Below are 144,179 nucleotides of genomic sequence, written 5' to 3' on the forward strand. Positions count from 1 at the left end.
AATTTCTTTTTTTGCTTTGTGTTGTTTTTAAGACAGGGTCTCATGTATCCCAGACTGGCTTTGAACTCACTATGTAGCTAAGCATGATCTCGAACCCCTGATGCTACAGATTCTTTCACCTCCCAACTTCTGGAATTGCAGGCATGTGTCACCATGCTTGGTAAAATTCAACTCTTCATGTAGCAATCAAGGAACACATTCATCTAATTAGTATGCAAATTTGTTTTAGCCTTTAATAAATTGTAAAATTACATGTATGTCAAAAACCGTTTTAAGATAAAATTCTTTATGATTTATTGTCAGTGTTTGATTCATATACCTTTTAAAATTTACCTATCTACCTGGCATTGCATAAAAGTTCCTCAAGCAAAGAGGTTTCAACTGGAAACAGTTTAAGAAGCACTCTTCTAACAGACATCCTATGAGTCACAGGAAAAGACAGAGTTGTTTCATGGCAGGGAGTCACGGGTGGGATGGAGCGCAGGGGGCACTGTGTATAAGCAACAGCTTCCCTGGACCAAACCTGAGAGAAGTCTATCATGCCATCCCCTGCATTGCCCTCAGTCGTGAGCTGGAGAGCTAGGCAGATGCAGGGCTGGAAGGCATAGGATGAGGGTTTTTTCATTGGTTGGTGAGGTGCCAAGCTGTGACAACTAACAAGGTCAGGTATCTCTTTGACAACAGAGTGAGTAAAACAGAAGGGCTAGGATGTGAAACCCGCACCAGCACCTGGCTCCCTTGCTTTCTTGCCTCTTGGCTCATCACCCATCGGGGGCTAAAGACAGGTGTCTTCCCAGCTGGAAGAATGTTGCATGTCCCACAGCAGGTGGTTTACTTCCTTCAGCATCGAAAGTGTTTCTGTCTTTCCTGGAGCTGATTGGCACACAGGCTCTTCGAAGGTGAGAATAGATTTCAGAATCTATTAGGGCAAGGATACAGTCTGGAAGAACATTTGGGCAGGAGTTGGTCTTTTCTTCTTGCAGAAGTCTGTCTTACGGGGGTGTTTAGGACAGTGTTTCCACAGTGCTGGTGAAACCGATGGATCTTTTGATCCATAAATAATAAATAAATGTGTTGTGAGATGACACTCCCTGCTTCTTCCAGCTGCCACCCAACTAGTGCTAACATCCCTTGATGGTTCTTGTCTGAACTAATCATTACTGTTGTGGTGAAGCAGTGATGTCCTAATTCCACCAGTTTCTCTACACTTACCACATGTATTCTGTAGCAAGGAGGTTCCCCCCCCCCTTTATAATCAGCATGGATACAGAGATTCCACTTGATCCTTTGGATTATCCTGTTACTGTCCAAAGTGAATGATTGTGGCTAATGATGAAGAAATAAAAGACAAACCCCAAATGAGAGACATCCTAGAAAATAAATGGTATTTTTCAAAATACCAACATCATGAAAGACAATCTTGAGCTGTTCCAGATGGAAAGAGACTGGAGAGCCTAAACAGGCTTACTCCATTCGTGGATCTGGAAGGGATCCTAGACAAGAATTTTGTAAAGATTCTCTATAAAGGAAAAATAGGACAACTGAAAAAAAAAACTAGTACAGCAACTGAATAAGATCTGGACTAGTCAATAGCACCCTTCAAAGCCAATGCCCTGATTCCCTGACTGAAGAGATCGTGTGTGAGCACACCTTGTCTTTGGGAAATGAACTCTGAAATGTACAGCCATTACTTGCCATTTGTTTCCCAACTTCTTCTCTGATGGTTCAGGAAAAAAAAAAGAAAAAGAAAAAAAAAACAAAAAAACAAAACCAGATCAGTAAATGTTAATGTTTGGGGAACCTATTGGCAGGGTGCATTGGAATATTTTGCAAAATTTTAGAAAACATTTATGTAAGCTTGAAATTATTTTGGAAATAAGTTAAAATTGATGAGCTCCTAGAATTTCCCGATTCCTTAAGCATTTCATTTTGAATACCAAACCCATTCTGCATGCATCCTAGCTATCCTCATGTAATCAATTGGGCTTCGTTGAACTGTTCCTTTGCTGCCCAATCTTTTGAAGCTTTTCCTTGGGAGAAAGTACCACCCTGCATTTCTGGTGTTCTCTTATGCAGGGAAGCCAAGTGGCCTGGGCACACTAGGAATCTGTGGTACCAAATCACTGTTGCCAAAGTGTGCAATGAAGGAAAATATGACAATTGAAAAAAAAACTGGTAGGACAACTATTTAAGATCTGCAGAGCAAATGAAGTCCAAGCTGACCGTGCTGAAGGAGGAAAGGAAAAAAACTGAAAGTATAATGAGAAATAGTCTAATACATTCTTCTTCTTCTTCTTCTTCTTCTTCTTCTTCTTCTTCTTCTTCTTCTTCTTCTTCTTCTTCTTCTTTCTTCTTCTTTTTTTCCTCCTCCTCCTCTTCCTCCTCCTCCTTCTCCATCTCCTTTTCTTCTTTTTCTTTTTTTGGTTTTTTGAGACAGGATTTCTCTGTGTGGCTTTGGAGCCTGTCCTGGAACTCACTCTATAGACCAGGCTGGCCTCAGACTCACAGAGATCCACCTGCCTCTGCCTCCCCATTGCTGGGATTAAAGGCATGCACCATCACTGGCCAGCTAAGACTTGCTTTCTAATACATGCAGCCTTGGTTTGTCCTCCAGTTCTCATGAAAACCCAGCAAAGCAGGAAGTAGATGTTGTTTTCCATGTCCCTGCTTACTTTCACTTAAAATCCTGACTTCTAACCAGGGACTCATGTTGATATATACAGGCTAGTTTTGCTTTATTTTGGAAAATGTAGCAAGGACAGATGTTATGAGCCAAGTTCATGTGTGTTGGGGGGGGTCTTACTGTACCAAATTTGGGATTCTTACCCAAATCCCTTGTCTCCAAAGAACTATAATCTGTGGCTCTAGAGACATAGAGGATGAAAGGAGCCCAAGCTCCTAAATAGTCCATCTGGGCTTAAAGCCAAGCTTCATGGTGCTCTCGGGCTACATGCTCAGTGTATCCCTTACTCATCAGCAAACATGCTCCACTCAGCACAAAGGCTACCAGAAGCACCAGAGGTACCAAGTGGTTGCTTCAAATTCAGCAGAAAAAAACGGGCATAAATACAAGTCTTTGTGTCTCCAGCTGAATTCTGTATCACTGTGTCTCTGAATTACACAGGACTTGGTGCTAGGTCATCTTCACTACAGAACATAGGCAGGTGTTGCATTTTATTATTCATGAAGTTTAGCTCTTAGAGGAGAACTCAGTCTGTCTCAGGTACATCCTGCCTTTAACATGGTACCTGCATCGATGCCATGCTGGCATTTGTCAGTGAAGGTCCAGCCTGCTCTCAGTCTAGAAAATGTCCACTGTGATCTGCATGTCAGTCCTGGTAGAAGCTGTGGGGAGAATGTCCCCCTGAGAGGGAAGGCAAGGTCACTGGGGAGCACCGTGGGTAGCTCCCATGAAAATTCAGTTGATTTGTTTACCGTTTTAACAACATTGGTTGTGATTGAGCTAGTGCAAGGCCTGGGAAATCATAAGGAAGGACTGTCAAGGGAAGGCCACTGCCACATTAGCGTGATGTTCCAGGTTGTACCAAATGATGTAGAAAGAATTCCGACTCTGAGAGAAATTGGCATTTTAATAGGTACCTGCAAATCCCACGAGTAGAGGAGATGTGCATTTCCCTAGGCTGCAATCATGACAGACCTCGAAGCAGCCCTTCTTAGAGCTACCGGCCAGGGCTTTCAGGATTAGGCAGGTAGTAATATTTGCTTACGGAGTGCTCAGAAGACAAACCTGTCTGAAGAAGAAAGCCAGGAAGGCTGAGGCAAGCTTTTAACTGACCATTTGGATGAGGCAGAGAGCAGTTGGCAGACACAGGCTTCTCCTCCACCCCTAAACTCCATCAGTTCACAGCCTGTGATCCTGGGTATATTCATCTCTGTAGTCCTAACCTTCCCTGTTGGTGACACAGGATTGTGATAGTACTCTGCTCTGGGGGACAGTTTTAAGTGTCAATGCAAGTAAAGCACACAGAAGCCTGGCCCATAGCAGGGGTTCTAGAATTATCGGCTCAAAAGATAGCATTATAAATGTCAGAGGCAACCTTGAATGCTACCAGTCATGATCTTGATTCTTGATTAAAGGATAGAAATCCTATACATTGGAACAGATCACTAAGTGGTGGCCCCTTGTTACACATATAACCAGAATTCCTTTTGCCATTAAAAAGAAAATACCCTGTCTCCATTTCCTAGAGTTCTCAAGATCACACATTTTAATTTATAAAACAGAGATAACAGTATACACACATATATATATCCTCTATTATTTTTTCCATCCTCTTTTATTAATCCTATTACATTGATGAGAGAATTGAATGTCAGAGAGGTGAAGTGACTACTCCAAAGTCATGCAGTAAGTCATTCTTTGTATACAATCCAGATGCTTTAACACTACAGCCTGGGCTTTTATGTGCAATGGCAGAGAAACTGGGAAAAGAGAGGAGAAGGAGGAGAGAAAAGAAGAAAGGCAAGGAAGGACAGAGACTCTCATTACTTAAGTATTTTCTGAGTGCATTGGTGGGTGTAGAACTTCAGTAAATTCATCCTTACCATGATAGAGAGATGACATTTCATGACTGTCTACACAATTCTAAATCACCACTGTTTGAACTTTTCTAAAAGCCCCGGCAGAGATATGCAGTCATTGTCTTAAAGAGCCTCAAGAGAATTGGTTCCTTTGGGAAATGTAAAACTCTACAGTTCTGGAATTCTGGTGCCTGGGCCAAGCCTCTTGTTTTAGAAATGGAAACCGGAGTTTATAAAGGGGAGAGTGGAGAGAAGGTAAAGAAAAGGGAAACCACCATCATGTTGCTGTGGTAACTCAAGAAGCATCTCCAGAGTCCATAGTTCCTACAAAGGTCTCTTGTTAGAAAAGGAGATCCGTCTCCCTATGTCCTTTTAAGAAATCATTACTGAAGCTGGGAGGTGGTAGCTCACACTTTTAATCCCAGCACTTAGGAGGCAGAGACAGGCGGATCTCTGTGAGTTCAATGCCTGGTCTACAGAGTGAGTTCCAGGACAGCCAGGGCTACACAGAGAAACCCTGTTCTCCATAAAAAAGAAAGAAATCATTACTGCATGATCAAAGATGTGCTGAATAGAGGGTGGTTAGTGGAAGCCAGTTTGGGAGCCTCTTGCCACTTTGAACTTTTCATTCCTGCTCTCTTTTTTGTGCTACAGTTTGGCTCCTTTCTGCTCTTCGCCTTTCAATTTAGATTGTCCCCTTCTTGGAGACACCTTCCCTGACCACACTGCTCAGACCTCTCAGCCATCCTCTGACCCATCTCTCTGCTTCCTTCTTAACCTCTGTCCTGTAACAGCTGTGTGCTTGTTTACTGTTTGCTCCCTTCAAGGATGTGGAAAGCAGGGCTGCCTGGTTTTCTGTAGTGTCCTAACCCTACAACAATTTCTGGCACATAGTAGGTGCTCAGTTAGTACGGGGGAATAAAAAATGAGTGGATGAAATAAGGTTGGTTTTTACGTAGGAGGCAAGTGTTCTGGCTCTAAGTGGGAACAGGATGATAGAGATTTCTGCCCAGATCCCATAGGCCACGGTGGCATGTCCAGCAAGGGTTAACTAAGGAATAGATTCATCTTCTGAGCTCCACGCTGTGCCAGAGACATTTGATTTCTGTTACTTGGCATCAAAGAGGAGGCACTGCTATTAAAATCGTCAGCCAGCTGGAAGCTTGCCCTGTCAGGCCCATTTGCAAGTCAGAATGGACATTTCACAAGTCCTGTCAACCCTATGAAGCTGCAAGTCCCTAGGGGGAGACCACACCAGTGAACCCACTAGCTGCATTCTGGGACAGAGACAGCCCTAAACATTAAACCTCCTTCAGACAAGCTGCTGAGGGGGCAGAGATAACTGGAAGGGACTTGTGAGGGCTGTGGCATGAAATGCATTTCAAAATAACTGTCATATTACTGCAAGCCTCATGTAGTCACCAGCTTATCTGGGAGGTAAAAAAGAGGTCACCTGCTGCTTCCTAAGTGTGACCTTAGATGAATGAATGGTTTATCCCCTTCAGTTGTTTGATCTGTGAATGGGGAACACAGTACTTAACTCATAGGATTGCTCTGAGGATTAGATGAGAAAGTGCATGCAGATAATAATGACAGCATTATAGAGTGCTTTCTGTGTGTTTGGCAGAGAGCTAATGACATGAGGCCCATTACCTTATTTAATCCTCACCAGGCCATTCAAGGACAGCACACTTTCCACCTGCATTCTAAAGCAGTCTCCTTAGGCTTCCTGTGTGCTCCTGAATGCCAGTAAATAGTTTTGACAATCCCCTCACATGGGGAAAATAAGGTCAGGAGTCCTTATTTTCATGGGGAGGACCCTAGGATGGCTCTCGTATGCAGGACCCCAGTGATCTATGGCATTCAAATCCTGATGTCATAGTAGCTTCCATTAAGTTGGTCTATCAAGCTGGCACTGGCTCTAAGGTGTCCACACAAACTGCACACCACGCACAATGTAGCATCTGCAAATGCCTCTTACTTTCTCCTTGCATCCTGGCTGACATCATCTCAGTCCTTACCAGGCTACAGTGCTTGTCTGTCAGCAGTGACTCTGTTTGCATGATCAGCTTGCCTTGAAGGGGGCTGCCTTTGAACTTTGTATAAACACCAGCACGGGATACCGGAAGATGTCACTGCCGTGAGCCCTCTTGTTCCCAAAGGAGATGAAAATAAGATTACTTTGAAAATCATATTATTCTTGGTCTGGGAATCTCCTTTGTGCCATTTAGTGTGAGGACAGGCAGAAATAATATCAGGGAGGAGGAGTGACTTGGGGAATGCAAAATAGTCATTGTGCTTTGGTGTCCTGTTTTGTACACTGGGCTGTGGCTGGCAGCTCTTACGGAAGGACTAGCTTTGATTTTAGCATTTCTCTGGGCAGAAAGCTAACTTTCCTCCAGCTCAGACTTCTTAGAAGGCAGCCTTGCTCATCACCCTACCACCACTGCAGTACCTCACTTCTGCCTCTTGGACAAGATTTTATTTTGTTTTACTCTGGGAAGGCTTGACCCACTGAGATGGAGCTTCTGCCTGTCGCTAGCCTAATCCTACTCATGCCACAACACTGACGCTTGGTCTGTCTTTTCCAACCTCAGCCATATTAACAGCATGTTTATAGCTGCCATTGAAGAAAAAGGAGGTTCTGATTTAAGATGGAGGTTTGGGCTTAGAGTTTGGGTTATGGTCCTTGTGGCTGTGAACAAGTCATTTAAACTCTTAGTCTTAATTCCACTCTATAATGGTATCATATCAAAGCAACACTGCTCATAGGGTAGGGTAGATTTATGTGGAATTCATGAAACATGTAAGATCCTTTGCATGTTGCAGGAGCTGAGTAAATGATGATGACAATTCTCTCAGAAGATTCGGTCTTGTTGTTTTGTTTTTTAGGTTTCCACTCCACATTCAAGTGATTTTATGACTTTATACAAGAAAACACAACATTCTGCATCTCAGTTTTATGATCTGTAGTTTGGGAACCAAAACACATTTTTCTCTGCATGCTTCACAGGGTTCTTATGGGCATTTGCCGATGTCATCGTTATCATCAAGCTCAGCAGCAGCAGCAACATCCTCATCAGCATCATCAGCAGCATCCTCATCAGCACCTGAATCATCTCTGTAGCAGCCACAGCACCACTACCACCACCACTGAGACACTCAGTTTCAGGTTCCAAGAAGCCCTTTTGGTTTCCATAGTTGTCTACTCAGAGGTGCTAGGCAAAGAATCAGAAAAGAGATGCCAAAAAATCCCATCCTCAAGCAGTTTAGGCATTGCTTCAACTTAGAAGCAACAAGCAGCTGTTTTTGGAAGAGTTCTTGAAAAATCCCCATAGCTAGCATCATCTCAAAACCAGACATGTCAGTTCTTCTTTTCCCAGCGACAAATCAAAGCCCTGAATCCCAGTGGCAGGAGCCAGATGGGGCTGCAAACACTCAGAATGTTTACAGCATCATGCTGCAGTATTCACTTGACTGTTTACTAAGCACCTCTACTGGGAGTGCTGAGAATTCCATACATGCCACATGTAGGAACATTAGAAGGTAAAGATAGGCAAGGAATTCAGGACTGTGGTTGGGAGTGATAGAAGGGAGAGACATACAACGGGACCTCAATAGCACTGGCAATTACTGTTCTTTAAAAAGCTATGTACCAGATTTGGTTGTTTTATGATCTCATATAATCATAAAATGGCTTAAATCTATTTCACATGTAAGTAGCATTTAATAATAAAAGGGGAAATAACAAAAGAAGCACTCCCCATCTAGAAACAAGAAATCCCATGTGATGTGAGTCATATCTATTTTTGTCTATTAACGAGTGTGTCCCTATTACTTCTAAATCATGGTCCAAAGTGACTGATGGATAACTTCACTGTCTGCCATAGTTTCCTGCTCCCCACTTCCCTGGCATTTTATTTGAAGGTATACTCTGGATCCCACCTCTACAGTTTTCTATTTGTCAAAGCGTAGATCAGTGGACTGAGGGCCTCTTGGGAACATTTTGTTTCTGCTCTGGTCTAGGACATAACTCTGGCAGACAGCTTGATCATTTACGATTGCTCTATTTTAAGCAAAATGTCCTTGTGTGATTTATTCCCAATGACACCGAGCTGCCGCAAGAATCTTCGGTGTTAACCTGTTTAGTCTTTCCTCACAAACACATACCCTACACAACTGTCTTTCTTAGTCACAACAGAAGTTGCTGGATCTGTGAATATTCTCTTCTCTCACCAAAAGGGAAGATTGGAGTCTTTTCCTTTTGAGGCATAAACAAGGGCAGCATCAGTGGCCCAAGTGTTGGTTAGGCCAGTTCATTAAACTTGCAGTCTTGGCAGAGGAGCTGTGAGGGCATATTTGCCATCCTTCTTGTTCCAGCTCTGCATTTCCCAGGAAATCCAGAGGTGTGTGGTAGGTCTGTGGCTGGCAGGGGTGAAAGGATAAAGGGGGAGGTCTGGTCGTCTTTGAGACAAATGTTTTCCACACCTGCCAATACCACGTGTGAGGAGAATCTGGGAAGCACACAAGCATTATGTATGCCTATTCAGTGTTAGCTGGAGGAGGCAGGCTCAGGGTTGTAGGTCACCTTCACCTAGGCAGCTTCCTTCCTGAGCCAGGAAGGGGCTGGGAAGTATCCGGGGCTTTCTGGCAGTGTTCTCAGCTTTTGAGTAACCTCTTTGGCCCTGTTCTGTATCATAGTGCAACAGTTAGACTTTCAGTAACCAGACATAGGCACTAGCCAACTAGAATGGAGAAGGGGTTTATGGTGGAGATCTCCATGTGTCTGGCTAGATGCTGGGTTGGTGGAGGGAAGGAGAGGGTGTGTGTGTGTGGGGAATCTGGGTGTGGGATGGGGAGAAGCTGCAAGGAGCTTTGAGCATCTGCAATTCAGTAACTGGTGCAGACCTATTTCAGTGGTCTAAGAGCCAGTGTAGCCATGCTCCTGCCCATGGCAGAGGTGGATGAGATCCTCTTCATGTTCTTCTGAGCCACTTGGGGGCTGTTAAAAGTTCCTGGTTGTCACCTAAAGATTGCTGACTATGACTCTCAAGGTCCTAGATTAAGACCACTATACTAGGGACATCTGAGAGTCCCAGGACAATTAGTCGTTAGTAAGTCAGCTCTAACTTTGGAGAGGCTCATGACTTGAGAGATGGAATCTAAGGGGGAAGTATGCCTGAATCAAGCATGGATCACGTGCACGAGTGAAGCAGGCCTGTGGGATTGGCAAACTGACAGATCTGTGGCTATTTTGTTAAAGGCACCTTGATCCTGACCCGGCTGTTTTAGGCTGCTGCAACACAGTAGACAAGTTATGGATGGACATTCAGACATTTTAAGAGATGTTGAGACTCAGAGATTTGGGGTCAATTTTTTAACTCACCAAGTCAACACTGCTTCAAATTCTGCTCCAAGAGCCCTGCTTTGGAGATGGGTAAAGGATGGGGATGAGGGTGAGCCAATAAGGGTCAGAAGATTAAGTCTGATGCAGGATCTTGATACTGTTTAGCTTGTTCTCAATGTGGCCCTCATGTGGTTGTGGCCCACTGTTATCTCTTATCTGTCCTCTTATTTCCTCTAAACAAATCTTTAACCACTTTGGTGCCAGGGTCTGAGGCTGAAGCAACAGGGCATATTCCAGAGCCTCTGATTCTTAGTTGGGAGGTGTAGCATTACAGGAAGCAATTTTCACTTCAGCCTTGGAGTGTTGGTTCTCTGGAATGTTCTACTCAGGAGCAGATTTGTCAGTAGAACTTGGCTTGATTGCTACATTTAAGCCCAACTGCTAAAGCTTTCTATTTACTTAGAAGTCCGTTTCTCCATTGCTCATTCTTTCTGACTCTTGCTTTTCCTTCAGACTGTGTTCTGAGCTCTGAGACCAGGCTGTGTGTATTTCCTTTTAACTCCACAGTGCCAAACGGAACTTCTTGAATTTTTTTCAAGACAGGGTTTCTCTGTGTAGCCCTGGTCAACCTGAAACTGGCTGTGTAGACCAGGCTGGTCTTGAACTCAGAGATCTGCCTACCTCTACCCACAGAGTACTAGGATTAAAGGCATATACCCCTGATTCCTGGCCCCACCTGAAATTTTAAAGTCCTTTTGTTGTTGTTGTTGTTGGGTTTTGTTGTGTTTTTTTTTTTTGTTTTATTTTTGTTTGTTTTGAATCAAGGTCTCATTCGGTAACCTTGACTGGCCTAGAATTTGCTATGTAGACCAGACTAGTCTTTAACTCATACAGAGATCCTCTTACCTCTGCCTCCCCAAGTGCTAGAACTAAAGGTGTGTGCCACCAAGTTCAGCAGTCCCATTTTCTTAAAAACAACTAAGTCTAGCAGTTGTAGGTATTCATAAGCATCATTTAAGTTGTTGTCTTTCTTTTTAAAAATAATTTTTATTTTTATTTTATGTGTATTGGTGTTTTGCCTGCATGTATGTCTTTGTAAGGGTGTCAGATCCCCTGGAACCGGGGTTGCAGTTGTGAGCTGCTGCCATGTGGGTGTTGGGGTTTGAACTCTGGAAGAGCAACTGGTACTCTTAACCACTGAGCCATCTCTTCAACCCCCTTAAGTTTTTTTTTTTTTTTTTTTAATCTCAGATAATCTCCATAGTATTCCAGTGAGGTTGGCGCTATCACCCATATTGATGAAAAAGAATGTCTATGTGATTAAGTGGGAAAGCCTGCCCAGAAAATAATAAACAGAAACCAGAACTCTGTGTCCAGCAGAGCCTGCTGGCCTTTTCTGGATTTGCAGCCAAAATTGCACTATGTTGCCTTCTAGTAGTTGGGACTCATTCACTGTCCTAGAGTGATGGGGGCGGGTCTTTTGGTTCATACATTACTGCCCCCAGATGGGCTTAGCCATCCGACAGTTTGGGTTCTCATTCTCGCCTCATCCAGTCTGTGGCCATTTTTCAAGTTTCCATTTCCTTGGCTCTATAACAGGAACAGTTATAGTTGCCCTACGAAATTTTACTGTAAGTGTCCAAAAAGATGAATGCATGATTCTCATTGCTCTATCCAGCATGGAGGTAAATTTTAGACACATGTAGGTGGAATAAAGGAGTGAAAGATGCTTATAAAGAATGTGGCCCACAGAATCAACTTACCCAGGCTCATAGGGGCTTACAGAGACTGAAGTGACAATCAGGGATCCTGTATAGGTCTGACTTTGGTGCTCTGCATATGTTATGGTTGCATAGCTTGTTGTTCATGTGAGACTCCTAACAGGAGTGGAGGGGTATTTTTGACTCTTGCTTGCTCTTGGAACCCTTTTCCTCTAGTGGACCCTTTGCCTTATCCAGCTTTGATATGAGGGCTTGATATGAATTTTATTGTAACTTGATATGCCATGTTCAAGTGATATATCTGGGAGGCCTTCTCAGAGGAGGAGTGGATCTGGGGGAGAGGGGAGGGAAGAGAAACAGGTCAGGATGTAATGTATGAGAGAATATATATATATATATATATATATATATATATATATATATGGAGAAAACACAATAGGCTTTTGTTTACAATCAACTGTCAGAATATACTTGTCAATGTTATGGCAGGGCAGATACATGAATAAAGTTCCATTTTTGTAAAAAAAAAAAGGTGCTCATGAAATCAGCTTGTACTTAGAAGTATCAGCCCATCTCACTCAAGCCTTCACAAAGCTCTGGAGGTATGCTTTGGGAGGCATTGAAAGGAAGGCTTGGTGCCATGGAGGTGGTGATCATTGTAGCTATGCTCATTTCTCAGGGAGGTTATCCTGTAGAGATAGTGGGAAGTGAAAACCTTCTGTTTCGTGTTCCATATTTGTTTCTGTTTCATAGACATTTGTAGACAGAGTTTCTGTTACACCTGGTCCTGAAGCTGTTTAGTCCCAAATATCTATATATTAATTATAGAGAGGCTTATATTAATTATAAACTGTTTGGCCAATGGCTCAGGCTTCTTATTGTCTAGTTCTTTCTTAATTATTAACCCATTTCTATTAATCTAAGTATCTTCACATAGTCTAGGCTTGCTGGAAAATGCCTGGCATCCTATCTTCCCAGTAGCTACATGGTGTCTCTCTGGTGTTTATTTGGGACTAAATGGCTGTGGAACCAGGGGGAATAGAAAGTCCATCTACAGACATTCCTTTCTGTTGCCCTTTAAAACAATCTGCTTGATAGCCACAAACATTCAGTGGCACCTGTTTGCCACTGACGAATGGGCTAAACAATTAGTTGGCTCATCATGAGCATATCTGCCACTGTGGGTATAGAGTGACTTGCTCCACTTAATGAGAATGCTTTTAAAGACTAGGCACAGGTTCTCATACCAGGACAAATCATAGTGTGTTTCTGTACTTGTGACTGTACTATTTCTCCATTTGGATGACTGTCCTGAGTTCAAGAAGGCACAGAGATGAGCATGCTGATTTCATGGTGTATCTCATAGAAATGCAACATGCTACTTACTGTAGGCTCCACCGGCTCCAAAACTGGCACATATATCATATTCCTTGGCAGGATTATGGTTTTGTTTTATTCTATTAATGTCTAGTAAAGCCTACAGATAATTCAGTTTGCCAAGTGTGTGGGTGGGTAAAAGATGTATATTCACAATCCCGAGACCTGCAAGAATTGTCTTTGGGAAATGGCTAGTTAGACCTGCTTTTTTTTTTTTTTTTTTTTTTTCACGCATCACCCAGTCTTAGAAGCAAATGACATTTATGCATCTAAGTGTCCACAGTGATAGGCATGTGATGAATGTTAAGTCACAACAATTACATTTAATGAGAACTAATGGGCTGTCTTAGAACGTGACCCCGACTCTTAGAGCTGCATTTGCTGCTCTCCTTCCTGGCTGGACCTGCTCACTCCAGTCCATCCACGTGGAGTCACTTTGTTTTGACCCTTTCTCCATGGCTAATTCTGTCGTTGTTTTCCTCATCTGTCAGTGGGGTAAGCACTGCTTCCACCACACCTGTTTTATATTCTTCCCGGAGAAGTTCATTCTTCCCTTCTTCCGTATTTGTTGCATGCATGATTATTCCTTGATTCCTCCGATCTCCCTTTTCTTCTCAAGCCTTCTCTGTCCACTTCCTTTGATAACAGCTCTCTTCCCAAGAGCACCCCTTCCTGCCTTCCCCTATTGTCTTATAGTCATCTGGCCCAAATGATTAGGAGCTAAGGAGAACAAAAATATTGGAATGCAAGCAGAATATAGATCTAAACTCACTGAGCATTCAAGGTTGCCTTCAAGCTTTGAGGGGAAGGATGAAAAGTCTATAATATCATCCACGTCCCTTATCTGCCTCTCTATGCTCCCTGCTTATCTACTGTATAGAATTATATGGGAAGAAACAGGCCAAGAAGCGTAACACATGATAATCTTTTGGTATTTGGTAGTCAGTATTCTCGACGACCTTGTTTGTAGCGAACTCAGGAAGTTAACTCCCTTAAGTTTTAGTGGGTTCTCCGAATGTTCAAAATGTCCATCTCATACCATATCTTCGCCTCCCATTTCTCCCTTTGCAGCTGGAGCTTGACGTTGGAATGAAAACCAACAGCCTCAGAAGATGGCAGAGGCTGTTGTAGTGTGATGAAAAGAGAGGGGGATGGTAATGGGATCAAAGAGTCCCTGAGAAAAATGTCACTGCTGCCATACTCTGGCTGTCCTAGGATACAGAGATGTTTTACATTGAGCACATAGGATGAGAGGCCAAACCCTGCATGCAGAGGGCACAGGCATTGACACTGTCCCCATTCTTTGGCTTAAGCAGTGGGCTTGACTCTATCAAATCAGTAAGTTTAGAAATATGCTGGGTGGTGGTGGCATACACCTTTAATTCCAGCAATTGGGAGGCAGAGGCAGGCAGATCTCTGTGAGTTCAAGGCCAGCTTGGTCTATAGAGTGAGTTCCAGGACAGTCAGGGCTACACCCTGTCTCAGGGGTGGGGTGGATTGGGGGTATATGTATGGAGAAGGCCAACCAACCCAGGGAGGAGTTTCTGCCTTTCCATTTTTTCAGGTTAAGCTTGGAGATGAAGGAGTCTAATCCTTTGGAAGAACAGTAGGATGCCTGTAGTGGAGGCAGACTGTATTTACATGCTATTCACCTCTTTTGTGTCTAAGAAAAGCCATCCAAAGAATCACTGACTGGTAAAAATGGTCTGTGAGCCTGAAGTGGTGGAGAGTGGGGGCATGGTCTTGCCAAAAGCTGACTTTCTCCGAAGGTCTGTCTGTTGTCCAGAGTGGCAGCCACTTCGGTGGGCAAATAGGATGGTCATCTCTGCTCCTGAGGGGATTGCTTCAGACTGAGACCCCTTCAAGGTGGATGGCTGTTCGTGCTTTCCAGAGGTGGGGTGGGAGGCATAATGTTTGGTGGGAGGAGGGCTGTAATTCTGAAATCTCACGGTTTTGACTTGCTGTAAAATAGAAAGCAAAGGACTGTGGGTGAGATGTGTACTCTGCCCTCTACCCCTTGATAAGATTTGTGTCCTTTCTCTACGGTTGTCACCACTCAAAATGCCTCATTTAGGTGGTGTTCATTCAGCAAGCATTTGTGTCTTCTGTGCATTATGTAATATACCCTGTGAGGTGCTGTGGATCAGAGATCAAACAAACCCACACTGTCCAATGAGAAATTAAAGTCAGTGCTGTGATGGGAGAAGAGTAACCTGCTGAGGCAGTGGAGTAGCATCTAATAGGTAGCCAGGCAAACCTTTCTTGAGGCAGAAGGATTTGAGAATAAGGATGAATAATTTGGGAAAAATAGAGTCAGCAGTGGAAAATACAGGTTCACCTTTCACCTCTTCCCTCTGCATTTCCTTAAGGTCTATCTCAAGGCTGGCTCTTTCTCATGAGTTCTCCTGATGACCCCCTCTTTGAGCTCACTATCATCACCTTAGAAATGCTCATCATAGAGCTGGTTCCCTGAGTATCTGCTGTTGCCATGCATCCTTTGAGCATTGACTGACTTCCCCATACACAAGACCACAAGACAAATATACAGAGCAACCAGCATTGCATGCGTATCTTTAAAATATGGAAGATTCAGAGTCAAGTGTGATAGCATAGGCATTTGGAGGCTGAGACAGGGGGATTGGGAGTTTGAGGCCAGTTTGAACTATATAGTGAAAAATCTGTCTCAAAACTAAAATAAAACTTAAATGCAAACATCCAAAATAATCTATGATCTGGAACTCTGGGCCTATATCAATACTGGCACCACCTGGCTGAGCTGAGGAGTAGCTTCCTTTGTATGAGACTGTGTCTCCACTTTGTTAGAAGCCCCATCTCACTTTTCTTCCTCTCATGTCTCCTAGGTGGGTATGTATTTTGCTTGGCAATTGAAGGTGTTTGTTTTAGCCAGTCACTGTCTCAGGGCTTAATAAAATGTTCTTTCTGTGGTACTTCTGGAACTTCTTTGTTCCATGAAATTCTCTCCTCTTTGTCTCCTAGTTTCCCCTACTTTCTGATTTTTATTGATTGCAGCAGGATCTTGGGACTTCAGAGTTGGGGGGCTGTGTCTGATAACTTGGGATATTGGACAGCTGGGGTGTAGGATCCTTTAGATTGTATGAAAGTTGGAAGTTAGAATGAACACGCCAACCTTTCTGTCAGTCACCATAAACTTTTCCAAATGCATTTCCATACAAGCTTAGAGGAAAAACCTGGGCTTTTGTGTCAGATACAGATGTCAGCTGCATGACTTTGGGCAATGTGTTTAACTCCCCAAGCTTCTGCTTCCTCATTCTAAATGATGATGAAAATAATACCTAGTTCAGAGGGTTGTTATAGGGGTTTAATGAGATGGAACACATGGAGTTCTGTGCAGGGTGTCTGTTAGCATATTTAGTAGTTAGTAAAAGCATAACAAATAGGAGGAAACTCCATCCCATCCGTTTTGTAGAGAGTGGGTGATGGTGAGATGGTAGTGAGGGTGGTGGTGAGGGGAAGACGATTGGCGAGTGTGGTGATGCTCAGTAAACTGAAGGATTATGATGAACATCACCTGATTCCTTAATGTCATCTCTCTTGCTTCAAGGACCTTAGAAAAATCCATGTCTTCTAGCACAAAAATCTCCAGACCAGATGTTAACAGGTCTGATTGATGACATAATAAGTCAGCTGTTAGAATTATCATTCCACGTGACTTTGATGTCATTTAAATTCTCCCTTGTCTTAGTTGTTGCTGTCATTTGATAAAAAAAAAAATGTATCAAGCCCTGTGTAAATACTGCACATAGCTTACACAATGTCATCTCCAAGGCCATGAATGGCCATTATTATTATTTACCTAACATTTTTAGGCTTATTTTATGTATACAGGTGTGTTTTGCTTGCATGTCTGTATGTGCACCATGAGTGTCTCTGCAGAGGTCAGAGGAAGGCATCAAATCTGGAACTGGAGTCGTGGGTGGTTGTGAGTCACCAGGGGGTTGCTAGGAACTGAAGCCATGTCCTCACTAAGAGCAGTAAGTCCTCTTAATGTCTGAGCTATCTCTCTAGACCCTATATTACTATTTCTATGGATCAGGCAAATAAGTAAGTAATGAATGAATAAACACAGCCCCAGAAGGGTGAAGTGTTTTGGCCAGAGCCACCTAACCAGAGCAGTGATTCAAACCAAACCATGTTTTCTCCAGGCTGTTTCTGGATCACAGAAGAAGCATATATAAAGGGAATGAGGAGTATGTTTATCAGGGAGAAGGTGTTCTTGGTGTGAATGGGGTGGGGTGTGCTGTGTGTGAAGATTTATTTTTTTGGTTTTTTGAGACAGGGTTTCTCTGTGTAGCTTTGGAGCCTATCTTGGCACTCGCTCTATAGACCAGGCTGGCCTCGAACTCACAGAGATCCACCTGCCTCTGCCTCCCGAGTGCTGAGATTAAAGGTGTGCACCACCAACTCCCGGCTGTGTGTGAAGATTTTATTGGAGGCTGCCAGTGCGGTTGGCAATGTTGACAGTGCACAGTCAACACCAGGAGGCTGAACAGTCAGACTCCCAATGTCACTCCATTCCTACCTTTTCGATGCCATTTTTTGAGTTTTCTGGTTTCACTAGGATGGAGGGTGGGGCAGACGCAGGTGGCTTGGATGGTGGCTCACTCTTGATGGGTATTTCTTTGCCTTCCATGATGAAGGAACTGGATGCTGAATGGATCCTGGTCTTGCTGCCTCTGCTGATGCAGGTCAGGGCAGGCTCCCCAGTGGAAATGGGTTTAGACCCCATCTCCACCATCATGGGTGGAGGGGAAGAGGCCATTCCCTGTGGCTGGTAGAAATGGAACTTCTGAGGCCCGATCATCATGGTGGGACTGTGCCTGAGGGATCCCAACATGAAAGTGGGGATCCCTGACTGGACTGGTCTCTGCAAGGATCCATCTGGGGGATGACAGAACAATATCAGCAATAGGATGGCTGACAGCAGGTGGCATGCAGGCTGGGTATACAATGTGTCTGATATCCCAGAATAGATAGGTAAGGGCTTTCCTAATGAGACTGTGCTCACACTTGCTCTCCTGGGGTCTTTCAAAGGTGACCCATTGTTTTCTTTAGTGCTATTTGCTGTTGCTGGCAGGAGGTAAATGTCTAGCTGAATGCTATGAGAAGTGTCTGAAGGTATGCCGCTTCAATTTATGTGCCTCTCTCCCCCACCTTTTCCCTTCCTCTAGCCCTTTAGGATGGATAGGAAAACAGACACACAAGGTTTCACTGTGAGAAGCAGACACAGAGGCAGACAGGCCAAAGAGGAAGAAGAAAGTGAGAATCAGAGTGAGCAGACAACGGAGCAGGAAAGCTGAAGAGGGAGAGGATGCTGCTGCTGTCTGCCTGCTGAAGAAATTGTTAATAGAAACTAAGTGTGGGGGTGGGGCAGCAGCTGAGAACACCACCTGTACTCACTGTTGGTGTTTACTTCCAGCCCAGCGACAGTTCCCAACCACAACACAGGGTGTGGATTGCATCTTACAAGGCACATAAACTGCCAGGCAGTGCCTGAAAATCACAGATGCTTGCTGGATATCACTGTTCTCGAAGAATAGCACAGTGTGCCCTAGCAATGCAAACGTCTGATGGTGTGGGTTTGGGCCTCACTGAGACAGTCCCTCCTCAGTTAATGAAAACCACGTGCCCCGCTAAGAGGCTGTAAGGAAGATGTCCCATCCCTTAGGCATAAGTTCTATAGGTAATCAAGGGAATGGGTCCTTGCCTCTGGATAAAAGACTGGGGGTTACCCTTGTGAAGCACTGTGGGTCATTCTCAAAGGGTCTCCAAGCATTTGAAGAACCACATATGATGAAGGGCTTTCCCCAGCTCTTAAGGCTCTTTTTTTTTTTTTCTTTTTTTGAGACAGGGTTTCTCTGTGTAACAGCACTGGCTGTCCTGGAACTCACTGTGTAGACCAGACTGACCTTGAACTCACCGAGATCTGCCTGCCTCTGTCTCCCAACTGCTGGGATTAAAGGTGTGTGCCACTACTGCCGGTTTGGACATGTGTTTGTATCAGTCCTAGCTTAGTGTGTCTAGCTTAGAGGGCCTGAGCCAAACCACACTATGTTGTGGTTGTGACCCTTCACCAGTCGGGAAGTTTTTGTGGACAATGAGCCCAGGTGTATTTTCAGATACTGCAAGCATGTTGCCATTAGCTGAGTCTGACTTTTCCATTTAGGTTTTCCACTGACAGCCCCTGACACAGGGGCCTTTGGAGAGACCATCAGCTTGACCTGTCACCTTCGAAAAAGGGAGAAAGGAAAGCTTCTGGAACTAGGGAGGGCAAAACCACACCAGGCAGACATGTCCTTGGCTCCCATGGATGTGGCAGAAATTTAGCTTCTTGCCTCTCTGGTTATCTGGTCAGTTTCCAATTTTCAAGAGTTCTTATACTGTCTTACCACGTGTGCATACAACACAAACAGTCAAAGCTCCAGGTCAACCAAGAGTTACACAGCAACGAAGAAGCAGTGTATTAAAAACAAAAACAAAAACAAAAAACAAAAAACAAAAAACGTGAACTATCATAAGTGGAATGCAAGTCTTTTCGTGGGTAAGCAGTCTAGACTGAGGGATTATTTCAGTCCTAAACAAGCTCATGATATGTATGGACCAAAGACAATCTGTTTAGTTGTAGTAGCAATGAAGTGGCTTATTTACTAATAATTAAAATTACTTTACCAAGAAAATAACTTAAAAAAATGTTCTCAAGAGCTTGTTATGTGCTAGATACGGTATGGTTAGCTCATTAATTATATCTGATAGGGATACTATGCCAACATTATATAACACAGGGAGGGTGATGAGGTGGGTATTATTATTCCCATTTTACAAATGAGGAAAATAAAGACGATGGTGACTTGTCCAAGTCTGTTATCGTGAATAATCGGTGGGGGGGGGGCAGAAAAGAAGGGGCTGATGGCTGAAACAGGAGGTACTAGTACAGTTAGAGGCTATGCAGGTTGTGAGATGGAAAAGACTAGAACAAGGATAAGGACGCTTGCTTTTTTGTTCCTAGTGACTTTCCCTTGTGGCATACTGTCCCTTTGGGCTAATCCGACCTGCCATGTTTTTATCTCATGTTTAAATGTTTGTTGAGATGGCAGGAGAAGCTGCAGGGCCAATTTTAAGTCGGGTGTAGAACAGATGTAGACAGAATAAATAATCTGTCCCCCATTTGGATTGTGACAGGAAAGAATCCTTCTTGTTTTGTACAATGATGTTTCAAGATCTTTTCTGAATTCCTGCACATGAGATCTCATGCAGAAGTTTAATATATTGAGTCAATAACAACAGCATGGTATTAGTTATAGATTTGCATGTACTGCTGTGTGCTCAGTGTGGATGTTATATAGGGAAACAAGAAAGTCATGGAACAGTGCACAGAGTGTGATTGGAAGGTGTCTATCTATCAGTCTTGAAAAATTTGGACCTGGTGGGTTCAGGATATGAGTTTTACTTTTGCATAACTTGAAAGAACTTCTCTGAATGTATTTCATAAACAAGATCGCAGAAAACAGGGGTTTTCTGAATACTGTCTTCAGAATCTTGTCTTCTATCCCCAGCTCCTGCCCATTCAACGGGTGTTTCCAGAACACAGTCTGAGAAGCACCGAGCCAGCAATATCAGCTGTTGGCTGGTCTTAGTAAGAAGCAGTGCCCCCCTTGGCTATAGTCCAATTACATGCTGCCACTCAGTTTGGTATCACCCTGGTTTACCATGTACATATGAATGGACTCAGACAGTGGCCTTAAGTTGTTCTAGGCTATGCTCAATAAAAGCACTCGGCCCTTGGGACTTATCCTTTGCAAGAGGCTCATCTCAAATCCAATTATTTTTGTGAAAAACTCAGTGTGTTCCAATTGGAACCCCTGTCATTTAGCACATACCTCTCTGCCACCACTTACTCTTTCTCATGATGCTCCTGCTTTTCCGAAGAGACCCTTGTCCCGAAGTCCCTGGGCCAGGTGTACTCCCTTGAGGGTTAACCACGGCAGTGGGCACAAAGACAGATTTGACGGGTCTGCTTTGCCAGGGATCACCCTCCTGAAAGCTACCCTGGGAGGACACAGAGGAGGTGGGTAACGCCCATGTGGTGTAGACAGTGGGGCTCCGGGAATCTGGAAAACCAGATGTCTTTCTAGCTGTTGAACTAAAATTTTAAAGGGAAGAAATGGAGAAAGAAAATGTTCACTTAAGAGTCCTCTGTCTCTTTTTAAATAGCTCCCAACCATACAAATGTAGTCACTCTTAACCACCCACACCCGCTCTTTTGTCACCCACAGACCCGTCTAAATTGATCCCACCTCCCTGCACCTTAATATGTGGGTCCTGACAGCAGGGAGGAGGGCTCATGAGGTCAGAATGTGCACACCCAAACTTCATTCTTCCCTATAGCTCTGATCACCCCTTCCCCCACACTCCTTCAGTCCAAGTTCAGGGCACAGGCCTTACATGAACTCACTGCTCTTTGCTCACTTTGTCTATTAAGCCTTTATTTATTCAGTAGCTTTCCCATTAGATGCTAAACCATTTGAAGGTGAGGGTTTCTAAGGCTTATTTTATAGCCTCTGTGTTCTGCACATACTGCTGATTAATGTGTGTGTTGAATGGCTGCCTCCATGCCTTCAGCACTCCTTCTAGTCATTTTGGTTAGTACATGTTGAGTGCTTACTGTAAGCCAGATGCTGGCAGGTAGCTCACAATTTTTTTTTTGTTGTTGTTAAAGAAAAACCCTGGTCAGGAAGTCAACCAGCCTAGTCTTTCTTCCTTTCTTTCTTTCTTTCTTTCTTTCTTTCTTTCTTTCTTTCTTTCTTTCTTTTTGTTCTTTCTTTCCCTTCCTTCCTTCCTTCCTTCTTCTCTCTTCCTTCCTAATTTTATTTATTTTTATTTCATGTTCATTGGTGTTTTTGCCTGCAAGTATGTCTATATGAGGGTGGCAGATCCCCTGGGACTAGAGTTACAGACAGTTGTGAACTGTCATTTGGGTGATGGGGATTGAACCTGGGTCCTCAGGAAGAACAGCCAGTGCTCTTAACCACTGAGTCAACCATCTCCCCAGCCCATACTTCATGAATATTAATGTAAGTTCTTCTTAACAGGTTTCCAAGAGAGCACCCCTATGGCTATGACTTTATAGATATAAAAATTACAGTCTATGGGACTGGAGAGAGCGATCAGTTGGTCAAGTGCTTTCCATGAAACTATGAGGACACAAGAGCAATCTCTAGCACCCATGTACAAAAAGCCAGCCATGGTGGTGGTGTCTTGTAATCCCAGTTCAGGGGAGGTGGAGACAGGTAGATCCTGGAGCTTGCTGAGGCTACCTGAATTGTTGAGTTCGAGGTCCTAGTGAGAGACCCTGGCTTAAAAGACATGCGAATGATTCTAAAGGAATGATGCTTGAAGTAGACCTCAGGCCTTCACACCCACTTACACATACATGTGTATTCTCTTACACACACACACACACACACACACACACACACACACACACACACACTGAGGGAAGGGGAGATAGGCAGACAGAGACTCATGGTTATTTGGCCAAGCAGCTACCAGACTGGAGGTTTAATCCAGGTCTGACCCAGCTCTCTGCCCTGCTTTTGAACTATATCAACTCCAGGGCTAGTTATAGAAATGGAGAATATTTGTCTGTTTTGCACATGAAATAAACTTAGGTAGCTGGCAGCCCTGAAGGGACTTTGTAAGATGCTAATGCTTCAGCTTTGGGCTCTAATGTCATGAGCATCACTAAAGTGTTTTAAACAAGCCCATGGCCACTGCTTCCAGTCCACAGCTCCTGTGAAGTGCATGGTAATAGCTGTTACTTGACATGCCTTTCTCTCCCTCTCAACTGGTCCAAACCTGGCCTCCTGTCTCCCATGTGCAGCCCATCAATCTCTCCATTATTCTGTTGATTAAATAGCCCCTGATAATTCCACAGAAATACAAAGAAATATGAACTCCACCAGGGCCCTGGTGTAGAAAACCCTCCTGGTGTCCTACTCCCCAGGACCCTCCATGGTTTTCTTTAGGATGTTTCTCCTCATTCTTCCTCTTTCTTGTTTCCTCTATTTTGCTTTTTAAGAAACCACTATGTGTATGATAATAATGAACCAATGTTGCAAGAAGGTAGGCAAGCTATTGTTGAACTGTGGCCAATTGTACTCAAGAAACATAGGCTTCAAAGTGCTCAAAGAACTGATACCTTCAGTAAGGGACCTTGTATCCATAGCTGTCAACCTGCTCTGGTCCCATGGTGTAGTCAACAGAGAGTGGAGTAATCCATTGGTGAGAAAACAAGTCTGTATTCCAGATATGAGGCCTAGGAAGTGAAGATCTCCAGCCACTGGCTTCCGTAGCAGAGTACAGCTGATCTGTCTTTTGAGCAAGAGGCCTCTAGGAGCTACTTGCTGAAAGTGCATCAGCAACAGGCAAGACTAGTTCCCCAATTGTTTCCAGCAGGAGCAACAGAAGCAAGGACAGAATACAGCTAATTAGGCTCAAGTCAGTCTTATTCCAGCAGTGCCTTCTTTGAACGACTGTTTATGGCACCAGGTATAAACTCAGCACTGGGCTTGATTCCAGGAACTCCTAAATTGTGATTTTCCCATCCAATGCTGACTCCCTCTGTGTCTTTTGGCAAAAACCTTAGCACTTACCTATCATTTTCTTCCAACATCAAAGCACTTTGCTAACATGTATTAATTAATCCCCAGGAAACCCCAAACCTGAAGACATTATGATCCTTGTTTTCCAGAGGACCCTGAAAGACATTCTGGGCTTAAGTGGGAGGAGTGGATATTCTGGTTTGCTCTGTTAACAGGTCCCTGTGTCCCTTTCTGTCTGTGATGTCAGGCCTTATCCTATTTTCAAAGAGAGCATTCCACATAGCATTTCTGCTGGACTTGCCATGGGAAACAGCCTCCTGCTAAGGAGAAATGTCGCACCTTGGCCATCTTTATAGCATCTGGCCAGGCAGCGATGGCTCCTTGTCACTTTCCTCTACCCATCAGGCACAAGGCAGGCATACTTGTCTGTGAAGGCTAAGATAAAGAACCATCCTGCCTAGTTACATAGAAGGGGATTTATTGGGAGGACAAGAGCCAGGTGGAAAGGACCTGGGAGCAGTACACAAGTGGGCAGCTGAATGTTCAGTGGGGGATCTGAGTCAGGAGGAGAATGGATCAGATGTTGTCTCCGGCTTTCCTGTATCTTTTCCTCTTCAGCTCCTGTTTCAAAGTCACAAGTAGGACTGAAATACTGGCCAAGCTATGCAGGGTTGGTGGCACACATCTCTAATTCTAGCACTTGGGAGATGCAAGTAGGAGGACAATAATTTCTATTGCTGTGAAGAGACTCATGACTACAACAGCTCTTATAAAGGAAAACATTTAATTGGGGCTGACATACAGGTTTAGAGGTTTAGTTCATTATTATCACGGGTGCATGCAGACAGACATGGTGCCGGAGAAAGAACAGAGAAACCTACATTTGGATACTTAGGCAGCAGGAAGAGAAAGACACTGGGCCTGGCTGGAGCATTTGAAACCTCAAAGTCCATCCCCAGTGACACACTTCCTCCAACAAGGCCACACCTACTCCTAGGAAGTCACACCTCCTAATAGTGCCACTCCCTGTGAATCTACAGGGGGCCATTTTCATTCAAACTCACACAATATGGAACTCAAGATCAGCTTCATCTATACAGTAAGTTCATGATCAATCTGGGCTACATGAGACCATGTACCACCAACCCACAAGAAAAGAAAATTAGTTGTAGATGGGATGAGGAAGTTGAGGACCACCACCTACTGAGAGCACACAGGACAAAGACTCAAGTGGATGCTGGTACTGTTAAAAAGGGGTTTGGATAATGGACAGATGGACCTGGGAGCAGTACGCAAGTGGGCAGCTGAAGGTTCAGTGGGGGATCTGAGTCAGGAGGAGAATGGATCAGATGTTGTCTCCAGCTTTCCTGTATCTTTTCCTCTTCAGCTCCTGTTTCAAAGTCACAAGTAGGACTGAAATACTGGCCAACCACTCTGACAACCCTGACAACCACTCTGGAAACCCTGCATATGTCTTCAGGGGCAGAAGAGAAGAGACTTCATGGAAGCAGAGGTTTAGCTGTAGCTAATAAAAGCTAAACATATTGGTAACTGGGGTTATTATTTCTTTTTCTACTATGGGCAGTTAGAAAGACCCACTTATTGAATCTTAAATGGAAACCTTGCCATTTTGGTCAAACATTTTTTCAGAGACAGTCTTGCTATGTAGCCCTGGCTGGCTGGATATCCACTATATATTCCAGCCTTGTCTCAAACTCATGCCAATCCTCTTATCTTAGCCTCCCCAAGTGCTGGGATTATAGGCATGTGTCACATTGCCCAGCTCTGGCCACTTCTATAGTTAATCCATAAACTCTGTCTCAGTTTGTTGGGGCATGATGCTATAAAAGCAAAAGTTTCAGTGCCCAGGGGACACCTCACACCTCTGTTTTCTGGGCTGTTATACACCACAGGAGCTAATGACACTACAGAGTCATCATTGTAAATAGAAAACAGGCAAAGGGGGTGTCAAAGAGCAGAAAGGAGCCTTGCCCATGCTCTCTAACCTGCTAGGTTCTCATGTAGAACTTGGTGATAGCAGAAGCCAAGATGACAAAGGACAGTATTTTTTAGTTCTGAGAAGTGGGAAGATGAAACATAACACAATGTAAGGGTGTACCCAGCTGGACAAATTTGGCAAATGTCATTCACCCCTAAGGTTACTAAGGACAGGAGCTTTCTTTGTATGAGAAATACCATCAAGGAAATAATACTCAGATTCTCTCTAACCCGACAGCAATTAGGAACAGAGATACTTATTCTTCTTGGGAATGTCACTTCCCCAAATAAAACCATACTCCAGCCTTAAAACCTCATGATCTGCTAGTGTTCAGGTTTCTGTGGGCTTGGAGACAGGCTCAGCTCACTATCAATCAGTACCTTACCACTGTCTGTCATGCAGCCATTTCAGAGGGGTGAACACAGACATGCGTGGCCTGCTTGAGGGCAAATGGGTGTCTGCTCAAGAGAAAACCAAGGGAGAGAGAATGGAAGTGGAAGTATGGGGAGGTTGGAATCCCCCATGCACATGGTGACCACACATCCCCAATATCCCAGGACACTGAGGGCTTTCCTCAGTTTATACCTCCTCAAAATTACTCATGTAAAGACAGCAAACACATGATCCCTCACATTCACACTAATACTTTGATGGCTCATCCAGGACTCTGGGATAAGCCTGATATATAAGCAAAGACTTTGGCAGTCAGCATGGGTCCTAGACTGCTTAGGTCTGATCCCACAGGAGATGGGCATCCTCCTTGCCCCTCACTGCCCCTTCATGGTCATTCTGAATTATTTTCAACACCTTCTGGCTCTGGATCATCTTACTGGACCCTATCACCCACAGCAGCTATTCAATCAATCACCTACCCACCAGGTCTGCTCTCCTCTTATTCCTCGAGGATTTTAGCTCTGGCTCCCTTATTAGTCTCTTGACATCTCACCACACCACAATGATCTCATCTAATCTCATCTAATTAATGGCTTTAAATAGCATCTCAAGACCAGGGCTCTCTCTTCAATGCTAGATGTATACACTCAGTGCCTCACCAGCATTTAAAGATGCTTGTGTTACTAATAGGCACCTCACACTTAATCTGCTGTGAGGTAAGTGTTTGCTTGCCCACAGCCCAAGCCCATCTGTTAGTGTTTTCATCATTGCCATCCTAATAAAGGAGCACGCTCCTTTTTGGTTAACCAGAGAGGTGGGGGAACCTCACATTCACCATGACCCCGCTATCCCGTCGCACCTGGTACTTAATGTTAGAAAACCACTGATGCTCTAGCTTTAAGGTATTTGTAGAATCCACAAATCTTCAAATTACAACCACATATGCTGACAACATGATGACTTACCTTCTCCTTAGGATTGTTATGGTATTCTCTTAGCTAGCTTTTCTGTTTCTATTCTTTCTTCTCCACAGTTTTTTCTCAACCCAGCAAACAGAGATTATGGCTAAACATAGGTCAGGTTGTGTTACTCTTCTGCTAAAACTCTGTTGTGAAGTTAAAACCAAACCCTTCATTATGGCCTAAGAATTCTAGATGACTTGGCCTCATTTACCATTCTGACCTCATCTTCTATTTGTCTCCCCCTCATTTGTTCATGTCCTCGTGTCCAGTCTGGTTGGTTTTCATGTCAGGAACATCCCTACCCCAGGGCCTTTGAACTTGCTGTTTCTGTGGCCTGGAATGTACTTCTCTTCAAGATCATCTTTGCTTGTTTCCCCATTTCCCCCGTTCTCCTTTCTTCTCAGAAAGGTCAAATCCTTACACACAGATATATCTCCCCAGATCCAGGAAAGGTATGGTATTAGACATAGTATTAACATCAAGGTACTGGAAAGACGGCTCAGCAGTTGAAAGCATCCACTGCTCTTGCAAAGGCACTGAGTTTGGTTCTCAGCAACCATATGGTGGACCACAACCACCTGTAACTCCAGTACCGGGAGATCTGGTGCCCTCTTCTGGTCTCTGAGGGCACCAGACCTGCACATGGTGCACATGCATACATGTAGGCAAAACAGTCATACATATAAAATCTATAAAAACATTCAATAAATATGCCTGAAGAGGTGAAAGCATCAGTTACACATACTTTCAGTTTACCATTCTTCCATCAAATTCTAAGTACCTTACACTGAAAGGAATAGCTATGATGTCTTCTCACTTTGTCACATAAAACACACACACACACACACACACACACACACACACACACACACACACACAAACCTTAAAACTTTTCATATAACTCTGGTTCTTGAGGACCTCATCTTTGCCTGTACTCTACCTCACCAGTTAGTCATGTGGAGGAAACTATGTCTTAAAAAATGTAGCCTTTATTGAACCCAAACCTTCATTGTATCCCCTGCTTTCCTCTGTTGCCACTCATGGGCTCAGACTAGCTTCGGACACATGCAGCACTCATGATCCTTTTGCCCTTTGTTTTCCACAGGTTAAACCACCCTGCTTTATCAGTTTCTTCCATGTTGTAGTCCTTTTCTCACCATTTTTGCTGCCCTCCTCCGCATGCAGTGCCCCACCTAAAGGAAGGTCTGCCAAAGTGTAGATGGGACTTTGATGCTCACAATCTGTCACTTTCCTGGAGGTTGTGACCCTTTGATATATTACAAAGACAGGGTTTGATGAGTGATAAGGACCTTGCTGCCTCATCGCTGGGCAGGTCTGGGAGGGTGTGGGAGGAGTCACAATACATTTGAAGTCTGCATGAATTTATGGGTACAGTGTGAAGAGACAGGACAAACTGCAGGTCGGTGGCATTGATGAGGTATGTCACGGGGAAAGCTGTGAGGAAGAGCTCCTTCAGGGTACTTGGTCTTTGATCCAGGACATGCCTGGAAAAGTATCAGTCAGAATCTATGGAAATTCTGCCTCATACTTGAGTGTCCTGAGAACCTTCCTAAGATGCCCCAGGGAGGCATTTGGTCACATTTTCCAATTAGTCGGTCAATGATATTGTTTTGGTGTGCTGTGGGAAGTCTGGGACTCGGCAGCAGAAGGCCTCAAATGCAGTCCTAAGCAAGCCATTTCTCTTCATACCAGTGCCTTCATCTGGAGAGTAATACAGGCCAAGCTCTTTGCATGGCCAGAGAGTTAAATGAGGCAAAGCTGGGCACTGTGTTTCACACTTGTAGTCCTAGCACCTGGAAGTCTGAGGCAGGAGGACTATGAATTTGGCTAAGTTCCAGGCCAGCCTGTAAATACACAGTGAGACCTCTGTGAGGGAAAGTTATATAAATATTTTGTGTGTAAGTTAATGGGATACAAAGCAAAAGCTATTTCTTGGCTTTTGCTCTGAAAAGGCATTGAGTCCACAATCAGTTCAACCCATAGAAAGGCCCTGGAGATGTACCTGAAAACCGGGATGACGTAGTCGCTTGGGAAGATGCCAGCTCTCCCTGTGACTAAAGAGAGACCCTTCAGCCAGCCATCTTGGTATTTCCCCAGCACCTTGATGCCTTCTCCCTTCTGCAGGTCCAGCTCATTGGGTCCGTGGGCTGAGTAGGAGTGCAGAGCTACAAACCTGGAAACACAAGGAGCTTGTAAGGGAATCGGAGCATGCCTGAGGAGGGCATAGAGCTGATAAAAGGCTGGGGAGGCCAGTACCTGTAGCTCATCTGCCAGCACCTAGCAACAAAAACCATTAAAAATGGCAACTTAACCATGGAAGACAGACAGCACTGGAACAACCCGGCTGAAATGCCAGTGAATACCCTGCCTTTGTCTCTCCACTCCACAGGGCTTTATGTAGCTGGAAATCAGGTGGGCCAACATGGGCCCTGTGAGCTGGGGAACTGGTCTCCAGCACAGAAGAGACTTGAAGGGCAGGATCAGTGGCAGAGGTGTGTGACAGTCTACCTTAAGGCTTTCTCACTACTGTCTGCTGTTGTTCTGCAGATGGTGAGGCTCAGGGAGACAGGTTATCACAGAAGCCTCTATTAAACTCTTTTTGGATTGAGAGTAGGGGTTGTTTGACTTCTAGGTATGGCCTGGGAGATAGCTGGATACCAACTGTAAAGTGTATATTGGGAAGTAGGAGGCAGGGGTAATTATCTTTATTATTTTTGAACATAATGGTTCCACTGGCTGAACAGTAGGTGAAGGTGGATGGGTTTGTATCACACAAAACTGTGAGTGAGGAGAAAAAAAAAGACACTATATTCTAAAGTCCACACAGGAGTCAAGTGGGTGGCGTCCAAGTACGAGTCACCGTAGTGAGGACAACAGGGAACAGTGAGGCTGAAGCTGAGGACATGAGAACAGCTGCCTCATGAAAGGCATTAAAGAAAGAACTTAATTGCCTTGCTGAATTTGGGGTCACCTCAGCCAGGCATGTCCAAGCTTTTGACATTGTGACATGATGTTGTCATCTACAAAATTTATGACCCAGAACTGTATAATTGAGTTTACAAAAAGTTATAAAGCAAAAATAGGTCTAAGTTAGCTTATGATTTTGTGTTGGGCTGTATTCATAGCTATGCCTGGTCGCGTATGGTATGTAGGCTGCAAGTTGGACATGCCCAGTAGTCCTTTGAGATCCTAAGGACTGTGAGATACCCCTAAGCTCGTTATCAAAGTGGATCTTATTTGAATGTGCTTTTCTTACCTCCAATGCTGAATCTATTTATTGTTTTTAGTAATTATAGTAAGTAAATACTCATTTATGACCTGATATTTTAAAGCTGAAGAGAGACAATAAAGACTGCTCAATATCCAATCTCCCAGCAACACCATAGTTTCTAATCTGCATTTTTCTCATCAGTGCTATCACCATCAGTGGTGGAAAAGGAAGAGGTCTTGTTAGCTGTTTGGATGCTATGGTTTGGGCATGGAGACTAGGTGAGAAAGGGCTACGAAGATGAGATCTCTGAGCCAGAAGCTGGAGGTGCTGAGCTTTTTACTCACATGTTAGCTGAGAGGTGTTGCTGTGAGCTGGGCACACTGACCATGGCTGTGGAATGTCCTGGGGAGGCAGGTGCAGGGTGAGACGTGCTGACCTACACAGACAGAAGAGACAGCCAAACAGAACCAGTGAGCACCCCAAGCCGGATATGTGAACAAGTCACAGAGCAGCTTGACACAGCTGAATACCAACAGCCATGCCCAGCACCACCCACCCAAACATTTCTCTGCTTTGTGGCTTTGGGTAGAGTGAGGTGAAGCAGGTGTCTTATGGCCTGTCCAGTAGTGTTCCTGGGCTGAGTTCTCAAAGGAGTGTAACAGATCATGGCAGGGTGTCACCTTAGAGCCAGCTGGGCTGTGAGCTTCTCCTGTCTCACCACACCCAGTCCCTGTGTGAAAACCTGCACACGAAAAACAACAGGACAGCTAACAGAGACTCAGGACTTGGCTCCCCCATCCCCAATTTTTAACTGCCTTATTAGTATCAACAAATTTAGTCCTTACCAGAGGTAGCTTATTAATCCCCAGTTTTTCCATTAGAAGTTAAGACCTTTTAGGGGGACAATAGTTACTTAACTAGGACAAACACAATTTAAAACTGTCTAGGATATGAGCTTACCTGATCATTAACTACTGATGGTATTAAAAAACACACAGACACACACACACAGAGACAGACAGACAGACAGACGACAGACAGACACATACATACACACACATGCACACACACACACACACACACACACACACACACACACACACACACACACCCCTACCTTAGCAGGGTAATCAATTACTTACAGAACATGAATCTGAATCCCTTTCATTTCTCCCAAATAAAACCAGAACAGCAATGATAGAAGCCTCTGAACTCTGCCTACTTTCTTGGAATTCTTCCTATTGTCTAACCGCCTGATGTACTTAAAGAAAAAACTCTCTCTCTCTCTCTCTCTCTCTCTCTCTCTCTCTCTCCACCATATAGGTCCTGGGATAGAATTCAGAGTTTAGATTATCAGGCTTGGCAGCAAGTACCTTTACCTGCTGAACCATCTCATCAGCTCTTTCCTTGACCCCACCCCTTTCTTTTTTGAGTTAGGATCTCTAATTGAGACGTGGGACTTGTTGATCATGCTAGGTTGGCCAGCCAGTGAGCCATCTCTGGGACTACAAGTATACAACACTACATCTGGGTCTTTTATGTGGATTCTTGGGATTGAACTTGTCTTCTCACTTGTGTGGCATGAATTTGAAAGGCTGAGCTATCTTAGAATATTTTCCTTCTTCCCTTTCCAGTCTTGCCTTCTATCTTAGGGTGTTTTATTGCTGTGACAAAACACCATGACCAAAAAACAAGTTGGGGAAGAAAAGGTTTATTTGGCTTACACTTCTACATCATCATTGAAGGGATTCAAGGTAGGAACTCAAATAGGGCAGGAACCTGGGGGCAGGAGCTGATGCAGAGGCCATGGAGAGGTGCTGCTTACTGGCTTGCTCCCCTTGGCTTGCTCAGCCTGCTTTGTTATAGAACCCAGGAGCAACAGTCCAGGGATGATACCACCCCATAATAGGCTGGGTCCTCCCCCATCAGTCACTAATTAAGGAAATTCCCTACAGGCTTTCCTACAGCTCTGATCTTATACAGGCATTTTCTTAATTGAGGTTTCCTTCTCTCAAACGACTTTAGCTTGTGTCAAGCTGACATAAAACTATCCAGCACAGTTGACTCCTTGTCAGCCCGACACATAAAGCACATCATTGTTAAGCTACAACTTTCATTTTTTGTTCCTCCCTAAGACAGCATATTAATATCAATATCACAATATAATACATTTTGCAAACTTAAAATGTTTCATAGACTTTACAAATCCAAACACTTTAAAGTTTAGTATTTCTTTAAATTTCAATGTCTCTTTTACAGCCTAAAATCTCTTAAAATTTAATCCCATAAAATAAAAAATAAATTAAATACATTCTTTCTTTAAGAATGAAATACCAGGGCACCATCACAATTACATCAAAGCAATGTCTAATATCTGGATTCACTCAAAATCTTCTGGGCTCCTTCAGAGAGCTTGAGTCACTTGTCTAGCTCTGCCCTCTGTATCACACACAGCTTGTCTTCCAAGCTTGGCAGGATTCATTACCCACAGTTGCTGCTGTTCTTGGGGGGTCATCCCACAGAACTGGCACCTCTAAAATGCTGGGGTTTTCTGCTGCAGCTGGGCTGTGCTTTCACCAATACCTCTCACAGGCTCTCTCCATAGTGCCAAGCCTCAGCTTGTCTGCACAGCCCCTTCAATTCTGGGCCTTCAACTGCCACTGAGGCTGCACCTTCACCAAAGGACTCTCCTGGCTTCTCACAGTGTCAAGCCTCAGCAGCTTTCCATGACCCTTCCATGCCTTCAAAACAAGTACCTCATGGGTGACTCTTACACATTACCAAGTTAGGCTACCAGCTCCAGGTACAACCTTGGAACACAGCTTCTGTGTGTTCTCAGTAAACATGTTCCAGAGGATTTCACCTCAGTGATGTGGTCTCTTCTTAATCACTGCTTTCTCAGCTCCAGCTGACCAGCATCAATTATATCAGTAAAACAAAGGTAAATTAGTGGTTCTGGTCTCTAGTTAATCACAGCCAATTCTTCAGCCGCAGCTAACCAGAGCCACAGATTCTTCATACAAATGGCCGAGTAGAAACTTTGCTTCCGTCTGAAACTTCACAAACCAGGCCTTTATTGTCTGCACTGCTCTCAACATTCTTGTCTTCAAATCTCTGACAAAACAGCTCACCTGAACTTTTAATACTGACTGGTTCCAAAGTTCCAAAGTCCTCCTACAGTCCTCCCCAAAGCATTGTCAAGTCTCACTCAGCAATGTCCCACAATCCTGGTATAAACTTGTCTTAGTTTGGGTTTTATTGCTGTGAAGAGACTCCATGACCATGGTAACTCTTATAAAGGAAAACATTTAATTGGGGCTGGCTCACAGGTTCAGAGATTTAGTCTATCATAGTTATGTCAGGAAGCATGGCAGCATGCAGGCAGACATGGCGCTGGAATGTGACAAAGTTCTACATCTGGATCTGAAGGCAGCAGGAAGAGAGCAAACCACTGGGGCCTGGCTTGGGCATATGAAACCCCAAGGCCCACCCACAGTGACACTCTTCCTCTAACAAGGCTACACATACTTGAACAAGGCTACACCTCCTAATGCCACTCCCTAAGCATTCAAATATGCGAGTCTATGGGGGCCATTCTCATTCAAACCACCACACCTTTCTCTACTCCCGCTCTCATCCATGCGATCTCTGGGGCCATGCTTTTGCCATTTACTTCTCACCTCTTTCTTGTTAACTTCTATTTTCTATTAAAAATCTAAACCATAAATGCACCATGTGCACAGCAAGTGTGTCTATAATTTTATGCATCACTTACATACTAGTATAGGCGATTCATACCACTCAACCCAGACTACAGATGGAAATTGTCTATTGTACTAAGCAGCTCTCTGCATCTTCCTCAGTAACCACAGAGCCCCGCTCCTTCTAGGGCAGCAGTTCTCAGCTTGTGGGCTATGACCCTTTGGGGGTTGTTGCATATCACAGAGCCTGCATGTCATATATTTATATTATGATTCATAACAGTAGCAAAATAAAGCCGTTATAAAGTAGCAACGAAAGAATTTTATGACTGGTGGTCATAAAATTCAAAGGGTCACAATATTAGGAAGGTTGAGAACCACTTCACTAGAGGTAACCATAGTGCTAAAACGTGTGCTAATCGGTCCAGGGCTTTTCTGTGTCGTTTCTCCCACTCTGGCACACATCCTTGCACGTGCGTCTCTGTTTTGTCTGCTGTGACAGGGAGTGCATCCTGTGACAGGGAGGTTTGCTGTGTATTTGTAGCTCCTGTCTCATATTTCATGGCAGGAATATACCACCATGGGACTATTCTATCTTTTATATGCCATCTGGGTGGCTTTTAGTTTGGGGCTGTTATGAACAGTGTTGCTATGAACATTCCTGCACATGTCCCCTGTGCCCATGTACAAGAGTTTCTCCAGGATATACACCTAGGAATGGAATTGATAGGCCGTAGGGTAGGAGCCTGTTCAGTTTTATTAGGTAATAACAAATTGTTTCCCAGTGTGGCTGTAACAATTTACACGTCTGCCAGCAACTAATGACAATTCCTGTTATTTCAGAGTCTTGCCAGCATGAGGTAACACGCAGCTCTTTAGTGTCTGCTCATGTGGTAGAGTGAAATGCTAACTCATTGTGGTTTTACATTCAGGTCTCTGAAATGCCAACGAATTGGAATTTATTCATTTTCCCTGTTTTCAAATGTTTACCAACCATTCTTATTACATGAAATACCTGTTCATATCCTTTCTCTCTCCAAAGCCTTTGGGCTATTTATTATTTTCACATTAAGTTGTAGAATTCTATTAGTTTTAGATATAAATCCCTTGTAGCTTGTATTTTTTTTTATTCCATGGTATCTTTTGATGGGCTGAAGTAATTATATAGTATTTTCCCATACAGTTTTCACTTTTGAAAAATCTTGGCTAAGGTGCCTTTTAATCTCAAGGTCTTGAGGTACGCTTCTACATTGCCTTCTGAAAGTTTTATAGTTTTACCTTTCATATATAAGTTCTTTAGTCCTCATGGAATTGATTTTTGATGAGGGAGGAATCCAATTTCATTCTTTTCCAACACGATACCCAATTAGCCCAGCATCAGAGCACATTCTTTCCTTCTGACCAATAGAGTTGTTTGCCATAAATCACATCTTCACATTGTCTGTTTCCAGATTTTCTAGCATGTTCTACCAGCTTAAAAGAAGCTGGAGAGTATTAACACAGATTTGACTTAGTTTTTACAGAAGCAGCAATATCTGATCTGCAGGCCTCAAGCCTTGCCCCAGACAAACCCCACCCCTTCTCTTTAGAAGTCTCTTTGCCTTTGTCTTTTCACTGCTCCTTCTGAACCTGAGAGTTACTGTTTGTGTTTCAGGAAAATGAACTCTAGAGGTGTTGAATTTGTGGATAAATTCAGGGGTGGGAGAATAACAATAAGAACTTTAGGATATTGAAATGTGGGTATTATGGCACATACCTATAATCCCAGCACTCAGGAGAATGAAGGATCATGATTGAAAGCCAGTTGAGGCCCCTCCTCAACTTCCCTCCTATGCCCTCTCTATCTCCTTTTTCCATCTCCTTCCTTATATTATTTTTCTGTATTTTTCTGTGTCATTTAAAATGCCACATAGGTTTTCTTCTTTAACTGTTAACATGACATATTAGTGGAATTAATTCTATTTCCATTTTTATTTATTTTTATTTTATATGCATAGATGTTTTGCATTGCGATCATACAGTTTCCTCAGGAGTCAGAAGAGGGCATCAGATCTTCAGGAACTGGAGCTACAGACAGATGTTAGCTACCATGTAGGTGCTGGAAATGAACTCAGATCCTCTGTAAGAGCCATTTCTCTAGCCCCGTGTTTTTATGATTATTTTTTATTTTTAATAGAAAAAATATTCAATTCCTTATGAAATACATGGAGTTTTTTCAAGTTATGAAGTGTTTAAACATTATTTCCTCAAAATTGTGAAAGAACTTAAATATACACCTATCAGAGTTTCAATTTTTTTGTTTTGTTTGTCTTGTGGAAATTCAATTCCCTTCCTTCCTTCCTGTCACTATTTCTTTCCTTTCTTTCTGAAAAGGTCTGGATATGTAGTCTAGACTGGCCTCAAACTCAAGACATCCCATCTTGGCTTCCACATGTCAGTGCTGCCGGCATACACCATTACACTCGTCTTCATTCATTTTCTTTAATGGTTATATTATTCTAAAAGGTGTAAAGATGCCATGCACATGCACATTTTTATATCCAACACACACACACACACACACACACACACACACACACACACACACACACTTGGGATGGGCAGGGAGAAAACAAGTTACCTTGCACAATGGAGAGAGGGTACTTCATATCATACCTAGTTCATAGATGGACCCAATAAATTTTACTATTGTTTACCAACATGAGACAGAAAGCAAGCTAGGGAGAAGTGAAGGAAAAAGAGGCAGGCCAGAGGGCTTTCTCAGTAGGACCAATTTTTTTTTTTTTTTCCGAGACAGGGTTTCTCTGTGTAGCTTTGGAGCCTATCCTGGCACTCGCTCTGGAGACCAGGCTGGCCTCGAACTCACAGAGATCCTCCTGCCTCTGCCTCCTGAGTGCTGGGATTAAAGGCGTGCGCTACCAACGCCCGGCAGTAGGACCAAATTTTAAAAGATTTGTCGCTAAGAACTAAGAGTCAATCATAGTAGATCAAATTCCCATACAGAAGACCCAGTGATGGGCAGCTGGCCTTTTGTCTGAGAACAAGTATATAGATATCTTCCCTTGGTGGTAGGGTGTGCTATTCTAATGCATCTTGACCTTCTAAGGAAGGAGGGGGCCCAATGCTTTTCTACAGCTGTGGTTCCAATTGGCATATTTGGAAAAAGTCCCAAATCTGACTCATCAGTCAAACCACAAAGACAAAAATCCTCTCCTCTGAGCTGGCTCATTTGGTCAGGTACAGAACATCTTCTGCCCTGCCACCTCTACCCTTGGCTTTGACTTCTTTACACTTTCCTAAGCCCAAGGACACACTGCCTTTAAAGCAAGATTTGGGTTCCAAGGCCACGATAGCACTATAATACTTTTGAAACACCAGGATACATCAACTCCTTAATTATAACCTTTGTTTTTATTCTAACAGTCCACTTGAAGTGTTACAGTTTACAGTCTAACAACAACATTTAAATAAGCAAAGCTCCTCAGAAGTCTGCTTCGAGTCCCCTAGTAGTAGTGGTATTTATTCACATCATATGTTTGGTTAGGATCTGCTAGGTCATGGGGATTTATGATGGGGTCATTGTTTTCATATACAAGGTAGACTACGAGCTAATATGCCAAATTTTCCAGACAGGATCATCTCAAGACATGATGTGTCAGAATGTCTGGTGATTTCAATGATTCACCCACTCCTGACACAAACAAAAATACCCTCCATCCTTAGAAATTAGTTTTGATGACAGCTTATGCTGGACAGGACGTGGAATAAGGGGAATACTCCTCCATTGCTGATGGGAGTGCAAACTTATACAGCCACTTTGGAAATCAGTATGGCAATTTCTTATTAAATTCAGAAACAACCTCAGGACCCAGCAATACCACTTTTGGGCATTTATCCAAAGGACGCACACTCACACCACAGGGGTATTTGTCCAATATGGTCATAGCAGCATTATTCGTAATAGCTAGAACCTGGAATCAACCTGGAGGCTCCTCAACTGAAGAATGGATAAAGAAAATGTGGTATATTTACACAAAGGAGTACTATTTACACATAAAAAACAATGGCATCCATAGAGAGAGAGGAGTGATATTATGAACAAAGGGGTCAAGCCCATGATTGGGAAATCCACAGAAACAGCAGACCTGAGCAAGTGGGAGCTCACTGACTCTGGATTGACAACCAGGGAACCTGTATAGGACTGAACTATACCCTCTGAATGTGGGTGACAGATGTGTGGCCTGGGCAGTTTATGGAGTCCCTTGCAGTGGGACCAGGATGAATTGGCTTTTTGGAGCCCATTTCCTCTGGAGGGATACTCTCTCAACCTAGATATGTTGTGGAGGGGGGGGGGGACGGACTTGGTCCTCCCTCAACATGATGTGCCAGACTTTGTTGGCTCCCATGGGAAGCCTTACTCTCACTGAGGAGTGGATGGGAGTGGGGTGGGGAGAAGGTGGGAAGAATGGGTGGAGGGGAGGGAGGGGGAACTGGGATTGGTATGTAAAATAAAAAAGATAGTTTTTAAAAAATAAAGCAATTTTAAAAAATGACATCTTAAAATTTGCAGGCAAATAGACAGAACTAGAAAAAGCCATCCTGAGTGAGATAACCCAGACCCAGAAAGACAAATATAATATGTATTCACTCATATATGGATATTAGACATAATGCAAAGGACTACCAGCCTACAGTCCACAACTCCAGAGAACCTAGGTAACGAAGAAGACCCTAAGAGAGACATACATGGATGATCTTCCTAGGAAAGGGAAAAACATAAGCTCATGGCCTTAGAAATCATAGACATAGCTTTTCCATGGTAACCTGAAGCTGTTTGATACCTTCTTGGTGGCAGGACAGCTTTCTTCTGTGAATTATTTTATAGGAGAGCATTAAAAAAGTACCTCATACCCAGGGTGAGACCTTGGTTGATTATGAAATAATCTTTCCTTTCCTTGGGACTAATAGAGCATGGATACAAGGTCTACCCACATCCTGGCACCCTCTCTAGACACAAGCTCAGAGTGTGTGTGTAGAAGGACTTTTAGCATTTTCTCCAAAGCCATCTCTTAGAGCCCCTTTATGGAAACATGAGGCTGGTTTTGTGTGACTCTGTAGGGCAGAAGAAGCCTGTTCTCCATGTTTCTAACTGGATTTAAGAAGATTGAATTAGCTTTCCTACATGTCCATAGGCCCTGACTAAATGGCCTAGCCTGTGGCAACTGAACAACTTCATTTGCCTTGTGGGTAAACTTCTGCTGTTCTTTTCTATCACTGAGTCAACCACACAAGCTCAGAACTCCAGGATGTTTGGACAATGGCTACCTCTCACCTTCCAGAGTTCTTTTGTATCTGACAGGGATAAAGAGAGCCTGAAACATTTCAGACTGTTTCCAAATGTCCTGGCGCTTCTTTTCTTTTTAAATACCATTGTGCTAAAAAGATTACCAAAACATGGACCTGATTAAAGAGGTAGAAATCCATATAGCAGATATATAATTTTGTTCTTTGTACCCCAGCTTTCAGAGCATATCTCAGTACCCCACAGATGTTCACTGAGTTCTTCCAATAAGACTAGTGTCTAAACCATTGGGGACAGTAAAGAGATGGCTTCTTTCACCCAGTTCTTTCTTCCATTGGCATTAAGGATTTGTCAACACAGGAAAATTGAGGTGTGTTGGGAGTTAGTGTTGCTTTTTTTTTTATTTTTTTCCCTTCTTTTCCCAATGAATGATTTCCCACAAACACAGGAATTATTTCCCTCAATGGAGGACCTGGTCCGGCGCTCAAGGATTCAGATAGGCAGGCATTTGCTAATCCCGAACATCATTTGGGCATGTCTGAGCCCTTCCAGCGGCAAGTATTCTGAGTGTCTGAGTTCTAGGTGAGGCCATCTGTGAATGAAAAGGGTTTGAAAAGAAAGGCACAGTCGCCTTGTTTTAAGGGCTGTGCAATCTCATTGAGATAAAATGGGAGGGACTAAAACAATTTTCTGAGAATGCACCCATTGCAAGAGTTCATGTTCACAGGATATTCAGTAGAGGCTGCACATTCCTAAGTACTTTATTTTATCATGTAATCTTATAGTAAGTGAAAAAACCAACAAGTGCTATTTGTGTGTGTGCTTATGTATATGTGTGTTTGTGTGGTGCATGTTTGTGGGTATGCGTAAATGTTCATGTGGAGGCCTGAGGTCAGACTTGGATGTCATACCTCAGAGACTATACCCCGCCTCTCCTTTAGACAAGGTCTCTCATTGGCCTGAAGCTGGCCCAATAGCCTAAGCTAGTTGACCAGGGAGCCCCAAGGATCCACTTGTCTCTTCTCCTCTAGCGTTCCAAACTAAGTGCTACTATTTCTTCCTCATTCTCATTTTGCTGACAGGATTGCTAAAGCAAACATATAATACTTTGCCCAGCGACACAGGGCCAGGTAGTCAGCAAAGGTGGGATCCGAACTTGAACAATCTGATACAGAGTATGCAGTTTTAGTCCCACCTGCAATGTCTAAGGCAGTACATGTGTTTTGGAGGTAGGGTCAAGCATGCCCATGATAGGGCTGGAGAATTCTCATAGGACAGGCAACAGTGAGGACTGGAACCACATGCAGCAGCTTCACTAGCTCTTTGTTCCTTATTTGCTAGGCTGATCCATGACAGGTTTGCCCAGTTTCTGAGTTCTGCAAAAGCATCTGAGAAATTTCCCACCCAGCCTTCTTTCTCCCGCAGGCTTTATGAGTGCACTTTATGGGTTTCACAAGGCATGGGCGACAGAGCTGAGCTTGAGGCAGAGCAGTCACAGCATTTGGGTTGGTTCACACACAGTGCTCATGGGTTGAAACATATCACCTTATCCAGTGCTACTTTGTTCCTGGTCAATGGTCAGGTTAAATGGCCATCCCCTGTTGTCAATATAATAGTCAAATATTATTTAAAGAGTTGTGGCCAAGGGCCCTTGGGTTTATTATTTTTCAAAGGTTTTATTATTTATGTACATGTATGTTTGTGTGTGGGTGTATGTGCACGTGCAAGTGCTCACGGAGGCTAGAATTGGATGTTAGAGGCCCCGGAGCTGGAGTTACAGATGATTGTGAGCCATACAATGTGGGCACTGGAACTGAACTCCGGTGACCTGCAGGCAATAGTCTTAACCACTGAGCCATATCTCCAGCCACAGCCTCTGGTTTTAGAATTCTAGTATGTGAGAGCCAGAATAGACCTTAAAGACATTGTAATCTTGAACCTCAAAGAAGGCAAGTGGCATGCTGATGGTCACTGGTGCAGTTTAACATCAGTCAGGCCAGGTCTAGCATAGGGTGAAGGACTATGTCCTGGGAGCTGGTTGGAGCAGACACTGGATTAGCTTTCCAGGCTGTTTCACTTATTCTTAACAAATCTTCAGGGGCTTTCCCTGCTCATGCATGCCTCTGCCTTCACGGTGCCTGCACACTAAGAGCGCAGGCAACACAACGTGCACAAGCAGAAGGGATGGAGGCTAATGAAATCTTCCTCTAAAGGAACTGGAGATGGGGAGTTAATGAGAAATGTTTCTGATGGCCTTTCCTTTTTGACTCTGCTTTACCATCTGGCTATGAAATTCATCCACAACTAACACTCCCTGCCCTTTGTACCTGAAATATGTGCTTTTGTGGAGCTCCCTTACATTTTGGAGTCTGTACCATTCACAGATGTACATGGAAAGAAGTGGGGTTGGGAACATATTCTTCCATATACTGTCCTTAAGGGAGGGTATCAATTTAGCTCAAAATTGCCAGGATGAGCAATTGCATGAGCGAGGATGGCAAGATGATGAAATTAGTTTAGTGTAGCACCAACACCCTTTGTCTCCTGTGTGGACCTCACAAAGACTACATTCACTAGTCACTCATCCACCCTAGAGACTGCTCTCCTCCTGTCATGTGTTCCTTACTCAATTCCTCGTCCTAACAAGAATTTTCTCACTCAGACACTCATCTGCATCTTTCTTTTATTGACTCCCTCCATCACTGAAGGGTTTATTCTTTCTGTCTCTTGCTCACACACACAGGCACAGATACATTCAAGAGGCTTCATTCATTTGTCCGTTTGTTTAGTAAATGCAACTAACATTTACTAAATTTCGCGCCCTGCCAGGCTTAATCCTGGGATGGTGGAGGGCACCAGTTACCCCGGTGAAGTTAAAAGCTGTAAGACAGCACTAAGGCAAACTCCCAAACAAGGTAGTTAAGTAAAAGGTGTAGTCAAGGCTCAAAGTGACCAGACACGCATGTTCACAAATCCTTACAAAAGAAGAAAGATCAAGGCTCAGGGGCACCCAACTTTTTTTCTGTAAAGTATCAGAGTAAGTATTTTAGGCTTTACATGGGGTTTCAGTCAAAGTTACCCAACTCTATTATTGTGGTGTGAAATCAGCCACAAATAATATTCAGAGACTGACCCTACCTGTGGGACAATAAACTTTACTTTGGAATGCTGAAAACCAAAGATAATTCTTACCCATCATAATTCTTACCATCTTTTGACTTCCCCCGCCAACCTCCACCCCAGTTCCAGACCAGGGAGTGGGCAGCACTTGACCCCCAGGCCGTGGATTGTCAGTATTGTTTTAGGTTAAAGAAACAGATGAGAAGAAGGTGACCAAGTACAACCGAGCAGAAGGTGATTTCCAAGTACAACCGCGGGTGGGCAGTCCTTCCCTGGAGACTGCTTTCTTTAGGTTGGTGGCTGTAAAGTGTCTATTACCAGGCTCAGAAATGAAGGCCAGACAGTTCCCAGTTGTATTCTGTCACTTGAGCCAAGGCAGCTGAGTGGTTAAACCAGTAGACTCTCGGCGATCCAGTGCACATCTGCTCACATCTGTCTAGGGATTGCTTCCTAACTGCACAACCAAGCTTATATGTAACTTGCATGTTACTTGTACCCAGATGGATAAATAACTGGCATGTGGCAGGCCCACCATGTTTGTGAACAGAAGCTTAATGACAGCAAATATTCTTAGCCAGTCTGCCTTAGGGAGAGCTGAAGGCTGTAAGGAAAGGGGCAGGAACACAGGGAAGCACTCGAGCTGAGCCAAGCCAAGGGTAAAGATTTAGTCTCCTTTCTGTCCCTGGCCTTTCTGTGATCAGTGTTCTGCCTAGTAGTCAGCATGGGAAGGATGTCTTGGAAACAGATACACTGGTGTTTGCAGCATTCTTTGCTGTATACTCAGGCTTTTACTATGCACCAAGCAGTCCAATTTTCCACTACTTGCTTGTTTGAGGTGAGAAGAGAGGAAAAAGGTTGGTTATTTTATCTCTTATACTTGGACTTCGAAATACAATGAGCAATTTTTTTTAAGTGAACAAAAACACCCCATTTTCTTGGAGTTTTCTCCATTGTTTTCTTAGAATATTGTTACTTACCAAAAGAAAATTGCTCAGTTGTTCACAAGGGCTGTGATGGAGAACAGGTTTTGCTTTTCTAAGGAGACCATAGAAAGTCAGGCCCCTTCTTTGCCCTGCATAGAAACTCCACTCTTGAAGAAGGCCTGCACAGAGTAGCTTGTTTGTTAAACAAACTTGGATGTACCCCTAACTCTGTACAGCCACCCCAAAATGACAAATAAAATGATTGCAGAATTACAAAATCTCAGATTAGAGACATGTCCTATGGCTTATGTGCCTCATTTCATATGCCTGGGCCGTGACAGACATTGTTACCAATCCCAGTATTTCTTCTCACAATGCCTGTCTACTTCCTTAGCCATTCTTAAACCATTTCTGTGGATAGTTGAGATTCCCACTTCTGCTGCTGGTGCAGGGAAGATAGCCAAACCTTGGTTCTGATCCAATGTTTGAAGGGTACCTACTAAATGATTTTGAGCTAATTATTGGGTTGGAGTTCCTTTATTTAAAATGGAAGCAATACTATTTATTAACACCACCTAGAGATGGGGTGGTATTTAGGATTGATTATAGCATTGGCTCTGTCATATCATGAGTCCCCTTTCCTCTAGGTTGAGTGAAAGTGGAGAGTGGATCTATTATGGTGATTCAGTATCTAGATTCTTTCAGCTTCCTTCAGGCCTTGGCTAGTCTGCTTGTACACGCCCAGGGACAGGACACTGACAAACCTATTTGGCCCACCTTTGGAAATTTTCAGGTTTCTCCAAAGCCTCTGCTGTTTCTCAGTGTGTGTTTGGGAAGCCTTGCTGGAGTATTCAGACAAATCACTGTCTCCACACAGGCCTTGCCTTAGTTGCTGTCTATTTCACCTTAGTCGCATGCCTGATCTCCACTTTGCACATTAGTGACTGGCAGCTGGGGGGGGGGGTGACTCTGAGTTCAGGGGATATCTGATAATGTCTGGAGACATTTTTATTTTTTTATTGCCACAGATGGTGACCAGTTCCACAGAGGGAGGTGTGTGAGTCTGAGGTTCCGTTGGATGTCAGTGAGCCTTGCACTCAGCCTCCGAGTTCAAGAATCTCTGTGAAAATGCTGAGATGCAGGCTGGGCCACTCCCTCTTTCACCCAGACAGGGTTGGGTCACTGAAGTGGTTTACCGGCTAGGATTAATTGGGCAAAGTGATGATGTAAAGCTTAACCACTCATTGGAGAACTGCTGAATCAAGGAAGCAAACAAGGTTAATTACCAAACCTGCTTTAGTCACCAGAAACCAGAGAGACTTTCTCTAGAGGACCTTGGGGAGTGGGGCAGGGCTGGGGTTGGAAGTGTACAGCAGTTACCATGCACCAGGGGTCACACACTGCGTGGAGACTGGACGCTGGGCAGGGAAAGCTGCAGCAGGACCCTGGCCTTAGATTGCTATAACCTCTACGTCTCCACTCGAACACTGCTTCCTCTAGGCAACCTTCTTGCCTCCCAGACCAGGTCAACCCTTCACCTCAGATTTTCTTCATGCCTCACCCTCAAAACTTACAGCATTTTGCATACTTAAAACCATGAAACCAATATTTAATACTTTAGTATGTGTCTACCTTGCTGGCTTGGAGATTCCTTAAGTGCTGTGATCAAGTGGCTTGTTTGCTGTGTCACCTGTGTGTGGCTCAAGTGTTTGGTATACAATGGGTACCTAACAACTCTTTACGGACTGCTCCACAGACAGTCTGTATGGGAAAACAACACTCACTCTTGGCTTAGGACGCTCACAGGTTGAGGACAGGGCTCATAAACAAAGCTAAAAGGTGTGTGTGTGTGTGTGTGTGTGTGTGTGTGTGTGTGTGTAGAAAGGTAGACAGGGAGCGGGCTCTACCTCAGCCTATGTCTCCTTTTCCCAAAGTCTTTTCTTCTGTGTGTATTTTTGGTTTTCCTTGCATAGGTTTATGTGGAAGTACAGCTGAGGGTCTGAGCTTAGCAAGAAGAATTATCCCAGGGGACACATGGACAGTATTAGACTCCTGTACTTTTGGAATGATCACTGCCTGTGAAGGAAGCAAAGAGGCTTCTGGAAGCCCTCACACTCCAACTCCAGCAGGTCATTGCTCTGAATTGCATAGCTGAGGACTCTCACTCTCAGCAAGGCTGATCTGTATAGGTCAGCCTTGGGGCAGAGGGAGAAGATGCTTCTAGTTTCCTGGTTTGACCCAATAAAAACAACAGAGGGGACGTTCATTGGGTCAGTTTCCATTGCTAAACTAGGTCATTGTCTCCTGTACATGGGAAACAGAGGATGAAGTTCAGGAAAAAACAGTGAATCCCTTCTCAGATCTCGGTGAACCCAAAGCCTGGAATATTGTACAGCTCTTTGTCTCAGGGAAGCATCCTTCCTGACCCTCACCTCACCAAGGCTGAGCACACTGCAGTGGCTGGAACACAACCAGATGTGAGTGTCTGTGAAGGTGTGTGTGAGCAGCTGAGAGGAGGAATCCTAACAAGGGCCATCCTTAACTATGCAGCAGGAGCAGCTCCTCCCTCCATGTCTGCCCTCAGAACGTGCTGTTAAGTAGTTAAGCCACATCATTTCCTTTCAGGTCAATGTCACCGTCTCCTTAGCAGATGAGGAAATGGAGACCTGGACAGGCTGGACCCCTGGAGGGCCACATACTGAAGAGGATTCCATTCTCTGAGGCCTGACTGGTGTCACATCCGTCATGGTTCTTGTGCAGACAATCACCCCTGCCACCTGGGATCATGCAGCTCAAGGGCAGGCACTGCATTTTATACCACAGGACCCTTATTTCTGTTTTAATGGCAATTCAGTGTCTATTTGATGAGTTGGGGAGGCCTGAGTCTGTTAAGGAAGGACCATTTCATGCTAGTTTTCTTACATGCAAAACAAGATTGATGCCCCCCTCCCTGCTTTCACTAGCAGTTATTAGGGATCTCTTGAGTCTTACAATGACATTCAGAAAGCTCTGCTTTGGGGAAGAACAATGGCAACAGCTTGTCGAGCTCCTGCAGACCCTTGCAGAGATGCTTCACAGAAAGAGTCCATTTTGCAAATGAGAACACTGAGGCTCATCATATCAGTTTAATGTCATCTAGTCGTTAGGTGGCAAAGCTATGACAAGAAGCTCTGACTGAGTCAAATCTTTTGTTTTTAAGTCTTACCTGCCTTTCTGTACAAGAGAAATGAAAACCAAACCAAACCAAACCAAATAACAAATGCACAGGTTCCTTTAGTGCACTGGTTCTCAACCTGTGGGTTGTGACTTCATGTGGTAAACCTCTAGCCTCAAAAAATATTTACACTGCAATTCACAAGCATAGAAAAATTACAGTTATGAAGTAGAAACTAAAATAATTTTATGGTTGGGGGTCACCATGACATGAGGAACTGTATTAAAGGGTTGAAGCATTGGGAAGGTTGAGAACCACTGCTCTAGTGGTTTCACTATGCAGAGCCTAATAGTTCATGAGATGTGAGAGCTTTTTCAATGTATGTACCCACAGCCTATATACTTTGATTTATGTTCCTTTTTTCCTCTGGACACAGCAACACAATTCTAGTATGCAAACCCACATTTGGAAAATAAAGGTCATCACTCATTCCCACGTCAACCTTGAAGCCGTTTCTTTTCTCCATATTGCACAAGCTCAGGCCTTCTTCTGGTCTTGGCCCAAGTGTGGAAACTAGATCTTGGAGAGGGTAAAGGAGTGAACACATAGCCAAGGAAGCTGGGACACTTGGGCCAGCCTGAGGGCAATGATAAGGATATAAACAAGGAGATTGGCACACACACAGCTAGGGCAATATTAATCCAACTGGCATCAGCTAGTGGAAAAAGGGTTAGCAGTTCAGTTATGGCAAACATGCCAGGCGGGACATTGTTGATAAGTAAGTCCTGCTTTTGAGCTAGAGAATGCTCAGGAACAAATGGGGGTCAAGGATAATGAGCTCTGGGGGCCCTGGTCTATGAGCTTCTGACACACAGGAGTGGGATGCAGTGTGCAATTCAGGGAAAGCTCTCTGTGTGCTGTCTGACACCAAGGTGCTCTTGGAAGCAGAAGTCAATATTACAGATGTGTTGCAGTTTAAAAAGAAACCCAGCAAGAAGGATGGATTTGGAGTGTCACCGTTTTGCCACCCAGAATGAAATGATGTTCAAATCATTAGGTAGGAAGACTGATGGGGAGTTTGGAATGGAACCAATGGAACAGGCTGATGACATCTCAATATGAACACATTTTAATTTGAAAGGAGATGCAATCAAATATTTTGAGCCTTTTGATGTGTTATGGTATTTAAATTTTAACAAAAGTGTCAAGTTAACAAAATGGGGATGTAATGGCCTTTTCAACAAATGCTGGGACAACTAAATAACTATATAAGAATAAATTTGAACTCCAATCTCATAACGTATACAAAAATCAACTGCACTTGGGACCTAGATACAAATGTAAAAGATAAAATTGTAAAACACTATGGAAGAAAAATAAAGTTAAATATTAAATTTTGGTTAGGCAATAGTTTCCTAAAGTAGATAAATTAGACATCATCATAGTGAAATCACTTTTGTGTGCTTTAAAGAATATTATGGAGAAAGTGGAAAGGCAGCCCACAGAATGGGAAAGATTTTACAAGTCATATATCTGATCTAGGACTTTTGCAGAACATGTAAAACAACTCTTTTACAACTTAATTAAAAATGACAAATAACCCAATTATAATACGGACAACACATACACAAACAGACCTTAATCCAAAGAATACTTGTTTGGTAAACTTATTAACACATATCCAATGTCATTAATCATCAGAGAACTTCAAATCCAAACTACAGTAAGACACAGTGACATGTATCTGTAATCTCAGCTCTTGGGAGGTTGAGGCAGGAGGATAGAGGGTTTAAGGCCAACCTGTGAGATCCTGCCTCAAAACAAAAAGCAAAAGCCAGGAAACCCAAACCCAAACAAACAAAATTTTACAATGAGATACTATAGGGTGGCCATAGTCCATAAGACACACCGAAAACACTTGTTGGTAAAAACTGGAAAAATTGGAACCATTATACCATATTGGTGGAAATGTAAAATGTGCATTCATTTTGGAAAATATTTGTGAGTTTTACAAACAGAATTTTGTGAAAGAGAACCACTATATGAACTATCAGCTCTATTCCTAGGTTTATATGCATGTGAAAATGTACCTAGACAAAAGCTTTCATGAAAATGCTCCTAGATAACAGACAAATAGAAACTATTCAAATGCCTACCTGCTGATGAAATGGTAAACTAAATCTTATGGCATTTCCATACACTGGAAATTTATGGCTATTTGGCCATAAAAGGGAATAAAGTACTAATACAGTCTGCTTATATGGATAAATCTTGAAACACGAACTACATGAAACACTGTCACAAGACAAAGCAAACAAAAATCAAAAACCATTATGAAGATGTGAGTAGCAATATCCAGATTTTTTTGAATTCAGAAGGACATATGACTTGTTTACAAAAGAACAACAGCAACAACTACAACCCCCCCCCCCAAAACCATGTAGAGTGTGAGGGATGAGGATATCATTTAATGTATAGAATAAAATAAATGTGGGGAATGTATCAAGCCAGTGAAAAGTGTTTACTTCATCTGCATCTAATTTGCATAAATCAACCAAGGAGAATTTTTATAATGCAAAAGTAAAAATGCAAACATGGAATATTGAAAATATAAAAGACACCAGGCAGTGATGGTGCACACCTTTAATCCCAGCACTCTGGAGGCAGAGGCAGGTGGATCTCTCTGAGTTCAAGGACAGACTGTTCTACAAAACTAGTTCCAGGACAGCTAAGGTTACACACAGAGAAATCCTGTTTCAAAAGCTCCCCCCCCCAAAAAAAAGAAAATATAAAAGACAATTTTGTTTGCTGTTTGATAATATTATGATAGTGCTAACATATCTTAAAAGACACAGTTACTGTAATAGATAATTTGACCTGAAGTCAGGGTTTTGATTTATTCAATGAAGAAGTTGGGCAGAGCAAAAGTAGGGGGAGAAATTGGCCTGAGTGGGCTCATTATAATATTATTTTAGTTGTTATATAGATTTGAAATTTTTCATTGGAAAAAAATTCATAGCAAAGATTAGACAGAAACATGGCAACTTATTACTAAGAAAATTTGAAAAAAAAAACAATAAAACTAAGAGCCAAGTACTTATATCTACATTTACCATCTTTTGATTTTCCAAATTTTCTGATTTACTCTTGTAAATCAGAGTATACTTATTAAATTAAAAATTAAATATTTTAATTATTTTATCTTTTCTTTTTGAGCAACCAGTCTACATTATTCTCCCATGTTCTCCCACTTCCATAAAAAAATCCATGATCTTTTCTTTATTATAGTTACATCTAGACCTCTTCCTTTCTTTCTCTGCATAAATAATACTTATGGAAGCCATCTAGTCTTGCTTGAATGTACATGTGTCCATGGCTGAGCCCATTGGATTGGAGAGCTACACACATGAAATCTCAACAACAGGCTGTCTGTTCAATGTGGACAGGGGAAATTCTACAAGGTTCCATCCCCAGATGAAGGGTGGTCAATGGCTGCTGAGAGAAGGAGAATCAGTTTTCTCCAGGGACAAGCTCCCACATATATCATCTAATCCCAAACATTTTTGATGGGAGACTATAGTTTAATATGGTTACTGACTTGTCTAAAGCCTCAGCCTGGGGAGAGGAGCGCAGGTTCAAGGCTGGCATGGCTTCTCTGCTCAGCACTGATTGCTATTTGGCTAATGGTTGTCCTTCACCCTGTGGGCTCTTGTGGAACAGAGACAGGAGGGGCCTTGGTTCCTTTCTTGCTTCCAAATGCCTGATAGTGATCTCCTTTCTAAGGCATTGTTAACTAGTAATTCATGAGGATAACTTAAGGAACTATCTCTACCAAGGGGCATATTCTCAAAAAGTTAACAAACATATTTTAAATACCCATGAAGACTAGAATGTTTGATGGGGGGTGTCCATTCAATGCAAACTTTATTATTTCTTCATACAATTCCTTAAGAGAATACAATTCTAATGTTATCTACAAACATCATTTGTGAATGTGAATTTTTTGAGTGAGAATTGTGGAATGAATGAAATTTATGTTGGGGAGATAGTAACTTTGGAATATTAACATCATTTACCTCTGTAAATTATCTTAGAGGGTGGGGTTTGCTAAGAATCTTAAGCATAAATTTGCATGAGAGAGAGAGAGGAGATTGACAGTCAGTCCAAGGGGAGAATCATCTTAATACCCAGTAAAAATACTTTCATGCAGCTCTGAGCACTAGATTGGGCTGAAGGACCCTAATGGAAGATGAGACACCCATAGAATGGATCTGCACTTACAATAGTAGTAGAAATTATTTCACAATATTCCAGAAACAGGGCTAAAAGGAGAGTCACTTTTGTAGATCTCAGAATTCTCTAAGATACATGCTAGCTCATTTCTCTGGGAACTCAGAGAAGGTGCCTAGACTTGCTGGCATAGGTGGAAAGAGGAATTACATTCCTCATACTAACTTGCCTTTGCAGAGATCTCTATGCTGTCTGGGTAGTAGAAACAAGAGGGCGTTGGATATTCTACAGTGACATAAGTGTATAAAACAATATCTCCAGCCTTGAGAAACTTTCAACCTATTGAGCAATGTAATAAGATATATGCACACAGTCTTTACATATTGAATTATGCAGAAATTACATTATATGTTCTAACATGTTGCCTATAACAATAGTGCAAATAGTGAGTAGTTAACACAGGAGAGACACTAATCCTTGTAAAGGATGACTGATAAGAGCTTCCTTGAAGAAATAGGACATAGGGTATGGGTATGACTGAAACAGGTGAATGAAGTAGAAATACATTCTAGAGGGAGTTGCATTATTTAGCCAACAAAAATTTGTTCATTGTCCAGAATAACTCAGGCCTTGTGAGGGGTACAAGGACAAAAAAGGGTGAGGTGATTGTGTATGTATTACCCTTTGGGTGTTGAGCAGATTACGGTAATGTGTGTACAAGCAGTTATGTTTTGAGATAAAGCTTCTAAACTAGTCCCAGACTAATTTCAAACTTATTGTGTAGCCAAGGATAACCATGAATTCCTGACTTTTCTACATCTACCTCCCAAGTGCTTGGATTATGAGTGCTACCGCATCTGGATTGAGCCTGCCTTTTGTATTATATTGAGCTAGTGTGCATGCATGTTTATGACTGTGTACTGAGCTGGGGCTGGCTGGAATTGTAGCCAAATTGTGGATATTCTAAGGTTCCATACTTAAGAAATTTTTTAGGGGATAAAGAATGAGTTACACTCAAACTTTGGTTTACTTTCTACCCTTCAGACAAGTTATGGGATCTTTCCCTCCCAGAAATTTGCTGTATGTTAAAGGTACACACCAATGTCTCCTTTGAATGGTTGTATATAATGATGTCTGTAAGTCTTCTCTTAGGATTTTTGGCTTTTAGTGACCACTTAATAAACTGCAGATATTACCATTCCTCATGGCTTCTGGGAACTAGTGGCGATTAGGGAACCAGAAACGTCTAAAATAATTTAAAATTTAAAACACTCATTATAAAGTTACAGTTGTAAAAATGGGGAGATTGTGGGAGGGGCTATGCAGGGTAAGGTGTTGTGATTGAGCATGGTTTTTAGGAGGCTAGTAAAGAGGCCAGAACAATAGACTAGGCAAGAGATAAGGTCCAAAACTAAGAAAGTGCCACAGAATGGACACAACAATGACTATTTAGGTGGCAAAAGGGGCTTTCCAACTAGGAGGTGGGGAAAGAGTTTTTTTTTTTATAGCAATTCTACTACCCTCGGTTTAACATATAGGAAGAGAGAAATTAAGAAGGGACTTAAGCTTGAGTGGGTGGAGAGGAAAGGGGAGGAGGAAGAGATGCTGAGGGAGCAGGACCTCTTAATGAGGAAGAGGAGACTGTGTCATTCATTGCTCTGTGAGTGTTGCAGACAGGGTTGGCAGAGGCTCCACATGGGGCAGAGAGGGCCTATTCTTGTGACTACACTATAGAGGTACTGTATAAGGACTTCTATTGTAACTTATGTTTTCTTTTTCCTTTGGAGGCACCTTTCCCAGGTAATGATCCTAGAGAGAATCCTCAGGCTCTCCTCAAGGTCAAGTGTGTTTGTGCCAAGACACTGAATTGACCTTCTCCACCAAAGGTTCCATAGAACCTCCTCCAAGTGCTCAGATCTCACTCTAAGTCATGGTCACGTGCAGTGGTTTCCAGCCCATAGTTGCAGTGTATGTATCTTTGAGGTTAGTCCTGCTGAGTCTACCCAGGACTAGCAAGTGGTTTCCTACAGGTAGGAAGACACAAAGACAATGAAAAAATGCAGTCGCTTTCTCTGGTTTCTTGGTGTGAGCGTAACAGTTATGTAATGAAGAGTTGGGCAACTGCAGCTTTATTTCTTCACAGAAGGAACCAGGACACTTAACTCTGATAGCTTCTAGGTGATTTTGTAAAATGACTTCTTGTTATCTAGCCTCCTTTTCACCTTGTTGTGAGAGCTAGATAAGGTTTTTTTTTTTTTGGTTTTTCGAGACAGGGTTTCTCTGTGGCTTTGGAGGCTGTCCTCGAACTAGCTCTTGTAAACCAGGCTGGTCTCGAACTCACAGAGATCCACCTGCCTCTGCCTCCCAAGTGCTGGGATTAAAGGTGTGCACCACCACTGCCCAGCGAGAGCTAGATAAGTTTTACAACCCCCCTAAAAGAAATTTCTTGGACCTTTTACTACATAGTCACATAACAGAATAAAACTCAGTTATCCTTGGCAGGATATAGTGGTGCACTTGAGTCCCAGCACTTGGGAGGCAGAGGCAGGCAAGTCTCTGAGTTCAAATCCAGTCTGGTCTACATAGTGAGTTCCAGGACTGCCATGTGTATATGCTCTGTTTACTCATGTACTCACTTGGTATTCTAGCATTGTGGCTATTTTTCCATGTCTACGAATGTATCTTTATTAACTTACTGTTCTTTAAATATAGAAAATTTAAATCAAATATCTATTTTCCATCTTTCCTTTTGTAAACATAAAATTGATATCACTTGTAAGACTTGGAAAGTCACTAACACACAACAAAAGAGAAACACCACTATCTCTACTTAGAAGTGAGGCAGTAACTTCCTACAGGATCTCAGGCTTTTCTCTCTTTTCCTTATTTATTGGTTATTCCTGAGTAGCCAGTGCTTGGGGGGTGTTATAGATAGACTGGAACAGAGCTGACACCTTGGTATCCTAAAACACCCCATGGAGCATGCCATGGGACACTGTAAAAAGGAATGGATTATTCAGCCTATTCTTTTGTGTTTTTAATTTCTGAGTCCCTATCCCACCTAAGGCAGTGTGGGTACCATCAGGGTCCTCATCCCACTTTAGAGAGCCGGGTCTCCACTATAGTTAGCCATTGAGTTTTGAGTCTTTGCCAGAGTGTGGATTCCTTGGCAACAACTTATTATTGATGCCCCTAGCAACACACAGCATGCATGATTGGACACAGCTAGTAGTGTGTAAGAAACAAAGTGGCAGTCATTGAAAGCCTTTACCTGGAAAAGGGATGATGATTTTTCCCACTGGGAGGTATTTGGGGAAAAGAGTGATGGAAAGTCTTGCAGTCAAAATAAAGACAATCGAGAAGAGAGGATGTAAACTTTAGATAAACCATGCTGGCTAAATGGTGATACTCAGGTGGTCTTTGCTGAAAGCTCAGTGACATGCTCATCTTAGTACTAAGATCAAGGCAGACTCTACTGTATAAACTTGGCCAAACCATTTTTATTCTGGGTCCTTAATTACCTTGATGTAAAGTGGTTTTATAACTCCCACACACAGGTTCTTAACACATTTGTAGTATGAAGAGTAGGGCTTTGGATACTGGACCTGTCCTATCAGAGTATGTCATATATCTATCTGACTGTCTGTTTCTATCTACCACTATCTGCCTGTTTGTATGTTTATATGTCTATCTGTCTACCTTCTATTTATCTAATCTATCTATCTATCATCTATCTCTCATCATCATCATCATCTACCTCTAACAACTATTACCTACTATTACTTACCTACCTCTTTGACTCCATCAAGTATCTATCTATCTATCTATCTATCTATCTATCTATCTATCTATCTATCTATCTATTATCTGTCTGTCTATACAGCTATGCTTCTATCATTTATCCACCCATCTGTCTCATACAGGCCCCAAAGTATTTTAGATTATTATCACTGCCTTGGTTTGGGAGCAGGATCTCCTCACTCACTATGGTTACTAGCATATTTTACACACTCCGGATATTTATTAGTTGAGAGAGTTACAGTAATCTGTGAGGTCTACAAGAAAGAAGTTCTCCCTTTCAGGTTTCCCTAAGTATATGTTGCCATCTGCCCAGATACTTAAGTAAAAATATTTTGATAATTTGATTTATTGAATACCTACTTGGGTCTAAACATTGGGTGAGGGTATGGGGTGGGGAAGGTAGGGAGAATTTGGTGGGCTAGACCCAACCCAGTCTTTGAACACTGTTAGAGGAAAAATGAAGTGGGAGAGAGAGAGTTTGTTTGATGCCCCACTTATCTTTAGATAGAGCTTGTACATGGGGCTTCTAAATATGTTTGACAACACCATTTACAGAAATACTCACCATTTACAACCATCTGCATTGACAAAAAGCTGTCCGCACTGCCCAGTGATTTCCCCATGAATGCTGTGGCTTGGAGTTATCATTCTTTGTGTACACTTGGAAGAAAGAAGATTTGTTTGGAGTACCACTGGGATTCTCCTGCTCTGGTTCATCCTCTTATCAGATGAGGTAAACGTCCAGGAATAAAGATTTCAAAGGCGCAGAGAACATGTCTCTTGGATACACCTTTGGAGGAGGCAACTTACGGCTGAGCTCACTTGCTTATTTTTACAGAGTGTGGGCTGCACTTTATATTCCCATGCCTCTATATAAAGAATGCTTTAGAAATGTCTGACTTTTCAGATTCATGTGAGTCATCAGATTCCTGTTTTAGAGTGTTCATGCGTTCGTGTGTGTGTGTGTGTGTGTGTGTGTGTGTGTGTGTGTGTGTGTGTGTGTGTTAGATCAACTCTGGGCACAAAACATGTATATACTTATAAAAATGTGTTTAGAATGCATGTCAGGACTTTTAAAATAAGGAGAGTATTTATGGTGTGTGTGGTGGGCGAATGGGGGGAGAGGAATTGAGAGAGAGAGAAAGAGAGTAGTATAGTACAGGTGGGGGATTCAGTTACGCAGTTACGTGAAAGGCTACACTCTTAGCAACTCAGACAGTGGTATAAGATAATGTGTTAACGGAGGGGACTGTTTTCCTTGCAGACCAGCATACAGGTCTTTGAGGAGCCCTTGACTTTCTTCTTCTTCTGTGTCTTGTTATAAAGGGATTAGAGTCCAATTAAGCCATTTAATCCCAAGGTAGAAATTCATGCTTAAAAACAAGATTTACAGCTTCTTAAAAAAAAAGACATCATTGCAAGTTGAAGTTTGTCCTTTCAAGTTGCCACCTACATGGTTCCAAAGAGTGTTTTAGTGAGCACACAACACATTCTTCTTAATTACCTTGCCTTATACCTCTCCTTTATCTCTTAAAGTGCCCTTCAGCCTAAATAGCCACATGCTGTCAGAAATACTTCAACTTCTCTATTGCTGCAACTCACCTTGGCTTATCCCTTCTTGGCATCTGAGGGCGCAAGGTTAATAATAGCACCGAGAGCAAGTGCTGAGTGGGAGCTTAACATGGGCGGACGTCCTTATACTGAGCGCTCTATGTCCGTTACCTCATTAGGTGCCCACTGTAAGAGCATCCAAACTGGTTACATGCGTGTGAGACTTGTGTAGGCACTCGGGGCCATCGCTTGACTTAATGCACTATTGTTGCCACCTTGGAATTCTTAATCATTTTAGAGCAAAGGGCTTGCATTAAAAAAAATTAAAAGATGCAAAAATGCAGAGATGGGCATTGGACCCACAAATTATATAATTATCCTTACCTGCTTGCTAACCCACAGGTCCTATTGCTTTCTTTCTGTGTTGCCCAGGCTATTGCAGAATATGACAGTGAGTCTCATATTATGCCAAAACCTTGTCTGGAAAGTGTCTACCAACATCTCCTTGGAGGAAAGTTTTCTGATGAACAGGCAACCATGTTTACCACAGAACAGAAAATTGAGAAGTATCTGGGAATTTGGGCAAGTTGTTTAACCCTTTGAACTCTTTGTTTCCTTACCTATATAAGCAGGGATAATAGTAATCATATTTAAGTTACAGGATGCCTAAGGATAAAATGAGATCACAAATATCTCATAGTACACATGGCTTCAGTTAACATTCATGCATTTTGGGTGCCTGGCGAGTACTGAGCATCCAACAGTGCTTGTGACATGGTGAAGTTCTCTTGCCTATCAGCAAGGTACCAATGGATTTATTCCTACCTGTCCTGCAGAGTTGGCAGGGAAGTCTGCCTTGTCCCCATGCTGAGTAAACACAGAGGGGCTGGTAGAGCTGATGAGCACTGGGGTGCTGATTTCCACCATCTGGTGGCCTTCAGGAGAATGGACCATTCGGTTGAGTGTGTTCAAAGCTGTTGTGATGGAGAATTGCCCAGACCCCTTCCTCCTGGACCCAGGGCTCTTTCGGAGGGTGGATGTGTTGGTTGCTTTGCCTTTGGATGGTGAGGACATCAGGGACAGGTTTTTCGTGCGTGATAACTGATGCCCTTTGTTCCTCTCTAGGAGGTGTCTTGCTGCAAGGTTTGGCTGCAAAGATAAAAGGATGGATGAGAGTTACTCTCTGACATAGTATAGAAGCTAAGTTTCACGTTTGTTCTCAGTCACTGCCTCAGATGGCCACCCTTTGGTTGGTGGCTACAATGGCCATCTTTTGGTCAGTATAATAACAAATTCTATCTTTTATCCATTTGATGTTCATACATTTGATAAATTTGAGACCTAGTAGACACACATCCAGGACCTTGACTATATCCTTCTGCTAATCCTGTTTTTTTTTTTCTATCTCAAATACTGCCATCCCTTTACTGATCATTCCTGTTCTTTATCTCTAACATCAGTTGTTCTAGTAAATTAGCTACGGGGAAAAAAAAAACCTAAAAAAGGACGGAAAAGCCCTGTTCTGTGGTGTTATTGATAAACCAACTGTTAACAGCTGGCTAGCACAATTTCTGGAAATGTAACAAATGGTGTTTCTGATCTGGTGCCAGTCAGCCCAGTGCTGTGTTGCTGTGTCACTGTAACCATCCCCAACATCCTACTCAGTACTTCTAAGGGCCTCTGGGGGCTTACAGCCTTTGGAAATATGAAATCTGTTGGAAAAAAATGAATCAACACTTCAGTCTCAGGATGATTAGTTAAATTCCTATTATTACAACAGTTACCAGTTGTTCTCCAAAGTCACACATCTCATTCTAATTTAGAAATTCAACTAGAGAGGTTAAAAAAAATCCCATTTAAGAACTTTTAAAGTGATGATTAAAATAGCTGAGATAGGAAACTTTGAAGAAGAGGTGATTCTTGTCTAAAAAAGCTTGCCACATTGTGAAAAACCCAGCAAGTAGGGGATTAGGGGATTAGTGTTATTGTGTTCATATTTGGATACATACAGACATATATATATGTGTGTGTGTGTGTGTGTGTGTGTGTGTGTGTGTGTGTGTGTGTGTATGAATAGAGGGCAGAGGATAACCTCTGCTGTCATTCCTTGGGGGAAATTCCCCTTGCTTTTCACTGGCCTGGAGTTCACCAAGTGCTTTACTGATATATCTCTCAGTGCACTTAAAATTAAAGGCCATTTCAAAGATAAGAAAGCTGAGGCCCAGAAAGAGTGACATAAATGACAGAGACCATGTGTAAACTAGTAAACAAGGAGCTATCAAATGGTAATGTCTTCCAGTGTAAAAAGGAGAGGGGGGGTGGCCACTTCACACTAGTGGGGAAGCATAAAGGAAGAGCCTCTGAGAAGGTGGTATTTAAGCTGAGACAAGTGACAAGAAAGAGATGGTTGTGTAGAAATGAGGATGTAAACAGGCTGGGTGGAAAGCAGTAGAGAAGAATGGAAGGGAGCAGGTGAGGAGACAGGGAGGAGAGGCCACAGGGTTGGCAGGCACCCTATTGCACAAGGACTCAGGAGGCTTTGACTTATTTTCAGTGTAACAGGAAGCTCCTGGCAGGACTGTGTAGAGGAGTGACATGACCTGATTTATGCTTTTTAAAGCTCATGTTACGGTTTGGCAGTTTCTCATAAACACATACTTAGCATCTGATCCAGCAATCCCACTTCTGGGTAATTACTCGAAGAAAGAAAAATGTATGCTCAAACCACAGTTTCATTCAGAGTTGCCAACAATAGGAAACAACTTCAGTGCCATTTATTATCAATTGATTGACTGGTGATTTATATATGCATGTATGAATGTGGAGGTCAGAGATCACCCTCAGCTGTTGCTCCTCAGGAGCTGTCCATCTTGGATTTTAGGAAGGGTTTCCTACTGGTCTGGAGTTTTCCAATGACGCTGGCTGGCAGGCCATTGAGCTCCCGGCATCTACCTGTCTCCACCTCCCCAGTGCTGGGATGACAAATGTGTACCATCATAACCAGCTTTTTTGTTTTTTAAACATGGGTTCTGGAATAAACTCTGGTCCTCATAATTACGTGGTAAGACTTTACAGACAGAACCATCTCCCTAGATGCCATCTCTGGAATATCATCTGTGATTTGGGACATTTCACTAATAAAGGGATGAGCTATAGACACATGGCACAACACAGACAAATCTTAAATGTGTTAAGCAAAATGAAAGAAGCCAGATCATAAGGCTATGTTCTATGGGGTTCCATTTATAGAACATTCTAGAAAAAGAAAGCCACAGAGGCAGAAAGTAGATGACTGGTTACTAGGTATTGAGAGTCTGTGAAGGAATAGACAAGAGGGTGCAGCCTTAGGGATTTGGGGGGACATGTTGGAACTTTTCTGTATATTGACTGTAGAGTGTTTATATAGTTATATGTATTTATCAAAAACAGAGATTCAGATACATAGAAAAGTAAAAAGCAGGTTTATTCCATATAAATGAAAATGCCATTCTTGATGTTACCCAAAAGTAATGATGAGAAGTAGGGATACTAATTAGCAACATATTGACCTTTTTCTGGCAGGCTTTAGTGGTAGCTTCTACTAAGGACAAGGCTTTGCAAGGCCCCACAGCACCTGCCCCTCCACAATTCACACAGGGGGACAACTGATACCCTTCAAATTGAATGAGTGATTTTCTTTTCCGCCATCTGCAGCTGTAATGACACAGTAATTCTTTCTTATTTGCCCTGCCTGTTGCGCCTCCAGGTGGGCACCATCATCACCTTTGGAATTTTTTTTATCAGTAACAAAGGGCCTTGTGAGAGTCTGACTCTGCCCTGTCCTCCACCTGCATGACTGACAGCTCAGCTGGGGAGGGACTGTGGAGCTCTTAGATTTGCACTCATTGGAAACAATATCCTTGAAGTTCATTGGTCTGGATGAGGTTCATGAAACCAAGGCTGCCCTGTGGAGAAGTCCTGACAGGAATGGGCAGAAGCTCAGCTTTTGTTTAGCCTCCCTTTGTGCAGTTGCAGCTCAATAAATCAAACGGTACATTAACAGGGAAAGTCTTGTTTATGTGCACACACACACACACACACACACACACACACACACACACAGAGAGAGAGAGAGAGAGAGAGAGAGAGAGAGAGAGAGAGAGAGAGAGAGAGAGAGAGAGAGATTGAGAGAGAGAATCCATGTTGCCCTTTAAGAAAGCCTTCTTTTCAATTGCGCTGCATAGCTCTGGCAATACAAACTTATTTAAAGAGTTCTTAGCACGAGCTACTCTTAATGAAATTACTGGAGTCAAAACTTTAAGTACTGCTTTAAAAAGCTCAATTTAGATTTGAAGTAATGTTTGAAAAGTAGGCTCCCAATTAGACAAACCACTTGATTATCTTCTTCCTCCCTCCTGGCAATTAGGAGAACAAATGAAGCCATGGCTAGTTTAATGATAATTTTGAGGGTTCTTGTAATTACTAATTTTAGAGGTAAATTGGTAGTGAGAGTATCCAAATGGATAAGCATTAAATACAGAAGTTTTGAAAAGAGTAGTATTCAGAAACGTGATGAAATTAATGCTTACCCCTTCACCCCAAAGCTATGAAGGAGCAGCTCAAAATAATGGAGGAGATCAGGCCAAAGTCTCCCACTTTCAGTGTGTTCAGTTAGGTACCAAGTGCAGGTCCTGGGAGACTTAACATTCCCCTATTCAGCCTATTGTTTCTACTTAGCAAGTGGTTTCACCACTGACCTAGGCACACAAATCAGAAAGTGGAGATGCCCCAGGCCATTTCCTCTTTCCCATATCCTCTACCTCTGCAGTTCCCAAATCCTCATAAGAGGTAGAATTGAATTTGTCAATTTGGTTCCAGCCTAGTGGTCAGAGTCACATCATTTCCTAAAGGAACCATGCAGCAGACTGTTCATCTGTCTTTCTGTGTTTCTTTCCTTTTTTAAAGTTTACTCTTTTCACTGCATCCCAGAAACCAAAGTCTGGGCCTAGTGGCTCACATCTGCAATCAGAACTCTTGGGAGGCTGAGGAAGGTTGAGGCTAGCCTGTGCTGTACATCCAGTTTCAGGCCAGCATGGGATATAAAATGAGACTTTGTCTGAAAACAGAATAAACAAGTCAACTCCAACCAACCAACCAACCAACCAACCAACCAACCAAAAACAATTAGAAAACAGAATAAACAAGTCAACTCCAACCAATCAATATACCAACCAACCAACTAAAAACAACAATCGACCAAACCAACCAAATCTGATGAAGTCACTGATCTCTGGGTCAAATCCAAATTTATTATAGTAAGATGTAGAGGATCTTCACTGTGTATCCCATGTGGTCACCCTTCCTCTGCTGACTTGGAGTGTTGTGACTGGTCCAGCAATGAGCAAGTGAATGTATGTGGGTGGAGCAATGTGACTGGTCCAGCCAATGGGCAGTGAGTGAATATGTGTAATGCTACTTCAGAGGCTCTCAACTGTGAACACACAATCCATTCTCCCCTCCTGTGGAAACCGTAAGGACACATGCTCCAGATGTCACAGCTAAAAGACAGTCTAGGCCTATTAGTGTAGGTTCCCTGGTGGCTGTGAGTAGAACCGCTTAGCATCCTGTGCTGAACATAATAGTGTAGGTTGAAAACGGCATTTTCTTTGTTGAGCCACTGAGAATGTGGGACTGTTTAGTATGCCAGCATCACCCAGTCAGTAATTTACTCCAATTTGTTTCTTTGGCTTAGTGACTTAGTGACTAGTAGTCTCTGGGTCCTCTTGCTTCTATGTCCCCAACCACTTCCTCCTCCATATGTACATACCGAACCTTAATTGCTTCTCAATTGGCTCAGAGGCTTTTGCTGGCCTTCCAGATGATGGTGAACATCACAAGCCTGTAACAGTATCCTCTACTTCACTCTTTGCATCATCCATCATCCTTGTAATCAATTACTCGAGTGCCTGATGGTATGATCTCTGGGATTAGGGACCCATATCTACCCTGTATCTTTAGAATTTAGTGTAGAACCTGATAGAGCAGGTGCCAGTGAATGACTAAATAGATGAGTGCATGGGACAGGGTCAGAGTGAATGGCTTATTTTTGTTCTCACCATCTTCAAATGGATTTTCATTTACTCAATTTAATGCCATAAAAATTGTTGTATTGTTATGGGGTCCCAAGGCCTCACATAAGCTGGGCAGGTAATTTTTTTATGGAGAGCCTGTTCAGCGTTAGCTGGCCTGTAAAGTGTAACCAACACACCTGCCACATGTTTAGAGAAGACAGAAATCAAACAATGTTCACCTGGCTGCTAAAATGTCCTGGAAATTTTTTTCCCCAGCAGAGCCTCATAAAATGAGTGAAAATTGTTCCAGGCACAAGGCAGGTATACCAGGAAGAGACAAAGCGTGAGGAATGAGAATACCTTTGAGTTCACGCAGTAACAGCACAGCTGTTTGGCACTCTCCCTTTACCCTTCCCTCCACTGTTACTTTGACTGGCTGAGTGAAGGACATTCCCAACACCTTGGGAGCTGGACTAGGAGACACCCTTCACTGCAGAACCTGCTTTGGCTTTCATGCATGGAAGAATTGGCTTCTTTTCCCCAATTATGCCTCAGTCCTATTTTCACCACCCTGCTGGAGGGTGGGGACACGTCCTAGTACTTCTTTTTATAGCCTCCGATACTCACTTTTAATACTTTTATGCATGGTAAGCACCCCATGAATGCAGTTAAACAATGAAAACTCTCCCTTGAATTTGCAATGACTTGCTTCAAGGTAGGGCGAGGCTTGTGGCTAGTGAGGTTAGAGACTAGAGGTTAGGTAATTATACTGGAGAAACAGATAGCCTAGCTAGTTTTTTAAGTTGTTTAAAAACAAAAACCCACAGAGGTAAGGCTGGGGAATTAGTTCTGGAGGTAAAGTGCTTGCTGTGCAAAGGTGACAAGCTCTGTTTGGATGCCCAGACCCTGCATAAAAGCTGGGTGTGGTGGCACATTGCCTGAAACCCCAGTGCTGGTGCTGCAGCATGGAGAACAGCAGTGCTTGTTGGCCAGCCAGTATCATCAAAATAGCAAACTCCAGGTTTACTGAAAGACTCTCACGAAGTAAGATGGGGGGCTGTAGAGAATGAAATCTGATGTCAACCTGCAGCTGCCATCGGGAGTTTCACATCTAGTGGGAACTACTCCCAATATGTTAGTATATGTTGGTGCACATCATTGCAGTTCCTTGCCCATTTCTAGGCACAAACATACATTTTTAGAGCTGCTTCCAACTCAGTTCAACTTTGTTTCCTACAGTTTCATTTAAGCCTCCAGTTCAGCAGTGTTGAGTGCATTCCCAGCGTTATGGACAGATCTCTAGAACTTTCCCATTTTGAGGATTTAAAAATCTATATTCAGAGATTGGAGAGATAGCTTAGCAATTAAGAGCACCAGCTGCTCTTCCAAAGGACCTGGGTTCAATTCCCAGCGCCCACATGGCAGCTCACAACTGTCTGTAACTCCAGTTCCAGGGGATCTGATACCCTCACACAGACATAGAAGCACGCAGAACACCAACGTAATAAAAACAAATAATTTTTTTTAAAAAAGAAAATCTATACTCATTCAATTTGTTTTCAACTCAACTATAAATCATGTATTTCCCAAGTACTTCACAGTATTATTAACATTTAAATGGTATATATAAAATTTTTTCTAGTACCATAATAAAGAGTAGGCCACTTGTAGTGGTGCACACCTTTAATCCCAGCACTCAGGAGACAGAGGCAGATGAATCTCTGTGAGTTTGAGTCCAGCCTGATTTACACTGTGAGATCCTGTCTCTCCCCCACAAAGTGAGCCCTTACTGTTGGTTATTTAGATTATTTCTGACTTCACCATTATGTACAATTGCTATGGTGAACATTTTGCATGTTTTGTACCAGAAACTTTACATGTTTATTTAAATATTTCCTTATAGTCAATTATCAGATGTGGAATTGTTAACATAAAGCAGTGCACTTTTTTTTTTAAAGATATGGATAAGCTTGCATTTCGATGTGAGTAAATTTGACTATTTTACAATCCAAGAAACAGAATGGAAAAGACCCATTTCTCCATATCCACCAGAATTGAGTGTTACTGTGTAGAACTTTAGAGCTTCCAGTGAGTTCTAAGACTCATGTTAAATAGGAATTGCCTTCAGGCATCACTGGGGTCACACAGACACCTTGGAGCAAGTTTGACTCACGCGTAGATTGGAGTTTCACATACCTCTACAAACAGGATGGGGAAGATGCCCACTTTGTCTCCTAGCTTCCCTTCTGCCCAGTTCTCATCCACTCGGCTGATTACTGTGATAATGTCATCCTGAAAGAGAAGGCCTCAAGTCAGCTCTACCCTCCGCTTTCAGGTGATGAACTCTTGCATGGAGGTCAGTTCGTAGCAGGGAGCAATGGGTATATAGCTCTTGACTTGGTTGTGTGGGAAATATTTCTGCCATCCTAAAAGGCAGTGTTAGGGTCACCAAGATTTTCAAGGGGAATGGAAATGATTTGAGGATCAGTGGAACCCAGTAGGAAAACTCAGAACACTGCAATCAACAGCAGAATTTTTGGTTTTCATTTACATTAACTTGCCGGAGAAGCCAAGAGGGAAGCCATAGGTTATACAGCTCTAGCTTGGTGAAGGGGAATGACTTTCATTCCCATTTTGAAGGCTTTTCAGACCTGACTCCATTTTAATATGTCAAAAATAAAGCAGTTTTCATTCAAAATTTCCTTACTACAAAAGATTATATAAACAGTTGCAGAAAATATCGATAAGAAAAACAAGAGGATTCTGTCCACCACAGCGTAGTACAACCACACTGCTAATAGCTTGCCTGACATTTTATAAATACTTTTGTAGTAAGAGAAAAGATATATGCATATAAATATTGACCTAAATTCTGTTCAAGACATACATATATGCATTCAATAAAGTGTATAAATCTTGGAAATGAGCAGAAACAATCAACTATAGCCACGAACCCTCAAACAAATCAAAGTATGAAACCAAGCACCCCCTTTGTGCCTTTTCCCACACTCTATCATCATGACCTCTGGTATTGTCCCCTCATTTTGTCTACTCACTTACTTCATACAAATGATGTCATACTTAATACCTTAGCAGGGACACTTTTTGTTACAAATCTATCTCTCTCCTGTGTGTGTGACATGTACCATGATGTGTGTGTGCAAGTCAGAGGACAATTTGTGGGAGCTGGTTCTCTTCTTGAATCCTGTAGTTTGGGACTGAACTCAGGTCATCAGGTTTGGTAACCAGTGCCTGTATCTACTGAGCCATATCCCTGGCCATCACACCCTCTCTTTTGAGAGAGAGAGAGAGAGAGAGAGAGAGAGAGAGAGAGAGAGAGAGAGAGAGAGAGAGAGAGAGAAAGAGAAAGGGGGGAGGGAGAGAGAGTTGCTATGGAACCCAGACTCGATTCAGTGATCCTCCTGCCTCAATATCTCAAATACTGAGATTACAAACATACCACAACACTTGGCAGAGGGAAGGTCTTTGCTTGAATTTGGACATGTGGGTTTAGGACTACCCTAGATTTTTTTCTAATGAAGCTTCAGTGTTCCTCAGTGACAGAATGGACAAAATCCTCTGCTCTGGTATCTTTGTCACACTTTCCCACTGATGTATATGTGTTTTCTATCAGACTCCCACCTCAATGGAAGGCCATTCATTGATCTATCACTTTGTTCCCAGAGACTGAACTGTCAGATGGAAGGAGGGGACGGAGTGATAACTCAGTAGTTAAGAGCACTTGCTCTTACAGAGGACCCAAGCTCAGTTCCCAGCATCCACACAGTGGCTCACCACTTCCAGAGTAACCCCACTTCTAGAGATCCAATGCCCTTTCCCAGTTGCCACAGGTACCACGTACACATATGATACTCATGCAGGCATGTGGGCAAAATACTCACAAACAGAAAATAAAAATAGATTAAAATATATTTAAAAGAAATTGTTAAATGAATGAGTTTAGGGACTTTTACTGTGGAATTGTAACAGTGCCACTTCAAGTGCTTGCTTACATGTTGACCTGTCACAGCAGCAACTAAGAAGGTAACCCCAACTTAGGTTTCTATGAGGGGATTTGGACACCTACAGTATAACAACCTCTAAAAACACAGATTAAGCCCCAATTAAATACTTTCTTTTATAGGTGTTACGATGGTCATGTGTCACTTCACAGCAATAGAGCATTGACCATACAGAGTCCATGTAGTTGAAATTATTCACGCATATTTCTTACATATGTGCGTGTATGCACACACACACACACACACACACACACACACACACACACACACACACGAGTGCATTCATGTAACATGCATACTTTTTTGCATACTTTTTAAAAACATCAAGTACTAAACAATGGACTGTGGCTTCTCCCATAATCTGTATGTGGTCTATGATTACCTTGAGGAAGGTTAGGCAGTCCTGGTTCTCACTCTTATCCTTGTCGCGAAGGTCAAAGTTATAGAGGGCCCTGCAGAGCGGCGGTGGCTGGGGCAGCTGCTTGATGACCTCCACGGAGCTGGCTGGGAAGATCCCACTGACCCCATTGATCTCTCCCTGGTACCAGTTCTCATCAAGCTGTCTCCGGAGAAGGATGACATCTCCTTTATTAAACTTCAGGTCACCAGGATTCTTCCCTCTGTAGTTACACAAGGCCTTGGCTCGAGGCACCTGCAATGGCACAGACCAGAAAATAGGAACCGAGCTTCAGTCTGGAGGGATGGAAGGTCTCATACCAACTACTAATGATGGCTGTGTGTATACCACCTAGCTCATTTAGTGTAGGTGGCTGTATTATTTTCTTTTCCTGCTCTGCGATGAGGTACTCTGCAAAAAGCAATTTTAAGGAGAAAGAGTTTATTTGGCTCACAATTCAAGGTACCCATCATGATGGGGAAGGCATGACAACAGAAGCTTGAAGCAGCTGCTCACACCACAGCTTTGGCCAAGAAACAGCAATGACTGCTTCCAAGTGCTCAATTCTCTTTTTCAGTTTTACACAGTCCAAGATCATCTCCTGCCCAAGTAATGGTCGTGCTTACAATTAAGATGGGTTTCCTCACATCAGTTAGCATAATCAAAGTAATCCCCAGAGGTACACTCAGAGCCTGCTGTCCATCTCTTAGATGATTCTAGATCCTGTTGAATTTTCAATTAACAGCAACCATCATAGTAATCCCACCCCTTTTTTGGACAAAGATTTATTTTTTTTATTTTTGAGATTATGATAGAGTTTTCACATTTCTGCCTTCCCATTCCTCCCTCCAAATCTCTCCACTGTCCCTCAAATTTATAGTCTCTTCCTTCACCAGTTGTTTTTGTATGCTTTGTATGTATGTTTTGTATGTACATTCATGTACGTAAGTATATTCCCCAATACAACCAGTTCAGTCCAGATAATGTTACTTGTATGTATGTTTTCAGTGTTGACTATTGGGCACTGGACAACCAACTGGTGTTCTCTTCCCTGGGGTGGGCATGCCTCCTGTTCCAGCTTTCCTCAGTTTCCTATAGTTCTTTGTGTAGTTTTGAGGCCTCAGGGTTTTTTTTTCCCATCCACCTTAGCATACCTTAGCAACACCTTAGTTTTATACTTTGATTTGAATTGGAGTTTGTGGCTATACTTTATTGTTTCCACTTATTTCTAAGATCTATGCACTTTATTGTGTGTGTGTGTGTGTGTGTGTGTGTGTGTGTGTGTGTGTGTGTACATATATATTGGGAAGAATTTATATGCGTGCATCTTTTATCTCACTACAAAGTTATCTGGAAACAACAGTGGCATCATCCTTGTTCAGCTTTTATTTGGGTAGCATGTTGGTGAGACCTCATGGGAATAATTTCAGATATTACTATGAGACACAATCTCAAACTCCCTGATCCTCTGGCTCTTACATTCTCTGCCCCTCTTCCACAATGTTCCCCAAGCCTCAGGTGTGGGGCATTGCTGCTCTATTCACAATATTTAGGAAATGGAAACAACATAGGAACCTTTTGAGACAGAAGTTCACCATCTGGTTTACTGAAGAAGCTGACAGAGGCCCAGTGGTTTGGTAACTTGTGTAAGGTGACACACTTGGGAATTGATAAATATCAGCTCTGAACCCAGGCTACCTGAGTCTGGAGCTTTAGCTCTTAATCCTGATATCAGGAATATGGTTTAGACTCTACTTACAGCTATGTGGGTTTGAGTGAGTGTGTTAGTCTGGCTTACTATCACTGTAATGAAATACCATGACCAAATGCAATTTGGGGAGATAGGGGTATAAACCCTTTGGATTACACTTCCATGTCACTGATCCAAGGAAGACAGGATAGGAACTCAAACAGAGCAGGAACCTGGAGGCAGGAGCTGATACAAAGGCCATGGAAGGGTGCTGCTTACTGGATTGCTCTCCTTGCTTGTTCAGCCTGCTTTCTTATAGAACTCAGGAGTACCAGCCTAGAGTGGTACCACCCACAATGGGCTGGTCCCTCCCATATCAGTTGCTAATTAAGAAAATGGCCTACAGGATTGCCTATACCCATGATCTTATGGAGGCATTTTCTCAATTGAGGTTCCCTCCTCTCAGATGACTTTAGCTTGTATCAAGTTGGCAAAAATCCAGCCAGTACAGTTAGTCAAAGATTCTTTCTGGGTGCATACTGATTTTGCATTCTGGTTGTACCATCTTTCTACTTATGTGATTAGGGTTGTTTAATATTTTTTTGAACTATGTTCATGTATAAAACAGGGTGTTAGTAGAATGTCTACCTCATTAAGGCTTTTGTGAGCAATAAAGGATATCCATAATGCATTTTACATCTTGCCTAGAATATAATATGTGCTCACTGAATGTCTTCCTTTATTAGCATCATGTATAATGGAGAACTAATGACACCACTTCTGCATACTTCTCAGCACTGATGGGAAGAAAGTGGAAGTAGAAACCACCTGCAAATGGGAAGTGGTTTGTGAGAAGCATAATTTGTCTCCAGCCTTCTTCAGAAACTGTAGACCTCAGGAGCATTTGGATCATTAGGAAACTCAACTGAGTGTAGGAAACAATTAGTCAGGAATCAATCATAGATTTTGAAAAAAATAAATCAGCTTGTGAATCATCATCTGTCAGATTAGTCGTCTGTCTAAATAATTAATTCAGTCAAATGCATTGTATTGTTTTTCATAATTGAGACTGGTTTCTCCACACAGGAATGGCCTCAATGTGGTCTTATTTGAGGTTGGCTCGGCACACTGAAAGTTCTAACAACTCAGGTTCCAACAAAAGCCTTTTTTTCACCTGAGATATTTATGTGTACTTTTCTGGGCAGTAGGATGAAGCTGTCCACTTGCATTGAAATATTTTGGGGTTTCTAGGGGAATAGGATGGCTTTAATTCAGGCCTTCTGGGAATTTCTGGCTCTACAATGATTATTTTTTTTCCAACTTTTTTTTTTAATTTGAATTAGAAACAGGATTGTTTTACATAACAATCCCAGTTCCCTTCTCCCACCTGTGCTCCCCTACCCCCCCAACTAAAACCTTATCTGTCACATATCTTTTCTGCTCCCCCGGTGAGGCCTTCCATAGGGTGTCATCAGTGTCTATTGTATCCTTTGGGATAGGGCCTAGGCTCACCCCTGTGTATCTTGGCTCAGGGAGTATTCTCTATATGGAGTGGGCTCCCAAAGTCCACACCTATGCTAGGGATAAATACTGGGCTTCTACAGGAGGTCCCATAGATTTCTGAGGTTTCCTCACAGAAACCCATGTTCCTGGGGTCTGGATCAGTCCCATGCTGGTATTCCAGCTATCAGACTGGGGAGCAAGAGTTCCCGGATGTTCAGGTCAGCTGTTTCTGTGGGTTTCACCAGCCTGGACTGGACCTCTGTGCTCTTCACTGGTCCTTCTCTGGGTTCCAGTTCAGTTCAGTGATTAGTTATGGGTGTCTGCTTCTATTTCCATCAGATGCTGGATGAAGGCTATAGGATGGCATATAAGTCAGTTATCAATCTCATAATCAGGGGAGGACATTTAAGGTAGCCTCTCCTCCATTGCTGAGATAGTTAGCTGGTGTCATCTTTGTAGATCTCCAGACATTTCCCTAGTGCCTGATTTCTCTGTAAACCAAAAATGTCTCCCTCTATTATGATATTTCCATTCTTGTTATCATGTATTCTTCCCTTGACTAATACTTTCTGCTCCCTCATGTCCTTGACATCCCTCTTCTTCTCCTCTTTTCATTCTCCTAGCTCCCTCCCCCTCTACAATAATTATTTGAAAATGGAATACAGGTAGATTGTAGAGAGGAGACCTTGCATCCCTTTGGAGATGGGATAACCGAGCTGTAGATAGTGTAAGGGGAGCGGGGGCTTAGAGAATTCAAAGACACAGCTCTCTGTGAAGAAGGAAAGTGGAGGGTATGTGAGCAAGATGAGGAAGAGGTTGAGTAAGGTATAACAATGCATTGACATAGTGAGAACTCTTGTCTCATTAAAGCTGATAATGTTGACCAACAACCTTTAGCATGAAGCATCACTCTCAATATACTGTTCAGTGTAATAGAAGTTAAAGACAGTGTGCAGACTAGGTCTTCATCACATATCAACTTACCTACTTGGGGAAATGATAGGTGTCTGTTTCACAGAACACTTAGAGTATTTCCAAGGGCCAATGTTTTTTTTTGATATTGGAATTCCTCCTAAGTGTTTAGTTCTGGTTTTTAACTTTTATAACAAAATGATTGTGTTGCCTGTTATAGTTAGACAAAACCTGGCAGTGGGGAGGTAGTGAAGCTTACAGGTGAGGTGTGGAGCTATGGAAGGAATCTGGGAAGAAAACTAGCCAAACTGAGTGGGGCAAGTAATTACGACCTGCCTTGAGGAAGATGCCACTTGAGAAACCAGCACTCAGAGGGATGAGAGCAGAGGATCCCCAGGAAAAACATAAATCTGTGAGGCATCCCAGGTTGGAGATACCAGGGACCAATACCTGTCCTTCCAAATTCCTTCTCTCTAATTTTCCATTGTAACACAAGCCACAGTTTTCTGGGCACACGACTGACTACATAAAATACTAGTTGGTCACAGTTTTCAGTTTTCCTGGCAACTGTGTTCTGGTTCATAGAGTGGAAATAACCTTTCAGGAAGGTCTTTGCAGAAGGAGACTGTCTTTCCTTTCCTGCCTCCAACCCACTGTGTGGGATGCAGCAGGAGCTCTGACTGCCATCTTGAATAATGAGAAGAAGGTCTCTTCTAAACAAGGGAAAGAGGCTCTGCCATACTGCCCTGGACTATGTTAAGCTACATAAACTATTTTCATAATTCATTATTCTTCTGGGTTTATAAAAAGAAAACAATAAAATGATAAAGAAAAAAGAATTAAAGTCCTTTACACATTAATGGCAATATATATAATAGTATTATTTTTATACATATAAGATACCATTACTACATAATGTATTTTATTTAATTCTCACAGCAAACTTTGAAATATATATCAAATTTCAAAACTCAGACAACTTGAAATCAGAGAAGTTTAAACTTTCCCAGATTCACAAAGTGAGGTGTAGTGGATTCAGGGTTCTGGAGGATGTTGAAAACATATATCCTAGACCCCAGCCCTGATTTATTTGCTCAGTCTTTCATGGAGTAGGATTTTGTTTTGTAGCTACATTTTAATTTTATGAAGCTTTCCTCTCATCTAGGTTTGATGCTACTCATTTGAGCTACATCTTTTGCTAAATCAAATGGAGGCAATGGAGATTTGATATAAGCTTGTAAATTACTAACCTACTTTCTTCTTTTCCTTCCGGGAAGATATTTCTAGTGCAAGTGGCATACGTATTTTAATGAGTACTGAGAGATAGTATTAAAGCAAAGTTGTATAAAAGTGCTTAAATGTCTTTGAAGCTGCCTAAACTTTGAAACTCCATGTTGGTACTAATTGTCCATTTCATCCTCATCACTTCTTTTCTCTATTGCTCCTCAACATGGGAAAGCGTTGTGGACATGAATTACAGATTCTATATTCAGCACAAGGCTTTCCATCTTCGTTCTTCCTTCTGGATAATATGTCCCCTGTTTATTCTTAGTACTCCCATTATAGTGACAGAAAACATTGTCTTCCATGTGCAGCAAGGGTGGAGGGAGGCAGGAGGGGACAGTGAGGGAGAAAGATGGGAGAGAAAGAGAATGACTCTGAAGAGAGGAGGAAACGGACATTTCTCAGGGTTCTTTCAGGCCACTGAAGTTTCTCTTATGTTATTGTACTACTGAATTTTTCATCTGTTAATCTCAGTCATGTGGCCTCACAGCCCTATGAAGTAAGTGGTATCACCCTATCTTACTGATAAGGAAATTCTGAGATGGTAAATGTCACCAGACAAGGTCTACACCTATCCAGAGTACACCAGGCCCAAGAAAGATGGGCTCATCTGACCCCAAAGCCCTGGTGCTTCTGCCACACTCCTTCCATTCCAGCTGAAGTCACCAGAGTGTTTTCTCATCATAAAAGTCACCGGGACTGTTTAGTAATCAAAATCTGAATGAAGTGTGAATGCAATTGCTGAGATGCTGGCTGCATTAGCATGAATTATTGAACTCCAGAGCCCTCACATCAAAGCTGAGCACCTGAAGGGTCTCGGCTGGCTGATTCTATCCGGTCCTCAACTGTTCCCTCCAGGGAAAACGGCGCCAAGTTCTGCCTCAGCTATTACCCGTTGTGTGCTTGGCACCAGCTTTTATAGCTCATATTTTTTTCTCTCTGCAGGTGCAGGGGTGTGGGGTGGGGTGGGGAATGGAGTGGAAGACTCAAAGGTCATTATCCAACTTTATCATGGTCTCTTACAGAAGAGTAGATAATCCATCTTGTAACGGAAGCTCATATGTGCCTAAGAAGCATTCCTTTCTTTGAGATTCAGAAAGCCTCAGGATTGTTCCTGAGACCTGTCAGCAGTTCGTTTGTCTTTTTTGGTTGGCTTGATTGGCTTGAAGCTCCAGAGCCGTGATTTAGGTGGCTGGACAATGCACAGAGCTCAGAATTAAACAATGGTTTGCAGAGTTAGTAGCAATACAATTGGCTGTCTCTTTGTGAAGCCATCCCTTGTCTGAGGAACTTTCTGCTTTGTCTTCATCTTCCTGCAGACAACATGACATTTGGTCTGGTCACACGTTTGTGGGGGGTGGGCATGTGGAAGCACTACACCATGTCCTTTTTGGACTCTGCCTTGTGCCCCTTTCCGCTGTTTACTTTAATCTGCATCCTTTGGCTGGAATAGACCAGCTATACCAATTTCCAGTGATTTGTTGAATCAGAAGGTGTCCTGAGGCTCTTGAACATCCTTCCTCATGGTTATGTTGAGAGGACTAGTGAGACAAATCATGCAGATTATTTAGTAGGATGTGTGGCAATAATAAATACCACACAAATCAGGGTGCTTAGAAATTTTTGTCCAAAGGCAGAGAAAGGAGGAAACAACTATTGTTAACATCCTGTGGCTTGTCTTTCTCAGGTTCTATTTGTCATTCATTTGTTTTTCTTTCAACAAGTATAATTTGAGAATCTATCATGCCAGGCATTGTGCAAAACCTTTGATTGATCTTATAGTCCACTTGGTCAAGCAAAAAAAAAAAAAAACAAAAAAAAACAAATGTATACAAATAAATATAAAATTACAAGTTAGAGTACATTTAACAGAAGAAAAGATTAGGGGAATGAGAGTCCTTGAGATAGGAAGGAAACAGCAAGGAAGATTAGCATTGTCCTCACAGCTGTATCTAAACCTCCACTCTGTGTGTGTGTCTGTGTCTGTCTTTTTTCTGAGGTCCTTTGTTCTAGCGTCCACCTCAGTACTGGGACACCACAAGTCTCCTTTATGTACTCATTTCCTGCTATGTGGAGACATGGTATCCTTCCTCCCAATTCCAAGAAGATACCAGCCAAATGCTCAGCCATCATCCCCAAATCCACTCCCCTCCCCTGTCCCACTTCCTCAGAGCCTGTAGCCAGAGAAGGTGAAGAGAAGCAAGGGTTTGTGTCGTGTAGGCAGAGAACAGGCCTTTTAAGGTCTGCCATTTATGTGTCTTCCTGTCTTCTCCTGAAACATTTCCCCCAAGTTTGCTTTGGAGTGATTTTGTTTATCTACCATTGAAAGTAATACCAGAGACGTCCGCTGTCGGGCTCCAAAGACAACTTGGGATTATTTTGGAAGTGGGCTTCGTGCCAAATCCTGGAGATGTTCAAAGAGATAGCATTGAACTCCCTCAAAACCAAGCATGTCCGTCACCATCTGTTCCCCCAGGAGGGCATAAGGCACCCATGGGTAGGTAAGAGGTACAGAAGCCTGGCAGACGGGGAAAGCACCAACTCCCTCAGGCTGGGAAGCAGGTCTGCTTTCTCCCATTACTTTTGTTTCCACAGTAAGCTTTCCCAGTAAGTGTGGCATATTTCAGATATGTCTTTTTCCATGTGGCTGGAGAAACTAGCCAAACTTATCATGCAGAGTGATGAAAAATAAACTAAATGGCCCTCCTCCTACCACCTTTCCCCTAGCTTAAGAAAAAACGATATGATGCTCCCCTCCGCCTTTGTCCCCTAACTTACTGCTCCCTGATCACCTCTGTGTGGAGGGAGGGGTGTGGATATGATAGAGGAACGATAAATGAGGGCATTTCTGAGGATGGCGTCATCCAGGCAGAGGTTCTAGACATGGCCCCTAGATGGGAACCACAGCTTGCACACCACAGCCTTGGATGAAGCAGTAAATTCTCTGCACCCAGATTCTTCTGATTAAAAAAAAAAAGCCATATTTATTTATTTATTTATTTTTACTATTCCCTCCAACTCTAAAGATGACAGAGCTCTTTAAAGGTGAAAAATTTTAGAAATATCTTTAAAAATCCTCTCAACACAGAAGTAATGGATGAGACGAAATCAAGTTGTCCACATGATAACTGTTCAACTGGAGTCGTGGGTAGAAAGCAATTCAGCATGTTATTCTGTTTTTATGTGTTTGGTCCTTCTTGGAATTTCCAGCGAGGGTGCCACCATTGGGACAGACTGTTGTGGCAAGGAAAGAAATGGTCATAACCCTCACAACCCTGGACCAGACCACCGGGGAAAATGACTTTGAAGAGAGCTAGAGCTCTCTTCAATGTTTCAATGCAGCTGGAAACATCTGTTGTTACAAAGTTGCACATCTTTGAGACCTGCACGGGTGTGCACAAGTGTATGCATGTGAGTATGAGGTGTGGTCTCCTAGGTGACTCTAAATCCAGGTATGTGGACATTGCAGATTAACCACCACAAGACATACTCTTCTGTACCTCCTCTTTCTTCCTGCTACATTGTGCCCGTTGTTTAGTCAGCCATGCTATACTCGTACAACACTCGTCTCCCTGCATTGTAATTGCTGGCTCACTTGTCTGCATATCAGACTGAGTTCTGTAATAGCTGACACCAACTTATTCACCTCAAACTCTCTGTACCTGGCGGTGACTCGTACACTCAGGCGGTCAGCAGAAATGTTCTGGTGTTATGTTCAGGAAGCAGTCTCCTGTACCGATTAATTCAAGGGTATTTCCCACTTTATCTTCTAATAGGTTCAGTGTGGCTGTGTTTATGTTGAGGTCTTTGATCCATTTTGACTTAAGTTTTGTGCAGGGTGAAAGGCTTGGGTCTATCTGTAGTCTTCTACATGTTTGCATCCAGTTATGCCAGCACCATTTGTTAAAGATGTTCTCTTTGTTCCAGCATATATATTTGGATTGTTTGTCACAGACCCAACTTTTGTATTTCCATAACACATAGAACTCACATTCTACCAGCACCTAGTAAACACTCATCCATTTGTTAAATAAGTGAATGAATGAGTGAATATTTAATTAAGCCACCCCACTTGAGCACCATTCAAATTCTGACATTTTGCTTAAGCATTTTTCCTATAAAACTCCATCATAAACAACCAGCTATTTCCTTGAAAGTGGGAACTAATCAGACATGCTGACCACAGATAAATATTGTATTTTAAAAAACCTGCCCATTAAAAAGGTGTCACCATTTTAAATGTGTTTTGAATTATAACCATGTTTGAGGTTTTATAGAGGATCTGCCTTGAACATTCTTGCTTGTGGCAGACATTTTCTTTCCCAGCATGCCACTCTGCATTAAGTCCCTAATCTCTAGTGCAGACAACCATGCTGAGTGACAAAAGCTGACAGATGGCAGCTCCAATGAAGGGAGCAGGCGACAGCAAGAAGCTATCTTTTTCCGCCGATTCAGAACATTGAAATCCAATTTATTGCTAGCCACATGTGCCAAAGAAAGCAGTTCTCAGCAGCTGTTGACCTGAGAGGCTTCAGGCTCCTATCCGTGGGCTGGGTGTCACTGACACTCCTCTGTCATGACAGGAAATAGGTTGGCATGAGGAAGTGGCACTCCCGGTCTTGTCCATGTGAGCTGGCTTTGGGTGGGCCTGTCTCATATGACAGAGTGTTCTAGCATTCAAAAGTCACAACAGATCTGTGTTGTTCTTTGTTGTGGTAAAGCCTCTTTTGGCAATTGTGTCTAGGGTCTCTACTCTTCTCATTCACACTCACTCAATGCCATATGTAAATTAATCTTTGCAGAAAGGCTCTGTTTGAACACATGTCAAATTTCCCAGTGTGGGCATTCCTACCTTGTTTACCTATGTGACATCTCTGAGTGTGGTGTTGGGTGAAGATGGACACTATTACTCTTGAGAGTCCCCGAAGCTGTTCCAAGGCATCTATGCAGGGATCCTTGAATTTATAGTCAGATGTGAAATACTGCCACAGTCCTACAAGTAGGACTTTAAAATACAGTTGGTGTCATACTTTCGTGCCTGCTGTCACTGGGTACTAGATGCAGCACTGTGTGCGTTATTATGAACATTTGGTTATAGAAGAAATGGAAGCATGAGGAGACATGACTTGGCTCAGCTCACACTGCTGAATTTCTTCTGTTCATGGCCACTATCTTCCTCTCACACTGTCCACTGCAGTCCCTTGGAGCTTCTTTTGTACTATTCATGCCTCAGGATTTCTCATCTCTTAACTGCTTTCTAAAATATTACCCCCTCCTCTTCCTCTCCTGCTCAACTTCCACTTGTTGTTTAGGTCTCAGCTTAAACATCCCACCCTTAAATAGCCTTGTTGCATTAAGGATCTTCCCATTTGCTTTAGTGACATTCCCCACCATGGCATTTTTCAATAGGCATTAAAGTGTCTGGTATTTACATGCCTCTTTCACTAGACTAGCTTTCGTGGGGTCTGATAGCTTTATTTATCTCTCTAGTGTTCCCAATGTCTAACACAGTGTCTGACCCAATAAACACTTCTAAAATAAAGGAATTCATTAATGATGACATCTTAATTCCCACATTATTTCCTACTAAAAACCCCAAATATCCAGTCCCTGTAAATTGGTCGAGGTTTCTATCATTTAAAAAAATTCTTTGTATTTGTGCATGTGTTGCCAGAAGATGGGAGTCTGGTCCCTTGGGGCTAGAGTTACACGAAGTTGTGAGCTGCCTTATGTGGGTGCTGGGAGCTAAACTTGGGTCCTCTGGAAGAGCAGCAAGAGCTTATAACTGCTGAGCTATCTCTAAGGTCCCATTTGTTGAAATTTCTTCAGGAGCTGGTTAGGTTCTTGGTAGAACTCTCCATGGGATGACTCGTGTACTCTGTCCTGACATGCCCCCCCCCCCAAGGCCTTGCAAAGTGCTGCAAGAGCAAGCTTAAACCTGCTTAGTGTTCAGGAAATGTGCTTTCTGCACCCATGCCAAGACAAAAATACTGCTGGGAAGAAACTCCCAGAGACACCTGTAAGGAGAGGGTATTCTAGAAGTAGCAAGCCTTTAATAACAATTTGAGCCTTACAGATAGCACAAATTCTCTCAATTTCCATCTGAGGAGGCAGCAATGGTCCAGGTTGCTTTCGTGCTGGGGGCTGCTGCCCTTTTATCACATAGGCAAGCTCTCCTTATAGCATCTAATCACCTTCTGTAAACACAGATGCTGCCACTCAAAACAGATGGGAGTAGAGTTTGGCACATACTGCTTGCTTCGCTTATATGACCTGAGCACGCATGTAAACCTAGATGCAGGGTGTTCATCTCTGCTGTTTAGTATACATGGGGGAGGGCGATGAGGTGACAGGCATCAGAGGAGTGACTGAAACTTCGAGAAGCACTGCTGTTCAATAAATTTCCTACTGTAAGGAAACCTGCTGTACATCAGTAGTACTTGCCGTGTAGCTAGTGCAGTGTCAGAGCTGAATTTCAAATTTCATTTAACTGTTATTTCATTCAATAACAAATTTCATTTACTTCAAATTCATGTAACTGGAGACAGGTCAAATGTGCTAGTGTCTACTGTGTTTGTGTCTGTTGGTTACAAGAAATTCAGGACCTGAAGAGCATATCCAGCGATTCCCCAGGGATGCAATAGGAAAAATTCAGGAGGTTGGAGACTGTCAGAGAAATCTTTGCATGTGAAAAAGAAGAGTAGGTTTGTTGTGGGGGTAAACCTACAGATTAAAAAAAATTAAGAGGAGTATGGACCAAGTGCAATAATTTTTATGATTTATTAAAACTTGCCTGAGAATTCAGAAAGCAAAGTCAGCCTCTAGCTATAGAGATCAGGCAGTGGTGGTACACACCTTTAATCCCAGGACTCAGGATCAAGAGGTAGACAGATCTGTTAGTTCAAGGCCACCATGGCCTACACAAGAGTGAAGAGTAACAGGGCTCATGCCTTTGATCCCAGCATCTGGGATCACATACCTTTAATTCTACCACTAGGGAGGTATTTAAGACAGGAACAGGGTCTCAGAACTGTCATTCATTCTCCAGCCATATTGAGGATAGGAAGACAATGAAGTCTTAGGATTCTCCAGCCACGCTAAAGAGGGGCAGCATTCTGAGGTTTGGTGGAGCCAGGATCACCCTTCAGTCTGAGGTAGAGTGAGAGCTAGTGCCTGGCTGCTTTGTTTTTCTGATCTTCAGCTTGAAGCTTGAACCCCAATATCTGTGTCTGTGTCTTTATTTTTCATGTTACAGATCCTGATTCAAGAAACATCTATCAAATAATTATGAAGAACCATTGAGATGGATGGTTCAGTGGGTGAAGGTATTTTTGCTGCCAAGACTGTATTTTTATATGTGATTATGATATGGAAGTTGTGTCAATGAATAGATCTTTGTCTTTGAAAGGCAGCTGCTTAAATGCTTACTTAAAAATGGAAGAGTAGGTCTGGAGAGATGGCTCAGAGCTTAAGATCGCTGACTGCTCTTCCAGAGGTCCTGAGTTCAATTCCTAGCAACTACATGGTGGCTTACACCCATCCATTATGAGATCTGGTGCCCTCTTCTGGTGTGCAGATATACACGGAAGCAGAATGTTGTATACATAATAAATAAATAAAATCTTTAAAAAAAATGGAAGAGTATAATGTGTGGGGTTTGCCTCAATTTCATTCTAATTGGAGGAGAGTAGATGGAGTATAGGTGGACTACAGGTTGACAGCTGTGTGAATATGTACTGAGCACTCAGCAGTTCTTGTTATTGTTTTCCCCTTTATACTTACAAATTCTCATACAAAAAGCTTTCAAAAATCAGAGGAATTAACAGTGCTGATAAAGGTATGCACAGACACCTCTCTTCTGTAACACTGGGAACTTAAAATTTCTCATTGTTGATTGGTGTACATCAGGCAAGATCTAAACTGCCTGTTACCATGGACCCAGTAGCCTTAGCTTTGTGAATTTTCTTTGTAGAGTCATGCTAGGATTCCTAGAAGCAACTGTGCAGAGCAGATTGTTTCCAGTGAACTGGAAGCCCAGACTGGTAGACTGACCTAGAATGTCTTTGACCCTAGGGTTTTGGAGTCACACTCATTCTCCTACTTGCTTCCTGTGTGACTTTGGACTTCATATTTGAGACCAGGTTTCTCACACACAAAGTGAAAGGAATTATCAGTACCCTTCTCATGGCTGTGAAATCTCAATAGGACAGTACATGCTATGTACTCAGAAGAGGGAAGTACTCTATGCATTTCTGCTACTGTCATTTTCTTTGCAACTTTCCTATGTTCTCATCTCAATCTTCCGATAACCCCTGTGAGTCTATATTGCTACTATCCATCCATAGTGCAGATGAAGAAGTTAAGCCTTGAGAGAATGGTAAGTTGGAATCAACTTCCTTGGGCTTATGAGAGCCAGTTGCTGAATTTTCTTGAAAATTTCCAGTTGACTGACAGCATGTTGATTACTTGAAGGCAGAAGAGATATTGATTGATGCCTTGGAAATGATCGGACATGGCATTCTTTGAATCACTTGTTAAACTTTGAAACACAGAGATCAGTTGGGTTACATGCTGTAAAATATTATTTGAAGATGTGTTACATTTGTTTACACTATGGAACATTTGTTTAGTGATGCGAAGATGTGTTGCATTCTTTTATATTGCATTTTTTTTTTAACTCTGTGAAGCTGTGTTACTTTGCCTGTCTAAAATACCTGATTGGTCGAATAAAGAGCTTAACAGTCAATAGCAAGGCAGGAGAAAGGATAGGTGGGGCTGGTAAACAGAGAGAATAAATAGCAGGAGAAATATGGAGAAATAAGATCAAGGATTGAGAAAAGAAGGGGTCAGCCACCCAGCCACACAGCCAGACACGAAATAAGAAGGAAAGAAAAGATATACAGAAATACAGAAAGGTAAAAGCCCAGAGGCCAAAAGTAGATCGGATAATTAAAGTTAAGAAAAGCGGGCTAGACTTACCCTCCCTGGGGAGCAGAAAGGATAGGTGATAGGTAGGATTTTAGTTGGGGGGGCGGTAGGGGAGGAGGGGAGGGAGAGGGAACTGGGATTGACATGTAAAACAATCTTGTTTCTAATTCAAATAAAAAAATCTGCAAAAAAATAGAAAGAAAGAAAGAAAGAAGGAAGGAAGGAAGGAAGGAAAGAAAGAAAGAAAGAAAGAAAGAAAGAAAGAAAGAAAGAAAGAGAACAAAAGAAAGAAAAGCCGGCTAGAAACAAGCCAAGCTAAGGCCGGGCATTCATAAGAAACAATAAGAGTCCATGTGTGATTTATTTGGGAGCTGGGTGGTGGGCCCTCCAAAAGAATAAAACAAAACAAAACAGCAAGCAACTACAGTGGCAGGTCTTGCACAGTGGCTAAGCATAAATGAATTGTGTGACTATGTGTGAATCTGCTTTATTTTAATCAGTTCTTCCTTTAGTTAAATTGGGGCAAAAGTCAACTGAGCCCCATGGCCCTTAAGGAGTGTTGTTCACATTTTGGAGTACACAGAATCATCTTGGGGGTTACTCAAACAGATTGTTCTCCTCACCCACTTACTTATGCAGTAGGTCTGAGGTGGGTCTCCAGATCTAAACATCTTATCAGTTCCCAGGATGTGGTTGCTGGCCAAGGATCACACACCTCTAAAGCTGTGCATTGTGCATCTTACCATAATTCTATTGAGGATCTCTATGTAGAACAATGTGATAGGAAGAATCTGTGTTCCCAGAACCCTGAGCACAGGATGATAAGAACCAACTCTCAGTCTCTCTCTCTCTCTCTCTCTCTCTCTCTCTCTCTCTCTCTCTCTCTCTCTCTTCTCCTTCATTTAACTCTGGCTGGTGTCCCAGGAGCTGGAACCTCTCTCTACACATAACAGTAGGCAAGTGAAAAAAAATAAACATTTCAAAGTCTATCTTTAAATCCTGGCAGAAAGTTGCCCTATAATTACCCCAAATGAACTAGTTATAACTTCTCTCCTATTGAGGTAGAATTATTATGTGATTGCTCACCTGGTCCCATGGGATTCAACACATAAATTTAGAGCTGATTAAAACACACACACACACACACACACACACACACACACACACACACACACACACACACATACACAGATACACACTCACACAGACACATACACAAATACACAATTCTCTCTCTCTCTCTCTCTCTCTCTCTCACACACACACACACACACACACACACACACACACACACACACACACACACACACACCCCTTCTGGCTCCCAAATAACCAGGAAAGAAAATGAGACAAATGGCACGTTTGCTGAAATGATGGCTGCGTTTTTCTAACTGTCTTGTTTGCAAAGATACAAAGACTCTCTTTGGGACATCCATGGCATCTAGAAACACTTAAGAGGTTACTTGACACCCCATGTTTGAGCAGTTAGCTTTCCCCTCAACAATATCCTCTCAAGTAACCCTAGCCAAAGTCTTAGGAGGAAATGGACAAGACCAATGGACTTCAATTGTCACTTTTAAAATCTCTGGTTTGGGAGACAGAAAAGGTACTATTGGCTTAAAATATACCAAAGGCCTTCATCATCTGTACTTGTGTGGATTTGGGGAGTCAGATAACAAGATTCTAGAAATATGAACTCTTAGAAATAGAGTTTTTGTTTGTTTGCTTTTCAGTTCTGGGCAATCAAACCTAGGGATTACAAATGCAAGCAAGCACATTCCATTGAGCTGTATCCATAGTTCTAGAGTAGAATTCCTGCTGATAGTTAGAATCTCAATTTCTTGAGAGTAGGAAGTAAAACATACTACTCATTATTATAAATCTCACATTCCTGAGCACATAATTGGTAAATTGGTGTTTAATAAACTCAACACATACGCACACCACACACACACACACACACACACACACACACACACACACACACACACGAAAACTCCAAAACAGAATTAAAAAATGCCATGAAAAGTAAAATATTCTCAACAAATGATTGTAAATCACTTAAGAAGGACAAGATGCTATTGTGGAAAGAACAAGAGCTTTATAGCCAAGAATGCCCTGCACTCAAATCCCAGCTATAGTGTATGATTTTGTGTATAGTGTATAGTGTATGTATAAAATAGTCATTTGTGGCCTCTTCCATATTCCATTTTCCCATCTGTAAAATGAGGGCTAGACAAAATATACCAAGTGCCTGTGTATACCAACACTGTTCTGGAAGTCAACCAGTAAGTAGCCAGAATTCCTATGCACAAGATGTGTGCAGATACAACCCTGCCTCTCAGGAAGGCTAGCTATAGGCAATGGATCAGTCTACTGTCAATCATCTCTGTCAGTGCCTACCACAGTAACACTTACTGGCTGAACACAACTGTGTCCCAATGTAGTGATGTACATAGTCTAAGCCTCACAGTGGTCCACGAGGGAGGACTTTTGCTATCTTCCCTTAGCAGATGAGGGACATGAAACACAGAAGAGGATTGGCTGGCAACCCCACAACTGGAGAGCAGGTGAGCCAGACACTACCCCAGGTATGAGAAGACAATGTTTTCTGTTTTCTTTTCTGTGTGTTAGGGTCTCAGTGCTTCTGCATGAAGTTGGACCTCAATGTAAGTTTTTCAGTGGGTTGGGTTCTAGCAGGGTTGATTGAGAAACACAGAACATAGTTTTTCTGGGTAGGTGAACTAGATATAGAAGGAACCAGTGGCTTTATTCCCTCTTCCTTCCTTCCTTCTTCCTTCCTTCCTTTGTTATGTTAGAGTAAAGGCAGCTAGGGTGGGGGCTGAGCTGGATTAGCTGACCTGCCTGTCCAGCCTTGATGTAAGAGGGATCTGATGTTCAAATTCTTTCCTCTCCCTTGCATGTCTGTGAGTCACCTGTGTCTACACGAGGTTTCCCATGGCATCTGCAACTGTGCCTTTAAGACAGAGGCTCAGCCAACCAAGAGAGGAGTCAGAGCTATGCCATGTCCAGTCATCCTTCTTTGAGCAGGTGCTGGAAAGTGCTGGCTGCCCAGGACTGACACTGTGGAGCTCTCTTGGAGCCATCTCCTTAAAGTGGCTATTGGGAAATTGAGCTCAATGTCAGCTGGGAAGGACAGAGTGTCCAGGAATAGAATGGGACATTGCAAATGATCTGTGAAAAACAAACCCAGGCCTTGGCCCTGCTGCTGGAGCCCAGATGTGCTCCTGCGGTTGCTTGGCAGAGCATGCATGGAAGACACTGCCTGCTTGAGACAGGCATCCAAGTTTCTGCACACAACTTGGCTGCAGTGTTTGGCTCTAGGTTCTGAAAAGCTAAGGTGGGCCAGGAAGGTTCAAAAGCATGGCACTTAACTAAGCTCCTACCAGCTCTAGTTTGAGTTTATGTCTTTAGTTGAGTGCCCTGAGCAGAAACTGGACAATACATTGTAGACAGATGAATTGTTTTCTTTCCTTCCTTCTTTCTTCACCCCCAGCCCTCCATCACCATGGCCTATCTTTTTTGATAATATATCATGTAGCCCAGGCAGGCCTGCAACTTACTTCATAGCTGCTTCTTCTCCTGAGTTCTGGGATTGAACCCAGGGTTTGTTTTTTTTGTTTTTGTTTTTTGTTTGTTTTTTTTTTTTTTGCATGTGGAGTGAGAACTTCAGTCACCAAACATCCGCAAGCCCTGATTGCCAGCTCTTTCAGGAATGAGTTTACCAATGGCTTAGAAGCTTTGTTCTCTCTTGCTCCTTCCTCCACTCCCTCTTTTATTTTCTTCTCTTATTTGCCTTGATTCTCAGACTAAAGCACACAGTGAAAGCTTGGTTTATGGTCTACCAGAAACAAGCACGGGCCCTGCTTCTTCTTTTTTTTACATGTGAAATCCTAGAAACTTTGCTTCACTTTTTAAAGTGCTTGTTTGATCTCTTCTAAAATAGTCATAATAATAAAATGGCCACACAGGATTTAGAGGAAAATTAAATGAGGAAATGTATGTGAATAATGGCTATATTGTTTTACAAGCAGCATGCCATTAAAAAACATTACATGTATGTAGATATATATCTATATATCTACCTATCTATACATACACACACATATATATATATATGTACATACATATATATTTATTCTCTATTTTTCTTTTCTCCTTGCTCCTATCACTCCCACCCGTTCCAATTCCTGTTCATCTATGGCAGACAGACTCTAAGGTGGCCCCATGATCCCTGCCACCAGCAAAGGTGTTTATCCTTTGTGTGATCCCTTCCTCCAGATGTAGGCAGGAACTGTGAATTGCTTCTAGTCATGAGAACAAAGCAAAAGCCCTGAGATCTCACTGCTGGGGTTAGTCTATGATCACATCATCATGTTGGATCCATCTTGTTGGTACTACATTGCTAGATGTCTCCATTGCTGGCTCTAAAGACGTAAATGGCCATGTTAGCTGGCCTGTATGGCAAGGGGCTCAGAACAGTCTTTTGGAGCTTAAGATGGCCTCTAGTCAACACCAGCAAGATGCCTGTGCCCTCAGTGTTATGGACATGCATAAATGGATTCTGTGATACGGAGGTTTGATCATGCATCCTTGCTCGGTAGTGCCTCCAGATGAAAAACCATCTTGACTGTTGTCCTAACTGCAGGGGATCTAGTTAGTTAGGCTGTACAAGACTTCTGGCTACAGAAGCAGTAAGCTTGAACATGTTGGCTCTTTTATGCATCTATATTTGTGACGATTTTTTATACAACATTGAAAAAGAATGAGGCACCACCACATTCTTCAAACACCTTTGCTTTTGTACTTAGTCTCTTAGAAGGTGACAAACTAACCCGACTGAGGGGTAAAAATGAAGTAGAAATAAAGCCTTTACTATCCTGGTAGGATGCGAGAATGTTCCCTTCTTTCCTTCCCTTCCTTCCTTCCTTCCTTCCTTCCTTCCTTCCTTCCTTCCTTCCTTCCTTGACCTAGTTTCTTTTTCAGAGGAGTTATGCTGAATTAATCAGCATCCTCAAAGTTATTAGATTGTGAGTAGTATAAGAAAAGTTCTAACAAAACCTGTCTGTTGCTGTCATCCATGCATCTTATTCTTCAGAGAGAAACCTCTGACTCACATCCTACTTCACGGTAGGTGACCTTGGCCTGTGTCCTCCCATTAGATGAGGATGATGGTAATAATATTAACTGTATGCTGTTCGCTGTATGCTGTTCGCTGTATGCTGTATGCTGTATATTAACGGGGCTGAGAAACAAGGCACATGCATCCATGGTTAGGACTTACTGAACACACAGACTGTTAGTCTCTGATATTATTATTTCTCTGTTTACCAAAGCTGCAGCTTATATCTTGTGTCCTAACTGTGGGGCTGGTATTCCAGTCTGCCCATCATAAATGTGAAAGCTTTGACAATCAGTGCTCTGCTGGAGTCACGTAAAACCACAAAATTTGCTTCTTCAGTACTTGCAGTACCTAGCTCATGGCAGGCTGTGGCTGGCATTCTGTCAATCCTTGTGGACTGACTGATAGGGTGTTCAAACATCTTCACTCTTATTTTAACTTGGGTACTTAATATTTCTCTTTAGTCTCTCTCGTCCCAGTGATCAGCATAGTATTAAGCAGTAAACATAAACCTTGGGGCCATTGGAGAGCTGGAAGACCATGAAAAAAACGACCTCTCTATTTTGATCTCAGTCTGTGTAACTGCCATCTTGGTGCAGTCATTCTGAGGGGGAAGTGATGCCCATTCTCTGGTGCCTCATCTCCTCCCTCAATTGCTCCTACAACCAGAGCAGGCGTCTTCTGATGTCCACATCCAGAGGGGGACGGAAACGCAGACTATTGTCTTTTGTCTTGTTGCTTCACTTTCTTACAAATCAATAAATCCAACCGATCTGCTTTTGGTAGTAGAAAAAATATTCCAAGCTCAAGGGTGTAATTTTTAGACAGAACAAGTATGGGTCTTTGTGGGGCTGTCAAGTTCTGCGGCAGCCACGAAGGTGATAGCCACAGGTTGCTTTGGGCTGGATTTATAGTTTCTTGTCAGAGAAAGCAGAATTCTGGTCAGAGAAGAAGCAATCAAATCCAAAGGGAACCCCAAAGGCTATAGAGTGTTGAGGCTTGACAGGCCTTAGAACATGACACCCATTAATATTCCAGATGACTTGAAAGTGACCCCATGTTCAACTACTCTGGAATAATGTGAAGATCAAATTGCATTTGTAACCATGTCAGTGAAAATTATACGCTCATAAATTATTGGAACTTTTTCTAATAATACACCCTTATAATGAGCTATAATGTTCCCTTCATTCTTAGAAAATGTCCCTGTAGCACTGAACTCATGTAGAAGGCTAGAAACAGATTTCTTTTTCTTTTTTTTTTTTACTGACCATCTTTTCAGTTTTCTAGGGGAACAGAGAGTCCAGGGGATACTCCAGTGCCAGCCCTTATAGGAAATGGGAATGTGGGCAAACGAGCCACGTACTGTTCTCAAGTCTCCATTTCCTGGTCTATCTGAAGAAAACTAGATGGTAGAGCAGTGGTTTTCAACCTGTGGGTCACAACCCCTCTTAGGGGATGTCAAATGACCCTTTCACAAGGTTTCCTAAGACCAAGGGAAAAACATGGGTATTTACATTATGATTCATAACAGTGGCAGAAATACAGTTATGATGTAGTAACAAAATAATATTATGGCTGGGGGTCACTACAACACAAGGAACTGTACAAAGGTGGAAGCATTAGGAAGGTTGAGAACTGCTGTACGAGAGAACGCATCAGGAAAAATAGAAATTGCTCTGATGTTTTCTTCCTAGAAAATGTCCCTGTAGCACTGAACTCATGTAGTAGGCTGGAAACAGATTTCTTTGTGTTTTTTTTTTTTACTGACCATCTTTTCAGTTTGCTAGGAGAACAGAAGGTCCAGTGGATACTCCAGTGCCAGCCCTTATAGGAAATGGGAATGTGGGCAAACGAGCCACGTACTGTTCTCAAGTGAGACAACCTGAACCCACAGTTAGACGTATGTGCTTCTAGACTAGACTGTATGCTGGCTGCCAAACACATGTGACTGTAGTACTATGGGTGAAACATTTCCACTGGATTTTGAAGACATTTTTAAGATGGAAAAACAATAGTAAATATCTCATTAATAGTTTTTATGTGTTGAAAAGATGATGAAATTCATCATGATAAATCAGATGAAATAAAACATACTTTAAAAATAATTTACTCATTTTTTATTTTATGTGTATTGATGTTTTGCCTCCATGTATGTCTTTGTAAGGGTGTCAGATCTTGGGGTTATAGGCAGTTGTGAACTGCCATGTGGGTGCTGGAAATGAAACCCAGGTCCTCTGGAAGAGTAGTCAGTCCTCTTAACCACTGAGCCATCTTTCCAGCCTGAAATAAAATATATCTTTAAAATTAATTTTTCTTTTCTTTATAAATATACATTTATTTAGTTTGAGATAGAATTTCATTTTGCATCCAGGATGGCCTGTCACAGGCAAAGGGCACAACGACCTCTCTCTCTCTCTCTCTCTCTCTCTCTCTCTCTGTGTGTGTGTGTGTGTGTGTGTGTGTGTGTATGGGTGAGATATATTTGTATGTGTGTGCATGTTTGGTGGAGTGAGTGCATTTGTGCTAGGTGCATGTAGAAAACAGAGGTTGGTGTCAAGTGGCTTTCTCTGTCACTTTCTGCTTGACTTTTTTTTCTTTTTCTTTTTCTTTTTCTTTTCTGAGACAGGGTTTCTCTGGATAGCCTTGGCTGTCCTGGAAGACACTCTGTAGACCGGGCTGTGTTTTTTGTTACAGGGTCTGTCACTAAACTCAAAGCTCTCTGATTTGCTTAGGCTGGCCAGTCAGCAAGGTTCAGTAGTCTGTCTGTCTTTCTCTTCCCAGAGCTGCGGTCACAGAGGTGTGCATGTGCTGAGATCCAGACTTAAGGCATGTTTGTGTAGCCAACTTTATTGGCTGAGGCATATCCCCAGCCACTCTTTTTAATTTTAACATAAAATCATGCAAATGACTCATATTAATAGAGCAAGAGTAGAATGATATCCTAATTTTTTCTCTATGAACATAAACCCCACATAGGTACTCAAACATATGGTTTACCATGGTTTTGAAGAACAGTATATAGGTGTGTCCTGCCATTTGCTTTCTGTGCTGTGTGGACATACTGTGTTACTACCCTTAGGGCTGCTTCATTTAAAATATGGCTATAGAGATATAAGGTATTTAAGTTCCTATAGATGTGGTTTGGGGTGTCCTTGAAGTTTTTTTTTTTTTTTTATTTCATGAACAATGTCATGGTGTTTAAGGCTTTACACAATCCTGTTAAACACTTCACTAGTGTTCCACAGTGGCATTACTAAATTAGTAATTAAAATGCTTTAAATCTTGAGAGAGTAATAGACCAAATTTTTAACATTTTGGGCACATGGACCCTCTTGAAGTTCTGAAGACTACAGATACTTTCAGGAAATTGTCGTAGGGTAAACATCCAGTGTTTTTTTTTCTTTTTTTTTTTTTCTTTTTTTTTTTTTTTTTGTGTGTGTGTGTGTGTGTGTGTGTGTTGGGAGTTCATGGGTATCCTGAAAGCAGTTAAGGTCTGATTATTGTTGAGAAAAGATAGAACAAGTCTCAAATCGTGATCAAATACCGGTTCATAATCCTCACAGTGCCTACAATCATGTGGACATACCTGAGACTGACCCAGCACCACTTTTCTCCTCCATAAGGCAGAGAAACAAGTGTCTCCCTTGTGGGGAGGGGCTGGCACACACTCTACAGAGGCTGAGTACATAGTGCTCTCTTTTTGGCATTTTGGTCCGTTTGTTTTCCTTGAGGCACCTGTGTTTTTTGATGGCGTTAACAGGGTACCATTGTGCAAAGCTAGTGGCCAGAGACTGACTTAGAATGTATAAGGGGCTAGCGAGATGGCTCAGCGAGTGAAGGTCCCCAGTGTCAAGCCTGTTGATCTGAATTTAACCCCTAGGATTCACCTGGTTTCCATGTGTGTGCCATGGCACAAATGTTCTGATCCCCCAGATAAATAAAATATAATTAAAAAATTAAAAATGTGTAGATGGACAGAACGGAATCTACTATGTACTTAGAGTTTACTTAGAGATGTGACATTAAGTAAACTTTTTCATGTTGCCTATTGAATTAAAGTAGCCCCCTAGGAAAGGGTCACGATCCCCTGAGCAAATTGAGAGCATGGGAAGAAGGGAGAGGGAGCTACAAGAATGAGAAGGGAAGAAGAGGAAGGATGCAGAGGTCATGAGGGAGCAGAAAGGTTGAAGAATAGAAGAAAGGGTATGTGATAGGTAGAGTTTTAGTTGGAGGGGGATGATAGGGAAGGACGGGAGGGAGAAGGAAACTGGGATTGTCATGTAAATCAATCTTGTTTCTAATTCAAATAAAACAATGATAAAAAGATAAAATAGCCCCCTAAACACAAGCAGTAAATAGTGTTCAGCTTATATTAGAGCTGTCACATTATTATGTTCAATTAAATTACAAAAGCCTTTGATGGTTCGTTGAGTCTCTACTTATGACATCCTTGCTCCCGAAGCATAGGCACCGTTCCTTCATTTGTACCACAGAGGTTGTTCTGGGTGCCACACCATAGCTCCCCTCTCTTACCTGTTCCCCAACAGTGGGTGGACCACTGCTTGATATGGAAAGCCTATTCTTGTCCTTGGGAAATGGAACTACTTTCTTGGAGTTCTCAAAAGAGAAAAAAGTAAAATTCTATGCAAGAAATACTAATATGAATGGTTTTAGAGTGCTCATAGTATGCCAGGATTGCCCGTAATGGCGACACATACCCAGTTTGCTCATTTTCCTCCAACCTTGGGGTACCCCTGTCACCACTGAGAGTTCAATCTTCAGGTCTCAAATATCATTATTGTGTCACCCTGTGTCACTCTGTGCTTCTCTTTTCATGAAGGTGGCTAGAAAGAGCTTTACAAAATGCAAATTGGATAATATACTTCATATTTATAATCATTCAGTGGTGCCCCCATTTTTTAATTGGGTGGAGTCTTGTTTCCTCTCACTTCCCCTAAGGCCCCTCTTTCCTCACAAGGGCACATCCTCTCACAGTTCAGTTCCCCTTCCTGAAGATTTTTTTCCCCTCCTCTCTCTTTGTCTTGGACACTTCTGCCCAATTCTTTATTTCTCATTTTGACCTATCCCCAATCCCCTAGAAAGGTCACAATTTGAACCTTGATACTAATTTTAATTCGTTCCTACTTAAGTCCCGCCCCAAATATTCCTCGTGAAATAGACCAGAGCCCTTGGGCCTTTCCCTTCTTCTTCTTCTTCTTCTTCTTCTTCTTCTTTTTTTTTTTTAAAGATTTTATTTATTTATTATGTATATAACATTCTGCTTCCATGTATATCTGTACACCAGAAGAGGGCACCAGATCTCATAATGGATGGTTGTGAGCCACCATGTGGTTGCTGGGAATTGAACTCAGGACCTCTGGAATAGCAGTCAGTGCTCTTAACCTCTGCGCCATCTCTCCAGCCTTGGGCCTTTCCCTTCTTATTACAAACCACACTTTAAGATGATATAGTTATTTGTGTGTGTTACTACTGAGCACCTCTCTGATGAGAACAGAGGCCAGCCACATCTCTATTTTTCTTCATGTTTACCCATGGCTTCACAGTCTGTCTGGCAATGTGGTGGTTGATAAGTAAATATTTGTTAAAAGGATGAACGGCATTTAGAATAGTTAGCATAAATAATAATTATCTTAGTTCTTTCAACTTCGAAAACCCACAATGCCAAGTCTCAAGCACTTTATGTAATAGGCAATGTTTGTTTAAATGAATACAATTGGATCCCCATTTTCATCTCCTCTTAGTTTAATAGAAAACTGACATAACCCTAGTCCTAAAGAATGATGGATCCAGCCACTGACAGTATGGTGTCTCAGAACAGCTCTGAGATATATCACAGCCTGACAAGTGCCCATTTTCTGGGGCTGACCTAGGCCCAAACAACTGAGGGAGCCCACAGCACTTTTCACTTGATATCTGTCTACCAAGTCAGACAGCCTGAGGGTAAACACCCTGACAAAACAGGGCCATGCCATTTCCAGGAGGGAAACTGGAAAAAAAAAATACACTCACTGGGTCATGGAAAGGTAATTCTTCTGGTTTTGTTTTTAACAGTCATGTCAGAAATAACAAAAGCCTAAAAATGAGTCTGCCATTCTGTTGAATTATTCTCCCAGCATACAAGAAAACGTCTTTTTTACTGGAGTGTGTTTTGTGAGGACTGAAGAGAGCCTGCTGTGGACTCTGAAGGAGACACAGTTGCAGTAGGCCCAGGGCATGTCTCAGCTCACAGTCCTGTAGCTTAATGATGACTGAAATTCAGGAACTTCTTATTGATAAGCAGACACACACTAAAAACCCTACAACTAATGGAAATTCCAGGGAATCCTAGAGCTGGTGAGTAAGGTACTTGGTATTATTTGGGACATGTCTCTGTCTTTGGTGGAATGGGAACCAGTTACAAATGGTGCAATGGACCTGGGGTCTAATCATCCCCAGAGCAGAGTTGTTTATGTGGAAATGAAGTCTCCGGGGTGATACTTAAAATGCATCATGCTCTCTGAGTTTGAGGCCAGCCTGGACTACATAGAGTTCCAGGTTAGCCAAGCTGTCTCAAAACAAGCAAGCAGGCAAACAAATGAATATATAGACACATAACTAATAAAGTAAAATAAAAAAAACAAATTCATGTTTTATCTGTTTTCAGTGTGGTCATAATACCTTCTCGCATAAAATGTTTATTATGAACTCACTGATATTAACCCCTTTATTTTTTGGATGTCTTTCTCAGCTGAACAAAGGGAAATTTTACATCAGAAATTACAGCTTATTCTATATAGTTAGAAATTCATACATCTAGCATGGAGTTAGTTTTTAATTTTTGGGGAGTGTTTCAAGACAGGGTTTCTCTGTGGCTTTAGAGGCTGTCCTGGAACTAGCTCTTATAGGTCAGGCTGGTCTTGAACTCACAGAGATCAGCCTGCCTTTGCCTTCTGAATGCTGGGATTAAAGGCGAGAACCACCAGCGCCTGGTTAGTTTTTTAATTTTTATACATATAATTTTATTGGCTTTTTTCCATAGATTTTGAGAGTATTCTTTTCCTTTCCCCCAATTCTTCCCAGATCCTGTCTGCCTCACTACCCATTCAACTACACGTTCTTTCTCTCTCTCAGGAAAACAAAACAAAACAAATCACCAAAATCAAAATAAACACCTCCTCCCCAAGAAACCCCAAAGCAAAACAAAAAGAACACACAAAACCCATGGTGCCCATGTTGTGTTGTTCAACTGCTGCTAAGCATGGGGCCTGTGGGGTTGATGCACCCAGTGTCCCTCCATTGGAGAAAAGGAACCCTCTTCCAGCAGGTGTCAATCGCAAAGAGCTTCTCCTCTCCCTTGTTGATTTTTTTGTCTGGCTTGAACTTGTGTGGTTCCGTGTGTATTGCCACACTAGCAATTATTTTATTGCAAGTGATTTTTTTTTTTTTTTTAAAGGGAATAGTTGACTATCATGGAGTGATTCCCAGTTAGGAACTCCAGAGTAAGAAATCTATTGGAAGAGGCACGTGCAAGGGCCTGGGGAGAGGGCTTAGTGGGTAAGAATGCTTGCTATGCAAGAATGAAAAGGCCTGAGCTTGGTCCCTTGCACCCACGTGAAGAGCCAGGCCTGATGACTTGAGTGCTGGCTGCTAGCTCAGTTGCAGGCTAAGTGAGATGTCTCAAGAGAATTAGGCAGAGAGTAATAGAGTGGGATCCCTAAAGCCACTGGTCTCAACACTCTCTCTCCAAACATAATAAATAAATAAATAAATAAATAAATAAATAAATAAGAGGGAGGTAAATGGTTAGAATAGAAGAAATGCTACCCCAGGCAGGTCTTTTTTTTCCTTCTCCAGTGTTCCCTTACATTATTTGATAATGTAGATAGTGGTGGTGTGAGGCAGGGCAAAGAGCAAAACCACACCTATTTAGACCAAGAAGGGCGGGGCAGGGAATGGTTGAACTGGCCAGGTGACTCTTGCTTTAGGGTCTGAGAGGTAGACAGTCTCAAGCAGGCCAAAGGGGTTCCTTTGTTTTTGAACAAAATCCTAAAGGCTGTGGACAGGATTTCAGTGGCCCAAGTTGTGGGGATGGTAAAGGGGTTGGGTGGACAGTCAGATAAAGCTTCACAGAATTTTGTTTTCCCTTTGAAGTATTGCTAACTCTGAGAACATACTCAGGACTTAATCATGTTCTTCCTGAGAGAGTCCAGCCACACAGGATTTCTTCCTTTTGTGGCCCATTTGCTGTATCTACTCCTTAGAAATTCTGTTTAGTTCATGAAGTATCAGTGGGCTGACTAGCCATGCTCAGGCCTCTTGGCTTCAGTGGCAAGCACATGCTTTCCTTCTGACCAGAGTATTCCCTGTACTCCAGCATGGCTCCCAGAGGCACACAGGAGCCCAGCAAAGAAAGAGAATTGGAGTGTCTGTGGTAGAGCTGTCATGGAAGACACCACAGTTTCTCTAAAATTAAGCACTTGAATAAGGCTATAGATGTTGGTTGTGGTTATCTTGTTCCCAAAGAATCTGCTTGGGAACGAACAACACAACAGTAACAGAGCTGACAGAGATACAGAACCAGATTATGGTACTCAGGGTCCATACTTCAGCTGGGACATGAAACTGCAATCTGAAGATCATTTCCTTCACCCCTCTTATCCCTTAAGTCTACTTGAGAAAATTTGCAAATTACAATAAAAAAATTCCTTCCACAAAGAGCTGATAAACTGTGTCAACACAGAAATTGTTCCTAGATAAATTGGTCTAGTAGGTATTAACATCTGACTTGGACAACTTTTCTTTCTTTCTGAATTGGTAGCCTTAGTTCATTACTTCAGTTAAAGTGATAAACCCATGTAGTTACTGTCTATGACCAAGTGGCTACTGAAACTTCTTTATATCAAAGCTACTAAGGTTCTTTGACCACTCCTTATGTTGATTGTGTCCTGCATGTTAAGTATCTAAGAACTTACATTCCAAAGAATCCTCAAATAGTTTCTGATCTGCAGCTAGAATCCTGAGAATAGTTACTTCATCTACGTTTGAAATGTCCTCTCTCCTCAGCTCTCTAGTGTCCCTGGGGCCAGAAAGAGGTCATGGTTCTTATGAAGAAGGTTGTGAGAAACAAAACAACTCTAACTCCCCATTGCATTCTCCTATCTGTCACCAAGTAAGGGAAACTGCTGCAGTGGCAGCTGAAGAAAACCCCCTCAGGGTTCCCCCTACTACAGTCCCTTTGAGATTGTCATGAGGCAGATAGATGAAGATGGATGCAGGAAGGCAGTGGCTCCTGAAGAATCCTGCTGTCTTCAAGAATGTTATCAATTTGCCCTCTTCATTTTCTCTCCATGGGCAACTTGGCAAGAGTCAAGGCTGGGCAGTGTTCACTGTAGGAGTGTGTGTTAGCAAAACTCATTTCAGCATTTGTATAAAATTTCCATCAGTTTCTTGCTGCTACCAAATATGACACTACCTGGGAAAGCTCTTTGAGGGCTTGCAATTTGAATTCCTGCCTTGTTTTCCAGTGAAACAGAGTATTGCTAACTGCTTTGCCTATTGGGTTCTTTTGATCCACACTTTGACCCTGCTAATGAATCTGTAAGTGCCAATAGCAATTTCACATCCTGTTACTATTCTTCAAAGGTAAGAAACTCATTTTCTATTTCAGCAGAGTTCCACTGGTAACCATGGCAGTCTTCCACCCCCATTTTTTTCCTCCATTTTTAAATTTAAATTAGAAACAAGATTGTTTTACATGTCAATCTCAGATCCCTCACCCTCCTCTCCTCCCCTTCCCCCCACGAACACCCTGCCTATCCTATACAATTTCTGCTCCCCAGGGAGAGTGAGGCCTTCCACGGGGGTCTTCAGAGTCTGTCATATCCTTTGGGATAGGGCCTAGGCCCTCCCCCGTGTGTCTAGGCTGAGGGAGGATCCCTCTATATGGAATGGGCTCCCAAAGTCCATTCCTATGCTAGGGACAAGTACTAATCTTCTACAAGTGGCTCCATAGATTTCCAAGCCCTCCTCACTGACACCCACATTCATGGGGTCTGGATCAGTCCCATGCTGATTTCCCAGTGATCAGTCTGGGGGCCAAGAGCTCCCCCTTGTTCAGGTCGGCTGTTTCTGTGGGTTTCACCAGCCTGGTCTTGACCCCTTTGCTCATCATTCTTCCTACTCTGCAACTGGATTCCAGTTCAGTTGAGTGTTTAGCTGTGGGTATCTGCTTTTATTTCCATCAGTTGCTGGATGAAGGCTCTAGGATGGCATATAAGTTAGTCATCAATCTCATTATCAGGGGAGGGCATTTAGCCTCTCCACTGTTGCTTAGATGGTTAGTTGTTGTCATCCTTGTAGATCTCTGAACATTTCCCTAGTGCCTGATTTCTCTTTAAACCTATACTGGCTCCCTCTCTGATAGTATCTCTTACTTTGCTCTCCTCTATTCTTCACCCCTCACAACCTTCCTGCTCCCTTTTGTTCTCCTCATCCCTCCTCTTCTCCCCTTTTCATTCTCCTAGCTCCCTCTCCTCTCCCCTCCCCGAATGCCCCCAAATTGCTCAGGAGATCTTGTCCCTTTCCCCTTCTCTGGGGGACCATGTATGTCTCTCTTAGAGTCCTCCTTGCTGCCTAGCTTCTCTAATGGTGTGGATTGTAGGGTTAGGGTTTTTCTTTTCTTTTCTTTTTTTTTTTTTTTTTTTAAACAAACAGTCTACTTTCTTTTTCTGCTCACAAAATAGAAACTAGAAGTTAAACACAAGTGAGGTAGGGTATCCTGTCCTGTTCAGGTAACAGATAGTGGAGACAAGAAGAAAATAAAGAGATGGGGTTTAATTTCTTCTTAGTTTTGTTACTCTTAGACACAAAAGAGTGTTTGGATTTAGCTCCATTATTTATTAAGCTTCTGGGCCTTATCAGATCAGCAGATTTTAATTAAGCATCATTCCCCAAACTAGGCAAGGATGAAAGAGGCTTCCTTTCTGGGGTGATTGTGCTGGAATTACGTGAGTCTCAGTTTTTTGATGCCTTGATTTTGTGTGTGTGCACAAGACACTTGCTTGTGATTTGAATGCCCTGCACCCATCTTATATGTTTTGGTAGCTGGTAGTATCTGCTTCAACACTGAGAAGCTGAGCGTGCAAGCTTTGTCACTGTTACTATTAGCAGGGGAATCTAGGTTGTGGCAGTAGGATACACCCAACTTGACTTTCAAGTTGGAAATTAGTGATGCAAAAAAAAAAAAAGAGTATCAGGGAAGATTTCTTCTCTACTCTAAGCTACAACACATTGACCTCCAATACAGCAGTGGGGTCTGGGACCAATGGGAGGCCTTGTTCTTAGGGTGAGCAAGGTCACACATGGAAGTCAGCAGGGGTTTTTTGGAGCAATTGTTCCTCATAGGATTGCAGGTTTTCTAAGTCTCCCTAAAACTCCAGTTCTGCCTCTGCTTACCTCCTCATTTTATTATTTACTAAAAACTCTGGCAGATTCGCTGTCTTCAAACTAAATCATGGAGAACATGATTTTCTGATGGAGAGAAGATGCAAGAAACAGAGTAAAAACGAACACTCTTCTAGAACTATTTGGGTCCTCAGAGGCAGCAAGACTAGTTTAACTGAACTTTCTATTTTATCAGCTAACAAATTCCTACTTTTGTTTAAGCCCGTTTTAGGTGTTTTCTGTCACTTTCCATTAAGAGTTTTGGCAAACAGAAATGAAAGCAAATTAATATGCCCAGAGTTTCAAAATGCTCACCTCTTTTGCATTTTTTTGGTATTCTTTGGAAATGATTTGAAAAGTTGAAAAAACAAAGTATTTAGTCATATTGGGTAAATGGGTGCCTAGCACATGCTTTTTGGATAATAGCACCCATGGAGAAAAGAGACATGGACTAACATCTCATGCTTACCTTCTTCACAGCGTCTCCATCACATTTTAAAGATACTCTATTGCTGCTTCTCTGGACAGCTTGTCCCTTTCCCTTCCCCTGGAATCTTACTTAGAAAACTGCCCTGTGAGGTTCAAAACTGACCTGAACTTCGAGGCCATATAAACGCCTAATGCTGAGCTCAGGAGGTCCGAGAGCACCCTGTTGCCTAGCGCTACCCATCACCTGCATGTGTGCATACCCTTTAGGTGCCACTTGCTTTGGAGGCAAACAAATCAAGTGGCCTGTGGAGGAGGCAAACAAAGGAGGTTGGGAAAGTATAAAGAGCTCTGAATGAGAGTGAGAAAATCTAGGGTTTGTTCCTTCTGTGCCTGACTGGCAAACCACGGTATGACCTTGGGATATCGGTTTCTCTCATTAAACAGCATACTCCACATTTGTTTCATAAAACATCAGAGCAGATGTCTTTTTTTATTACTCTCTCTTCTTTAGGAGTTTTTAACACCTGATTTTATGATTCCTTATCAGTTGCATTTTAAAGGAAAGTAATCAGAGAGCTTGGTTGAGCCGCTTCTTGCAATACCCAGTTTAGACTGGGCCTCGGTTAGTCATGGGAAGTTTGGTTAGATGGGTCCTTTTTAGCAGACAAGCTGGCCTCAGGGTTTTAGGGTGAAGTCTCCCCAGCCAACTTCAAGGACATGTGTTTCACTTCAGTGTGCCTCTGCTCTTGGCTGAAGGCAGTCAGTTCTGCTTCCATTTTCTGCTCTCCTCAGAACTGTCTGTCTCTCATTCTTCAGGTATCATCATAAATGTGTCCTCTGGAGAGACTATTTCACCACCCTCAATAAGGGTCTTCTTGTCTTCTACTTTGTGACTCTTGGTGATGATGTCTGGTGTGTGTGTATGTGTGTGTGTGCATTTGCATGTGTGCATGAGTGTGTTGCTAACATCTCCTCCCAAGTCTTTACCATTTCTATTTTAGTCAGTTATTTTCCTTCCTTCTTTCTTTTTCTTCGTTTTAAATTAGTAACTTTTTTTTTTTTTTTTTGGTTTTTCGAGACAGGGTTTCTCTGTATTGCTTTGGAGCCTGTCCTGGAACTCGCTCTGTAGACCAGGCTGAACTTGAACTCACAGAGATCCGCCTGGCTCTGCCTCTTGAGTGCTGGGATTAAAGGCATGTGCCACCAATGCCCGGCTTAAATTAGTAACTTTAATGAAAGTAAAATTGAGGCTAAAGTATGAGACATTTGGAATCTAAGATTAAAAAGTCATTTTTTCAAAACAAATAAGTAAACATTCATTAACACATATACATATATTTATGAATCATCAGAAAATCCTTATGCATCATGTTAATTAACTTAAGAGGATTCTAACTTTATGTTTGGTCAACCAGAACTGGGTTAACAGACTGAAGAGAACTAGTAAAAGTGATTTCAATAAATGACTATTGTACTGTCTATTTTTATGTCAACCTGACACAGCTAGAGTCATCAGAGAGGAGGGAGTTTTAATTGAGAAAATGCCTCCATAAGATTGGGCCATAGCCTGAACAAGGGGGAACACATCGACCCCAGATGCTGTCTGGGAGGCCAGTACAGGACTGATTCAGATCCCTGAACATGGATGTCAATGAGGAGGCCTTGGCACTCTAGGGGGCCCCTGGTAGTGGATTAGTATTTTTCCCTGGTGTAAGAAGGGACTTTGAGAGCCCATCCCACGTGAAGGGATGCACTCTTGGCCTGGACACATGGGGGACGGCCTAGGCCTGGCCCAGGATGATGTGGTGGACTTTTCGGAGCCCCCATTGAGGGCCCTACCCTGCCTGGGGAGTGGAGGGTAGATGGGGTGGGGGGTAGGTCGGGGTGGGTTAGGAGAGGTGAGGGTGAGGGGAGGGAGAGGGAGAAGGGATTGACATGTGAAACAAGCTCGTTCCTAATTTGAACTAATAAAAAAAAAAAAAAACCGGGCCATAGGCAAGCCTCTAAGTCATTTTCTTAATTAGTGATAGATGGTCTGAGTACCCATCCCATGGTGGGTGGTGCCATCCCTGGCCTGGTGGTCCTGGGTTCTGCTTGAGTTCCTGTCCTGACTTCCTTTGATAATGCACAGTGATAAGCCAAATAAACCCTTTCCTCCCAAAGTTGTTTTGGTCATGGTGTTTCATCACAGTAATAATAACCCTAATTCAGACAACTATAAAGAAATTAAAAATTTATTCTTGATCAAAATATTCTTATTATGCTTCTGAAATAGAAATTTCAAGCCTAGAATAAAATATTGAGTAGAAGTACAAATTTCTTTTAAAGATGTGCATAACTCAAATTTGTATATAAATTATCTATAGGGATAAACATATGAATTAATTTACAGTAGAATCAGAAGCCAACAGTTTTTAAGTAATCACCTAAATAAAAAAGATACTGAATATTTATGATTGGTCAAGAGATATAGAGGGCAGAGTGCAAGCAAAAGATGGCATTTGGCGATTGTATTTGAAGAATTTCCCAGAACTTTCAGAGAGCATTCTGAGTTCTCTGTAGCTGTCACAACAAGTAACTAGCTTAGAGCAACAGGATTTTGTCTGCCAGTCCTGGAAGTCAGAAGTGCTACAAAAATATCACTGGGCTGAATCCAAGATGTGGGCAGGACAGACATACAACTTTCTGGAGACTTTAGGGGAGAATTCATTTCCTTCCAGCTTCTAGATTTCACAGGAATGGCCTGTTTTCTGTGGCTCAGGGTCCCCTTTCTCCACCTTCAAAAATCAGCATGAGTAGGCTTAATCCTTCCATATCAGATCACCCAGACCTTCTCTTCTGTCTGCTTCTTTCATTGTGTAAACACAGTTGATTCTATCAGGCCTACATGGATAATCCAGGCCAATCTTTTTACTCGGGGTCATCTGATTAGTGACCTAAATTAATCTACAATGTTAACATGGATTGTTCACCAGGGATTAAGATATGAGTAACTTTGGGGAGCTCTTTTACTTTCCATCATAGACATAGACATCAATATACAAATTTAAGAGGCTCTACAAACTGCAAGTAAAATAATCACACAAATACACACACACACACACACACACACACACACACACACACACAGTGTCTAACTCAAACACATCACAATCAATATGCAGACTAACAAATAGAAAGGAATGATATTTGATAGTCAGAGAAGATACAGGTTACCTTAAAAAGAGTAATAAAATCAGACAACTGCATATTTACTAGCACCACCAATAAAAATCAGAAAGCCTCAGGATGATGTTTTCAATGTGCAGGAGAAACACTGCTATGAATTTGTAGTTGACTGCTGCCAACAATTACCAGAATAGGACTTTATACAGTGTAAATAAGTATATTTTAGTCCTAAAACAGAAGCAAAGATGTTTCTAGAAAAAAGAAAAATATGTACAACTAAAAGATCCCTTTAAGAGGTATCTTTAAAAATCTACTCAGGCAAAGTGTGGTGGCACACTCCTTTAATCCCAGCTTTCTGGAAAGTAGATCAGAGGCAGGAGATTCTCTGTGAGTTGGAGGCCAGCCTTGTTTACATAGTGAGTTCTAGGCTAGTTAAGGCTACACAGTGAGACCCTATCTCAAAAGAAAAAAAAAATCTACTTCAGCAAAATGTAGTGACCCTAAGCTGGAAACTGAGATGAAGAACATAGAAGTACCACTATTTGAGGAAACACACGCTTTAAATGTTAATATTTTGTGGATTGAACTGATCATAAAGTATACAAGAACAATGCAAAAGATCATTTTGTAGTATAGCAAAAATTTAGATATAATATTTATTCAATGACAAGCATTAGTTCAATAAATTAAGATATGTTAATTCAATATGAAGCCCTCTAAAATATTATGCACGTATGTTTGCTCATAGGCTTACTGTATTTTGGAAGCAGACTACTAAATAGCAGATATGGATAGATTGAGATAATTTCTTATTTAAATATAGCTATATATTTATATATATCAAAAAGGGTTAAAAATATTCATCCAAAACAGTAATTATTACTTTGAGATGGAAGAATGGTTTATTTACATTTCCTTGTTTATATCTTCTTATATTTGGTATATTCTATTACTTTAAAAAAAACTTTGTTTAGACTCACAATAAATGAGGATCATACAAAGATTTCTTACATAGTCTGTATCCAGTTACACCTATGGCTAATGTTTTATATCCAGATGGTAGATTTAATATTAATAAACAAGTATTTATAAGTTGTTAGCTAAAAGCCATACTTTATTCAGATTACATTTTTGTTTTAAATATTTATTTTATGTGCTTGTGTCTGTGCCCAAGTATATTTACTTGTACCACATGTGAGCAGGACTTATCCCTAGCATAGGTGTGGACTTTGGGAGCCCATTCTATATAGAGGAATACTCCCTGAGCCAAGACACATGGGGTGGGCCTAGGCCCTATCCCAAAGGATACGAAAGACTCTGATGACACCTTATGGAAGGCCTCACCATCCAGGGGGAGCAGAAAAGATATGTGACGGATAAGGTTTTAGTTGAGGGGGTTAGGGAGGATGGGTGGGAGAGGGGAACTGGGACTGTCATGTAAAATAATCCTGTTTCTAATTCAAATAGAAAAAAGTTGGAAAAAAATATCTGCAATTTTGTTGGAACTCTTTTCTTTGTAGAACTTGGTTTGCTCCCAAGGTCGACTTTTAACAAACAGCTTGTAGATGGGGACTATAAACATGCTGCATCTATCACCTGTTAGTAGAATTCACTACCTCCCAGAGTTTACCTGGAGGATTAAGCTTTAGTGCCAGGTTGCAGCTGGCTTCACCATATATCCTTGTTGCTCATCCTCTTCCCCAGATGATGTCCCCACTATCCTGACAGTGCTCTGTTTTTTTTTTTGGGGGGGGGGTTCGAGGCTTTGGAGGCTGTCCTGGAATTAGCTATTGTAGACCAGGCTGGCCTCGAACTCATAGAGATCCGCCTGCCTCTGCCTCCTGAGTGCTGGAATTAAAGGCTTGTGCCACCACCGCCCAGCCAGCATTCTTGTATCTTCTAAATAATCAGTGAGGGGACCCAAGTAAGAACACAGGTGTTTATACGTATGTGCTTGTGTACAATGTTTCTACTTGTCATAACAGAATAGAGGTAACATACAACACACCACTCATCAGTTCTGAGGAATAACTGATATATTCAAGGACTGACCCGTGTTCATGATATGGGTTATTAGAATTTTTAATTGCCACACTTTCTATACAAGAATCCACCTTATTTCACTGTGTGGCCCTTGATATACTCATCCTTATTTCAACCTGTCTTGTTCATGGTTATATACTAGTGCCTCACTTAGTGTCTAGTTTGTAGAGAACACTCAGACTCAGTATAGGTTTTTGTAACTAATGATTGTCAGTTGCTACTGTTACTGAATTGCAGAATTTCTTCCTTTCCCTGAGCTTAATTTATAGCAGTCCTACACACACACACACACACACACACACACACACACACACACACACACACTATGAAATATACTCTTCAAAAATGGAAACTAAAAATATTTTCCCTAAAAGGCTTTGAAGAACAGTATGCCTGCTAAGGTGTTGTTTTAGCAGTTTGTAATGACTAGAGGCTCTTTACAGGGAAAGTATGTCTTAGGAGTGAGGTGCTGCTTGCTGGAGCGGTGTGATACCGCTTCAGGGATGCTTTGGGGGACAAAACCCCAACATGCTTACTTGTGGGTGGTTTAAACAGAAAGCAACTGGGCCTTGGACCAGGCTCACACAGTGAAAGAAGGTGAATACGTATATAGAATGTATGGGGAAAAAATTCTAAAACATGTATCATGAACACTGGTCAGGCATTGAATATATCAGTTATTCTTCAGAACTGATGAGTGGTGGGTTGTATGTTACCTCCATTCCTAATAGACAAGAAAGAGCTGGAATTTGAAGTCAATTATGATGACTTTGAAGCCTCCCCCACCGGATCCAGAACTCTTAACCATTGCTCTATATTGTTCCTTGTGTCAACAATACTTAAAACTAGATCATTGGATGAAATCACTGAAATCTTCATTTGGAAGAAAATACGATTGATAATGAGATATTATTGACGAAAAAATGCACATGTTCTGGGTTGCCTTCAGAAAGTCATAGGCTCCTATTTAAGACAGAACAGTTGTGTTTTGTGACTTGATTTCAGTAAGACATTTCTCATTGTTCTCTAGGGGCAGAGGGAGTAGAGTGCTCCCAGGCCCTGAAGGTGGATCTTTCTCTGGGAAACCAAAGATTCAGGAGTGGGAGAGGTAGCCAGCTGGATTTAGAGGAACTTGAAAATCTTGTTCAGATATAAGATTCCAGAATATAAGAATCACACAACTTACATAGACCCTGATATGTGGTTTGGGAGTACCAAGATTTAAACTAGTAACAGGACTTGAGAGAAATACACAAATGCATGCTAAGTTAAACAGCTGTGTGCTAAACATACTCTTTGCACAGGTGAGTAGAACTTCACCCTGAACCTATGGTGTGAGGGTCTATAGCAGTGGTTCTCAACCGTCCCAATGCTGTCACCCTTTAATACACTTCCTCATGTTGTGATGACCCCCAACCATAAAATTATTTTTGTTGCTGCTTCATAACTGTAATTTGCTACTATTACGAATCGTAATGTAATTATCTATGTTTTCTGATGGTCTTAGGTAACTCCTGTGAAAGGGTTGTTTGACCTCCAAAAGGTTGCGACCCATATGTTGAGAACCACTGGTCTAGAGTGTGGAGTTGGAGTCAGTGTACATGAGTGGCCTTGCACACATGTCTCACTTCTCCCGAGTCTTAGTTTTCCTATTGTGGGAAGGTATTGCTGTGTGGTTTAAATCATCCCAGGCCCTTGAAAACTGGGAGGGCTCAAGATGGTACTTACTTTTCTTTTCCTGAGAACTTTTAGATTAAAAATTTCCTTAAAATTACATGTATATAGATATGTTTCTTCTGCATACTCTCTAAAATTGGAAGGGGAAAATTTAAATTTGGAATGCTAGAATATTGAGAATGAGAATTTGAAACTTCTCTCCAAACCAGAGTTATTGTTCAGGTTTGCTAGGCTCAGATGCATCTCACGTTCCATGATTGCTTTTCAGCTAAAATGGGGTTAGAAGCTAAGTTTCCTGACATTTAGGCTTGGCTTCCTGCCACTTGCCCAGATGACAGGTTTCTGTAGGGAATGGAACATAAATATTTTGCTCTAACTCTGTTTATATTTGGGGGGGAAGCAGACTAGTTCTGGACCAGAGCTTGTTGTAATTCCTGATAAAATAGCTCTCCCCCAGTTTCCCTTCTGTGCACATCTGATTTCTGATTGGCTTCCCTCTCTGCTCTCCTCATGTCAAGTTTCCCCCAACATCTAGACCCTCTGTATATCCTTCCTGCCTTTCTCTTCTATCTTTCTCTTTTATTAAACTTAATCTCTCCTCTTTTTATCACTTTCTCTACTCACCTAGGCTCATTTTTATGATTGAGATTCTTACATTTATGACCAAGCAGTCCTGGTCAAGACAACACATCAGCCTGGAGCTGGAATAGCCGAGGATTAAACCACATTCTGGAAGATTCTCAGAAGCACTGGCATGCAGAGGTGGGTGTCAGATGGAAATGACCAGCAACGGCAGATTGCACAGACACCACAGGATGCAGGAAAACAAACTGTGGTCCTAGCCTCTTGGTTGCCCTGCTTAGTGCATAGGCCTTAGATTTAGGCAGTTCAAGTCCTGGCTCTGCCACTAACTAGCTGTTTTCTCATGTGAAAAATGAGAACTTCTGCAGACCTCCAGGGAATAGTGGGGGAGTAAAGGAAACCATGTTTATTTTGCATGATGCCTGGAACATGGTTCCTGCTGTATGATTCCAGTCATTGTCAAGGTGATGATTAACCTCTGTACCCTTCCCTTTTCTACCTTCTTCTTCCGGTCCCCCTACCACAGCTCAAGCAATCAGAACCAACACTCTCCTTGACTAATTTTGTTCTACTTTCCAGTTCTTCAGATGAGAATGGCAGAAGGTAGGAAAGCCACACGTCAATCTCCAGCCTAACTTTGTGGTGGGAAAATCCAGATCTAAGAAATCAAAAATGAAGTCAGGTGGGTGGTGGTGCACACAATTAATCCAAGAATTTGGGAGGAAGAGGCAAGTGAATCTCTGAGCAAGTTCCAAGAAAGCCAGAACTATACAAAGAAACCCTGTCTAGAAAACAAAATAATACAAAATAATACAACATACAACAACAACAACAACAACATAATAATAATAATAATAATATAATGGTGTTTAAAGCAAAATAGTTCTCTTTCCAATATAAAGGGAACTAAGAAGGAAGGGATGGGAAAATTTCATCCTGTGACTACATTGGTTCCTGCATCCTGTATGTAACCTTTATCTACTCTCTCAGGAGGGAGGCAGCTCTGGTGTCTCCTTCCATCCTCTCACCTGGTTCCACCTTCCTTTAATCATAGGGCCAGTTGCCTTGGATTCGCTCTATCCATGGGAATTCTCCACTCCAAAGAGACACTTGAGTTTTAGAAGATCACCTCTGTTTCTCAAGAGAGTGGGGAAGAGAACTTTTCTCTTTCCCTGATCCATTTTTCTTGTTTATTAAGCAAAAGTCCCAAATAAGATTTATTGCCACCCTAGCTTTCTCATGTCCAGGCAGCTTGTCAATATTGCAGATAAACACAATTCCTAAACACAGCCCTGCACAGTTCTATTCCTGTTCTGTGCCCAGTGATTCTTTCACATTGCCTTGGTAACCAATTAAAATACTTTTATGTGTATGGTGATATCACTCCTAATTCTGCAAAAACCAGGACGACTTACTCAGAGGACATGCTAGTCACCTGGTGCTCTTCTTGCAATCTACCGTGTTCTGGTTTGACATTTTTTTTTTAACCTCCTGAAATCCAATTACCTTTGAATCCTCTGTGAGCACTTACACGCTATTTCTAGTACACCTGGACCTAAGTCAAGAAACACCCTTGTCAACCAGACAGGGGCTGGTAGCAATTCTGGGAGAAAAATGCATGCTATATATCCTTTCTGCTAGCTGAAGAGGGAAGATAACAGGAGTTCTTCAGCCTTGAGGCTAATGAATCTGACTGTGGTTTCTTACAGTGTGGCAAACATTATGCATTCAGTAACTACTTAGTGAGTGCTGGTGGCAGTTGAGTTGCTGTGCTAGATATGGAGCTAGATAGGACACTTTCTTACCCATGGAGCTTAAGATCAATGGGAAAGAAACAGGAGTGTGCAGGAGGACAGGTACCGTGGAGGCTCAGTGGGTAGCAACTGGGAACTCTGGGAATCTCAGGAGGAGCATAAGACTGACCTGGGGTGTGAGACAGAGGGTTAGATTCCCAGAGGAATTGAGGCTACACAGACCCACAAGTGATCCCAGCCACATGAGATCAACTTTCTGATTGGCACAATGTCTCATTTCTTGCCCTCCTATCCCTGGTCCTTTGATGGATGCCTTCAGCTTGGCTGGTCTGTTTTAAGATCTGTGTGATTATCTGCTTTATTTCTCCTTCTCCAGGCAACTGTCCTCTTACTGGGGAAAGGATTATATGGAATTCTAAGATGTTTAGACTCTTTCTCTTGACTCTGAATGCTTAAGCATATGAATGAAACCTAAAGACACATCTTCCAAAACCAGAAGCCTTGGAACTCAATATTCAGCATATATGCTTCAGTGTATTCTGAAGTTTGTAGTCTCAGTGTTATCCATCAGAGTTTAGATGATTAGTGACCCAGAGCATGCACATTAAACAGGGTGCAACCTTAGAGATTGTGGGAATGGCCAACCAATGACTGGTCCAGTCTGAGACCCATGCCATGAGAGTGATTCCACCCAACACTGCCTGGAGGGTCTCACTGCCTGAGACTGAGAGGCTTAATGTCTCAGAGACTTAGGATGTCAGTGGAAAGTCTTTGGGATGAAGAGATGGCTCAGCATTGGTTGCTCTTCTAGAGGACCTGGGTTCAATTCCTAGCACCTACAATGGTGGCTCACAACTGTTTGTAACTCCAATTCCAGGGGCTCTGATTCCCCCCTTTGGCTTGACAGGCACTGTATACACTTGGAGCACAGACATACATACATACAGGCAAAACATCCATACACAACAATAAATTTGTCTTACAAATTAAAAACACGTTAAATGAGAGTTTGTGGGTTGAAGTGCTTTGCCCAGGGAATTATATGCAGGCAATCCACTCTACATGGACTGTGTTGGCAGACTGGACCAAACCCTCACGTGTATTATCTTAGCACACTGTGCTACGTTCTGGATTTATTAACTGCATCACTACGGTTAGTGTATACGGTTCTTTGAGGACAAGGGTCATGTTTCATTTGCTTTCATTTTCTTGATTTATCCTCCAAATGGAACTGGGGTGTTATTTTATTTAATGTATGGGTGCATGGGCGAGTACCTGTGCATGTGTGTGGTGGCCAGAGGATCACCTCAGGTGTCATTCCCATCTACTTCTTTAAGTCAGGAGCTCTTGGGTTGGAGAAATGGCTCAGCGATTAAGAGTACTGGCTGCTCTTCCAGAGGATGCAGATTCAATTTCCAGGACTTATATGGCAGTTTACAACTGTCGTCTGACTCTAGTTCCAGAGGATCTGATACCCTCACACAGACATACATGCAGGCAAAACACCAATGCACATGAAATAAGAATAAACAAAATTTTAAAATACAGGGTCTCTCACTGGGCTGGAGCTCACAAATTAGGTCACCGAGCCCTGGGTGGTCTCTTGCCTCTGCCTCCACTGTGTCCACCATGTTTAGGATTTTGACGTGGGTTCTAGGGATTGAACTCTAGACCTTGTACTTAAAAGGCAAATGCTTTACTGAATGAACCATTCCTCAGGCCTCAGGATCATGCTTACCTCCATGCTCACAGTGCAGAAGTAGCCATTTATTTGGTAAGTGGGATAGCGTTTTTAATAGGTACATGTGGCTACCTGGATAAGCATAACCACAGTTAAGCTTGCTAGGAGATAGACGATTGGCTGGGTACTTTAGAAATACTGTCTCATTGACAGTTCTCCAAATCATTCTGTGAAGTCTGCCCTGCTATTTCTACCTGATATCATCAGTTCTCAGAGGTGCTAAGTAACTTAGCCAGCAGCACACAACCAGTACATGTCAGACCAGGGCCTTTCTTCTGAGCCACAACACTATCCTGTTTGCTTATCTAAGAGAAAGTCTAATCAGAAGTAACAGAAAAATTGAAATATATATTTTAAAATGCTGCTAAGACATCTGTTCCTCTTTAGAAACACACAGACGCACTGACACACATACAGGTACACAGACACACAGACATACAGACACACACAGAGATACACAGACACACTCATAAACAAGAGGTAGGAAGACCTACACACATATCAGGCACTGGGGGAAGGAACTCAGGGGAATTGTTTTGGAGCCTATTCCCTTGTGTGACTAACTGCCAATTAACTCTGATGAAGTGTGCCTACCAAGAAACAAGGAGTGCATTTGGATTCGTGGTGTATAACAAAGGAGGTTAGCCATATACAGAGTGGCAGTTCCTGTCTTCAGATTAGCAGTTCGTGGCCCATGTCATTTTGAACCTGACCCACTATGTTTTCAACAGAGTGATGTTTGTCCATTAGAAAGGTATTTAAAGAGGTGACTCATGTCAAGAGCATTTCAGGCACCACGTGCTTTGCACCTAATATAGTGTACAGCTCATTCCTCACATAGCTCTGTAATGGCTTAATTCATGAAGGACTCATTTCTGCACCATCAGGAGCTAGCCCATGGTTCCACAAAGTCTACCAGAGACATGAACTCATTTATTTATTTACTCTAACTTTCAATAAACATTTTGGAATCTAACCAATGGGTTAGCCTGTAGGCTAAGGGCTTTGAGCACATTACTCAAAAATGAGTTTTGTGTTCCCTTGGTGTCTTGAAGAAGATTGGAGACTGACAGAAATCTGAGATGAATTCAGTGAGAGTCTCTAATGCGACTTGCCAGGACATGGCCTGTGTGTGGTGAGCACTGAGGAACACTGTGGTGGGCATTGATTGCATCAGCTGACAAAGACCATGCTGCAAGAAGCTGCTCACAAAGGACTGTATCTTGTGTTATTCTGTCACTTACTCTGGGTGCTATGGCTGGCATTCCTAGGAGTTGGGTTAATTAGATGACTTGACCATGTGAACAGTGAAGAATGGTTCTGCCTCCTGCTGCTTCTCCATTTCCCAACATGCTTAGCCACCCCTTGGAGCACTGTTTAGCTGTATCTCATTTGGCTGTATCAAATCCATCAAGTCTTTGCTGATATAACCGAAAGGCCTCATGTTGACATGTAGCCAGTTTGGCATGGCTATTGGAAAGACTGTATTACAGGGAGCAACTGACATACACCTTCCAAGTAGTATCTAGTCACCCTGATAAGGCAGGACACCCTGCCTCCTCTCCATCTGTTTCCTCCTTCTCTTCCAGCTTCCATTCCAATTCAGCACATCTTTATTCTGCCTTTCTTGTAGCCATGTGTGCAGGAAGACCCCACTTTCCATCTCTTGACCCCATCCTTCTTCAATCTTTAAAAAGCGCCTATCTTGTAGGAAGTTTCTTTGTATTGACCAAGCTTCATGCCCCTCAAAATGATTTGCCTCACTACATAGCAGTCTCATAAACTGTAAGTTTGAGTCTAAGTTTTCTTTGTCTTAATCAGCTTCATTGGATTATAACGTAATAAAGATGCATCCATTTAAGTATATAGGATGGTGAATTTTTATAGACTTACATATAATTACACTAAACATCTTCATTAACCTAAAATCTGATGTGTCTTATAGTGAGCATCTATGGCTGTGTTTCTTTTTCCCCCATATGCTGTAAGTACACAGACAGAATGTCTTATAATGGATACCATCTTATACTCAATATCTGATTTATACACAGACATACTTGTTATATACAGGTTTATGTTTATGTATCCTGATAACTGGGTTTCTAGCTAGTCAGAGTTAGAGAGTTGGCCCTGAGAAGCAGATATTCTTACTTTGTAGTGTAGGTTACCATAGCTCCTGTGGTTAGAAACTGGTAGGAGCTAACTACCACAGAGAATGGCAATAGCAGATTTCAGAGTTGTTTAAAAATATGGTATGTGCTGTGACTGAGCATAGGTACTCTGAGACAGCCCTTTTCCAAGCTTATTCTATTACTAAGGTCTTAATGAAAGAGAAGAGAAAGTAATGCAGTATCATTGAAATTTGGGAAATTAGTTCACTAGAGTGCCACAAGCCTACAATGCTGGCTGCTTGGGAGGCTGAGACAAGGGGACTGCAGGCTCAAGGCCTGTCTAGGGCAGACCAAACTCAAAATGAGCAGAGTGATTTATCAAGAACTTACACCCCCCCCAAAAAAAAAACAAGAGGGGCTGAGAGATGTAGCTCAGTAACAGAGTACTTGCTTGGTGTATATGAGTCCTTTGGTTCAATTTCAGCACCAAAGAGGAGGAGAAGGAAGAGGAGGAGGAGGAGGAGGAGGAGGAGGAGGAGGAGGAGGAGGAGGAGGATCTTGGGAAATTGGTTTTTAGGACAATCTTCCACTTAGAGATTCCCAGTTCATTAGAGGCTGAAGTCTTTTGATATCTGAACAATATTCTGAAAAGAACTTGATAGCTGTGACGTTTGACTCTTGAGCTCTGTGAGACATCCATTGAGGGTTTACAGCTCATATGTGTGAAAGGCTAGTCTCTGGAGTAAGCAAAAATGAAAAGAATGCAAAAGATACAATATCGTATTTTATCTGGTTTGAACAGAACCATGGAATGGGTCAAATGAGGCTGCTCTTCATGGGTCATGAGCTACACAAATACTTTCTCTCCTGAGCCTCTTTATAGTATGATGAGACACCTGTGCAGCAACCTTTCATAAGCAGAAAGGAAAACAACACAAAAATATGCATATGCTAATCCTGGGGTAGTGTTTCCCTTGTGGTGGATAATTGAGGTTGACTAAGGAGAACTTCATGCCCTACCCACCTGCCTCAGAGCTGAGGCCTCCCATGGGGAATGAGCCAGACACCTTTAACCAACTGAAGCTGGTCATGCAACACTGGGCTCACTAAAACAGGGAGGAGCACCTTGCAAGAATCACCCTGATCATCAGGCCGATGGCAGAGTACTTCCCATCATTGCATGGTTCCCGAGAACACCAAGGGGAGAGAAAATCAGAGGAGGCCTGCTGGGAATCAGGCAGCACCAAGAACAGTGTGCAGACCACACTTGCTTTTTCTTTTTTTTTAAATAATTTATTTATTTGTATATTATGTACATTGGTATTTTGCCCAAATGTATGTCTGTGTAAGGGTTTTGGATCAGGAGTTACAGACAGTTGTAACTAGGAATTGGTGCGTCGAGGGCACATGACAGCAGTAACATTTCAGACCTATGCTATTCCAAAGTTGTTTGCAAATATAAGTGAAGCCGGAGACTTACCTGTGTTTCCTGATTCTTCAGGCTCAACCTCTACCTGCTTGAATCTTTCCACCTGCTACATATGGTTGTCCCAGGTGTCACCTGCCTGCTGTTCTTAGGGACTGGAATGATCTCATCTCTTTGCACATTTAGCAAAACCCACCATCTGTATTACCACTTAGAACACATCTGAGACCCAAGAAAGGGCATCAGCCATCTTGTGGTTTCTGCCCAACCTCAGCTCCCTCAGGTGCTTTCTGACCTCGTTTCCTGCTCCTCAGTTGCTTGCAACAGCAGCTGAATAAGTTTCTATGAAAAAGCCACCTGGTCTCTGTGTAGTGACAGCAGGTGTGTTCTCGCTGATATAGGGTGTGATTGCCACAATGCTTAACAACTCAGGGAGAAAGTCACCCTGAGAGACCCAGGGTAGTGACACTTGTGTTGGGGGAAGAGAGAGAGTTGCAGAGAAAAGAAAAAAATGCCAAGTTAATGAAGAATCAGTGTTGCTGGGGAGGTGAAACAGGTATTGCTTTCTGTTTATGGTTTTAAATTTTTAATTAGTTTTTTTAAAAAAAAAACTATTCAGAGAAGTGAAGTTTGTAAGCTTTCTCCCTCCTACCAACTCGTAGCCCCTTAAGTGTTCTGGAATGGACCTTCAAGGCCAGCATAAGCTGGGAAGTCACATACCTGAATTATGGGCCAATAGATCGTTTGGAAGACAACCACACAACCCAGATAATCAGGGCAGCAAGAACCACTTCTGGGTGGCACCTCACTCACAAGGGGGTAAGAGAGGGCGTGTAATTTTGAGTAGAAAGTGTTGAGTCATTTCAACAACAATCACAGCTAATATTTATTGAGCATTCAAGGTGAGCCGGTCAATGCACTAAGAGTTAATGGGTGTGAATCATCTCATTTGTATCTCACAACAACCCTCTGAGGCAGGCACAACTATTATCTTCAATTTGCTGATGGAGAATTGAAGGCCCTGAGGTTTAAGTGACTCAGTCAAAGTACACAACCACTGAAGGAGCAGACTTGGGGTTTGGGCTTTTAATTTCTCAAAACCTCTATTACCTGTTTTACTTAAAAAAATATTGCTAAACAGAATGAGGAGCAAAAGAGAGAAACTCTTTGGCAATTCATAATCCTTTTGAAGGCTTGTCCAATGCCTTTGACTTGGCTGCACTGGACTAAGAACCAGAGGGGTTTTACCACAAGGAGCCCACCAGAGCTCCCCATAGGGGTGGAATGATTGCATGCTGTAAAAGACTGCAGCCACTTCTCAAGTTTTCTTTTTACACAATCAGCTTGGGAGGGATTTAGAGGTGTAGGCACAATGGGCTAATTTTTCTCTCTCTTGGGCTGGCAGCATGAGGTGTGACTATTGGTTCCACCCTAGCATACTTGCTGGCACAACAGACATCAGGCCTCTTGGAGCCAACAAAGAGATCCTGATGAGCTTGTTTGGTGGATGAGCCTGGGCGAGCAGAACAGACTTTGGGCTTAGAAAGCTCATGGGTAGGAAGTTAAATGAACTCCGTCAGCGTGCCAGGCTATGAAGGAGGCCTATGAAAGAGGTGTTTTACAAAATGGTACCCTATGACAACAGATTATTTTCCCTGCTCAGGGGAGTACTTAGACTTGGTATTATTCTGGTCTGGGTTCACCATACACTCATGTTTAATAACAATGCCTGTTCTGATTTCCTGCAAGGGCTATAACTCCTGTGTTTTGCAGAATGCCTCACACATGGCAGGGCACAATAAACAGCCAATAGTGATGTTTACTATGATAACGATCTCCTGATGCCTTTCATCTAAGGCTCCTAGAGGGCTCTGCAAACACTAATTAGTTAGGTGTCAAGGTGGCTCTAGGTTTTTATAATACATTTTCCCATTTTACAGAATTTTAAATTGAGCCCCAGCCAACGTAAGTGGCTTGTCCAAAGTCATACTGCGTGTTTAAATTGACAATAATGATGGTGCTTTGCATTTCCCTGGCAGATGTTTTCCATGGTGATACAGCATGTTGCAAAGATAATTTCAGTGTCTTAGAGAAGGGATGGGGGTAGCAAATAATACAAGCTGTTGGCTCAGTTGGATAAACTGAGGCAGAGAAGGCAAATAGCTCCAGGGGATTTGACTGATGTTCCAAGTCTACTCTCAGAGTGCGGCATCCATGCTATGCCTTAATTGGAAGGCATGATGGTTTCATACTTGCAGGAAAGCTAGTTATATTTTTACAAACAGAAACAAGTTGTAGAGTGTCATTATATTAACATCCAGGAATGGGTTTGTTCATACCCCCTTCAAGAGACAAGAGGCAAGAGATGAACACTTCAAAGGAAGAAATGAATGAATGGGGTGATAGTGGTGGTCTACCAGCTCCCGTCTGAAAAACCTGTTTAGTAACTCGGATTCTCTCTGGAAGCAAGAGCCCTCAAAGACTTGAGTCTGTGCTTCAGCTGGATGACAGGCCTAGGTCCGGGGTAGCTTGGTGAATAGGCATAGACCCATCACTGTGTCTGTCCATTGTCCCAGGTTTCAAGCCCCCACGAAGAGGTTCAAGGACACCCACTATCTTAATATCTTACTATTTTCTGCTTTCAATCCCCCTTGTGGAGGAGGACTCTGTGAATCTTGGATGGTGCAAACCCCTGGCAACTGTGTATGCACTTTTCTTAGCAACATGGGGAAAGAAGAAAACCTGAACAGAAGTTTGCAAAGCTTATAGGGTCCCTGCCTTCCTCCAGGAAACATTTCCTTAGTGAATGATGACCGTCTTCTGAAAGGCAAGTCAGATTTTATAGAGAAGGGGAGAGAAGACCAAGTATTAGGAATTCAAGGGTTATTTGCCAACCCAGAGACAGATGTCTTTTCTCTTAACAAGGCAGGTTTGAATAAAGTTTGTTCTCCACCCTACTCTACCCTTGCAGGCCTGTGGATTCTGATTGATTGTGAGACTTACAGAGGAGTGAGTGCCCAGCCCTTTTCTGGAATGTGTTCACCTACAGAAGCACAACAGCAATAAAAAATCTTCAGTGATGAAACCACGCCAACTTCCCGCTCTCATTTTTGAATATTTACACACAGCCCTACCACATGGGTGGCTTAAAGGTGCAGTGATCTCCAAATGATTGAACTCTCAGAAGAAAACTACAGTGAACACTTGTGAATACACACCGAACCTCTTCTGTGTGAGGAGGGAGCCCAGTGCCAAATGCTCCCACCCATCACTACTTTTCAGAGTAGTCTTGGGACCCTGTTGCCAGCATTAAAGCATGCTTTAGGTGGGTCTTCAAAGAATGCATCTTTGGTTGCCTAAGTATGCCAGCAATCTAAGCCATAACTTTGGATCCATTTTGGTCCACGGAGTCTAGGGATGACATTGCAAATAATCCCTCTGGACTCATAGGGCTTCGTCCTCCTCCTGAGGTATGCTCTTGCACAGCAGCCCAGTTAAGTCCTCGGCGTGTGCTCTCAGGGGTAGACAGAGGAACATGGGAAACTTTTACTCAGTAATCTGTACAGTTTGACTAGGTTTGTACTGTAGCCCTTGCCCAGCATGCATTTTGTGTGTTCTCTGAGTTTTGTAGAGATACATCATAGTGTTCCTATACACATCTATTCTATTATATATTCTAGCTTTCATCATCAATCAGTACACTCACATAGACACTTCCCTGTTTTGTGATTTTGGGCATCAAGTATCTAGATAGCTTTGAACAGATTAGGAGTGATCTGTAACGACACTTTATGACAAGGGATGGGAAGACAGATTTAGGTAGAATTCAAACAACACCTGATACATGGAAACTTCTCCAAAAATCTCAAAAGCAACCTGAAGTTGAATTTATTTTCTATATTCCTCATACTCTGGGCATTTCTCATACACTGGTCTGGCCCCCTAGCAGCAGAAGTAAAAGACCATAAAAGATTTTTCACAAGTACTTTCCTCATTTGACAACCTCAGGACAGGAACCAAAGAGACTCTAGTAAGCATTAGAAGTTCTGAGGCGAATTGTCAGGTAGATTAGATAGGCTCAGAGTTCCCATTGGGGCTCAGTAAAGTGATCACAGCTCACCCAACTGGGGAATCATCTCCAGCACTCTGGTGAAGTCTGTCCACGTGAAGAAAGTCTGTTCCCTAGCTCTCGGCATACACACGACCAGCCTCAAAATGCACATGTTATGAGCAAGCAAGTTTTTTCTTACCCCATCCATGTGGATCCTAACACTGGGCACCAGCCGGAAAGGGCTGGCCTGTAGACTTCTGGGGCTGGTCTTGCTTTTCCTGCTGTCCTGCAAGGTCAGTATGCGAGGCCTGCGAAAGGAGCCCCGTTTCCAGGAGTTCTGCCCGGAGCGCACACCATCCAGCAGACGCACCAGCAACAGGTTGGCTGGCAGAGCCTCGATGCTGCAGAATACCAGGGTCCTGCATTCCGGGCACCGCAGCTCCTTGTGGGCCTTGAAAATCCTCTGTAGACATGGTTTGCAGAAGGTGTGCTGGCAGGGGAGGACTTTGGCTGTGACATCGAGCTTTTCAAAGCACACGGGGCACTCCAAGAGATCAAGTAACGTCAAATCATCCATTTTATTTTAAAACTCCAGTCCCGACCTGGAGAAGCAGGATTCACATTGTAGCGGCAGCCGAGTCGAGGGGGTAGAGCCAGTCTTTCGGGAGCATCAGAATTCCCTGCCTGTTTGAAGGAAGGAGGAAAAAAAATGTAACTGCCCTGAGAGGTGTGTCCCACCTACATGGAGGCTGTGTCTTGAGAGGCAGCTGCAAGCACTTTGTTCCGGGAGCTTCAAGTGACTCATTCTGATTCAGTCTTGCAGGTTAGAAGACTTGTGCCTGCTGCAAGAATCTGAGGGAACTCTGCACAGTGACTGAGTGCTCATTGCCTCTGAGCGGAGGACCCCAGCAAGGAGAGAAAACTAGCCTGCTCAGGCTGGGAGCTGCTTCTCTGCTGGAAGGACTGGAGGAGTGCTTTCTCCTGCCTGGTTCACAGTCAGTCTTAACTCAGACTAAGGCCCTGACAACACAATTTCTGTGAGGTTATCTACCTACCTTCCCTTCCTCTCCACTAGATTGGCTTGTCTTCTATCTGTAGCAGAGTAGATGAGCTTAGGGAAGTGTTTATCGACTCCATGCAGATGTAGACTTCTTTCCCTCCAGTAGATCTCCCTCCACTATTTTGTTCTAGCAATATACAAGAAAAATTCCTATTCCCCGATATTGTTTTGACTTTACCCTGTCACGTCCCTCTTCCTTCTTCCATCTCCTCCCCTCTTCCTTCCATGCCTTCATCTGCCCCAGGTTAGTGTAGTGCCAGAGATAGTCTTCCTCCTACCAGGTGAGGTCCTGTGGCCTGTTTAGTTGCTTTGACAATTGTGCTGGCTGGCTTTCAGCTGCAGCAGAAAGGAATTCAGGCTTGTGGTCACAGCCTACAGAAAAAAGCCCAGAGGAAGCAGCATGCACGGGCAGGGAGGGAGGTGTGTGTGTGTGTGTGTGTGTGTGTGTGTGTGTGTGTGTGTGTGTTGTGTCTGTGTGTCTGTGTGTGTGTGTGTGTGTGTGTGTGTGTGTGTGTGTGTGTGTCTGTGTGTCTGTGTGTCTGTGTGTCTGTGTGTCTGTGTGTCTGTGTGTCTGTGTGTCTGTGTGTGTGGTCCGAAAACAATCCTGGTTTTAGAAACAGTTTCATTTCAGATGCCTGAGAACCAAGTTTCCGGTTTTGAAAGGTCTCTTGGGTACAAGTCAGCCACGCCCAGGCTCCTGTGACTGCCGACACCGGACACCGCGGGTGGGCTTGGCAGGCGAGCTGGTGGCCCCCAGCAGTTAGCGTGACAGATGTGAGGTGTCCTGAACAGAGATGGCACCTTGGGGCGGCCGGGTGGGGTGGTGGGGTCTGTCTCCAAAGTTGTCGGCGCACTGGAGAGGTGCATGGGACCACTAACCTTGTGCCTATAATTTCAGGTGCAATCTTTTCGCCCCTTTCTGGTCTCATCTGGGGCTGCTCCTTCTAACTGGCTAGCCGCCTTTCCTCCCCAGGGCTGGGCGTCCGAGCAAGCTTTGAAAACTTCCACAAAGTCCTTCCAGTTTCAAGGGATCACCTTACCCAACCCTGTTAACACTGTCGCTGCCAGCAGCTGCCTGCCAGCCCACACACCGCGGCTGACCCATGCTTGATGTCACCGCAGCTAGAACCGAGCAGTGAACAGTTTGTGGGCCCATGTTCCCCATTTTCTCTCCCATTCAAGCAGCTTAAAGTTGCTTGGCTAGAAACGTGCCAAGTGCTAGTGCTTATTTTTAAACCTTTATGAGGATTTGCCGAGAAGGTCAAACATATTAATGATAGCTGTGGTTCAAAGATAAGGCATCCTCTTATAAAATACTGGTCTTAAAAGTGATAATCACTCCTTGAATGTTGAGATGAGAGAGGCTTCAGTAATCTTTGGCTCAGTTTCTTCCAATTAAAAAAGGAGTGGGGTGTGTGTGCACATACTTTGAAAATCAGACCACAGGAAGATCTTTTAAAAAGGCAATAGTAATGATCCCAGATCTGCTCTGTCTGTTACTTCCTGTAGTCATCCCACACCCCTTAAATGATGCTAAAGTTCCATTTTTGACTTATCAGTAATGTACTCATGTGCAGTCGCAAAACAGTCCAGTTGAGCAAGTAGGTGATGACGCTACGTAACATCAAGGTGGCCCCCTGTGTGTGTCAGATACTATTCTAAACACTTTCCTTGCATTTGCCTATTTAACCCTTTCCCCAACTTGAAGGCACTACAGTTTACCTTAACCAGCCAGATGAGGATGCTGAGATGGACAGGAAAGCTAGTCATCCAACGGGGGGCAGGTGGTCTGTGCTCTTAATTACTGTGCCATGGAGTGAGCAGGCTTTAAGAGAAGAGAGGGTTTGAGGACACCCAACCTCATCAGGGATGGAGAATATGGCAAGAAGTCAGGAGATAATGACTCAGATTGACCAATCAGCATGCCTTGCAGATGAGGCAGCTATGCCCAGAGAGATCAAGAGATTCTCTCAAGTTGCCTGGTGAGTGAGGGTAAAGCTGCAACTGGAAACTGGGTCTTCTTCTTCCTTTCCTCCTCCTCCCTTTCTCCTCCTCATCTTCTTCCCTTTTCTTCTCCTCTTCCTCCTTCTTTTTCTCCATCTCCTCCTCCTCCTCCTTCTTTCCCCTCTCCTCCTCCACCACCACCTCCTCCTCCTCCTGGTATCTTCTGATTGGATGGGTGGGCCACACTTGTAATCCCAGTACTGGGAGAGCAGAGGCAGGAGAATCATGATTTTGAGGCCATCCTGGCCTATATTATGAGAATCAGTCCCCCATCCCCCAATACAAGTCAATTTCCCTTTCTTTTTTATTTCTTTATTTTTCCCCTATCCTCTCTCTATCTATTGACTCTTCTTATGTTTAAGCATGGGGACAACAATTCTTTGAAGGGGCATAGGGGATTGAACCTTGGGATTCATACTTGCTAGCAAGGACTTTACCAGCGATCCAAATGCCCTGCCTGATGGTAATTCTTTATCACAGGAAATCACTTAGACATGGCTCCTTGGGAAATCTTAGGAAGGAATCAAGAAGCCTTCGGTCATTTGTCTTTCTTGTGTTCTTCCATGTCAGTTTAAAAAAATTTAACATGCATGAAACTCAGAATGAAGGAGATGTTTGGAAGCAGCAAGTGTAGTCTTCTCTTCTGGTCTCAGGCCTTAATTCCCACACATGTCCACTTCAGAGAACTCTTTTCAAATCTGCACTTCGAGCTTCAACAGCATTCCGTCCCATTCCACTTTGCCGTGTCTATCTATGAGGGCAGTTTGAAGCTCTCTGCAGATCCTTCACTCTCATTTCCTCTCAGGAGAGCTCAGCTCCTCTGTGAACTGCCCTGTAGTCTCCTTGCCTTCTAGAGAGTGGACTCCAACAGTAGCTCTTCTGTAGCAGGGTTTTGCAGTGTCCTCTTCTTCCCTCTATGATTCTTCTTTCTTCTTCTTTTTTTTTTTTTTTTTTTTTGGTTTTCGAGACAGGGTTTCTCTGTGGCTTTGGAGGCTGTCCTGGAATTAGTTCTTGTAGACCCAGGCTGGTCTCGAACTCACAGAGATCCACCTGCCTCTGCCTCCTGAGTGCTGGGATTAAAGGCGTGCACCACTAATGCCTGGCTTCCCTCTATGATTCTTAAAAACATTCCATCTTCCTGACATACCCTCATCTGTACCTACCTGCACAAATACACTTGCACAAGAACTACATATGTAAACATGGAATATCTAAAACAATGATAGAAATGCTATAGATAACTTGATGTATGACAGATACGAGTGAGAAAACTTTAAGCAAATTGTCTCATTGGGTCTTTCAGCCGCTCCAGGTGGGAAGTGTTGTAATTTTTCCAGAGCTATAAAACTTATGACTTTACACATGAATTTTCATGTTACAAAGTCCTGTACATGAGTCTATTCATGCATCTTTACTATATAAGTCCACACACTTTTACATACAAAGTCCACCATGAATCCATCAGCAGATTTTAGAAGCAACCCAAGAAAATAAGAATAAAGGAAACAGGAGTGCATTGGCTCTCACCTTCTTCAGTATACCCCATTTCACAGCCCCTCCCTGTTTCTGCACAGTCAGGGATTTCAAAATTCTTTGGAGTGACCCATCCCTGAACCAATTCAATCACATCCACTCTGTCCTAAGAAGGCAGGGCAAACCAGTGAGTTATGATTTCCTAGTGCATTTGGCAGTTGGAAATTCAAAACCACAGAGTAAGGATGGTAGGTTTTTAGGCACTGGAGCAGGACAGAGAAAGTTTACACTGACAGAGAGTGGAGGTGGGGTGGGGTGGAGGGGCTCTCAAATCACACCTGTAGGTGGTCCCTAACACCACCCACAGAGACCATAGTCTCAAGAAGACCTTTTCTTTTGAAGTGTTGGAAAACAGGGATGGATTTAAGTGGGGATTTTATGCTGGCTTTCCCAAGCACTCCTTGGCATTAAATCAGACAAATAGTTCCTAAAAAAACAAACAAAAAAAGGTGAAGTCTGCATTCTTTGCAGACTCTAGGCCCCCTGCACCACACTCACTCCATCAACACTCCTTACAAGGTGATTCCAGTCTATATGCTTGTTTAATATCTGTAAGGTACATAGGAGTTTACACTGCTTGGTTTACATGTCAATTCATGTGAAAACCAGGTAAATCTGGTCATTTGGTTCCCCTATTCAGCATCCTTCCTACTGGCCTTAGGCTAAAATCCAAATCTTTCTTCTGGCCCATAAGACCTTGTATGATCTGGCTTATTTGCCTGAGCTTGTACGAACATATCCCCTCTGTGTTCCAGAGGTACTGCCCTTCCCCCTTAGCCCCCCCTCCTCCCTCTCTCCCACTCTCCCCCCTCCCTTCCTCTTGCCTGTTTCACATTCTCTGTGACTTTGAGGTTTAACTAAATGCTCCCTTCTTCTGGGAAATGACCTTGATTTCTGTGCGTGTCCCGTGTGTCATCGTAGCCTTCTCTTTCATAAAGGTTTCATATCACAACTCAGTACTTTATCATTCATTAGTGTCCAATGTTCCAAAACAGAGCAGAAGGGAATGAAGCACTTACTTGTCCAAGTATGAAGCTACTATGTAGTTGCTGCTCACTAACTGAGTATGAATGCACTTATGACTGGAAGAATGAAGACATGAGTGAATGAATGAATGAATGAATGAATGAATGAAGTTTTTAAAAACATTATGTTTGGAAATCTGGCAGTGTCCTATGCTTGTAATCCCAGCACTTGAGGAGCTGAAACTGCTGATTGTGAGTTCAAGGCCACCTTGAAACAATGTATCAAAAAAATCACATTTAGACCATTGTACATCAAACCTGTATTGTAGCACAGACATCTTTGGAGTCAAATGGAATACTCTGAGCTCCACCTTTTACTTGAACTAAGAATTTTCACCAGATTCAGGCAGGTGCCATTTAGCGTCTTGTCTCAAGATCTTGCCAATAACTTCTTGCCCCCAAACCCAGATGTTCTCTGATGGTACATGTGGGTCACCTTTGGGAACCTGACCACATTCATAGAGTCCTGATCCAGAAATGGGAGTCTTCTTAGGTGATGGTAGCTTATAGAGAAGGCTCTCATCTCTCTTCTTTCCTTGATCAAGGGTCGTGCTCTGGAGATAAGTCCTGTGATCTGAGCACTGCTCACCTACATGGGGAGCCATACAAAATGCCTGACTTCTGCCCCGGAGTAAATTACCTTCAAGGAACTAGCCATTCTCTGAGATTAAGAGAATTTCTTTCAATGTGAAAATTACATCACAAAATAAGTGTACTTGGTTTGTGTGTAATTTTGGAATTATAGTTTTAGTGGTATGCCATACTATTTGTTAGTGTGTGTGTGTGTGAGTGTATGTATGTATGTATGTATGTATGTATGTATGTATGTATGTGTATGTGTGTGTGCATGAGATGGCACAGATGTGAGGATCAGAAGACAACCCTTGGGAGTCAGTTCCCTCTTTCTACCAAATGGTCCAGGGGGCAAATTCAGGTGGTCAAGCCTGCAGAGCAAGTACTTTTGCTTGTGGGGCTATCTCACTGACCCATGTTAGTCATTTTTATTTTCTGCTCTTCGTGTTTGTAACCTCAGGAGCTCTACCATAAACTTAATCATTCATAATAAACCCTTAAATTCATCAGTAGGGTTTCCATGAACTCTAGCTCCCTAGAGTTAGAACTGTGACATCAGGAAGCCTCTCTTGGCTCTCTGCATTCTGGTAGAGGTTTGTACTTTTCTATCTCGTTCTTCAATGCCTAGTATAAATTTGATATGCATTTAAATATTTAAATATAGATGTGCCATTTCTTGATGTTGAATTAGCCCCCACGATTTGATTTTCTAGTGAGTCCTCAGGAACTTTTGGAACTCTTCAGGGAGTAGAAGGAATGTAGAAAATGGGCACATTTGTAACAGTGGATACAAAAGCAGGCAGTCTGGCTGCCTGTTGGACATCTTATTTTTCTTTGAGAGATGCAGGCTTGGGATGAAGTTACCTCAGGGATTTCTACCATCAGGGATGTTTACAGGTGAGGACTGTATTTACAGTATTCCTATGCAATCATCAGACCAGCAGTAAAATGGTCCAAACTTGAGACAAGGACAAAGAGTTATTAGTAATGTTCTCAGGAGGACCTGTGGTCCTTAAGTTTGTGGGGAATCAATTTGAATCCATGCCAAGAGCATGACTAGGAGTCCAGTAAACCTGATTTCAGTACCAACTTTGCCAGTTACTATACAGCCCACTTCACTCCTCTCTTCCTTGGATTCCTTAGAAATCAAATGAGGTTCCAAACAGGATCTACCTCAAGGATTCCTACTAGGAGTCTGTTGGTGCATACAAGAAGTGCTTACTAGATGTAGGATTCTCCTTTCTCCTCTTTTTCTTTTTCTTATTTTTTTGTAAGTTGATCCCGTTTTTTAAAAAAAGAAAGTAAAAAGAGCCAAGGACATTGCACTCTAAACTAAATTAATCCCACAGAAGAACATAGCAGTATGTGTGACTGGCCAGTTCCCTGTCAGCCGGAACGCTCTAATCAATGGACCCATCACTTCTCACAGTTGCAACTCACTTTCATGCCTCTTGTCGTAGTAATATATTTAAAAAGACATTAAATCACTTTTCTGACAAAAAATTATCTTAAAAGGAAACTTCAAAAATACTTCTGCAAATAAGCAAACAGATTCACTTGCTATAATTTGCAGGTGAGAGTAAATGCTTGTGTAATTATGGCTAAAAAGGGAGAATTGACAAGTGCTAGCATGACGCTAGCATGAAGACTAGCCCTAGACTGAAGTTTCTTTGGTGTAGTCAGGAGTGAAAGAGCGAGGCAAGAAGGACTTTCTTACCCTGAGACTAAAAGAGATCCATGCTGTGTTAGGGTACCTGGCTTTGTCTTGTAGGGGGACTAATGTAACTGGAGGAGCATGGGGATCTATCTGCCCATTCAGTATTATGAAGAGTGGTTTGCCCATCTTTGCCTCTGGTGAGAGTCTTCTCTTGATTTTCGGTAAACTAGCCTGCTAAGCACACCTGTGTTTTCTCCATGGACTAGAAGGCAACTTTAAAGGCAGTATGTGAGAACAGAAAATTAGGTAAGCACGCATCTTACCATTCTGTCAACAGCGGACAATGACTTGGCTGCTAAGTCCCAGGCAGATCTGTTGTTCTGCTGTTTGTACTGTGCCAATGTCAGCTGTCTCATGTTTATTGTGTTCTGAAAGAGGCCATTTCTGAGGAGGCCATGGGAAGTGTGTAAGGGATCCTATGTACTGTTTCTGCAAACTCTTGTAAAAAAAAAAAAAAAGTCCATGGATAGTTACAGTCTTATAAATATATCCTGTTCACCCACTGCACATCCAGACATGCATTCAGGCATAACAGACATGTACCCAAGTACATTTCTCAGCATTAATGACACCAGTGAGCAGTTTAAAACAACCTTAACACACAACAATGGGAGACTGGTTAAACACGGGCGACACGAGAATACTACACGACTATTAGAAATGGTAGAGGGACATATAGTTTATGTCATAAGGCACAACCACAAATAAGTGAATGGAAACTTGAAAGTCATGTGATTCCAGGCTGTTTCATTTTATTTACTTATTTTTGTTCTTTTTGGAAGAGGATCTTTTGTTTGTTTATTGAGAAAGGGTCTCAAGCTGTAGCCCAGGGTAGCAATGTTCTTGCCATAGTGTCTCAAGTGTTGTGGTAACAAGTATGTGCCACCATGCCTGGCAGAGTCAAGGTTATTTTAAAACAATGCACAGATACACAACATTATGATTAGAAGAAGATATGTCAAAAGTCAACAATAATAACCCAGTTTAGAATTTGATGTTTTTATTGTTTTCAGTTTTCTTATGCATCTTTGTAACTTTTTTATAATAAAAATAAATAAAATAAAAATAAATTATTAAAAAAACAAACCAACATATAGTTCTATCATGGTATATGATAGAACTAGTGAGCTTGTAGTTCTGTCATGATACATGTTATATATCAGAGCATGGTGGCAGAGTCTATAATCCTATCACTTGAGAAGTGGAAGAAAGAGGATCAACAGTTCAAAGTCATCCCCTGATGCATAGTGTGTTTTTAGCTATTCTGAGCTACATGTTTCTTTTTAACTACTACAACAACAAACAAAACAAAACAACAGCAATAAAATCAAACCAGGGCCTGGAGAGATGGCTTAGTGGTTAAGAACACTGACTGCTCTTCCAGAGGACCCTGGTTCAATTTCTAGCACCCACATGGCAGCTCACAACTGTCTCTAACTCCTGTTCTAAGGGATCCAGTGCCCATAGACATTCATGCAGGCAAAACTACAGTGTACATAAAATAAAAATAAATTATTAAAAAAACAAACCAACCAATCAACTAAACAAACAAAATACTGAAACAGGGGCTGTGGTGACAGCAAAGTGCTTAGCACAAAGGCGTGGGGGAAACGAGTATAACCTTATAACCCATCTGAAAAGTCAAATGTGATGGCACATGCTGGCAATACCAGATCTGGGGAACTGGAGACAGGTCACCAGGGCTCGCTGGCCAGCTAGCCTAGCCTCCTCACAAGTCCCAGATCCCAGTGGGAAACCTTATCTCAAAGAACAAGGTTAGTAGTTCTTGAGAATGATATGTAAGGTTGACTTCTGCCTCTACATACCTGTGCAGACATGTACATGTGCATCTGTACACACATGAACATGAACAAACACACACACACACACACACACACACACACACACACACAGAGAGAGAGAGAGAGAGAGAGAGAGAGAGAGACAACAAAACAAACCCCCAACCCTTAAATAGCTTAAACCATCATAGATTTACTAAAACATTTACAATGAGGAGAGGTAAATCTTATAATCCAAACAGCCTACCCATTACATCTGGTAAAAAATCCATTAAGACAATGAATTCCATATTCTGTGGAAGTTTAGTCAGCTACCAGCAGTCCAGAATAGTCACCTCGTCTGGTAAAAGAAAGGCCGTGGCTGGCACTTCACTCCTAACTGGAATCCCTCTCTTCTTTTACTGTTTCCTTTCTGATGAAATCACAGATGCTTTGTTTTAAAACCAATAGCCTTAACTCATACACTGAGCACGATTTGTGCAAAAGTTGACAATTTGCCGAGGCTGTTGTGCAACCACAGTCTTGCAATTTTGATAATACAGGTAGAGAACTGCAAAACTGAGTCACACCAAGTGCTATGATTAATCTTAGATGGCTATCCTGAGACTGGTTTTCAAGGACAATGAAGATGACACAAGAAACAAGTGCTTGCTCTTTAATTTTTAAATGAAATTACTTTTCTATAACCTAATGTAAAATTTGTCAAATCAATTAGACACTTCTGAGGGGTTCCTGAGTGATGCTAATTATACATTAATCATATGCTTCTATGTCCTATTTTTTTGCTTTTTCCTATACATTACTTTTCTCCCACATAGTCTCCATCACGTGAAGCAGGAACCATGTCTGTTCTGATCACTCTGTGCTAGACATCAGTAGATGTAAATTTCTGCTGGGCACTGAGGATGGTTCATCTGCATTTAATTATCACTGCATTCCTAATGACAAGGCTTAGGACTGGGCATCTGGAGACCCTGGATACTCAGCTTTACCACAAATAGCTCTGTGATCCTGTGTGTTCAGCAGCTCCAAGTCCCGCCCATAAAAGTTGCAATCAGTGGTATCTACTTCTTGGCTTGTTGTGAGCAACACATTTCTTAATATATATTGGTATCACCTTGAGCAATACCTACCATATAGAAAGTGCTCAAAAGGTATTTGTGACATGTTTTTTTTTTTTTCTCAGTTTTGTTTCTCTGGAGTCAGGTGACCCTATCCATCTTATTAAATAAGAGTGAGACCTATAGCTGGCTAGCTGGCTGTGGTGACACATTTCTGCAATTCCAGAATTTTGGAGGTGGAGGAAGGATGATTAGGAGTTCAGCATCATCCTTGACTAGTTAGTGAATTCAAGGCCACCCTGGACTACATGAGACCCTGTGTAAATGAGTATGTGTGATATTTTCAATGGCAGTAATAACACCCTATGGGATTGTTGTGCACATACATACAGAAGATGCTCATAAAATGCTTCAAAGAGTGTGACACAGGGTGAGTGCTCAGACAAGGTTACCCATTAACCCCATGTCTGGCCTCTCATTATTTATCATGTTGCGTCTAAAGTACAGTTTAAAACTGAGCCCAACTCCTGGCTTTTATCAAAGCTGTTATTTATTTGGCCTTTGCATGACTGCCAATCCAGAGAGTGACTGCCTGGAGGCTTACATGGTCTTGGGTACTACAGCACTCTGGAGAACTTTAATAAGGGTGGGGTTGGATGTTATGCTATAATAAACAATAACAGTTATCATTATTTTGCCAGATTCTGAACTAAGAATCCTAACCCTCATCCCACAGGAGAGCAACAGAGTCCTAGAGAGGTTATGTGTTGCTCCAGCTTCTTTCTGCAGAGGGAACCCGTGATTCAGACCCAGTTAGTCTGTGCTATGGACATCCCTGTTAGCACATTTACTATAGCTGTAATATGAAAAGAGATGTTATTGTAATCAAGTCCTTAGAATAACTTTGATCCCAGACTTTTATTTTAGTTCTAGTCAGTAGAGTTCACTACTTGGAAATGTAACAGCAACTTCAGGTTAATTTATAACAAGAAGAAAGAAAATAAGCCTGGAACAAAGGGAGAGAATGCAGAAGGAATGGCTGGGTATGGCATGTATACCTGCTGTCTCAGCATTCAGGAAGCTGGGGCAGAAGGACTGAGTGTCAAAGGCCAATCTGGGTCAGCTCAGGAGACCCTGTCTAAGTAAAAAAGAGGGATATGACAAAAAAAGTGAATGAAGACTAGTTGATAAATACATTTGGATAACAATCATTTGTTTTTAAATTAAAAATAGAGAATCCTACAGAGGTAACCAGAATCACCTCATTTTGTTCTTATGCCCAATTTTGGACTGTAAATTACTTTTCAGCTTCAAGTCTGAAAAATATTTGTTCTGTTAAGTCTGACTTGTCTATCTGTGGTTTTACCTGGGGGGGGGGTGGTTCAATCAGCTGTGGCTTGAACTAAAACTGTGTGGATATGGTTGGGCTATCCATGGGACTAAGAATGTAGGGATCTGATTGCTGAAGAAGAAAGTTGAAGTGTGTAACTCCTTTCTTTATGTTGCTTTCTGGAATGGTAAATCTTTCTGCCAAGCTGCCTAGTTCCGCCTGCTGCGTTAGGGCCCCAAATAACACACAAAGACTAATATTAGCACATTTACTATAGCTGTAATATGAAAAGAGATGTTATTGTTATCAAGTCCTTAGAATATCTTTGATCCCAGACTTTTATTTTAGTTCTAGTCAGTAGAGTTCAGTACTTGGAAATGTAACAGCAATTTCAGGTTAATTTATAACAAGGAGAAAGGAAAGTAAGCCTTTCTTCTTGTAGGAAAGTAAGGCTTACATTACTGCTGGCCAATTACTAGGATTTTTTAATTATCATAAATCTATATATTTATAAGATTTATCGAGGATGCCTTCCGCTGGTGTCCTCTTCCCAGTATCACATGGTGGCTCCGTAGAGAAGAAAGCAAGAGGATGATTTCCTTCTTGTCTCTGCTTATATTCTGAGTCTGCCTGCTATGTCTCTTCCTGCCTGGATCTCTTTACTACATTTCCCAGAATCCTCTTGACTCCTAGTCCCACCTATCTTGCTTTTCTATTGGCCAACAGTACTTTATTTATCAACCAATAAGACAAACATATACACAGAAGGATGCCCCCCATCAGCTTTCCATCTCAAGTACTCTTTCATTGGCGCTAGGCAACTGGGCAATTTAACATTGTCAGTTAATTTTGCTGTTGCTGCTGCATTCCTGGAGATCAAATCCTGGATGAGTACATGCTAGGTAAGCATTCTTCTCATAATAATTTTTATGCACTAAAGGTCCTTTGATAAGTTGCATGGAAACTTAGTATTGTAGAAGCTTCTTAAAATATATCTGGATACAAATGCAATTTAAATGGAATCATCATATAATGGAGGAGATGATGTCTCCAACTAGACATCATGTGCTAACAAATAAAACCTCTGGTGAAAGGAATGGGTTGCATCTTTCTGAGTCATTGGAAAATGGGTCCCATAGATGTCCCCAAACATTATAGACTATTGCCAATACTATTTGTTGCCCTCCGCAACTGATGCCAAGACTCTATTGCTGAAGACACTATGTACTTATCACTAAACATGAAGAAATTGGTATGTTGCTCAACTAGAAACATCACCCCTACTGACTAGCACTGATAGTGCTGGAAAGTACTATGTATGCTTCTTGAGGGGAAACAGAATCCTTAATTTAATTCAGCTTTGAACACTGTAAGGTACAACAGTGACCTGGACCTGCTTGCAAGATATAATCACTGGCCGGTGTTGGTGGCTCACGCCTTTAATCCCAGCACTTGGGAGGCAGAGGCAAGTGGATCTCTGTGAGTTCGAAACCAGCCTGGTCTCTAGAGCGAGTGCCAGGATAGGCTCCAAAGCTACACAGAGACAGAGAAACCCTGTCTCGGAAAAAAAAAAAAAGATATACTCACTGATGCAATAGTGGCACAAATATTATGGAAGTAACCAACTGCCTTTGATTGGATTTGAATGGAACAATACCTGATACTGTTAATGAGGCCCAAAACCTGAGAGTAGATAGGTCATAGGCTTTAGGTGAAATCTGTCACTATTATTCTGTTAAATGAACATAGCTATACAACTACTCCTAATGACATATTGCTATACCCATATATCAGTGAATCACTGAACCCTCATCAGAGAAGCTTCTTCTTGAAGTAGATTGTAATTAGCAGAGACCCAAAATTGGACAACATGCAGAGAGTGAGAGACTTTGGAGCATTCAGCCCTAAATGGGATGTCTGTATCACTTCCCTTCCCTCGAGGTTCAGAGATCTATGTGGAAGAGGATGAAGATAGATTGCAAAAGCTGGAGGTGCCGGACAACTCTAAGGAAACAGTGTTTTTCAGACATAACAGGACTAATGCACATATGAGAGACTGTAACAGCATGATCAAAACCTGCCCCGGTTCAAACCAGACAAAATCCCAACACAGAGAAGGGGAAGAGGTAAAAAGCCCCACCCCTAACCAAGAAGCTATTTGCTGTTGATAGCAGCTATGGGAGGGAAAAATCAGTTTTCTTCAAAGGAACATGGATGGGCGTTTTACCCACATGCTACTCCTGGGAGGCTGCATGCTCAGGAATAATTAGCCAATACAAAATAGATTCCATTTTTCTTTTTCTTTTCAGGGTGTGTGTGTGTGTGTGTGTGTGTGTGAGAGAGAGAGAGAGAGAGAGAGAGAGAGAGAGAGAGAGAGAGAGAGAGAGAGAGAGAGAGAGATTTTTTAAAGAAAGAGCATGAAACAGGGTGACTAGGTTGGCAAATCAATGAATTACAGGGTTCTCCCTTTATCTATTCCCTCAGCATTCTAGTTCAGCATCTGCATCACTATGCTTTGCTTTTATGTGGGTGCTGGAGATCCAAACTCAGGGCACTATGCTTGCATGGCAGACTCTTCACCAACTATGCCCTTTCCCCAGTCCCTACTATTAAAATTTTAACTGTGTGTTCTCTTTTTATTATTCTCCTACATCCCTGAGGTTCATCCAATAGCAATGCTAATAGGGACAATGTGAAAGGAAGCCATTGTTGTTTTTACTAGAAAATAAGTGATACGTGGAGTTACCTACACATCCATCAGAAAAGGACCGGTTGTCTATATAAAGATGCAAATGTACAGAGGAGCACATGGGTGAGTTATATAAGTTGACCTAATAGAATTCTCTCTCTCTCTCTCTCTCTCTCTCTCTCTCTCTCTCTGTGTGTGTGTGTGTGTGTGTGTGTGTGTGTGTGTGTGTGTGTGTGTGTGTGTGCACTCACATGTGCATGTATGTTGACGTCAGAGGTCAATGTTCCTAAACCAGTCTCCACATTATTTTTTGAGAGGGTCTTTCTGAACTTGGAACTTACTGATTCAGCTAGATTGGCTAACTAGAAAGCTTCAGGCATCCTCTAGTCTATACCTCCAAGTGATGGCATTCCAGGCAAGTGCTGTTGTGCCCAGCTTTTTATATGGTTACTGGAGATCCAAACTCAGGTTCTGATGCTTTCAGGGCAGGCACTTACTGACTGAGACATCTGGGCCATCTCCTCAGCCCTTTGGAAGAGTTTTGTAAAGAGACGGTGATTATAAATTTCAGAGCATATGGAGGCCAGACTGGCTTGGTAAGTAGGCCAGGCTGAAACTAATGAGAACCTTAAGGGCATGCTTCATAGCAAGCTTCATGGTGTCGCTCAACTTCGGCTATTCTTGTGAATGGAGTATTAGATCCTTAGATTTTTCTGAGAATAGCTGCAAACTGTGGAACTTTTTGCTTCACGGTTTGTGATAGCCAGTTCACTTCTGTCATAAAAAATACTTCAGTTATGTGAAAACCTTTGGTGTGTATTTAGTGGTAGCTAATAGACATATTTAAGGCAATGCATTGCATGTGATCAACAGAAAATGGCTTTGTGTTGAAGGTTCTCTTCATATTATGTTCTAAAATGAACCAATAGTCCTGGAGAATTGAATTGATAGCCAGTATTAAGGGACCAACTTCTACTTCCGTGTTAGTCATTTTTTTCTCAATGCTGTGATAACATATCCTGATAAAAGCTACTTAAGGGAGAAAAGGTTTATTTGGAATCTCAGCTTGAGAGTCTATTCCATCATGGTGGGAAAACTCTGATGGCAGAATCTGGTCACACTGCATCCACAGTGAGGATGCAGAAAGTGATGGATGCTCAGCATTCACAATCAGGGTGTAGACAGTGATGGATGCTTAGGATCAGCTTGCCTTCTCCGGTCTTCTAAGAATATCTCTTATTTTAATCTTGGGCAATTTAATGTATGTAAACATTGTGTATTAATAATATCTACCCCACTTTCCCCCTCAATATCCCTAGGCACCTCTAATATGCTCTCCTTGAAACTTCATGTTCTCTTCCTCCCTCTCCCCCTCCCCTTCCCTCTCTCTGTCTCTGAGTCCAATTAGTGCTGCCCATTACAATGTTGACTGTTCTTCTTGACTTGATCTTGGTTACCATAGCTTTAGTGAGTTCATGAGTGCAATGGCCATGCTATGATCAGAAGTCAGCATTTTATGGCACTGTTCCCTATCTGGTAGCTCTTACATTCTTTCTGCCTCCTCTTCTTGGATGTTTTCTGAACCTTAGGGGTCACTCCTTCAATTTTATGGAGTTCAGGACCTAAGCCTAGGATTGGTGTTGCCCTCCTTTAGGTTGAATCTATCATTAATCAGTTAACATAGATAACCTCCCAAAGGCATGCACAGAGCTTAACCAGATCTTAATAATGCCCCATAGGTGTGCCTGAAGACTTGTCACCAAAAAGATTCCATATCTTGTCACTGAAAATGAACACTAACCATCACAGTTACCTACTTTCATCAACTTATATTTGCGATTGAGTTTTCTGTAATGCATGCAATATCTCCAAATATCTAGAACATATTAGAAAGCTCTGAATAAAACTGAGTTTTTCGACGATTCCAGTCTAGAAATAATTCCAGGGTCTGATCTAACCTCATTACTAATATCAAGAATCTTAAAGTTGGTGAACGTAACTGGACTTATCTAGATAAATGGATTCATCTAAACAAATTTTAGAGTAGGGTTTGGTAACCCTGAGATGCTCTGACCATGTTGGGCCATCAGAGTCCACGGGGGTAGAACTGGGTATTCAAGGGCATTGGATGAGAACAACCATGGGTTTCATTGCCATGATACTATCCAGAGCCTGCAGGGAATATAAATATTGGGCATAAGTGACCCATGTTTATAATCTTAGTTACTTAGATCATTTCAAATTAAGATAAAAAAATTAAAAGGGCTGAAGCTGTTAGTTCAGGGGTATTACCTTCTTCCAGAATGCACTGGATCCTGGGTTCAATCCCTATAGTGCAATACACAAACAGACTCTGAGGTGATTGTTCATTCATTTAACCATGGTGTTGTGAGTATTTACTGTTTGCCTAGCATTGTGGTTGGCCTTGAGACACTTAAGAAGTTCCTGTCTTTGGAGGTGAAAATGAAGTAAGTAGACTATTGTGAACCAGTGTGAAAAGTCGTGTTACAAAGGTCAGCTTTTGAGAATACTCATTGAAAGTCAAAGGATACTTCCCTGAGGAAGTTTCCGGAGGATGAGAGGAAGCTAGTTATCCTAGGGGGATTTTAGGCCGAGAACCTAACAGTTGCAAGAGGGATGAAATGTGGGAGGATCTGGGACCTTCTGGGCACTGATGGTGCACTGCCTGGCCTAGGCAGAGGAGTCTAGGAGCACCAGACATTGGAGCTGGACCATGGTTGTCACAGAGTGCTTTGTAAACCAGGCAGGGACCTCTGGGCTCCATTCTAAAAGCAAATGAGAACCAATCACAGGTTTTAAACTGGGGAATGACAGATTGCCTTTAGATTTGGGACAATTTATATATTTATGCCAGTAAATATTCTCAGAGTTTCTACCTTATATGTCTTTGAATCTATAAATCAAGTAGTAAAAAAATTCATCTTTAAATGAAAGGAAATAGCAAAATACTTACCAAATACAAAGCACATAATGATAGCTGAGGACCTGTAGATAACATACAAACCAATAATCTAAGGTCTCACCTTCTGCTGCTTGCCTTCACAGACATCCTATGACGTGTCACCCGGAGCCTGCAAATCAACTCAGCCATCGATTTGGATGGTTGCTGGTAATCCCAGGCCAGTTTCGAGGGCGTGTACATGTTCTGTGTGGGGAGCTGGCTGAAGGCATCCATAGCATTAAGATAATCCTCATTGAATATTGCTAAGCTTCCAATTGGCAATTCATCTTGCTCCTGGCATCACAACCCACTGAGGGCCTTGCTTCCCTGGAAAGGTATTACAAGAAGGAGAGTCAACATGTCCAATTTGGTAAGAACTTGTTTTCCCTGTTTCAGAAGGAGAAAGGGGAAAATTTGGTGGTTTTTGAGAGGGAGGGGAAGGAGGAGCAATCTGGGGTGTTGGATGAGCTGTAGAGGTAGACTCTCAGCCCTGGAGCAGAGTGACCTCATTTGCTGATGCATATGAATTCACCCTTGGTTTCCTGGTCTTTCTGCCACAAAGAAGCGTAGAATTGCTGAGTGTGTACATGTGCCCCGGGGAAGCTGTGAGGCATTTAGAGAAAGACTAAGCAGGATTCAGATTCCTTCTCTGGAACTTACTGATCGTGAGAGCTGCTTATCCTACCTGCTCTGATTTCAGACTGCTTACCTGGCACAGACTTATGATAAGCAGGAAGTGAGAGGACATGTTTATGCAGAGTGCTTTAGTCTTCTGGGACTACATAACAAATCTTATAAGCAACACAAGTGTATTGCCTGCTGTTCTGCAGGCTGGAAGTTCAAAATCAAGGCACTGGTAGGTCCCATGTGCAGCTGCTTCTGGATCGATTGTCCATGATGTTCCTTGGTGTCCACAGGAGATGAAAGGAGTGGGCAAGGAGTCTTTCTAGGATCTTTTAATATAAGGGCACTCACCCCATTTATGAAGGCTCCAGCTGGTGCCCCAATCATCCCTTTCCCTGATTCCAGAGCTTTGGGCAGGTGTGATTTCTAATGTAAGCATTTGAGGAGACATTGACATTTGATGCATGGTAACTGGGACAAGGCTCAAGTTTGGTGAATGTTTTACCTCCTGAATAACTGAAGCTACTCTCTTATTGTTTCCATAGAAACAGCTGTTTGTCTTGTTGGTTCTCTGGCATACCAAGTTTCCACCAATAGGAAAGGTTGGGCTGTGCTCTCACCAGTTTGGTACTCATACTCATTGTGGGCAGCTTACTCCATGTCCCTAAGACTTCAGAGTCCTTCTTAAATGTAAGCAGCAATGTCCAACATTGCTGAGTGAGACACGGGCTCTCAAACCTTGTAAGTCACACCAGCTTGACAAGCTTCTTTAAGGTCCCTTCTGATGGGCCCATGTTCAGGAGTTCTGATTCAGTATCTGGGCATGGCCAGAGAATAAGTATTGATAATCTGCTGTCAAGTGTCAAGTGACATTGGTGTGGTGGTCTAGGACCACTTAACTATGACATGAGAAGGTATGACAATCCTTCATAGGCATAGCTATAATACCTAACTATAATACTGACCAATACCTAACTATAATACTGACTTTAGGGTCTTTATTTTGGCTGTGTGGATAATCACTTGATTTTGATTTATGTAGCACTAATGAAAACATGGATGAAGAGGAATTAGTGTTTAAGTGGCTAGGAACTACTAGTCATTACTGCCAAGGATGTCTGAGTGACCTGAAAAGAAGAAATGAGGTACCTGGATGATTAGGGACCAGTGACATCCTACCATCATAGCCTCTGGGAGAATGCCTGGGTGAAAAAAACAGGTCCTGGTAAATTCTGCTACGTTGTGAAACCCTCTATTAGATGTTGAGGACATGATTTGGGAGATTCCTGTGAATGACAGGAGCCTTATAGGCCAGAGTCTTCCTGGGTGAGTTGGAAAAAGACCCACCATTCCTAGGGTTTATAAGCATGGCAAGGAGAGATCTTTCCATCTAGGAAATCCCAGTTCAGAAGGTGAATGGAAAAGAGAAAAGCACAGTGACACCTCTGCCATTTAATGAGCAGTCTGAATTACAGATCCAAATTTAACAGCTTCTCCTCCCCCCTCCCACCATCCACCCACCCATTACCTAAATCTTCCATTGTCATCGTTTTTCAGAGAGATCCTGCAGCAAGAAAAGCTCTCTGGATCTGCAAACTGGTTTGACACAGCCAAGGTGGGCAAGGCTTGGGTACCATGTTGTGATGTGGTTAAGGGTCTAGGTCCTGAGATTAGGTTGGCCAACTTCCCCTTTCCTGACTTAGTGAGTGTGCCATCAGTAAGCTCCCACTGTGTTCTTCTTATCTGCATTGAAGTTAGTAGAGGTTCTTGTATGTATACATTAGATACATGTTAAGACTCAAAAAAATAAAAATACCAAGCATGGGTTGAAGAGATGGCACAGCAGCTAACAGCCACTTCCTGTTCCTTAGCTCCAGGCTTTGATGGCACACAACTGCTTATAACTCCAGCCCCATGGAATCCAGTACCCTCTTCTAGGCTCTGCAGGTTCTGACACACACACGTATATATGTGGCACACACACATATACAGAAACACACATGCACAAAAAACTAAAACTATTTTTTAAAAAAGGACAACAATTAGCATGCTGGATTTATAAGAATTCATTATTGGGATCTATTCTGGCACAAGCCCCCTGTTCAGCTGTCTCTTTTCCAGGCATATGCAATAATATTCAGCTTCTTCAGGGGGCCCAGAGCCTCTACCCTCCCTGACTCGTTTATATGGCTTTGGGCTAGAAGGGAAGAACCTTGTGTTTTATAGGACTGGGGAAACATGGACAGTGGTTGTTCCATGTAGAACCTGCCTCAACTTAGCCCAAGAATAGATACTTCATTTCTAGGAAGCAAGCCTTAGAGCCACAAGTGAAGGAACCATCCACCCCAGGTGATGTGACAGTGGTAGCCCATGGTGGCAAACGTAAGGCAGACCTCTGGAAAGGGCATATAGATGGCACTGTGCCCAGTGGTGCACTGAGAACAAAAGAGAGCCATTTCCAGGGTTTGAGACCCTTCCCCATCCCCCAGTCCTGCCAAGAAACAGCACATGGGCAGGAAATTGGTGTTTTAACAAGTGATAGAGGGAAAAGACAAGGTAATTCTGATGGGATCCTATGGACAGGAGGCAAATACCGATGAGGAACACAAGGCAACTTGTTCCTGAGGCAGAAGTCAGTATCAGAGAGGGATGCTGAAGTTGCCTAGGTTGGAGAAGGTGTAAGGATACCCACCAATGCAGCTGAAGCAGTTGCACAGTGCTGGGTACATGGACAGTACTGCAGAGCCATTGTGTGTCTCCAGTGTTCCTAGGACAGAGGAGATCTCTGCCACCTGCAATGAAGGATGTGAGAACTCTCAGCTCTCCTTCCACAGAACTTTTTGAAGAATGCAAGATAGGGTGTGAATGTCAGTCCAAATATATTTTCTCCATCGGGGCCATGCAAGATTTCATGTGAAAGGAAAGAGCATGAGTACCTTAGGGTCAGGAAACAATAGTAATCTTTGGATGAAATTGCTGATCACTTTACTCAGGCGGAAACATACGTTCACACTCAGCTCTTACTTTGGAACTCTGAGGCTGCCGCCAATCATTTACTCTCTCATCTAAAAGACAAGAGCAAAACTGCTCGCCTCACCTTCAGATACTAAACAGAATCCTTTTGTGGGCTATGGCATTCTATTATGGGAACTGAGGCAAGGGTTTTGGCATGTTTGATGGTGAGGGACAGTGGCTCACCAAACTAGGATGTCTTTTACTGTGGTGAAAAGTGAATGGTGGGGATTGATGCATCTGTCTTGAGATATATTGAGTGTTCACAACCCATACTTGAGGAGAGTCCATAGACACGAGCTCATCAGAAAGTATCACTGGGCCAGTCCTGAGAAAGCCTTCCCACACCACAGAGTTCTCTAGTGCTTCCTTATAGGCTGGGACCGTCTATATCAAGGACTATGTTGTCCTCCCAGAATGGGACCAGATACCTACAGAGGCTCCCTCAGTGCTTGCATGGTGATTCACTGGGAGGATGCTTTTGTCCTGGGATTCTGGGACTATGGTCTTGTTGATATTTTACACATTCACTCTCATTCTCAGAACTCGACTCTTTCTGAAATGTCCTTATTGCGATCCACAGCTCTGGGGAGACGGGAGACGGAAATTGAAGTGTTTGGTTCTGAATCACAGAAAATCTGAGACAGAGGAATGAGAATTGCTTTTTCCCCTGAGCCGTTGTTCATGCCTTGGGGATTGGAAAGGAGACCCTGGAAATGGTGACTAGTGGTAAGTGGGAATAATGCGCAAATCCTGTGGGGAATTTGTCTGCCTCCACACAGCTATGCTGTTCTGTGTCTTGAAAGGAGATGTAAACTCTTGGGTATGCCCAATCCTGGAAATAACTGCTTTTTTTTCTTCCAAAAGTGATAGGGAATCTACAAATAAATCTTATTGCTAACAGCATCATGTGATGCTGCTATGATTCTAAAGTCAGACATGTTGATCTGAAGCTTCTTCTATAACTTCTTAGGTTTAACAACACTGGCCACAGCTAAAGTGATGATGACAATTATGATGATGATAACACCTGAGCGAGTTTCCTGAGGGCTGGCTGCATAACTTTTGCGTGTCTCTTCCAATACTGTATAGATATGGAAAGAGGTTCAGAAGTTCTGAAAGACTCCAGGGTTACTTTAACATGAACCCGGTTTACCTCTAGGTCTAGCAGCCACCTCTGCATCCCTTTCTGCTCCCCACATCTTCTGCTCTTTGAACATACAAGGGGAGCTTATGATGAATTGTACTGAAGTGTTTTCTAAGCAGTTCTAATCAAGCCCTTCAAGGTGCAGGGATGCTTTCAGTGACAAGAAACCATCCCTCTTCCCTTGCCTCCAAGAGTCTCTTCATAGACTCCCTCAGGATTCCACCTGGGGGCTGGAAAAGAAAATGGGGCAATAAACAATGAAATAAGAGAAAGCAAAAGACTCCAAGGCCTATCACAAACCATCAATTAAGCAAGCTTCTCCATCCAGGGGAAAATGTCCGGATGGTGCTCTTCTCTCTAAAAGCTCTGGCTTCACCCGGCACCAATTTTCCCTGATAACGAGATTTTCTCATTCCTACTCTAATGACATGGCCTTGCATTGAGGTTTTTTTTTTTTTTTTTTTTTTTTTTTTTTTCCGAGACAGGGTTTCTCTGTGTAGCTTTGGAGCCTGTACTGGCACTCGCTCTGGAGACCAGGCTGGCCTCAAACTCACAGAGATCACCTGCCTCTGCCTCCCGAGTGCTGGGATTAAAGGTGTGTGCCACCAATGCCTGGCTCCTTGAGGATTCTTACCATGTCTATTGCTCATCCATGATGACAGATGCACACACAGAGAGTTTGTCACTTGTCTTCTTTTCTCTTCCTTTCTGTCACACACGACTCCCACTCCAGCACACATACAGGAGCTCTAAGCAGTGCCCTGCCTCCGCCCCATGCCTCCCACAGCCTGCAGAAGCTTTTTGGAGTTCTCCATGCAGAACCACCTGCTCCCCCATGAATAAGCTTGTCTCTTTTTACCCCTCACTCTGCATGGTGACTTCAGTGTCAGTGTGCTGTGAGTGTTTCCAAGCAATTTTGACAACTTGTACATTTGTGTAAATACTTTTTTTGCTTTCATTCTGTCCAAGGCACACACAGAGGGCTTTGAGCAGACACTCTCATTTACTAACAGATGGAGATGGAGCATGTTGGAACTCCATGGTCAAATGAGGAAACCGAGGCAAAAAAGGATGCTAGAAGTTGTACAGTCACCTAGTATCTGGATTCTAGAGCTGATCTTTCTCTCTCTCTCAAAATAATTAAAATATATGGGGTGTTGTGGTGCACACCTTTAGTCCCAGCACTTTAGTCCCAACCTGCCCAACAACCCAGGCAGGTTGACCTCTGTGAGTTTGAGGCTAGCCTGTTCTACTTAGTGAGTTTCAGGACAACCAAAGCTACATAGTAAGAACCTGTCTTGAAAAAACCCAATAATGATAATAAATAATATAATGTAATATGTTATATTACATCACCTCCCATTCTCATTCCTTCTTCCAATCACTCCTATGCACACCCTCTCCCCCCAGCTGATCTTCTTAACCAGCATATCTGAGGCCTTTACAGAAATTTCTGTGTGAAGTTGGAGAAGTTGAGAGTAATTTTGTTTTCTGAAGTTTTCAGCCCAAAGGACCCTATAGAACCAAGCTACATAATAATTTGGGAAGGGGTCGAGCCAAGCAACTAAAATAACAGGTAGGCTCCTGGGGCATCTGGGCTGTCTACTAAAATTCTGGGTGATACCAGCTTCTTGGGAGGCAGAGTGGGGTAGGCAGATCATAAATTCAAGACCAGCCTGGGAAAAACAATGTGAGTCTGTCTCAAAGAGCAAACCAAAGAACAACTACAAAACTTGACCTTTCCCTTTGAGGGTAGGAATGACCTGCCCTTGAAATTATCCTCAGTATCTGTTTTCACTGCCCACCTCCTGTGGAAATTCCTTCCAGGCCAATGTGTATTCCTGACATGTCTTTCTCATGTGCTTTTCATTGAGACATAGGGATCCTGGAGGACAGTTGTTCCCAAGGTTGGCATCTCTTATGGACCCCATCCTAAAGACCTTTCCTGGAATTTCAGTTCAATTGTCTAGGACAGGAACCCAGCATTTTTTTCATTCTTACCCAACATTTCTGGTCATCCTGGTGCAAGTTCCTAGACCATTGCTTAAAGTCACCACTGCTCTTCAGAGTGTGGCAACAGGAAAAGGAAGTTGGTCAGGGGCTGACTTTGGCTCACAGAGGGTGGGTAGCATCATTGTAGACCTATGACCCTTTTGATGACTTGGGATGGGAGGAGACTGGGGTCACCTAACAGGTAAAATGGCCACAGATCTTTTGAATTGTGTGTGTGTGTGTGTGTGTGTGTGTGTGTGTGTGTGTGTGTGTGTGTGTGTGTGTTGTCTTCTGATTAGACTGCAGTCAGGAAGTTGAGCAGCATATCTCTTTTTGCTGTATTCCAGGTGTAGCAAGGTGGGCAATATAAGCTGGTTTATATATGAGAATAATTTTTCCATGATTATCACCTCTGGTTATTGACAGTGAGAAAATGATTAGAAAGAAGGAAAAGGAAAATGTCAGAGTGATCAGGTACTCTTTCCAGAATAGAAAGGGTAAGAGATTGAACTGTGATGGAGGGAAGGGTCCTGGCTGAGGGACCAGTTTCATTGGTTGTCAGTGTGTGATCGACATTGAGTTTGCAAAGACTATTCCTGGGAAGTCCTTCCACCCTAGCCTGCTCAAACAGTTCCAATTTTAGCAGTGAATTCATCTGGCATTTCCCCACTAGAATTTCATTATTAAAACAAACTTGCCAGAGAACTCTGCTTGCAGGTGCAGCACCCTTGGGACAAAATGAACTCCCATGTATCATGTGAGTCCCAATATTGGCTCAGCCACAGCATGACATAGAGAATGAATAGGTGTCCTGCTAAGTCTCACAATGAGCACCAGCCTTTGGGAGAGGAGAAAACCCTGGCTGATCACACCGTGTGTTAGCCTTGTGTATTAGTCAGGGTTCTCTAGAACAGAACTGATAGAATGCATATAAATGTGGAATTTATTACAGTGGCTTTCGGGCTGCAGCCCAGCTAGTCCAATAATGGCTGTCTACAGATGGAAGGTCCAAGAATCCAGGAATTGTTTTGTCCACGAGGCTGGATGCCTCATCTGGTTTTCAGTATATGACAGAATCCCAAAGAAGTAGGTTCTAATGCCAGTGAAGGAATGGACTTGCCAGAATGAGCAAGAGTCAGCAGGCAAAGAGCAAGAGCTTTCTTCTTCCTTTACTTGCACTGCCAGCCGGAGGTGTGGTCTAGGCTAAAGGTGGATTTTCCCACCTCAAAGATTGGATTAAAAGTGGGTCTTCCCACTTGATATGATTTAATTAAGAAAAAAACAAGAAAACAAAAAACAAAACCTCACAGGTGCACCCAGGCACTTGGGTTTTAGTTAATTCCAGATGTAATCATGTTGACAACCAAGAAGAGCCACCACCCCTTGTAAATAAGTATGCATTCAAGAGAGGTAATGGTTTGGGGAGGGGAGAAGCATGGATATTTCCCCCAACTCTTCTGCCATTTGTCAATGGAGCTAAAATACACATGGAAAGGATTTATAGGAGCGATGACATGAGGCAACAGTCCAGAGGCCCAGATTGGTGCTGTGAGAACTTGTTAATTGAACATCTACTTAAGTGATAAGCTGGAGTCAGAGCACAGTTGAAACTGCATTTCTTGTTTGTAAAAAGCTTACCTTCTGTTGGGAGATTTGTGGCAACCAAATGAGCAAGCCCTCCAATAAACTCCAAGAAGAGCATAAAGCACAGTCACAGAGGGATGTTGTCAACAATAGGCTGCTGGTCAAGAAGGACTTTTCTTTTTCTTTTCTTTTCTTTTTTTGGATTTTTTTTTTATTAGAAACAAGCTTCTTTTACTTGTCAATCCCAGTTCCCTCTCCCTCCCCTCCTCCCCTGTCCCCCAATTCCCATCCCATCCCCTTTCTGCTCCCCAGGGAGGGTGAAGCCTTCCATGGAAAATCTTCAATGCCTGTCACATCATTTGAAGCAGGGCCTAGACCCTCCCCTGTGTGTCTAGGCTGAGAGAGCATCCTTCTGTGTGGAGAGGGCTCCCAAAGTTCATTTGTGTACTAAGGGTAAATACTGATCCACTACCAGTTGCCCCATAGATTGCCCAGACCTCCAAACTGACATTCTTGCTCAGGGGGTCTGGAACAGTCCTATGCTGATTTCCCTGCTAACAGTCTGGGGTCCATGAGCTCTCCCTTTTTCAGGTCAGCTGTCCCTGTGGGTTTTTCAAGTCTGGTTCTGACCCCTTTGCTCATCTCCTCCCTCTCTGCAACTGGATGTTTGGCTGTGGATGTCTGCCTCTGCTTCCATCAGCTACTGGATGAAGGTTCTAGGATGGTGTATAAGGTAGTCATCAATCTCATTATTGGAGAAGGGCATTTAAGGTAGCCTCTCTACTATTGCTTAGATTGTTAGTTGGGGTCAAACTCATAGATTTCTGGACATTTCCCTAGTGCCAGAATTCTCTTTAAACGTATAATGGCCAAGAAGGACTTTTCTGAGATGGTGGCACATGGCTGGCTGGATATTTGGATGGGGGCAGTTGCATAGAGATGGAATTAATAGTGTCTCAGCTAAGGAAGAAGATGGTTGCCTGAGATGAAGACAGCATTAGAGGAAGCCTCTAAGATCTTTCTGTCCTCTCCTTATTCTCTACAAACTACCATTTCCATATCCCCTGCTACTTACTGGTCATGTTTATTATTTATTAGCAATGTGGCCCTGAGCAGGATGTACTATCATTCTAATCAGATAGCTGTAACACAGCGATATGTATAACCCTAGCCTTGAAGCCTTGTTATGAAAAGTACATGGTGTAGCAATAAATATGAATAATTGCCATGGAGTCTTTAGTGTGTCATGGGGACTACATTGTCTTTAGTTAATCTGATGATCTCTTTTACAAGAGGTAGGAAACATTTGGACAGCAGATAAAGATGCTAAGTGGATGGCAGATGAAGATGCTAAGTGAACAGCTGAGCACCTTGCCTTAGGGTACAGGGTGGTAGAGATAGCATTTGAATTCAGGCTCTCTTCTTCCATAAGCCCTCTTCTTCACCCAGACATCACCCAGACAGAGAAGCTGCAGATCTGTGCCTGTCTCAGCTCTAATCCACTGCCTGCATGTGATACCCTCAAGTGCTTTAGCATCTATCGTTGTTAGGCCTATTTCCTTTCTTTCACTTCACAATTTTGAGTGATTTTTTTTTTTAAAGAAACTATAGTTTAAAAATGATGCCCAGAAGTCAGAAATCTGGCACAGAACTGGATGGAGCTAGAAGCCACATCTCCCGATTTTAGGTCTTCCTCCTGCAGTGTGCCTCCTGGAG

At 42.6% G+C, this 144,179-nt stretch overlaps 1 protein-coding gene across 6 annotated transcripts; it reads right to left on the reverse strand.

The window, feature by feature from the left end:
• Positions 1-13,186: 13,186 nt before the first annotated feature.
• Positions 13,187-119,223, reverse strand: Sh3rf2 (SH3 domain containing ring finger 2). Of its 6 annotated transcripts, XM_035440158.1 has the most exons (11): positions 117,690-117,851; positions 117,407-117,538; positions 116,551-117,035; positions 66,450-66,719; positions 64,242-64,337; positions 56,821-57,144; positions 30,558-30,649; positions 29,005-29,175; positions 20,922-21,166; positions 17,549-17,907; positions 13,187-14,948 (listed from the first exon to the last, which is right to left on the reverse strand). In XM_035440158.1, the coding sequence occupies exons 3-11, from the start codon at positions 116,926-116,928 to the stop codon at positions 14,673-14,675; spliced, it is 2,211 nt and encodes a 736-aa protein (XP_035296049.1). In that variant the 5' UTR covers positions 116,929-117,035; positions 117,407-117,538; positions 117,690-117,851; the 3' UTR covers positions 13,187-14,672. The 6 variants fall into 6 exon arrangements, with proteins under 6 accessions (XP_035296049.1, XP_035296050.1, XP_027253799.1 ...); XM_035440159.1 differs by lacking the exons at positions 117,407-117,538; positions 117,690-117,851 and adding an exon at positions 119,134-119,223; XM_027397998.2 differs by lacking the exon at positions 117,407-117,538 and having other exon boundaries at positions 117,590-117,853.
• Between the last annotated feature and the right edge of the window lie 24,956 nt (positions 119,224-144,179).

This window comes from Cricetulus griseus, chromosome 2, assembly GCF_003668045.3.
Source record: "Cricetulus griseus strain 17A/GY chromosome 2, alternate assembly CriGri-PICRH-1.0, whole genome shotgun sequence".
Taxonomy (NCBI): domain Eukaryota; kingdom Metazoa; phylum Chordata; class Mammalia; order Rodentia; family Cricetidae; genus Cricetulus; species Cricetulus griseus.

Excerpts from the sequence above, each read along its gene's own strand:
- Sh3rf2 (XM_035440159.1), bottom strand. The coding sequence starts at position 116,928 with ATGGATGATTTGACGTTACTTGATCTCTTGGAGTGCCCCGTGTGCTTT. Across the intron at positions 66,720-116,550 it reads TTAGGATCCACATGGATGGG|GTGCCTCGAGCCAAGGCCTT; the intron begins GTAAGAAAAAAC and ends GTGCCATTGCAG. Across the intron at positions 21,167-29,004 it reads TACGTCATCCCGGTTTTCAG|TTCAACAGCTAGAAAGACAT; the intron begins GTACATCTCCAG and ends TTAAAATTTTAG.